Here is a 121896-nt window from a genome sequence, read left to right on the forward strand (position 1 = left end):
TTGGGCTGGTGATTCTCACGTTTTCAGTCCGTTAGTTGCAATGTGTGCGTGTGTTTTGAACAGTGGGGGAACTGGTTCCAACAGGTTTTAATTTGGCTGGCTTTGATCATCTCTACATGCATTAATATACTGGAAAAGGAAAACTTATGTCAACTGATCATGGCCAGTCTATTATTCTTTAGAAACAAAGGCTCCACATCCTTTTGCTCCTATGAACTTGATATCACATTAGCAACTCAAGCTACTCATTAATTTGTACGTTATTTTCTTGATCTTTCGAAAGCCATTAAACCACAACATATATCATGATCCCCTTTATAATGTATTGATCAAATGATTCTTCAACCCATAAACCTCATCTTGTTTAACATTTAAGGAAAAAAACAAACACAAACACAAACACAAAAGCACAAATCCGCACTTGATTTCATCGGTACAATTACTCAAATCTGGATTTTAAAGGTATGGTAACAGAACCCTAGACCGATTTACTAAAAATAATGTCTTTTGGATTAAGAGGAAGGCAAACAATGAAGGACAACCCAAGAAAACATTCTAAAGACAATCCACACACCCACAAAGCATTTTCACAATCAGGACATAAATCAGTGACGGTGCATTAAAAAGGCAATATTTTATGAAAATTTCATTCATATGGAGGCGTGCGTAACCCGGACTTATAGAATTACTCGTTCAAATCAGGGCTTTAAACACCACCTATATCAATGTAAGGAGTTGGCTGAGCACAGAGCAATTATACTTAATTGCCTTGTGAATATCAAAGTCATCTCCAATTAACTGTTCAACAAGAACACGACCAAAGTATTCAGAATGGCTATTAATCTCTACCTGAAAAACCCAAGCAGCAATCTTGAACCTGTACTCGTTAGCTAATTACTGTAATTAAATTAAAAGTAAAGAAAAGGGGTGCTGCTCATATTCTATGGGTGTAAACGTGTCTATCATGCCATGGCAATGGCATTCAGAACGAGGAATTTTTTATAATCATCGCAGCCAACCCCACTTATTTGCATATGCGAAGTAAAATGGAAAAAAAAAACAAGGATAAATTTATAAGAACCCATGTATAATTCATAGTGCTTTTGCAGTAATCCAGGATTGGAATTGGTAGGGAGTAAATAGGAAGAACCGGTTCTTCGATGCGCGGCGCCGAGCTTTGCTTGAATTTCTTCGTAGCTGAGAGATCTGGTTTATTTATATATAGGGAAAAAGAAAAGATGCCAGATTCCAAAACCCTAGCCGCACGCTCACCCGTTCGAAGTACTAACTGATCTCAACCCGTATTGATAAGTCGTTTCAGTTAAATAAGGCCGAGGAGGCTTGAACTTTGTCGTACCGTTTTCGTATCCGGGCCTGTGCCACGTGGAGGGAGTTATCTCGGCCCATTTGATAAATTAAGAAAACGCATCTAGACAGGCTTTATTTGCTTTGATGCTCATGCAGCACTTAGGACCCACGTAACACGTTCACAATCAATAATATATGAGATCTTTTATATACATAGAAAGATTACGTCAAATAAATTTATAAATTGGTATAATTTTATTGAATCTGTTATATTTATTTTATAATAAAAATAATTTTATTATCTGACTACATCAAATCACATAAATTTATAAATTTACTTTTATATAATTTTTTTGTATCTAAAATATTTTTCAAATATATACAAATATATATTATTTTCATTTGTGTCCTGCATGTGGCACGAGAAAATGCATGGCTGGGTATCTTCTCAATCAACTAATTTTAGCTTGCTTCAGCTAGCCCCTAATCAATTAACTGCCCTGGCAACTAATTTCCTACGTTTCTCATGACGTAAAATCCGTGAGAATTAGGTGGTTTTCTTTTTTTCAATATTATTTAAATATTGTACTCTCTCCCCTATACTTTCATTCGTTTACAAGCCAACGACCTTAGTCATATATATATATATATATATATATATATAATTAGCCGTTAAAAAGCATAAAGCCAATAGTAAGCATGCAGCTCAATTGATTAAGATTCTAATTTGTACACCACACTCATGTACACAATGCTGCATAGGAAGTTTTATTACCAGAGCGAGGTTTACACTAAAGTGAACGTACCCTTCTCATGGGAGGTCAAGCCTGGGGTCTGCAAGGTAGATCAAGCGTCTGGATCCGTTATGGGGATTTTTCATTAGAGCTACGACCTTCTCCTTGCTCGTTAAGCTCAACCGGCATGGATGGTTTACGCTGCCCTAGCTCGCCGTGTCTGCGGTCGTTGCTGCAGCCTTCGAAAAGTAGTTTCAGAATGGGGGTTAGGAAAGATCCGGACGTCGACCCTTTTCTGGCAGCTTACAAGCGGTGCACAAAGAACTCTTCTATGCATATGTCATCAGGTAATGTTAACGAAAAAGATGTTGGGTTTATTGGAAAGAGGAAGATCAAGCATTCTCTTTCGCGTAAGCATTCATGCACCACTAGGGAAGACAATCTGGTGAGAATCTCTCGGTTTCCTAAATCCATTGAGAGATCACAGTGTGAATGAAATATATTCCGTTTGAAACGTTGACTGCAAGAAGGGCTAATTGACATATATCTTGTTATCTTATATATCCTGTACGTAGCCCTTATTCAGAATTGCTTTGAGATTGATTTTTTTTTTTTGGTTACTTTGATCCTGATGTGTATATATGTTTCTAATGATTTCAGTGAAGAATATTATATATACACGAAAACTATCATCTCAAGTTTTGTACCCAAAACGTAACAATATTATAGCAGCTCGGGAGTCGGGCGTTTTCCTTATTGGCCAATCCACTCGAAACTTCCTTATCTATAAAAATGATTAAATAATTAGCTGGACAGTCAAAATTTAATTTGTTGGTTGTATAAATGCCATATCTTCTTTGCAATCGATATTCTTAGCTAGGCCTGCACCCTAGCTCCCACACGCGCACACCGCAAGCAGTCAGCCTGCATGTTTTAAAAAGAGTAAATGATAATTTCACGACACATTTTACAATATATTTTACAATATATGTTTTAAAATAAAGATATTTTTATAAAATAATATTAGTTTTATAAGATATTTTGTATAAAGTATTGTGTATTTATCATTTTTTTAAAATATAATGCGGTAATTAATATTAAATCCAGTAGTCTGCCAAAAAGCTAATTAACCCATGAGGCATGAGGTGTGCTAATATTGCCGAAATTAAAGGCAACTGTACGTAGAGATATATGGAACAGTACTACGCCTTCTATCTGTTTTATGCATCTAGTGGCCGGACTATATATATATATAGGGAGCCAGTTCTCCAGCCTATCCTGAGCGTGGAAGTTGTCGATATCAGGTGGTTATATTAATTTGGATCATGAGGATCTTTCCATAATTCCATCGATATGCATGGGTTTCAATTCGATCGGGAAAATTTTATTTTTCTCCTGGGTTTTCCCACGTGTCACGAAACCCATAAAACAGAAGCATGACGAAGCACGCACGCGTCCGTCCGGCCTGTATTTTTGTTTTGTTTTATAAGCTATAAAAACCTTTAACCAATGGTTATGTTGGTCGTTGAAAGAAGCATGAAGCACGCGTTATATCAGCCAGCCCTTTTGTACGATCCAGCTTTCAAATCATTTTCCTTCGAGAATATGTTGGGAAAATAATATAGCTAGCAGCTTCCTAGCTAGTTTATTCAAGGTGAGATATATAATTATATATTCACCCGTGAATATATATTCTGACACTTTTTGTTTTTGCTAGCTAGCTTGTCCATGCATGCCATTAACCATATCGGGTCTATAAATCTCCAAATGAAGCTTCGAACATGTTAATTTGGGGTCCTACGTACGTCGTACGGAATTATACTATTAAAAACGTGTATAGGGAGGAGAAGAAAATTATGATATTGATCAAGATCATCAATCGAAATTCTATTCAACAATAGTACTGGATTGACCAAATACTTAAAAGACTATTATTAGATTAAGAGGCGAAGATAACCTTCTAGATAAACATCTTCGCCTCTTAATCTAATAATATATATATAAACTTAAAATTAATTGAGCTTTAATTTAATTTAATTTTTTTATCGACTGTATAATATAGGATAAGCAAAGCCCCACTCTATATAGCTAGCTAATTACTGTTGAATTCCAACAATTTCCGGCCGATAATTATTTTTCGAGTCAAACAATCGATCGCTAGAGTAAATGTAACATAATTAGTCCAATATTTAAATCGTTGTCAGTAAGAATAAAGCATTTTTTTTTATACTATTGCTTACATGCTCTTCGTCGACCCTTCTAGCTAGAGAATACCCAATTATCATAAAGAGCAGGGCGAATTTAATAGATCAAGTAGGTACATGTCCATTTCAATATTCCATCAGCACCTCATCATCATGAACATGCATGGCCGACTCAGTCAGCATCCCACACATCTTCTAGCTCGATCGCATTCCCCTTAGAACTTGGACCGTGACTAGTTTGTTACGTAGCCCGTGAACTTATTTCCTAACTCTTCTACCACTCAACCATTCAAAATTTGTCAACTAGCTCTAAAACTTCTTGGCCAACATTTATATATGATGTAGACACCCAAGAACTCAGTCTTCTTTTCCCTACCTTTATTGTCCTTTCATTTAATTCCGTTTAAAATCTATATAATCCCTACCCCGGCCGCATACTTCACGACTTTATCTGCTAATTGTCTTTAAGGATATCGTGCCTACAAAAATTTTGGAGTGCGTGTATATATATATATATATATATATATGTATATATATATATATATACCAATTCATAATCGGCCTTGCATTTCCACGGCCTGCAAGGAAAAGCTGCTAGATGATGAATCACGCGAAGGCTCAGCCGCGAGCTGGGACTGTACCCTTCTCATGGGAAAGAAAGCCTGGGGTCTCCAAGGTTACAGATCAAGAGTGCCCCACGGAAGGGGACATGGTGCTTATAAAGCTACCACCCCCTCCTTGTCCAATATCAGAAGCTGCTAGGGTTTCGGCCCACGATTTTCAAATATTACCACTCCCCCCTTGTGCTTTTCAGCCTCCTTCAAGAAGTTCTTCCAAAAAGGGTCTTAAGTATGAGGATCCCTTTCTGGCAGCCTATAAGGAGTGCACCAAGAGTATCAATGGGAATGCTAAATCCCCAAAAAATGGTGTCAAGTTATACTCTGGGTTCGGGAAGATCAGCATGCCTGATTTCTCGTGCAGGCGCTCATGCAGTGTTAGGGATGATAATTTAGTGAGGATCTCTCGGCTTCCATCTGAGAGAGAGAGGGAGAAGTGAGGACGTCCCAAACTTCACGTTCTATTTCATGTTGACTTTGAATATTCAATAGATCACCAAGTTTGCGTTTTGGGTGCTTCAATTTTGAGTTTTGCTATATACAAGCAAGTTTGTGTACCAATTTCCGTACTAATACTATTGTCTTCATATTCTAAATTCAAATTAGCACTGTTTTCAATAAAGTCTATTTTCTGACCAATCATATTGAATGAGTGTGCGTATTAGTGCGCAGAATTGCTTACAACTAGATTTTTCCTTCAATTTTGGATAAGAATATACCTACAATATTTTTACGATTTATTTTAAATCAATCTATGTAATTGTGCCACTTTATTAAAAACTAATTTCAATTTTACATGACTACTCTTCATTTCAAGTAAAATTATAAAATAGTTGTAAATTATTTGTAGATTTATCATTTTCTGTCGTCTTTGTCTGCTGTAAATTTCTTTGTATTATGATACACGGTGGCGATGGACAATTTCGAGGTGAAAAACTTTCTAAACTTTCTATTAATCTACAATATTTTACGAAGAAAAAAAAAAAAAAAAGGGTAACCGCGGTTTTCTATAAAACAACTATATTTTTATAAAATGATCTTACCTTTATAAGTTGTTTAATAAAAATATTTATAATTTAAATAATGATTGTATAGAAGGTTGCAAAAAGAGCTATGTATCATTTTTCATATATATAATTAGAGAAATCATATTTGTAGTCTTAAGGCGTGCAAATCTCACGTACTTCTTTTAAAAATTTTAAGTGGATTAATATGAGACTTGCAATAAAATTTTAATTTTTTAGTAGTAGACTCTATTTTTTTCAAAATGAGTGTGCAAAACTTGTACACTTTAAGACTGTATCTAGTATTACTCGTATAATTAATTCTTTGCCACCAAGCTGTGTTTTTTCTTAAAGCATTTTTTTCTAAATAAGATATTTGAGATGATTATAGTTATTTTTACTCCTTATGAATGCATTCAATGTAATATATACCATAACAAAAATCACTTTTTGCAATGAAAAATTTGTTGCAAAAAGTTCATTTTTTGTTGCAAAAAAGTATTTGCAACGGTCACTTTTCATTGCCCTACTCTCGCAAATGCTACCATGGGAAAAGTATGTCAAGACAGATATTTTTTTGTTGTAAATAATCATTTTTTAGGCACAAAAATTTTTCATTGCAAATTGATTTGTCGTCGTTGCAAATAGGGTTCACGATAATATGAACATTTGTTGCAAATAGGATTTTAGTTTTGTTTATTTAGAACAAAATACCTATTTTGTTGCAAAATTTCTATGTTTATTTGCAACAAAATATACATTCGTTGCAAATGAGTATGTTTAGTTGCAAAGACATGTACATTCATTACAAAACAGTGTTTATTTTTAATAAAAAATCGACTTGCAACGAATATATCTCCCTGCAAATAGTCTTACATATGAAAAAAATACAACATCAATCGAAATACAACACAACTCTACTATACCCTAATTCTAATAAGTTGGTTAACATAACAAAATCCTTCATAATTAGGAACTTACAAACAATGTAAATTAAGTTCATCTCATCGTTATCAAACAAACAGATAATGATACGAAGGAGAAATTGTTAAGCAGTATGGCAACGTTAAGTTGCTATGTTATGTCTTGTACAGATGAGGGAATCAGAGGAATGGAGGAAACTGTCACTTTTTCTGTTGTAGTGATATATATATATATATAGACCACGTACAACAGGCCACAAGTAACGAACTTCACCATCTTAGCTTGTAATTAACTGTCGTTAAGTGGTCTAGCTATATAGGCAACGTTTCAAAGTCGCGTTGGTTTTCAAATGATGATTTTGTAATTTAACAAAAGGAGTCGGAATCCATGATATTACATGTGTTATAAATCAATGTCTCTATAATTCAGGGTCGTTGTTTGTGTATACATAGATAACGCAATCATCAATAATGACTACTTATTACTAGTAAAAAAATATTGAATTTGTGCGAAAGCTTTGTGAACGTGGTCCTCATGACAAATAATATAATCAAAATATTGGTTATAAGTTTATAAATCAGCTAGACATCTTAAATAACATGAAATATATTAAAATAATATATGGAATCCATAGGATAAATCATAACTATTTATTACATATGGAAGAGAATGCGAAAATAAGAATATAATTAGAGAGACTAATAAACTTAAACTTGAGTTATAATACTAAGATTGCGTTTTGATGCTATGATGATATTTGATGATCTATAAATAGTAATGTTTTGTAGGTCCTATTGAGATATGTTTTAATATAAATATGTTGAGATATGTATTTAAATGTATGAAATAGGTAGAGATGATTTAAATTTTTTATGAAAAGTTAAAAAAGTAGTGGGTCTTATTAATAATTAGGTTGAGATGAGTTGAACAACCAAACACACCCTTAGAGTTGGTTTCAAAAGTAAGTTGAGATGAGATGAGTTAAGATTGTTTGTGAATAGTAGTGAAATATTTGAGTTTGGGTTAGATGAGTTATAAATGGTTTGAGTTAAAATGTTTTATGGAGTTTTAGGAAACGAGAGATACAAAAATTAAATAAAAATATTATAAAGTTAAAATATTGTTAAATAAAAATTTAAATTTGAAAATTAATTTAAAGAGTTTTACTTCTCATCATCCCATACACTACACACCACATTTTTTTTTTAACTTTTTGTTGATTTTATTCTTCTTAAACTAATTGAATTATTCTATTTATCATCTATATACCACACATTTGATAAGATAAAAAATAAAAAAATATAGTATGTGATATGTGGAAATCATGAATAGATTATAATCCTATAAAAAAGGAACATGAATTTTTCTTGGCGCATCTCTTGGCTCATAATTATTAATTCCACAATCCCCTGGACAGCACCTTGGATAAGTATCCGGTAATTTTTTTGTTGGGTTTGGGCTTCAACCCTGTAAAAAAAAGGAACGGAAAATAACGGGTCGGCCGGTCCAGCATGGGTTCGATAACAAACTAACCCGCTTGAATGGAACGAAGCCCAGAAACGGTGGCGGTAAAAATGAGTCACGAGCCACGTGGTAACGCAAGTGAATATTACAACATCATCAGGGTATTTTTGGGAAAACAGAATGTCCGAAAGTTGTCTTTCCCCAACGGTATTACTCCAATTTTCAAGAATCTCCAGTATAAAACACCCGCTCCCTCCAAGTGCTCTTTGTTACCCAATTTTTCAAGTATCCCCAAGAATACCTCTTGTCTCTCTCTCTCTCTCTCCAAACGGTGTTATTTCATATTTGTTCTTCAACTTTCAAGAATCCTCAAGAATACTTCTCTCTCCAACGGTATTACTTCTCCAACTTTCAAGAATCTCTCTTCCCCCTTCTGCTACTCCCTTTATCCCTACTACCGGAGTGGTCAAGATAGAGATCTAAGCCTTTTTCCTTCTCGTTCATTAGTTACTGTCCATTGCATCCACTCCTCTGCCCTAGCTGTAAACTGTAAGCTCATTTTCATTTTACATCTCGATCGGCTTATATATGTAAAGAATCTTTACATTTTACAAATCAAGAACCTGAAAGAACGTGGTAAAGAGTTGTGGATCGGGTGAAATTTGTCATCGCCCATCGATTACTTCACAATGTTCATAAATCAACGCCTGGGATGCCTGCTGGAAGTCAGCCACTTCAGTTTTCAGGAGTCCAAGGAACTCACATCATCTACCAGATCGAGATTCATGCCTCTCCCTGTACCATGGAATTATGCTTTCAAGTGTTGCCTCTGTGTACTTTTGTTTTTCTATCATAGGTAGGAACCGCGATGTTTTTAAGATCTTTTAAATGATGACGTTTCCTTCTTCACCAAAGCTGTTAGCATGTTTGAAAATGATGAACGACTCAAGCCTGTTGAACGAACTAGAGACCGAGAGGATCTTTTTGGCAGCTACACGGTGGAACTTGAGAGGAAAGTATGAAACTTCTGCTTCAAATCCTAGCGTAATAGTCCTTACTCTGTTAGATTTATGAATCTAAATCTTTTCAATATGATTGCTTGTTAACGGCTAATTGCAAGAAAACTTCTGAATAGTTTTCTTTTTCGGATTTTTTTTTTTTTGGGGGGGGGGGGGGGGGGGGGGGGGGGGGGGGGTGGGATTTCCTTCTGCATTTAGCGCTTTACGTAGAAGCGGGTAGAAACACATGGTTTTATCCCTTGAATTCTCGTTCCCAACTGAATCCTGGAAACGTAGACTAGAAAAACATCGAGTTGCCGATATTCAATTATCTCGGTTCTAACTTTTGAGATGCTTGTTTCTAGTCGGCTTTTGAACAGGTGGAAAGATCCGTTAGCAAGGGACCACAATCAGAAACGAGTGTGAGTTCTCATGCTGCAGGCATTGTTGCTGTCGTTTCGGTCGAAACATCTGTGGTAGCTGTCTCGGTTAGCTCCTCAACTTCTTCAACATTAGCTGGGGTGGCTTTGGGCCCAGTTCCTGTGACACCTGTTGTTACAGTTTCTAATCCAGAAAGAACCTAGTAAATAAAGAGTTGTGGATCGGGTGAAATTTTCCATCGCCCATCGATTACTTTCACCATGTTCATAAATCAACGCCTGGGATGCCTGCTGGAAGTCGGTCACTTCAAGTTTCTCAACCATTTCTTTGCATATTTTTCCTTGGCGTGTTACTTTTTCCTCCCTTAGTACATGTCTTTTTTTCTTGGTTTTAACGACTTTTCAGGAGTCCAAGGAAGTCACATCATGTACCAGATTACTCGATAATTTCCACAAGCGCAAATCCTCTCCCTGTACCATGGAATTATGCTTTCAAGTGTTGCCTCTGTGTACTGTGATTTTTATCATGGGTAGGATGTTGCCTCTGTACCATGGGATGTTTTAAGATCTTCTAAATGATGACGTTTCCTTCTTACCAAAGCTGTTAGCATGTTTGAAAATGATGAACGACTCAAGGCTGTTGAACGAACTAGAGACGAAGAGGATCTTTTTGGCAGCTATACGGTGGAACTTCAGAGGAAAGTATGAAACTGCTGCTTCTATTGCTAGCGTAATAGTTCTTACTCTCTTAGATTTAAAAATGAATCTAAATCTTTTCAATTTGATTGCTTGTTAACGGATTAGGCAATTACAAGAAAACTTCTGAATAGCTTTCTTTTTCGGTTTTTTTTTTTTTTTTGGGGGGGGGGGGGGGGGGGGGGGGGGGGGTCCCTTCTGCGCTTAGCGCTTAGCGCTTAGCGCTTTACTTAAAAGCCGGTAGAAACACTCGCTTTTAGCCATTGAATTCTTGTTCACAACTGAATCCTGGAAACGTAGATTAGAAAAACATGGAGTTGCCGACATTCAATTATATGGTGCTTTAAAAAAAGAAAATCTTGAGTTCCACTATGGTATTTGTGTGTCAGCATGTATGAGTTGTAAACAAAGTTAAGTCTTCTATTGTTCTTATTTGCTTTTATTTGTTAAATTTGCTACTCCTCTCATCTGGCCTTAATATATAAAAGTGTGCTTAATTTGGCCGTCTTGTTAACTTGTTCTTCTATGTTTTTCCTTTTGGTAAAATCACGTTAGTATTCTTTCTTGAACAATTTACTCTTATCACTTTCACCTGCTTGCTTATATAATAATAATAAAAAAATCTATTTCACTTGCTCAGTCGTTTAACATTGTTATTGAAACAGAAGGCTAATGCATCGAGTGTTTGGAAGGAATTTACTCCACCAGTGGGAAGAAAGTGTGTTTTATCTTCCCTGTTCTGGTCACTTTTCATTTACTATACTGTTGTAGATTGCAAGTTTTGTTGGGATACTTTTTGATTCTTCATTTTCTCTTTCAATGTTTGATGTGTAATTGTTTTGAACTATAGCCGAAGTAGTTCATTATTTACATAGTTCATCATTTTATCTTCCCTACTTGCTTTCAATGTTTGACGTGTAATTTTCTCTTTCAAACTGTCGACCTAATGCTTTACTTAAATAGTTCATTAGTTTGATTGATATTTTCATTTGTCTTTGAAAAGGTTGATGTCATTTTGTGTTTCTTCTCTTGGTTGTTTGCCCTCACTGATAAATACATTTTAACAGATACCACTAGTGCAACAAGAGGTGGAAACAGTCTGTTTGGGAGAAGCCACCAGAAGTGATAACTCCAGTAGTCCTGAATAGTGTTACTGATTGGTTTAAATTGCTGTTTTTAAAATTTGATCTCCCATTACCTGTTAAACGTGCCATTAAAAATGTTTCGGTGGACCCATAAATTATGTTCTCTTTATGGATGCCAACAATTGTAGTCAGATCAATCATATTTGTTTTATTAGAGTTATCCTTTTATTTCCACGTGCTTCCACTTGGTTGTAGATATCTTGGCAAGTTTGTAGAAATTTAATGACTGCTCTATATGCTCACTATGAAGGCAACGCTTCACTTTCTCAAGACTGGCAACATGTGTTTTAGCTATAGCCGAAGTGTCTTTTGCTGGTATCATTACAACAAGGTTACAAAGGAATCGAAAATGGCAAGGCCAGAGGAACTTCAGTTTTTCATAAGTTTGTTAATTTTTTCTTGTGTTGTTTTGTATTTCCTTTCTTTGGGGGGGGGGGGGGGGGGGGGGGGGGGGGGGGGGAGGTTGGTTCTGAATTTGAGATGCTTTCTTCCAGTCAGTTTGTGGACATGCGGAAAGATCAGTTAGCAAGGGAACACAATCAGCAACTGTGAGTTCTCATGCTCCAGGCATTGTTGATGTCTTTTCTGTTGAAACATCTGTGGTAGCTGTCTCAGTTAGCTCATCAGCTTCTTCAACATTAGCTGGGGTGGCTTTGGACCCAGTGGGGGGGGGGGGGGGTGGGGAAGGTTGGTTCTGAATTTAAGATGCTTTCTTCCAGTCAGTTTGTGGACATGCGGAAAGATCAGTTAGCAAGGGAACACAATCAGCAACTGTGAGTTCTCATGCTCCAGGCATTGTTGATGTCTTTTCTGTTGAAACATCTGTGGTAGCTGTCTCAGTTAGCTCATCAGCTTCTTCAACATTAGCTGGGGTGGCTTTGGTCCCAGTGGGGGGGGGGGGGGGGGGTGTGGGGGTGGGGGAAGGTTGGTTCTGAATTTGAGATGCTTTCTTCCAGTCAGTTCGTGGACATGCGGAAAGATCAATTAGCAAGGGAACACAATCAGCAACTGTGAGTTCTCATGCTCCAGGCATTGTTGATGTCTTTTCTGTTGAAACATCTGTGGTAGCTGTCTCAGTTAGCTCATCAGCTTCTTCAACATTAGCTGGGGTGGCTTTGGTCCCAGTTCCTATGACACCTGTAATTGCAGTTTCTAATCCTTCTCCTCATGAGAGTTATCCTTTTATTTGCACGCGCTTCCACTGCTTTGTAGATATCATAGCAAGTTTGTAGAAATTTAGTGACTGCTCTATATGCTCACTATGAAGGCGACGCTTCACTTTCTCAAGACAGGCAACAAGTATTTTAGCTATAGCCGATGTGTCTTTTGCTGGTATCATTACAACAAGGTTACAAAGGAATTGAAAATTGCAATGCCAGAGGAGCTTCAGTTTTTTCATAAGTTTGTTAATTCTTTCTTGTGTTGTTTTGTATTTCCTTTGTTTTGGTTGGGGTGGAGGTTGGTTTTAGCTTGGTTCTAAATTTGAGATGCTTGCTTCCAGTGTGCTCGTGAATAGGTGGGAAGATCAGTTAGCAGAGGAACTTCAGAAACAAGTGTGAGTTCTCATGCTCCACACATTGTTGATGTTTTTCTGTTGAAACATTTGTGGTAGCTGTCTCAGCTAGCTCTTCAGCTTCTTCAACATTAGCTGGGGTGGCTTTGGGCCCAGTTCCTGTGACACCTATAATTGCAGTTTCTAATCCTTGTCCTGTGGCTCCTTCTGGATCATCAGCCATTTCTTGTGTAGAGCCTGCTGTATCAACAAGTGCAGTTGGTATTCGACATCCAGCACTAGCTGCTGCTTCTCCACCTACTGCTGTTTAAGGAAGTACTGGAGTGCCTGCAGCAGCTTCAATAAATGCCAACCTGGCATCAATGCAGATACTTAGTTCACTCTAAATCTCGAACTCTTTTTCTTTTGATGGGGAAAGATGAAGTTATTTTGAGTGCTTGCTTTTGTCTATTACAGGAGCCACTTCGAAAACATGGCGTCTCAAGAATTTCAAGTTGATGAAGAGGTTGGTTTCACCAGCCATTCTGGTGCAGAGCCTGCTGTATCAACAAGTGCAGTTAGTGTTCAACTTCTGGTGCTAGATGGTCCTTCTCCACCTACTGCTATCTCAGGAAGTACTTGTGGACTGCCTGCCACTTCAATAAATGCCAACCTGGCATCAATGCAGATGCTTGCTTCTGAATTTGAGATGCTTCGTTCCAGTCGGTTTGTGGACAGGCGGAAAGATCAGTTAGCAAGGGAAGTTTTTTTTTTTTTTTTAAAAGGAGGGCGGCACCTCCATTTATTCATAAATAACCCTCACTAAGGTGGAGGAAAACCATGCATACAACTTCAGTTCGTAAGGGAACAAAATCAGAAACAAGTGTGAGTTCTCATGCTCCAGGAATTGCTGATGCCTTTTCCGTTGAAACATCTGTGGCACCTGTCTTAGTTAGCTCTTCAGCTTCTTCAACATTAGCTGGGGTGTCTTTGGGCCCAGTTCCCGTGACACCTATAATTGCAGTTTCTAATCCTTCTCCTGTGGCACTTTCTGGATCATTAGCCATTTCTTGTGCAGTGCCCGCTGTATCAACAAGTGCAGTAGGCATTCAACATCAGGCACTAGCTGCTCCTTCTCCACCTACCGCTGTTTCAGGAAGTACTGGAGTGCCTGCAGCTTCAATAAATGGTAACCTGGCATCAATGCAGATACTTAGTTTACTCCTTTGAATCTTGAACGTTTTTTCTTTTTGATGGGGAAAGGAGTTATTTTGAGTGCTTGCTTTTGTCTACTACAGGAGCCACTTTGAAAATATGGCATCTCAAGAATTTCAAGTTGATGAAGAGATTGGTTTCATCAGCCATTCTGTACAGAGCCTGCTGTATCAACAAGTGCAGTTGGTGTTCAACATTAGGTGCCAGCTGGTCCTTCTCCACCTACTATTGTTTCAGGAAGTACTGGACTGCCTGCCGCTTCAATAAATGCCAACCTGGCATCAATGCAGATGCTTGGTTTACTCCTTTAGATCTTGAACTTCTTTTTTATAGGGAAAGACGGAGGTAGTTTGAGTCCTTGCTTTTGTCTATTACTGGAGCCAGTTCGAAAACATGGCAAGTAAAAAAAACAAGTCTCTTGAGCACCATTTACAAATTTTTTATCAATAGGATCTTTGTAATATGTATTACAAATCCTAAAAGTAAATTCAAGGGCAGATGGGAATTCTGTTAAAGTAAATTCAGCTGAAATATATGAAAGGTGGGTAACCTTAGTGGGGAGATTTGAATATTTTTGGCAGTGAAATGTGTGAACTCAGCAGTAATACGAGAAAGTTCCAGAATATGCTTTTGTCCATGCTCAGATATAATATTATGATTTTTTATCCGGGGGCCAATATTCCTAGCTCCAGTCCACTGTCCACTCCTATTGGCAAGAGCATGCATCTGCTGATGCGAGAAGGTAGTATCCTGTTATAGCTGCAGGTGTAAATATTTATTGTTTTCTCTAGTTGTGTTTTGAAACCGTCGACCTAATGCTTTACTTAAATAGTTCATAATTTTTCTTTGAAAAGGTTGATGTCATTTTGTGTTTGTTCTCTTGGTTGTTTGCCCTCACTGATAAATACATTTGATCAGATACTAATGCAACAAGAGGTGGAAACAGTCTGTTTGGTAGAAGCCACCAGAATTAATAAACCCAGTAGAGCTTAATCGTGTTACTGAATGGTTTAAATTGCTGTATTTAAATTTTCATCTCCCATTACCCGTTAAACGTGCCATTAAAAATGTTTCGGTGGGCCCAGTCGGCTTTGTGATTTGTTTTAGCTTGGTTCTAACTTTGAGATGCTTGCTTCCAGTCGGCTTGTGAAGAGGCGGAAATATCAGTTAGCAAGGGAACACAATCAGAAACAAGTGTGAGTTCTCATGCTCCAGGCATTGTTGATGTATTTTCTGTTGAAACATCTGTGGTAGCTGTCTCAGTTAGCTCCTCAACTTCTTGAGCATATTAGCTGGGGTGGTTTTGAGCCAGTTCTTGTCATGCCTGTTGTTGCAGTTTCTAATCTTTCTCCTGTGGAGCTTTCTGGATCATCAACTATTTCTGGTGCATCAGGCACTAGATGTTTCAATAAATGCCAACCTGGCATCAATGCAGATACTTGGTTTATTCCATGAAATCTTGAATGTTTTTCTTTTTTAATGGGGAATGACTATTTTGAATACTTCCTTTTGTCTATTACGGAGCCACTTCAAAAACATGGCGTCTCAAGAATTTCAAGTTGATGAAGAGGTTGGTTTCATCAGCCATTCTGGTGCAGAGCCTGCTGTATCAACAAGTGCAGTTGGTGTTCTACATCAGGTGCTAGCTGGTCCTTCTCCACCTACTGCTATTTCAGGAAGTACTGGACTGCCTGTCGCTTCAATAAATGCCAACCTGGCATCAATGCAGATACTTAGTTTACTCCTTTAAATCTCGAATGTTTTTTCTTTTTGATGGGAAAAGACAAAGTTATTTTGAGTGCTTGCTTTTGTCTATTACAGGAGCCACTTCCAAAACATGGCTTCTCAAGAATTTCATTGTGATGGAGCTTCTGTACAGGACATTGACGTACGGTTATTTTCTGGATATGTTTCTGGAAGGCTTTGATTGTAATGGTAATTTCAATCATGTCAAAGATTTTCCTTCATGCTGGTTGCATATTTTGGAGAAGAGCACAAGATTTCCTTTCTCCAGAAAGTGCTTGTCATCTCAAATTGTTTCGTGACGATCTCTATCTAGCTCAGGTTGCTGTTTACAACCTGGTCACTCTTGGTCGGCCCATATTCAAGACACATTAACCCTCTTGCCAGTAAGCTGGTATTGACCTATATCTCTTTACTTATTGAATTTATAGATGAGCCTGTGCTGTCATTATATCTTATCATGGTTCCTAACACCATTGTCTTCTATCTTTGTTGACTTATTTTTTTAAGCTTTTGAATTTAAGAGGCTAAAAATGCCATTCAAAGCGCTGCTGGAATCTGTTAACGTGCAATCCGATTGGACTTGGTAACAGGTTGCTTTCTATGCCTTTCCTCTTTTGACCATTTCTCGTCTTTCTATAAATGCTTCTCAATGAGAGAGTTCATTAAGGATTTTAATGCCAGGCAATGGGAGAGATCATTAAGGACAAGAGATATGGGGCTCTGAAAAGACTGGGTGAGCGGATGCAAGCATTAATGAGGTAAAAGGCCCCAAAGTCGACATTTCCAAATATAAACTGGGTGGGGGTTCCAACTAAAATAATAGTTGCTTAGTCTGGGATGACTATTGAACAGAGGTCCTAACACAATGTGATCATGTTGTTCAATGTGAAGTGCCGAAAATGATCATACATCTGTTTGTGGTTTTTCATTTTTTCAAAGGTAGCATTCATTAGGATTATTCAATGTCAACTTTGACTGATGGGATCGGTGTTTAAGATTTTATCATAAATTGTATACCTTGCTGTAAGTGTTCTTATTGATTGCTACTAGATTCAAATATCTTTCTAGGAGCAATGTTTCCATTAGTGCCGTTAATTATTTGAAGATAGAACTTGCATGCAAAACCCAGTTTGGTTCTGTCTTTCAAGCTATTAGACCACTTGCCGACCTGCTCAGATAGAATGCACTGCATCCTTCCCCGCTCTTAGCTTCCTCCAAGTGCTATTAGTTTACAAAATTAATCAAAGCTCAAATTCTGGTATCGATCCACATTGGTTTTTCAAGCTAGCCATCACATCTTGAACTCTTCCATGTCTAAGAGCATAAACTTTGCCTGGATATCCAGAACTCTTCTTTTATGCTGTGTAGGGCTCTTAAAATAGGAGCATTTGGGTGGGTTGAGCGAAATAACCATGATGAATTTCGCAAGCTGTTGGAAGGACACGTTGCTGCGGGAACTTTCATGGTTAAAACTCACTGACATGATTTATTAGATGGAGGGGCGCCCACGTGGGGCTGACCCCCTCCTGCTTGTAACGCATGGCTTTAAGCCATGCGTTACTTGTAACGTATGTAACGCATGGCTTAAAGCCATGCGTTACTGCCGTTACACAAGGCAATTGAAGGCTGGCCTTTAAGGCCAGCCGTGCATAGGAGGACTATATATAGTCATCCTCAATTGCGGTGCTGCGTGCACCAGCGCGGTGCAGCGCGCACCAGCGAGGTGCTGCGCGCACCACCGCGGTGCTGCTCGCACCACGGAGGCGCAGCGCGCACCGGCGAGGTGGTCGGCAGCACCCTGCTGCTTGGACCGATCACTTCCGTCGCCTGCGGTGCTGCGTGGGAGGCTCCAGGGCGTGCTGCTTCGAACGGCTACTGTTCACGTGAACAGTAGCCGAATGGGGGGAAGAAGATGACCATTAGGTCATCTGATTTCCATGGGCTTGGGCCTCATGGCCCGGCCCACACTTTTTTTTTCTCCTTTTTAAATATCACGGGCTGGGCCCCAACGTTTTTACTGGGCATATTTTTTAAAGCTCAACTTTGTTCAAGCCCATTTTTTTTTTAAACAGAAAATAAAATGAGGGGATGAAATTTGCTCTAAGATATATTGTTATATTACATGTGATTTTTTATTTAATCTTTTTTTGATTAAATGTGATCACATGTGAATATATAGTTATATTCATGCTATTTTTTTTCCATTATGTTATATTACATGTGATCTTTTATTTAATTTGTTATATTAAATGTGATTACATGTATATGTGAATTGAACATGTGGATATGTGATTATTTTTATCATCTATGAATGTTAGGCTTGAATGTTTATACATTAGTCTTTATTGATAAAATAGAAAAATTCCCACTAAGTAGTCTTAGTTAGAAATGTCAGTGTAGATGATAGACTGAAAAAAAAAATTGCAGTGACCCCAGTAAGAACTGTAAATGCACTGTATAGCTAAAAGACCACAGTGACCCCAGTAAGAACTATAAATGCACTGATGGAACAAGAAAAATGGACTGTAATGGTCTTATATGAACCATCTTTGTAGACTGGCCCAACAGGTTACTGTGGTTGGAGTAGCTGTCCTTGTAAACTGGCCCAAAAGGTTACTGCGATTTTAGTAGGTTATGTCTTTACATTTGACTAGGACTAGATGACTACTTAAGATAGTGGGAGTATGGTTGAGATTTATGATTAATTCTCCCATATTTTTTTTTGAATTTGCGCGGAAATTAGGTTAGAAATTTAATAATTGGATATTGTGGCGCAAGAGATGATTCTGAAGCCTAGCGATTTTTCGATCTTGCGACATGTCTAAATTATTTTTCTAACTTGGATGGACGCGGCAGATTTCTTAGGTGTGTGTGTAATATCCATTCTTTGCGTTTTGTAGTGAAATGACATCCAAGAGTATAGTTGTCGATTTAAACAAAGGGGAGAAATTGGATGGGGAGAACTACGACATTTGGCATCGCAAGATCCAATATATTTTAGATGAGCAAGAGGTCTTGGAGGCCTTATCTCACTCCCTTACTGAGCCCGGGGAAGGGATCTCGGAACAACACAAAATAGATCAACTAGCCTATACTCAATGGGCTAAGAAAAGTCGGTGCGCGCGCATAATAATGTTAAGCAGCATGCACAATGATCTAATGTGTGAGTTCGAGATCTACGACACTGCCCAAAGCATGTGGGAGGCTTTGAAGTTGAAGTTTGGTGGAACTTCAGCCACTAGGTTGCATGGGTTAACCATGAGGTTTGACTCCTATAAGATGCGCTCTGACCACACGATGAAGCAGCATCTTAGGGCTATGTCAACTATGATCCGCGAACTTAAGTCGGCAGGAAACAACCTGACTGATGAACAGCAAGTCCAGGCAGTGATAAGATCACTGCCGAATTCTTGGGAGAATATGAGCCAGAACCTGACGCATAACGAGAATATCAAAGACTTTGATGATGTCTCGCGTCACTTGGAATTGGAGGCTGAGCCCAATCACATGGCCTATGTGGCTGATTCTGGTTCGCGTAAGGCATCAAGGCCTAAGCGCAAGAAGTCTAAGAATGGAGTAGCTGCTGGACAAATTAAGAAGGTGTCAGGAACTTCTCAGCGCAGCAAGAGGGGCAAGCGCGGGAAGAACAAGTCGAAATTAGAGTGCTTCAACTGTGGAAAGAATGGCCACTTCGCTCGTGACTGCACTGAGCCGAAGAATGTACACTCTGACTTTTCTCGCATTGTTTTTGTAACTAGCCATGTGATGGTTGCTCACTCCTATCCTGTGTGAACTGTTGATTCAGGAGCGACCGAACACATAGCGCGAGATAGAGTTGGATTTGTTGAGTATCGCCGGATTCCAGCTAGGAGTTGTGATATCAAGGTGGGGAATGGAGCTAGCGTTGAGGTACTGGGACTTAGTACCTACAAGTTGGACTTGCGGGGTGGCCGCACTCTTTTCCTTCACAATGTGCTATACGCTCCCGAGATCCGACGAAACTTACTTTCTGTAGTCACTCTATTAAGACTTGGTTTTCGTATTGTATTTGAAAACAATTATGTTTCCTTTTATTTGGGCCATGTGTTTTATGGCAATGCTTTTCTACAAGACGGTTTTATGATATTGAATTTAGATTATTCAAATATAAATGAGTCAATTGCTTTTCTTTCTACATCTGATAATTTGGATTCATATAAATGGCATGCTAGGCTTGGCCATATAGGACAAGATAGAATGGCTAGGTTAGCTAGAGAAGGCCTTATAGGCAATCTCGCTAAGGTCATCTTACCCACATGTGAACATTGTCTAATGGGAAAAGCTAAGAGAAAACCGTTTGGAAAAGCCACAAGGGCATCTTTTCCACTGTAATTAGTCCACTCAGACATCTGTGGTCCAATGAGTGTGAGGACAAGACACGGAGGTGTCTACTTCATCACATTTATAGATGATTTTTCACGTTATGGTCATGTCTACTTAATCTTCCATAAGTCTGAAGCATTGGAATGCTTTAGGCGATATCTAAGAATGGTTGAGAATCAGTTAGACAAGAGTTTAAAAGCTCTAAGAATTGACCGAGGACGAGAATATCTCTCTGAGTAATTTAAAAGGCTCTGTGATGAAAAAGGAATCAAAAGACAGTTGACGATGCCGAATACGCCCCAGCAAAATGGCGTGGCGGAAAGGAGAAATCGAACACTGCTTGAGATGGTTAGGTCAATGATGGCGCAAGCAAACCTACCAATTTCTTTTTGGGGGATGCACTTTTGACTGCTGCCTACATTCTTAACCGAGTGCCCTCCAAATCAGTAACTTCCACCCCATATGAACTATGGACTGGCGAGAAATCCAATTTGAGTAACTTGCGGCCATGGGGTTCAATGGGTTTTGCCCACAATCTTTCTCATGAATATGGGAAGTTAGGCCCTAAAGGAAAGAAGTGTATCTTTATAAGGTACTCAGAACACTCTAAAGGGTATGTTTTAATAGGTGAACAATCTGATGGAAGTGTGACTGAGATTGAGTCACGAGATGTGGATTTCATTGAAGATGAGTTTCCAAGTAGAGGTGAGGTTGATAGGAGTTTAGAACTTCATGAGATTGTAGAACAAGAAGAAAGTGCTCCAAGGAATTTAGTTGAGAATGAGGAAGAAATTCTTCAAGCTCCTACAAATTATTTGAATCCGAGTGGGAGTACATCACTTGTCAATCAATCACAACAACCTCAGCCGCGTAGAAGCACACGCGAAAGTATTCCCCGTCGTCGTTTTGAGATTGAAGGGGAAGCTTTTATGGTAGCTCCGCATGATGATGACGAGCCTAGGACAATTTATGAGGCTCTCTCATCTTCTAAAAAAGATGAGTGGATGAAAGCTCTTAATGATGAGATTGAGTCTATGAAGATTAATCAGGTCTGGGATCTGGTTGATCTACCAATAGGATGTAAGACTATTGGGAACAAATGGGTTCTTAAGGTCAAACGCAAGTCGGATGGATCAATAGATAAGTACAAAGTTCGCTTAGTGGCGAAAGGATATACCCAACAGGAATGTATAGACTATGAGGAGACTTTTTCACCAGTGGTGAGGTTTGCCTCAATTCGCCTGATTCTAGCTATAGTAGCAAACATGGATTTGGAACTCTACCAGATGGACGTTAAGACAGTATTTCTCAATGGAGAACTAGATGATGAGATCTATATGGATCAACCAACTGGTTTTGTGGTCAAAGGTCAAGAGTGCAAAGTGTGCAAGCTCAAACGATCTATATATGGCCTAAAGCAATCATTTAGACAATGGTACCTCAGATTCCATCGAGTCATTTTCTCGAATGGGTTTACGATGATCACAGAAGATCATTGTGTTTATGTCAAAAGGTCTAAGAAGAGTTTCATTATGTTGTCATTATATGTTGACGACATACTACTAGCTGGAAATAATAAAGGGTTGATAGTCGCCACAAAAGAGTGGTTATCCTTCAATTTTGAGATGAAGGATATGGGTGAAGCAGAATACATTTTGGGAGTTAAGATCTACAGAGATCGCTCAAAGAGACTTTTGTGTTTGTCTCAACAGACTTACATAAAGAAAGTCCTCGAGCGCTTCCTAATGAATGGATGTAAATCCATTGACACCCCTGTTGCAAGGAGCGAGAACTTGTCTAAAGTGATGTGTCCTAAGACTCAAAAAGAAAAGGAAAAGATGGCTCGTGTCCCTTATGCTAATGTTGTGGGTAGTCTGATGTACGCAATGATGTGTACTCGACCTGACATATGCTATGCAGTTGGCTTAGTGAGTAGATTCCAATCAAACCCCGGACTAGCTCACTGGAAAGCGGTCAAAAGGATTATGCAATATCTCAAGGGAATTGCGGACTATGTGCTGTGCTATCAGGGTTCAGATTTGCAGCTAAGAGGTTACAGTGATGCCGATTGGGGCAGCGAACTAGATGAGCGCAAATCAACCACTGGGTATGTCTTTCTGCTCAACCAAGGCTCCATTACGTGGAGCAGCAAGAAACAACCCTGTATAGTTTTATCCACCATGGAGGCAGAATACATAGCTTGTTCTGCAGCAGTTCAAGAAGCTGTTTGGTTACGGAGGTTCCTCAAGTATTTAGTAGACATTGGCACGGATACTTCAGATCTGGTGACAATATTCTGCGACAGCATGGCAGCTCTCGCATAGGCTAAGGACTCAAAGTATCATGGAAGAACCAAACACATAGATATCAGATATCACTACATCAGAGACATGATAGCGCAAAAGGAAGTGGTTTTGAAACATCTTTCTACGAGTCGCATGGTTGCTGATCCCTTAACGAAGCCTATAGCAAGAGATGTCTTCGAGGCTCATGTTAGGAATTTAGGACTGCTTAGGCTATAAATGTAATTTGTGTTTCAAATGACATAAAGATGTAACATTTCCTTTGGGATATTAATACAATATGATTCAGTTCTTGTCTTTATCGTATTGTTTTTAATACACATACACAAGATATGTCAATAGGCTTAGATCGGCTCACTCACACGAGCGATCGCGTCTAGCGCTTAAGTAGCGAATAGAGATGAGACATTGTGTCCCTAGGTACTTGTCCAAAGGGATAAGTTGGTTGACACAAAGTTATGTCGCCTTAGTGGGAGCTAAGATGAGGTCCATTGATAGGACTATGCATGGGTTACCCCACCATCCATGTAACCTGTAGTAAGCCAGATGCGAGTTCCTCTTTGACGCCTTGGAGACGTGCAAATTGAGGAATTCGGGTTAGACGCTTAAGGAGCGGCTAGACTGAGATCTGTACGGTGTTGATATAGACATATGCTCTTTGAGAAAGAGAAATCCACCGTAGCATGTGTTTCATACTATATGTGCTTATACGACCATATGAGAAAGTGAGTAAAATGTTTCCCTCTTTCTCACTGTGTAAGTCTCATTTCTTAAAAAATGTTCTTTACTTTTGACTATGTCACGAGATGGAGGTTGTGATGTTTGCTATTTTGGCATGCTGTCTATGGCCATGATTGATACGGTCTAAAGAGGCATTGTTGGGAAAGCAGTTCGACCAAAATTGAGTAATATGAGTGTAAAGGGAAGACTATTCGATATCGTATCTTCGATAGTGTTTGTTGACGTCATACAAATGACGTTACATCTTGGTAGCGGCTAAAGGTTGTGAACACATTGAAATATTTGGAGGTAGTCAAGCATTGTTCTGAGTTTTTTTTAACTCAAGAGGGTTCGAAAATGCTTGATCTTGATGCGATCGAATAAGTCTAGGACATGACCAGACACTTTAGGGATGTTACTATGCTGGTCTTCTCTGGGAGAGATTTGGTGTATGTACTCCCTCCTTTCTACAGATATGCTTGGTGATCGCATGATCTATTTATTTGTAGGAACAAGATTGAGAACATTAGAGAGATGCTGACCTGGGGTCATGCCCACTGTGTGCGAGTGGGAGATATTAGATGGAGGGGCGCCCATGTGGGGCTGACCCTAAAGCCATGCGTTACTGCCGTTACACAAGGCAATTGAAGGCTGGCCTTTCAGAGGAGGACTATACTCCTCAATTGTGTTTTTGGCACCCATCTGAAAAATAGACAAAAGACTCTCTCTCTTTTTGTTCTCTCTTGATAAAATACTTAGGCTGTGGATTTGTAAGTGTTACTCTAGTTCCATACTACGTAGTACACTTTCGCCACTAAGAGGAAACGCTTGGAGTTTATCAATCTGGAAAAACTTGTGGAGCAATTCTTTAAGCTGAGCTTGAGGTACTTTTCCGCTGTGCATTCTAACATGATTATTGCTTAAAGGTTCCCTATCTGATTCCATTCTGTGTGAAATAAATGCCAAGAAGAGTTGGTACAATGTCATAAGCTTCAAAGCTGCCATTCTTGAAGATGTTGGTTCCCCATTGATATCGGACATCGACTTAAAGGTACCTTAAAAATAAAAGAAAGAAAAATCATATCTTATAATATTGTTGCTTTTGAGGTTTGCTGCCTTGGAAAGCTTGCTTCCAGTTGGATTCTGAACAGGTTGGTTTTAGCTTGGTTTTAACTTTGAGATGCTTGCTTCCAGTTGGATTCTGAACAGGCGGAAAGATCCATTAGGAAGGGAAACATAAGCAGAAACACGGGAGTTATCATGCTCGAGGCGTTGTTGCCGTCTTCTCCGTTGAAAGTTGAAACATCTGTGGTAGCTGTCTCAGTTAGCTCCTCTACTTCTTGAACATTAGCTGGGGTGGCTTTGTGCCCAGTTCCGGTGAGTCTGTGACACCTGTTGTAGTTTCTAATCCTTCTCCTGTGGCGCTTTCTGGATCATCAGCCATTTCTGGTGCATCAGGCACTAGCTGCTCCTTCTCTACCTAATGCTGTTTCAGGAAGTACTGGAGTGCCTGCTGCTTCAATAAATGCCAACCTGGCATCAATGCAGATACTTTGTTTATTCCATGAAATCTTGAATGTTTTTTCTTTTTGACAGGGAAATACTATTTTGAATACTTCCTTTTGTCTATTACAGGAGCCACTTCGAAAACATGTTGTCTCAAGAATTTCAAGGTGATGAAGCTTCTGTACAGGACATTGCTCCTACTTTTGGTTTGTCTTTATCTATGCAGGTAATTCTCTCTTCTCTATTTTGTGACTGATTGGGTCCATTCATTTATAAGAATTTTAAATTACCATCTCCTGGAATTTTGTTTTGGCAAGTAAAACAAATTTTATTTCTGCTAGTTTTGTTTTACTTATAAATAGATGGCTTTGTTTCTTATAACTGAATGGTTCTTCCATTGCTTATTGAATTTATCAATGACCCTGTGTTGTGATTATCGTGATCATGGTTCTTCCATCTTTACTTCTTTTGTAGCCTGGTTTTTACTTGTCAATGAAGGTGTTTCTTCCATCTTTTATTGTTTGCTTTAGATTTTTTGGAGGCCTTAAGTTCTGATTTTTCAATGTTAGTGCTGGTGAGATTGAGATATTTGCTTATCCTTGGTTTTGTTCCTCTGCACCACAACATAATGGGAAAAAGCCGACATTCCCAAATATAAAATCTAAGATGTTTGTTTAACTCTAGCAAAATCTTCACTGAATAAGGTCTTGATGTAGTTCTTTGCACTGAGTATGGTGCTGCACTCAACTTTGTTAGCGTCCCTAGGTTATGAAAAATCTAATTCCTTACTTTTATTATTGTCTCATTCTTTCTCTTGAATAAAATTAACGTGATTATTTAAAAGTAAATTAGCTTTACTCGGACATGATGGTTTCTACTTTTTGGTTGATATTGTGGTAAGCTGAATCGTTTAAATCAAGATAGGATAGAACCTATTATAAGAAATAAGATCCACGCACTCTCTTGCCTGGCTGCTAGGGCCATGAAGGTTGGTCTACGATCTACTGCTTTATAGATGTTTAAAAATTCCTCTCGTTTTGTAGTCTTAGGACTGGCTCTCTGCCCGCCTCTCTATGGATGGATAGGTCAAGCCTACTTAAGTTAGAGAAGGACCTCTTAGCCATTGTCTCAAGAGCAGCTACCGATGCTAGATTGCTTTAGCGAATCAACCCTCTATTATCTTTCATAACCTGCCCATCCCCTATCTATTAAAGCGCATTTTGGGGCATTTTTAGATTCTTATGAGGTTGAAAGCTTGGCTTTGATCAACCATAGACCATTCAGTTTCAGTTCATTGATAACATCTTCCTCTTATCATGGGACTTTTCTGTCTTTATCAGTTCGCCCTCCTTGCCCTTCCTTTTTTCGAGTGACTTTGTTCCCTATCATTTCTGTTCTGGTTGGCAATGAGTTCTCCTTGGCAGCATCAGAATTCTTCGATTGAATAGAGTCAGCAAGACGCAGGTGACCCTCTGGAATGTTCGTACTGGAATCATCATCGCATGTTGCGGTAATCTTTGATGTATTGCGCTTATAAGACAAGGCGGTAATGGTTGCCCTAAGAAGCTACTGGATTCGAGAGTGCTGTACGCAGAGGTGCCTGGGTAGGTTCGACCTACCTGTTTCCTAACTGCAGACACGGGGCGTGAAGTGGCTTTGGATGGGGAGTGGTGACCCCTGTCAAGCCTAAGCCTACCTTCACTGCAATACTATACTCTACGATGACAAACGACATTATACTTCTATTGATCCTTTTTTCCTCCCTTAATATACGTCTTTTTTTCTTGGGTGTAATGACTCTTCAGGAATCCAAGGAACTCACATCATCTACCAGATAACTCACATCAGTAGAATGACTGACAAATTTGTCAGAGATAACATAGAAGGATGAGCAGGTAATCAAGCGTAAGCAGTGAAACTTGGAATGAGGTCAAAATGCTGTTGCTGCCTGGAAATCATTCATTTCTATGACAATTTCAGTCTGGATCTCTTCCAAAATGGCATCTCCAATCTCCAACGCAATTTCCCTCTTCTGCTGTTCCAAAGTACGCCATTCTTTCATGGAATCCGAGAAGTCCAAACCCAAGAAATAATTTGTGTTTGTTTCATCTGCAGCCTGTTTCCACCATAACCTCATTCTTTCACATATGAGCCTCCCAAGCTCTTCAGGCCCCAGCAATTCTTTGTGATGCTGCTTCTCTCTCTCCTTCCTCACATGGGTCTCCATCGCCTCCCTCACACAATCAAACAGAAGCTGCTTTGTTTGCTGCAATACCATTTTCAATTTCAAGTACTGTGGGGAAGGGTTAGACTCTCCAAGCCTTTGCAACTCTGCAACTCCTGTATGAATTGGCTTCTCTGTTGCCAAGTGAAAGAGCAATTCCCTTGGAAGAGCTGCTGATGATAGTGTGTAGTCTTGTAAACCTTTCTTGGGACAGGCTGTTGGATTCTCTTCTTGTCTTATCCTGGTATTTTGTTGCTCTGTTTTTGTTTGAAAGAGCTAGTTAACAAAAAGTAAGAGAACACGAAAAATATCATAAGCATACAGTACTGAAGTTTCTAGCTGACAGGGAGACGGTTATAAAAGAGGGAGACCTTCAGGGGAGGATATTTCTTCTAGTACTGACACGGCCTAGTTGCTTACTGTCTTCATTGCATCTCCGCCGAAGCTTTTCAATCTGTTGCATCCTGTAAACTTTGTGAGTAACCTAATGAAATCATTGTATTAAAAGTAAAAATTTCAAAAAACTGGGTAATTGGAAAAAAAGTGCTTCCACCTCTCTCTCTTACATTGCGGAGTTTCATAGCTTGGAAAGTTTCTACATCAAAGAAGGTCTGATCTTAACATGGTGAAGTTGATATTTCCTCCTTATCACTCTCGGAGCATGAGTAGAACACTGTCGTGCTGCTAGCTGAGGAAAAACCACCCAATTCCGCAACTTCTTTGTCCACCATCTCCATTGCAGGGGCACCATATTCTTCATCTCTATATTCAGAACTCTTCCTTCTCTGGTCCTCTTTAATTGAAACAAACTTCTTATATACACATCCCAGTATTTTGGAGCAGCGTGGAACATCATTTCTGCTCTTGTTTAAGCCACAAACTGGCCGACTTCTTTAGTAACTTCGTTGAATTGCTGCAGCAGCTGCTAAGGTTACTTCTTGAATTTGAGCTGTTCTTCCGGCACCCTCTTTCTAAAAGATACTCGTCTAGGATGAAAGGTTCTTGTTGCTCCAGTAAAAATTCTCCAAGCTGTTTTGATGGTTTGGGTGGTGGTGTGGAAGCCATTAAGGTAGGTTTGCAAGTTCAAGCAGTAGGAATACTAAATGATGAAGTGCCGGTGACTTATATGGGATAGTAGACAAGGCATACCCATCAGTTTGGACTGAAAACTAGAGAAAGATTAGGGCATTTATTGAGAGAGAGAGAGAGAGAGTGAGTCCGAACAATCTCTCTTACTGCTGGGCAAAATCTATGAGTTGTGAAGATTGCCACGTAAGCACTTTACTTTACACAAGTAGAAATTTTCCTTTCTAATTATGCATGAAAATCATTGTTTTGTTTACTTCTTCATCTTCAACTGACACGTCCGTTTTGTTTGTAGATGGATAAACTACCAATTCATATAGAAATACTGGCAACGTCCTGACTGCTTCTCGCCCCCTCTATTACGCAAAATCAAAATTGTTGCACCTAACATCTTAAATAACATGATGTCTGTGAGAGAGGCTTTATTATATTATCCATTCATGCGGGCCTTCACAACGTGTTTTAATACATTATGGGGATGGGATATGGGCCTCATTTTCCATCACAATGCTGTCTAGTTGATAGATAGCTCTAATCAACCCATTAAAAGCACTAGCGTTCACATTTGTAGGACCACCAACTTGTGCTTTCATTCTGCTCCTTTTGACTTTCAGGATCTTTCAGAACATAAAGGATGTCACGAACTAACTGGAATAAAATATCTAATCGCATGTCCGGGCGATGCACTGAGAATAATATTAATTTCCAAGTTACATTTTAATTTTAAGTTTTAAATTCTAAATTTTAAGATTAGAACATAGACCCAGAAATGTTGGGTGTCTTCAATGGCATGAAAATGAGCATCTAAGCCATTTAAAGAAGGCCGCACTCTCCGCACACCTCATGTGATTTCTTTTTTTTTTTCTTTTTTTTAACACAGCACATGAGGTGTGCTGCAGCTATAGGCTAATGTAAATAATTTCACTTAAAAGAAGATATACATAAACCCAGCAGATATAGCTGAATGGAAGAAAAGGCTTGGATAAACCAAGTTGTAATTAATGTCTAAAAAGTGATGCGTGAGGTGAGACTATGGTAGTCTCTGTCAACAGAATTCTAATAAAAGCATCGACCTCGAAAGGAACTTAGAACAATATTACCAGTACAATAAATAGTCTCGCTACATAGATAATCTGGACACTACTTAAAAATATAATATGTAATTTTATTTTTTTATCCTAAGAGGTAAAATTTCCTGAATCCTAGAAACTACTCTGCAACAACAGAACCTGACCGGTGTTCAATGTTCAGGTTGAACCCTGAAAAAGTAACAAGATTGCTGAGATTTACCATTTTCAGATGTTGCCCTCCCAATGCATTGATAACAAACAACATTCTTTGAGCGCTTGCTTCTCCTCCAATTTCATCTCAAGCTTTCTTCCACCCATACTTCATACTGAATAATGAAAAATAAGTCAAAACCATTAAGCTCTAGTTACCATGCTTCCTTTCCTTGGGACAAAAACTCCACCAGATCCAGTTTTAACAATCCATTAAATCTACCAAGTTCTTTTCTTCGGTGATTACATACTGTAGTAAATTGTCCAAACTTCCAATGGCCAACCTCCAAACTCTCATGTATTTGCAATATTTTGTTCTCGATTGACAGGTGAATAGAAATTTATACCGAAGAAATTTAACAAGGACGTTAACTTTAATTGACAGGTAAATTTTAACAAGCTCGAATCACTCCCACCTAATTTAGCGCACAATTTTTACCAATTCTCTTTCTCCTTTATTCTGTAAAAGAACAAGTAGATATCATGAAGGATTTGAACCATATTAAAATGTTGACACTAGATCTCTCCCAGGTATATCGTGGAATTGGGCTTGGCCCTTGAAGGCTGATATCTTCCTCCTCTCGTAGTACTTGAAATAATCAGTGTTTTGGGTCTTTCTTGCTGATATCTTCCTCCTCTGGTAGTACTTGAAATAATCAGTGCTTTGGGTCTTTCTGGCCGATATCTTCTCTCTCTCATGGGACTCAGAATAATCGGTAATGTTGCCTCTGCTTACCTTCCTAAATCTGGCTCCTTCATCCAAACATTCTGAATTGAATTTCCCACGGCTCGCAGCACTAGCCAAAAGTAATTGGTCTCCAATCTCTGCTGTAGGGTTCTTTATTACGAGTTTCTGACACATGATGGTATCTTGGAAGTTCAAGAAAGTATAGTCTAGATACTGTAACCTCTCAGAATCTGTCATCTTTGAGAATCCAAACGAAGTTGCCCATGTCTTCAGCGCAGTAGGAGCAGCAGGCAAAGTCAATCTCTCCACTCCTAGTGCCATCAGTTGCTTTTCAAGCTCATCCATCAATATACGACACATTCCACGTCTGCGGTATTGAAACCTGGTGCAAACAAGGGGTACTTCCGCCACCTTTTCTCCATGAATCCTTACAGTAGCCACACAAATTACTTCATTGTTTCTCTCCAATAGCACGGTGTAGAACCCTCGGAAGTTCAATCTGTTAAGGTCTGATCCTCTACTGAAAATCACATCTTCACAAAGGTCTCTGTTGGTACGAAGTTCTTTGACAGGCTCAAAACACTCGTGCATCAGATTCAGAGCAGCACTGAGCTTGCCGTCATTCTGTGTCCCAGCCTCAATGTCAGCAGCATCAAGATTACAGCTTTCAGAATATGCGGACTTCAATAATGTCCAAGTCAAATTATAAACACCCACGAGAATTGATTTTCCCAGAAGCTTAGACAGGCCCAAAAAAATATATTCACACTTTCTGCCACAAAACCAATGATTTTCATTGACAAACTCTTTACTCCTTAAGCACCCCATATGAAATCTATGCTCACATTGCTTGCAAGTAATGAAACTATTGTCCATAGAAACTCCACCGTCTTCTTCGAACCTGCTATGACCACAAATTCCACAATTACATGATGGACAAAACCAATCACCATTTGGAACATCCTTCAAGCCAAGGCAGCACTTGTGAAATGATGATGGACACCGGTCACATAAAACTAACTCACCCCCATAGTGACAAACAGAGCATACAGCATCATTCTCTTGTAACGTTGTTGTGAAGCTTTTATTCTGATTACTCTCAATCACTTGATTTTTACAATCTTGCAAAGACCTCCCATCTTCGAGTAGAATATTAGCAGCCGGTCTGTGATTTGAACTACCCGCATGAACTTCAAAACCAGTGAGAGTAAACACCTCACAGCAACAAGCGCACTCGATCCCATCACGAGTTATGTGTCCCGCTTTCATTTTACCACCACGGTAGCACACTCTTGTCCTAGGCAAGACCACGTCGTTATCTATCAACCAAGATAAAATCGATCGACGTTTGTGGTTTGAGAAACTAGGAATTACGGCATCCCGTGCTCTTTTTCTTGATTCGATCACATTGTTTGACTGACAATTGGTTGAATGTTCCCTTTTCTTCTTCGAATCTGGTAATTCCTCCCCTTTTTTCCTCTTCGGGTGACCGGCTAAGTCACCCTTAAAATCATCACCGAAATTTATATCTTCCGCAGGCTTACCATTACAAGCAAAAATTTCGCAACCAGGGCCAGAAGCAACCCTTTCGCAAACAGAACTAAAAGCAACCTTCTCAGTAAAAGATAGAGAATTAGAACCAATACTAACGCAAACAGAAGTAGAAGCAACATCCCCAGTTTCAGAAACAGATTGGGAAGCAATACACTCTGTCTTGGAAACAGAATTAGACGCAACATTCCCTGAAACTTCAGCAACAGAATTAGAACCAACATTCTCTGAGACTCCTTGATCAATACAGGCTTTACATGCCGTCCGAAGCGAATAAAAACATCTTCCCTTGGGTGAAGTATAGCGTAACTCACGCCTTGCTCCCTTCTGTCCATACCAAAACACCCACCCCAATGCAGCAAGATGCCTTCTTGCCTTTTCTTTGACATCAGGGATACTACTGCTGTAGCCCCTATCTTCACCCAACACATACCAATCCACAGCAGCCTGGGGGCAATATTCAGGTTCAGCAACAAGCATATCAGAAGGCGAATGACAAATACCAGTAATAGTTTTCTCCACTGTAGCCTCCCCCGATCTCTTGTGGGAAACCAGGCGGCCCATCCCGCATATCGCTTTAGAGCGCGAGAGTGATTATTGCGCTCAGTTAGAAGAACAGAGATGTGAGAGTTTAGACTTGGCAAGGACTTCCGGTTTCTTGGGGTTCACGGTAGGGCAGAGAGGCAGTCTCGGCAAGGTAGGGCAGAAAGCAGGCAGGAACGGAGTGGGGTCCGTGGGGAGATCGAGCCCCTTATAAACTCTCTTCTCAAATTCGTTGATGGGCTCGAGGCTAAATCTTTTTGAGATTAGTCCATAACATAGGAATGGGCTGAGCCCAGTTATTCTTAAAGGAACTTTAATCTGAATATCGAAGCCCATTTTAGTTCTTAGAAAGAATAAAGAACAAATCAGGTATAGCTGAACAAGACCAAAAAAAAAAAAAAAAAAAAAACACCGTTATGTACAACACTTTCATTTTTTTTGTTTGAAACAGTACAACACTTTCATTTGATTTTTATTTCTATTGCGTTTATATGACATTATCCATTAATTATTAGATTAATTCTCAAAATAAAAAAACTCAAGAACCGATAGAAGTGAAATGAAAGAGTAATATATAGTATACAAAAAAAAAAAAGTTAAGAGACTGAAATTTTCTGCACAAAGTTCTATCAAGTTGGCTCCAAGACTCAGCTTAGTATAAAAGGCAAAGGGTTGAGTTTGAGTCAGCCTTCAAGTATGCCAACAAATTTACACTTATCAATTATCAAAGCCCTTGGCCCATCGTTGAATATTTACCATTTAAGATTTTTTTTGTTTTTTGGGAAAATAGAAGAAGCTATTAATGCCTTTAAATACTATTTTCATAAAATTATACAAATATTAGTTCCTATCTACATGCAAGATTTTTTTCTCTATCCAGTTATATTTTATCTCCGTAGTTTTGTAATAGTTTGTGCTATATCCCTGGGTTCCATGGTGCATCAATTGCCCCTAACAGTTTTAATAAAAGTAATGCTAGGTATAATTTTAAAGTGTGCCAGATTCGTATACTCATTTTAAAAAAGGTAAAGTCTACTATTAAAAAAATGATTTTTTCATATAGATCATAAATTTATCCATTTTTTTTTCAAATTTTCAAAAGGAATATACATTGCACATTCTAAGACTATAAATATTATTTTTCTTCAATAACAGTAATATCAAGCAGTAAGACGTCTCTAATAGCTTTAAAAATGAGCAACAAACAATATGAAAACAAACAAGGTCTATATTAGGTCAAATAAATCCATTTAAATAAATGACAAGCATCATGAAGTTCATAAGAGTTAAGAAACAACCGGCACTCAAATTGTTAGCTTTCGTTCGGTCCATTAAACAAGCAAAGTGATAGTGAACTTTTAACACCCAAGAGATTTGGGTACAGAGACTAAATATTGAGCTCTCAACTTCTCACATTTAGACTTAACATCATTCTGGAAAGACACTACTGATCTCTGCCGAGAGGCAAAGGCAGCACTAAACTGTTTAATCTCTTCTTCTAGATTTTTCCTTCTTTGTACTTCAGTGTTCAAATCCTTCAAAACGTTTTCCTTCTGGTCAGCAACCAGTGCAAGTTTTCGAGATGACTCCGAGACCATTTGGTGCAAATGATCCCTATCTTCTTTCAAAAGCTGAAACTCTGTTTCCAAACTATCGTATCTTTCTTTAGAAACCACCAGGAGCTGGTTATTGAAATCCAACTCTTTCTCCAAACTATCGTATCTTTCCTTGATGGTGTTCAGTTCATTGCTCAGTTCTTCCTCCCAACAAGCAGTTTCTTCATCCTGAGTACATCCCTTAAACAAAGAAACTAGAACTTTAAACAAGACAGAAATCAACTCATATACTTTCCAACCGTTTCCAGACAGAATGTAGTTCTTTTTCACATGTCCTATGTGATAGACTAGATACTTCATGTGCGTGCCTGCGCATATACATGCATGCAGACAATTCTCTTTTCGGTGTGAACTTGATGACATTACTCTAACCATGAGGTTTTTTTTGGGATAGGTTGCACAAAGATTTCAATAATACGGAGGTTTTTTTTGGGATAGGTTGCACAAAGATTTTTTTGTGATCCTTATTAACCATGAGGTTTTTTTTGGGATAGGTTGCACAAAGATTTCAATAATACGGAGGCATGCGTAACCCCAACTTATAGAATTATTCATACAAGTTAGGGATCTAAACATGACCTATATCAATGTAAAGAGTTTATAAGGGTACCATAAGTACCCTTGCAAAGTTTAGAAGAGTTGATAATTGAAGCATATATAAAAGCTACTTCATAAAAGCTACATCACAGGATCCTTATTAAAGTTTGTAACCACAGACAAGCATGCCCTAAAATCAGTTTGAAGTGCATTGAAGAAATGAGTTATTCCTTTCTGCTATTGTAGCTCTTCAGAAGTACTCATTTTCCCTCAACTTAAGTATGTAGTATTAGGTTTCCCATGTAACATCATGTCTAACATTGCATGTCCAGCTTACTGCAATAAAAACCAAATGGGTGGGTGGTGTCTAGAACCCCAACTCTAAACTTTAAATTTGATTGACTTTCAAGTGTTTTGAGAAGCAATTTGTGCCATGATAGATCACCAAAAGCAGGAAAATGGTTAATTGTAAACCCTAGTATTTAATAAGTGAAAATTATACCACTGCACCCAGAAAAGAAAAGCAGAAACTGGAAGGAGAAGATACGGACTAAAAACAAGAAATGATTTCTGCTGCTCTACAGACTAGCAAAAACTAAATTATCCTCAGATGCAAGCGTCCAACATAGGCCATCTTGTAGAACCTAGCTTGTGTTGTTTCTAGTAAGGACCATAGAGGAGCAAAGTTGAAGGGAAGAAAAGATTTGAAGTTTCAATTGTTTTCGGATATCAATTTCCAAAGGAAAAACCAAGACAAGCTAATGATCCACTGTTTTGTCCTGAAAATTAACAAAAATTCAAAGAACATTTCATATTTGAGTTACTTTTTTGCTCATATTCTTATACTATACAAGAAACAGCCAACCAATTAAGGTATAATTCATTCAAAATAAATAGCACCCATAACTAAAGAATCAAATTGATGGAGACCAAATTGAGAGTTAATGAATGATATCTTGATAGTTTTGAACAGGTAGCTACCTTATTTTCACAGCTACACCGTTTAGGCCTCAATTGTTCATTCTCAACTGTTGGTGTCTGTGACAATACCAGGGATGTAATTGTGCTGTTCAACTTCTCGTAAAGCACTTTGCATTGTTCTTGAATTAGAGAATTGTTCCCAGTGAAAGAACTGTGGTCATCCATTGCCATGGAGAAATGAGTTTCCAAAGTCTTAAACAGGGTTATACCAATTTCACTTGTGCTCGATACCAATTTTGAAGTTGAGGATTCCTCATCAGATACGAAACTCTGCTAAGAAAGAATAAAAATAAATGTCCTCTGAAGGGCAAACATCATATAAAGGTTGAAGGTGCAGATTTTACACATGGATTTGACCTGTATTATTGACAAAACGTCCTCATAGATATCTTTGCAACATTCCACAGATTCACCAAGCCTTTTGGGGATCTCTTGTGTAAGTTTTGCTTCTTGTTGAATTTTAGATATTTCATCCATTAGTTGATGGTTCAAAAGTATCTGCTCTGCATGCTTTCTCTGTAAATAAATGCAAGGGATCAATAAAAGAAACATCGTCAAAGCTATAATGTGCATGTCTGGGTTTCATATATAGCAAGAATCTACAAATTGAAATAGGAATATGCTTCACCTAACAAAGACAACGGGCTACTATATGGGGAATGAGCACAAAGATAAAGGCTCGCATGCCCCTCTGGATTCAGAGTTGATCTCAACTTATCTCGTCCCATCTCATCTAATCATTACAACTTTTTCAAATTCTCACACAAAATATAATAAACAATTTCAACTTTTTCAAATCCCAAAACAATAATAATATTAAAAAATAATATTCTAACAACATTTTATTCAACTTTCATTTCAACTCATCTCATCTCAACTCACTATCCAAATCTCACTTAAATGAAGCAAGAAAAAGATTTACTATGCCATGACAACTTAAATTATGCAAGCATTTTCTGAGCCAAAAAAATGCATTTGAAAATTGTATAGTGACCAAAAAGAAAACATCAAAGTTCTGATATGGACTAACCTCCAGTTCATTTCTTTCTTCTGTGGCAATAAGTAATTGTCTCTTGAGATGTTGAACCTCTTGTTTATGATTCTTGGATGAATAGGTCTGAGAGAATGTAACGAGTCCAACCAAAACAACCGTAAAACTTTAGGCTCCAACAGAAATACCAAATCATAAAAACATCAAAAAGCATCACTAACATAGCCATATATTACAGACTACAGAGTCTATAAATTTGAATGTATTCAATATTTAATAAGTCACCTTTAACCAGAGGCTTGTTTGTTCAAAATCCTCACAACCATGAGTGGTAGGAATATTTATTAAAGATGGCTGACAAATAATGAAGACGATGAGCTTCTAATTTAAAATCTTTTCACTTTTCCATTGAGATTATTGCATGGAAATTGGAGGTATAAACATCTAAGCCAACTAAAGGAAATTAAATCAACAATCATGACTTCGGCTTCTGTCCTTGCTAATGGGGTATGGTCAAGTTTGAGTTAGTGTTACGTCATTGGGAGAGGGTTGATGATGCTAATACAAGAGGTAACTAATTGAAATATCCCATTTCTGTGTTTGCTAGATCAAATGGTGTTCATATTACCTAACATGAATTCATCAAGTTTAGGAGAAAAACTCAGCAATATAAACTCACAGGGGTAGCATCACTTGAAGGAAATGATTGAACTTTTCTTGCAGGAGTCAGTTGAAGTGAATCAAGGTCAGCTATGTAACCTTTATTCATTTTCAGCCATGTGTCTTCATCAGCCACATTGCTAAATGTATCTGGAAGGGGACTATAGTCAGGGAGCATTGAGTAATCTGATCGCTTGACAACAAAGGCTTTGGGAGCTGCCTTGAAGCAAGGGGTTCTAAAAGCATCTCCATGGCATATGATATTGCTGTCATTGCATTCTTCCTTGAGGCTTTGTCTTTCGGAATCCTGACCCTTCCAGTAGATAGGAATGATGAGATGATCAAGAATCCGATGGACATGTAAAAGAACAATTTTTTTGTACGTAATCATGAACTTTGTTAATAGAACAATAGGCATAGCCCAAGTACACAGGATTCATACAAGAGAAACACCTAACTAAGATTTGCATCCAATACAAGAAACTCAGGGCACTCAATCCATGAAAATCTATTGCAACTGCCAAGAGGAACAAAGTGTTGAAAACGAAAACTTTACAGTAAAAAAAAAAACTCAAGTACGAAAACATTAAGATTTATTTAATACTCTTTTCATGATCATTTGGGGAGGGGATAAAAGTAGCACATTGTTACTTCTCAACAATAAAGGTTTTGGATCACGTTTAGATTTTTTTTTAATAAAACAATCTAGTCTTTTTTTGTGATTCCTAGGGCAGCAAAAATACCAACTTTCCTAGAAAAAGCTGGCTAACAATCTGAATCCAGTCAACAGCCCACTCATCATTAGGATACGTTTAATGCAATGCATAAAAGAATGGAAGATAAATCTTCAGTAAGACCAAAACATAGCTATAGTAATGCCAGGTGTCTTCTGTGGCTTGCAATAGTGTATCCACGTCATTTAAAGATGACATAGACTAAGATAAAGCAGAATGGTATAAACAATTCCAATTGCCAAAATCAGGTAGAGGTTTGGATGAAACAAGTTGTAATTAATGCCTATAAGAACTGTCGAGGTGAAAGTAAGGTAGTAAGCTGGCTGGAGAACTTAGAAACAATGAGAATAGAAAAAATATTGTGACTAGAAAGCATCTACCACAAAAGTTACTTGGAACAATATTGGTACTAAAACGAGTATCCATTACTTTGCATGAGCAGTACCTGACCAGAGTTCGGGTTGAAGTCTGATGAAGTAAGAGGATTGCTGAGATCAACAATTTTCATCTGTTGCTCCTGAATGCATTGATCACGTTCTCTGTGTGATTTCCTCTCCTCTTCCAATTCCATTTGAAGCTTCTCCCGCTCTAATTCATACTGAATGAGGAAAAATAAGTGAGAACCAAATGCTTCCAACGAAAGGTAAAAGCTTATGCTTGCTTTAAGTAATGGCTCACATTTTCAAAGGCGAAAATAACAACCAACCTTGAGCAAATCATTCCGCAATTTTAAGATCACTTGCTCCAGCACCTCAGCATGAGATCCCTAAAGAAGACTTCAGCAGTGTTAGTTTGTGTCCAACCTCTTCTTTGTAATAGAAACAAAAGAGGATCATCACCTGAAGTTTTTTACGAAGCTCTTCAATCTCTAGTTTTTGCCGCTTCAATAAGGCTGCATCTGTCAAAATCTGTAAAAATAATTGCTCTTCATTAGACTAAGTTGCACCATCAAATTCAAGGGGAAGGATAAAATAATAAGATGTGCAGAGAAAAAGATGCTATATGATATCACAACAACTGCAAAGAAAAAAGAAAAGTGCAAACTGCCAGGAGACACTCATTATTCAGTTAAGTAGCAAGTCAATTATTTGTGACCTTAACATCAAAAGTACACTGGAACATCAAAGGGTTAACAAAACGGGCAAAAGATGAAATAATTAATGCTGAAATACATGCATAACACGACCAGGTTGAGAAAAAAGATTAAAAACAGCAATGATGATGGATATACAGATCTCCGGAAAGTAAGGTAAAGGGATATTAAGTTTTTCTGAGACCATAACACATATGCCAAAGTTTTCTGATGTTCCAATGAACATCAGAAAAAGCTTACACTAGCAAGACCACAGATTCATAAACACGAGTACATGGTAAGTGTACAAAACAAAACAGAGAACATACTTCATTCACTTGAACACAATTAGTGATGCGCTTGGCTCTGCTAGCAAATTGGAGAGTTCCCTTCGTTTCCTCAATGTGTACCTAAATGAATCGTTAACATACCATGTTAAAAACTGAAAATTTGAACTTAATGCAACATGCCAAAATAATAATGATGATAAGGAAAATGAGATGAAAAGAGAAAATAAGTAGACCACCTCCTCAGGTGCTAATGTGCATATTATTGAAGTTTTAGCATTGCCACCAAGAGCAGGTTGAAGTATGCGGGTCAGCTTACTATCACGATAAGGAATATGACCCCTGCAACATATATTTTTTTCTCACTGTGACATTGTTGTTTTATCAAATCAACATGACTTACTGAAAACAAATACCTCTGTTTTGCACCATCACTTAGTTTGTTAATCACGTTACCCAGAACCATTAAGCTTTTGTTAATGTGCTTTCCTTCCTTTAGACGTACCCCACCGGCTCCAGTTTTAGCAATCCGTTCAGACCCAGCTAAATCTACCAAGTTCTTTGTTGCAGCAAAAATAATATAAAAGTTAAAAAAAAAAAAAATCTAAAATTAGAATATGATCTAAAATATGAAGTAAAAGAGTACAAACCAAGACTGCAACACGAATGGCATCAGTACTCAAATGATCACCGACAGAATCAGTGTCCTTCGCCTTGCTTTCAATCACCTTCATATATAAGATAAGCTTGCATGAAATCCAACAGTTTTAAGTGGAGCTGTAGAATCAACATGTAAAGGACATACCATCCTGAATATTGTGTGGGATCTACTACTACGAACATTCATATTAGTCTCACCAAAGTGCCTATTAACTGGAGAAAAAAAAAAAAAAAAAAAAAAAAAAAAAAAAAAAAAAAGAGAGCATGTAAGAAACGTATCCAACTAAAACAACATGTAAGAAGCCTAAGACCAATAAGTTATGCTTTTAAGTCAAACCTTCTCCTGAATCTATGAGCTCCAACACTTGTTCGGCGTTGCTAACAATTTCCTCCCTTAGGCCTGCAACAAATATCCCACGCTAAAAGACAAGAAAAATCAGTGATTCTATACATCTAAACGAACTATAATAAACTCTAAAACTGTCAATACCAACCTCCAAACTCTCATGTATTTGCAATTTCTGGTTCTCTACAGCAAAAAGATCATTAATTTCTTCATTATAAATTTCCATATAGGAAACCCGAATCAGAAATTCTCGGTCAGATATCTGAAATTATTACGCACCAACAGAAAAAGGTTAGAATTCAAAAGATCATTATTAATAAATACAACATCAGGAACATTCATGGACCTGCTTACCATCTGAATTTTTGCAAATATATCTTTAACTGCCCGGTGAATAATCCCTGGATCAGTTTCAGAGCCATTCATGGTGAAAGTCTTGCCACTGCTAGTTTGTCCATATGCAAATGCAGTTCCTATAAAAGTCCCATTAATCAGCTTCAATGCTAATATCTAGATGACATGTCTGATTAAAAAAAGCAATCACTACATTCTTCTTTTCACATTCCACGTTAAATAAATATAGAAGATATTGAGTTCGACAGGAGACAAAACACACATTAATTACTTTGATAGAGTACACCCAACATGAAAATCTACCTGTACAAAATACTCAAATTGACCAACTATAGTCTTCACTGCTCTTGATTTTTCATTTTCATTAATCCGTAGAAGCAGTATACAATTTTGTGATCCCGTGCCCATTTATAACAAATCCTTGGTTTCCTCAAAACCGTACGGTTGAAAATAGTCTTCCACCGTCAGAATTTGTATTGTACTAAATTAACTAACTTGGCCAAAAATCAGTTTAAAATTAAATAGAAACGTCAGTCAAGAAGAAACGTACTTTTTTTAAGAAAATAATTTTTTTGTTAAGTAAATAAAAATTCTGGGATCAACGAGGATGTTTCAGGAAAGAAAAAATAGTAAAACCATAGAAAGCAGAACCACCCTTCTGTTCATTATGAACTTATCCATGATTTCTTCATATTTCCAGAAAACGAGGGCTACAGTTTTAGCTTCTTTTCCTTTCTTTTCTTTTCTTTTTCTTTTTCTTTTTCTCTTTTCATGGCAGTGGGGTTAATAATTAATTGAATAGTCAAAATTATTTTCCCTTTCGTTCTCAATATGCTCAGAAGCTAATATCCAGAAACCTGAGTAAAAACTATATTTAATCAACTATGTAACGATAATCAATCCTTAAATATATTTTAAGGGAAAAAATTAAGCTAAATTCGAAGAAGTTACGTTCAATAAAATAAAAAGGAAAGGAAAAAAAGGATTACCATTAAAGCCTTCAACTGCGGCATGAATGATGTCCTTTGTAAGAAGCTCATAAACCCTAGCATTCGTGCAGCTTTCGTCGAATACGTGATCTGAAACAAAATGAAAGTCACTTCGAAACAAACTCGCAAGATCTCAAAGAAACACAAAACAAAACAAATGAGCCCGCATATTTCAGAGAGAGAGAGAGAGAGAGAGAGGAACAAGTACCGAAAGCGTAAGAGAGGGCAGATATAGGGGTGCCGTGAACCTTGTGAAGAGAAATGCGATTGTCTTCAACCTTCCAGTATGTTCCATTGGAGGGTTCTGAGGATACGGGAGGTCTCACTCGGACTGCGACGCAGATCTTCTCCATAGCCAAGTACTTTCTCTTCCTGTGCTCCCTCACTCTCTCACGCACTATTACGGATTATCTCTGATATGGAGTCGCTGAATCTTGCGAGGGAGGAGGAACTAACGGGCGGGCTATTGTGTTTTGCTTCCAGAAAGCATTTCAGATTTGAATGCGTTGGGTTTACGAAAAGGCCCTTGAGAAGAGGTTTATTGACATTTAGGTCTGATTCAAATTGATGTGATGGGCCGGGATTACAGTCCAGATGACGAAAACGGGTCCTCCACTAGACCTTCCCAGGCACTATGGGTTCCAAACGTAAGGTATTTTGCGGACCTTATACTGGGCCTACATTTTTAAATGGACTCAAGAAAATTTTAATATTAATTTTTTATGATTAATGTCAGAAATTACATTTGAAAGTCATGAGGTAATTTTTTAATATTTTTATTTTTATAAATATTTTTCCTTTTTCAAGAAGGTGTGTTGACCTCAGGAAATCTTTTAAGTTTCATTTGTTTTCAAAAAATATTTTATCTCATTTTATTTTATTTAATTATTATAATTTTTTTTACTTTTCAATATAAAATAAAATAAATAATTTAATTTTTTTAAATCTTAAAATAAAAATAATATTCTAATAATATTTTATTTAATTTTTTAATTTTAATTTCAACATATTTTATCTCATCTATCAAAACAAACTACCCCTGAATATAGCCAGTCTGTTCATTATTTGGTGGAGGTTGTTCCTCTGTGATTGCAATGTCGGTGATCAGTACGATAGCTTGATCGAGACAGAAGATCAGCTCTGATCCATCCCAACTAGCTCATGTTGAAGCTTAGACCAATAACTTTTTAGTCTATTTGTTTTTTTGCCAAGAGCTGCCACTGCCAATATTGGGTCAACCAACAAGCGTAGAGATTACAAGAAAATTATTTTTTTATAAAAATATTATTTATTATTAAAATCAGTTTATTTTTATTATAAATAGTTATTTTTATCACAAATAATCTGTTACAAATACTCATTTTTCTTGTAATGAAAGAAACGACATATATATTAGCCAATTAATTAGCTGGAAAGACAATTAAGCACTAGGCTGCAATTAATTAAGCGAGCATTTTCATTACTATATATACTCGGTCTGATCCCATTGACTTTAGGATTAACAAGAATATCGTGTATATAAATAACCTCAATAATGCATCAAAATGGCGGAGTAGTACTAGAATATTTAATTGAAATCATTGAGGTTTATTAATTTTCAAATGTGCAACTTGTCAAATATTTAGGGAAAAAAAAAAGGGTTTTCTTCGGTTAAAGACAACGACATCCAAGCATTGGTCACGTTCGTGATATGAGAAAGTATAATATATAGGTAATTTAATACAGAAATTGCAGTTCAATTTACATCAAATATGACGTCTTTTATCTCCTGCCGATTAAAAAAAAAAAAAAGACGAAGATAACAAAGGCTTAAAATTTAATATTAACAGGGGATAATAATAAATAAGATAAGAGTCGTCTATTTTCACGTGCTTTTCGCGTAGACTGTAAGGGTGCTTGTAAACTATACCCAAAAAAAGGGTAAGAACGTCATCGGACAAGAAGACTGAGTATCGTCTTTTAGTCCAAATTGTACATTCAATCTATGCCTTAAAGAATTGTGCATTAACTTGTATGCATGGGCTCGGTCAAATTAACGTACGCATCCCGGAAAATGAAGTGGAAGAAGGAATAACGATAGGTGGCGCGCGCGTAGCTAGCTAGCTGGGTTATTCATGAAGCCCCGGACTTCAATATATATATATATATTACCTCCATTACGGTACCAACACACAACGATAATATGGGATCATCGACCTTTGAGAAGGTATGCTCTCCGAGATCCTTTGTTTTGTTTGTTCTGCTGATTTCTTCACCGAATATAGTTGCTTTTGCCTCTTCCTTAAATGATGAAGCCGATGCGCTTCTCAAATGGAAAGCCACCCTCGAAAACGAAGCCCAGCCTCAACTATCTTCATGGACTTTCTTCCCTAACAATGCCACTACTTCTTCTTCCAATCCTAATTCAAGCAGTACGAGTCCTCGTTCCTGGTTTGGCATCGGCTGCAACTCCGCTGGAAATGTCATCGGAATGAATCTTAGTGGTTCAAGCTTAAGAGGTTCACTCGATGCGTTTGCATTCTCGTCATTCCTTAATCTCGAATATATTGATCTCAGTATGAACTATCTCTTTGGTACCATCCCACCACAGATCGGTAACCTCTCCAAACTTACCTATCTTGATCTGTCCACCAATCAGTTCTCGGGGAAAATCCCACCAAATATCGGTCTACTCACAAATCTTCAGGTATTGCGTCTGTTTAAAAATCAGTTGAACAACTCAATTCCTGAAGAAATAAATCAGTTGAAGTCCCTTGATGAGCTTTCCTTACACAGCAACTCTTTACACGGACCCATTCCTTTGTCTCTGGGTAATTTAAGCAAATTGGAGTACTTGTATCTCTATGACAACTCACTGTCTGGCTCTATTCCTTTCGAGATTGGAAACCTTTCCAACTTGGTTGAGCTCTGCATACATACCAATAGTTTAACTGGTCCCATTCCTCCTACTCTTGGAAACTTAAAAAGGTTAGTATTGTTGGACTCGTCTTCCAACCAACTTTCAGGTCCCATCCCTGCGGATATAGGGAAAATGGAATCTTTGAAGAACTTAACACTTGCACAAAACTACCTCGTTGGTCCTATACCGACCTCATTATATGGCCTAGAAAATCTGACCTTCCTGTCTCTCTTCCAAAATCAACTTTCTGGTCCCATTCCAGAAGAGATAGAAAACTTGAAGTCTCTTGTCTGTCTCCAGGTGAACGAAAATCAACTCAATGGTTCCCTTCCAACTTCAATTGGTAACTTGAGCAAGTTAGAGATTTTAAACATTCGCAAAAACCATTTCTCTGCTTCCATTCCTCGAGAGGTAGAAAAACTCATGAGGTTGACTGTATTTCGAGTAGCTTGGAACCAATTCACTGGTTATTTGCCACAAAATATTTGCCAACACGGATTGCTTCAATATTTTACTGCAAATGGTAATCACTTAATAGGTTCGATTCCAAAGAGCTTGAGAAACTGCTCGAGTTTAATCAGAATTCGTCTTGACCAAAACCAACTGACTGGAAATATATCCGAAGTTTTTGGGGAATATCCGAATTTGGATTACATAAACATCAGCAACAATACCTTTTATGGTGAACTTTCACCAAAGTGGGGAAGGAGCTCACGGTTAACAAATCTAGAAATCTGGAGGAATAACATTACTGGTAGCATACCACCGGAGCTTGGAAACTCAAGTGAACTACATCTAGTTGATCTTTCTTCAAATAGCTTAGTAGGGGAGATCCCGAAGGAATTTGGAAGGTTGACTTCTTTGGTGAAGCTTACCTTAAGCAACAATCAACTTTCAGGCAATATTCCTGCAGAGCTAGGGTCCCTGACAAACCTTGAGTTTCTCGATCTCTCCATGAACAAATTGAGCACGTCAATTTCAGGATGCGTAGGGAGCTTCTTGCAACTGCATTACATGAATTTAAGCCACAACGAGTTTAGCGGTGAAATTCCAACTGAGATGGGCACGTTGGTTCAGCTTTCGGTGCTAGATCTAAGTCATAACCATCTCACGGGTGAAATACCAATGGAGTTTGGGAACTTGCAAAGCTTGCTGACAATGAATATATCCAACAACAACCTCTCTGGCATTCTTCCCAGGGCTTTTGAGGAACTGCATGGCTTGCTTTATGTCAACATTGCAAACAATCAATTCTGTGGTCCCATTCCCAACAACACAGCATTTCTAGATGCTCCGAGTGAAGCAATATCAGAGGGGAACAAAGGCTTGTGTGGCGGGGTCAAAGGACTACAACCTTGCCAATCACTCACTGCATGCAAGCATTCTCCTACAAGGGGCCACAGTTTGACCGTGTTCATGATCATATTCTCACTTTTGGGAGTACTATTGGTACTTTTGTTTGCATTATTGGGATTGTATATAAGAAAAAGGAGAAACTCGCAAAAAACACGGGATGAGAACTTGATATCAACCTTCGATGGGGCAAAAATGTATGAAGAAACCATAGCAGCCACGGGGGATTTTGATGCCATGTATTGTATTGGGACCGGTGGATATGGAAGCGTCTACAAAGCACAGCTGCCGTCGGGCAGTATCGTAGCTGTAAAGAAATTCCACACATTACAAGATGGAAGTTATGCCACAGATCGGAAAGAGTTTTTCAATGAGATAGTGGCATTAACAGAAGTCCGGCACCGAAATGTCGTGAAACTACATGGTTTTTGTTCAAGCGAACGTCATTCGTTTTTGGTTTACGAGTACCTTGAGAAAGGCAGCTTGGCCGGGATCCTAAGCGAAGACGAAGAAGCAAGAGAATTGGATTGGAGTAGAAGGGTGAATGTTGTGAAAGGCTTGGTGCATGCCTTGTCGTACATGCATCACGACTGCTCACCGCCGATTGTTCATAGAGACATCTCAAGCAAGAATGTTTTGCTGGATTCTGATTATGAAGCTCATCTCTCGGACTTTGGCACTGCTAAGTTTCTGAAGCTAGACTCGTCCAATTGGACTGGCTTTGCTGGCACATATGGATATGCAGCACCAGGTAATTAAAACTGATCATTAATTTACACTCCTCTACTTTATTTAACATATATACATATAGATGCATGCTACATATAGAGCGCATAAATACATATATAATAGAAGACAGCTTCCAGCAGCACCCTAGCTAAAATTACTCCTTTCAAATTTTGGCAGAACTTGCTTACACAATGAGGGTGACCGAGAAGAGTGATGTGTATAGCTTTGGAGTGTTAGCACTTGAAATAATCAATGGAAATCATCCGGGTGATTTCATCTCCTCTGCATTTTCTTCGCCTGCTAACATACAGCTTAAGGACGTATTGGACCATCGACTTCCACCTCCGACGGTTCAAGTCGAGGACGAACTGAAAAAGATCGTAACTATTGCAAATGTTTGCTTACGTCAAGATCCCAGAAATAGGCCAACCATGCACATGATTTCTCAAGTGTTATTACGCTCAACTCTGCAGATAATTCGTAGCCCAGTTACAACGAACGAGGGTCTAAATCTGAAGGGTACAGTGTCTTTTGCAGAGGTATGTACTTGTTGACACCATACCATTTCTTTTCCTCTCTTCCAATCACGTATTAATGGTCATGCATAGTTTTAACTTTATTTTTACGAAGAATAGAAGTAGAGCGGATATATTATTGGTAAGGCTCAACAAAATTACCATTATGGGACTGTATACAGATTCCAGGCCTGATCTGCCTAGTTTTTAGTAAGGGTACGTTGGACCTGGCGCACGATGCATCAAGTAGTATCATGCATGCGGCCTATTTACTGTGGGCCACATTCTAGTGAAAAATAATTTATACAATTTTAAAATATGATAGTATTGTACATTTCTTTTTTTTTTTAAATAAATAAATATAAAATCCATGTAAAAAACTTCACTTTTTAATATTAGATTGTATTATTTCTTAAAGAAAAACACTAGAGATATAAAGGAATCTCACAAAGAGGATCTCACATACTGATATGACACACTACGTCTCCCATTTCTTTTCTTTTTTCTTTTTTTTTCCCACTCCCCTCCCATTCTCTCCTTTTCCCTCTATTTCTCCCCCCTCTCCATGCCCATCAAGGTGGTCGGGGACTACCTTAGAGTAGGCAAAAGTTTTTGATGATCCAAGCGGCACTGTTAGCGGGGACATGGAGCTCATAACAGTACCATGAGCTTGTGCGCATTGTTTCGTGCACTATGTCGTGGTCAATGACCCTGTCAGTTGGTCGGGTGGTCGAGAACCACTCTTGAGCTGGCATAAGTTTTCAGTAGTCCAAGTATCGACCGTTGAAGGGAACACGAAGCTCAACTGCCGTGAGCTTGTCATGCAGGTTTCGTGCACGGCTTGCGGTGGTCGTAGCCTATTGGCAGAGGTGGTCGAGAACCACCTAGAGGAGGGGGTGCAGACAATGCCAACACACTGGCAACAGAATGCCGGCATAGGGAAATGGGTGGTCACCCAATGGGAAAGTAAGGAAAAAGAGAGGAACCACCTAGGAGAGGGGGGCGCAGACAACGCCAACACACTGGCAATAGAATGATGGCACGGGGAAAGGGGTAGTCACCTAGTGGGAAAGTAAGGGAAAGGGGAAGAGGGGGAGAGGCATGGGAAGGGGAGGGGGAGAAAGAGAAAGGAAAAAAAGAAAAAAGAGATAGACGTGGCACACTGCCACATTAATATGTGAGATTATTTTGTGTTTATAACTGCCCTCTTTTTTAAGTAGAACACGAGACTTACAAACTCATTTATAATTTCCTATTAATTTGGCCTTCTCGAGAATGGATCATGAGTTTTGCCATACAACGGCCACCGGTCACTACACTCTACATTCCACATTTTTTTAAATTTTATAATTTTTAATTATTTTAAATTTTCTATTCATTATTTATATAATAAATATTTGATAAAAAAAATTATAAAATTTAAAAATATGTAGAGTGTGAAGTGTGAGATGATTGTGAAGATTTATTCATGGGTCATTCATGTATATAAGTAATACGCTGAGCTGGCAAGGCTATATATGTAAAAGCATTTGTTATCCACCGTAAATAAAGGGCAAAATTGCAAATCATAAGGGAGCGATATTTGTATATATCGTTTCCCTCATTACCTTTGTCAGGTACTTACGTATATCCTGTAATGCATGCAACAATCCATGATGCGTCTGGAGTAAAAAAGAAACTAAATATTGCCAATTACTTTTAAGAACTTTTTCTAACTTTATCAAGTACACAAGATTTTCGTGGCTAGCTTCTAAGAACTTGCAAGCGAAGAAAGAGAAGAATAAAAAAAAAATGGATATATATCAGCGTGAACTGAACTTTTGCCGACAGGCGGATTGCGTAATATGATAAACTTATCATTTATTTACAAAATATTATATTTTTATAACTTGGATAGTTGTATATAATTAAAGTTAGTAAATAGGATAATTACGTGATTCTTTCATTATTTGATAACTGTTTGTTTTAATATTTAATGTTAAAGCGTTTAAAATATTAACATCGAATAATGAAAGGAAATAATTGAGATAATAATTAAAATAAACAGCACATATCCCAAGTAATAAATAGATAGTAATAATAGTATAATATTAATAAGAATAACAGGCGGTAAAACCGATCATATGTATGATAATAGATAGAGCAGGCGGTATAACCGATAATATATATGAGGAAGTAAATAATATAGTAAAAAGATACAAAATAAACTTCTTCATTAAAAATATAATACTTACAATGAGGTTAATTCTCAAAGGAGTTGGAAGCTGAAGACATGAAGAAATGAATATTTACAAGCTGAGGAGGATTGGAGTGGAGAGATTTGGGCGAGAGAGGAAGAGGTTTCAGATCAGAAATTCTGAATGCCTTTCTTCCTTCACAAAGCCCTTTATATAGACACTAGAACAGTACGAAACAGTAATTTTAATAATACATGAACAGTACCAGCCGACACTAAAAACAAAAACAGTATCAGCCGTAATGACACAATACAGGACACGAAAACTAATATGTATAAAGTCATTTGTTGTTTAATACGTCATTAAACTCCATCCATCTCTCAAAACCATTATGTTTCTAGCCCGCCAAGTTTCTATCAAATGGTAGAAAAAATATAATTATGATCGATCATGTCTTAAAGATGTTTTCAAAAGTTACCAAAACTCCAGAAGTTCTAGTCCAACAGAGTAGATTTCAAGCACAATTAGCATCCATTACCAATAAAAAGGATTTGAAAAAATTAACTGAAGTAATGTCACAAGTTTCAAACAGTGATGATAAAGAAGAAGCACAACATCTCGCCAGATTATCTCCATTACAACAACCTGCATTATCACCAGCCCATCATATCTCTCCTTCTCAACAGGCCTCTCATTCTCAGGGTAACCAAGCCGCCTTAGGAACAGTCCAAATAGCTTTTCAACCTTTTAGAAGATCTTTTTCACATTATTCTTCTTCAGCACACTCTAGTTATCATACACCCAGATCAATCATTGTAATATTTTTCTTGAATATAATTTCTTTTTATTTTTGTAAAGGTTAAGAAAAATACTAATATTTTGTAACTATTTTCTTCTTTCATATAATCTTGTTTGATATATTCTTTATTAATTTTAAATTCTTATTTATTTAGGGTATATTTGTAAAATAATTGTGTAAGTATGATCATAGCATACATCTTTTTGAAAATTTTAAGGATTTTTATTTCTGAAGTAAAATCGAATAAAAATAAAAGAACATCATGAGCATATACATGAGAGGTACTAAGTAATTAAGATTTTGCATGGGAATATAAAGTTTCTAAAAGAAATGCTATTATATACTCCACTAAGTTTCGTGGTCCGTATTGCAGTCAACTATACTGCATTCATTCGTAGGTGAAGACGACTCCTTTTGTCTTTCAATTCTCTTCTCTTCTCTTCTCTTCTATTCTCTTTCTTTTCTTTTCTTCCAAATGCATGGTTGGTCGACAAGAAAATCTGCTTTTCCTTTCTTTTGTTTCGAGAATGACAATCGGATGATTTGATGCATGGGGGCCGGCCGGGCTACATGAGATCCGATATATGTAATATTCTATATATGCTTTGCAGCTGCATGCATGCATGAATCAAAAAGCTGGATCGACCGTCCTGCATTAAGACACTTAAGGACGTAAATAATTTGTAATTGCATTCACTTTATATTTGCATGACATGATATTGCATCTTCTAATAATTTATTCCTCAATCATTATTTCTGATAAACACGCAACTGATAATAAAATAATCAATTATAATAGCTGCATGCATGCTTTGCTGCAAGACCAACTTTACTACTGGTTCAAGAATCCTGAAAATTAATTAAGATATCGTCGTCGACTACTCCCAATTATTTCTCGACTCGATATTCAGTTTGTTGAGTTTATGATCCCCTTAAACTTATTATTAGTATAATTATATATTTTTTTTAAATATTTTTTAAAAAATACACTATTTCATTAATAGTATAATCCTTAACTATTAAAAAATCAAAATATCCGAATAATAATTTTAAAAAAACATTGAGGGCTCGTTTGAATACAAAAACATCTCACCTGATCATTTTAGCTCATCATTACAACTTTATCAAATTTTTATATAAAATATAATAAAAAATTCAACTTTTTCAAATCTCAAAACAATATATAATAATGTTAAAAAATAATATTCTAATAATATTTTATTCAATTCATTTAAAATTATATCATCTCATCTCATTATTCAAACCAGCGTGAATCAAATATCATTTTCCTTATTCCCATGCTACTAGATCTTACGATATGGCGTACTCAAGATTAAAAACCTTTTTTCCACCCGGCCTGTTCCAAAATGCAACTTTTTTTTTTTTTTTTTCCCAATTTGTTGGTGGCCGCATTCACATAAATCGAGGTAAATTTCCGGCAGTCCAAATTATTAATTCCTATCTTTTTTGAGCACAGATATTATAACCATTGATGTGCTATTGATCTTAAGTTGTAAATCACATATATTTCTCTTGAATCCAGCTATCTGATCAATTATGCATAGTCGGGTTTTAGCCCCTTTTTTTTTTTTTTTTTTATCAATGTACAGTGATATTGGATATTGCCATACCATGCATATATGATCTAATAAACCATATTATATGCATTGATTTGGCGAATAAACGCGTCAATATATATATTTTTGCATCTTTAATTATGTTCGACCACGTAATTAATACTATTTTACCAAAAATCCTAACAAAAACATATCGGTGGAACAGTACTATAGTACTTCATGTGCCAGCAGACGAACAAAATGCAAATTAGGAATCAGATGTGTAGGAAACAATTGCATGCATATATATATATGAAACAATCGTATATATATGCGACGCACAGCTCGCGCGAATGATCATTGTATGTACGTGTAATATCTATAATTAGTTGTGCTTCGCGAATGTGTTGTACGTACGTATACGTATTTTGCAGCAGATACATTTAGATTTAGTGAGAGAAATATATCAGAATCACAAAATACAAATAATAATTACGTGCATATATCATTTCATATGGTACTCGATCCATGTGGCCTTAGATCCTGATCGTGACGTGAGAATATATCGATTGATGGTCTCTATATATTCACCACCGGCGAATTTATTAAAAACTACTCGACTCTTTTTATATATGAGAAATTATTAGCAACTTGCCAACTTATTTAATTTATACGTCATGATTGACTTTAAAAAATAATAATTTTAGTTTTAAATTATTAATTTTGTTAACATTATTAAAGTTCTATTTTTTTATGCCGTTCTTTACAGATTCCCTTAATTTTTTGGCTTTCATTCTTTCATTATATGGAATAATTTAAAGTTAAGCACATGTAACTTAGCTAGAATATACTCCATCGATCGCAAATAGTCTTCCGCAGACTAACATATATATTAATAAACTAAGACTTCACCACCGTGATTGCCTAAGTTTGCCACTACTACGTAGAACACTGTATAAAGAAAGAGGAAAACGATACAAATTAGTCTTCGATCGACAAAATAAAAAAGCAAAGCGTCAAGTCTTTGCATCGTCCAACAACGTGGGATTTCGTAAAGCCACCACCTTTTTTCCTTCGAAAAGAAAGAGATAATGGTTTCAGCGAGCAGCTGCCTAAATTAGTGTACTTAACTTTAGTTCCTATGCCTCAGGGAGAGAGAGAAGAGAAAGTCCAAAATTCTCACATTTTAAAGCTTTATTGATTAGGTCATAAAGATGGACGAACTTTCATTAAGAGGAGTAGAACTACTAGTACTTCAACGTGCTAATAATTACGGTGATTGCATGGTACATAAGATTTGGTATAGATCCGAAAGCCTGGCACTGAGAGCTATGGATTCTGATCTTAACCGCTGATTATCCGCCCATATTACATGACTTTGATGTAAAACTAAGCCCAAACCGTTCTTTAATTCCTGGTTCACCATTTTCAACCGGTTCGCTTCGTACGTGAGGTTCTGTAGATGCCTTTTCTTTCGCCAGCGGCAACGCCGGGCTGACTTGCGGTTCGATTCCTTGCGTCTGAGCTGCCTCTCATCGTACGTATAAACCGCCCGGTTCGAGCCCTCGGAACCGGAGTTTGGATCGACCGAGTCTCTTGATTGAAAGAGCTGGGACAAGACTTGATCTAGAGATTCATTACAAGACTGGGTCGGTGATTGAAAGGAGGATAGGATTTCTTGGAACTCATCTGTGCCGAACTCAATTTCTTGAGAAACCGGACATTGGGATACGACTGGCTCTTGGGAAAAAAACATTGTTAGAAAGAGTGAGCAAGAGGGGAGGGGAGGGAAAAGGGAAGGAACGAGTTCCAGGGGTTGGGTATTTAAGGGAGAATGGAGGACCAAAACCTCCGGGGGTCCCACCTCAACAAAAGATTTTGGAGCACCATTGAAGGCACCTTTGTCTAATAAAACTACGCGTTTCCCAGTCTTTTGCTTTTTTTTTTTTTTTTTTTTGGTTTATGTTTTCTTGTGGTGAGGGTGTGTTTGTTGCGTTCGTGCAGTTCCTTTTAGTGTCAGGTGGCACTGTGGATTGTGGTGGGCTAATTGTGCTGCTTTGGTGGGGTCCCGGAGAAGATTAGGTTAGCTTAATCACGAAGAATCAAACAAAAGATTTCAAAAAAAAAAAAAAATTAAGGCAAAAAATATATGGCAGAACAACGTTTATCATTTTTGCATATATGATTATAGAATAACGAGTTATATTATATGGAGCAACCGATCATTTAAAGAATATTATTGAAACGTCGCATGACATGATCATATGACTCGAAGCCAAAATAATTATATATTTAATCTAATTAGAAAAAGGAGGAAAAAATAAAGGAGAAGAAAAGTTAAAGTGGCTGCACTTGCAAAAAAGAAAGTTCCATGTACAGGTTTTTTTTTTTAGATGGATCAGTACGTTTCATGGATTACTTTAGAGCTAACATGATTTTGCAGCATCTAGCTAGCTAGGAAGTTCTCTTGCTCTGCAAATTAAAACTGCATTTCATAGAGCTGTTTACTTTCACTCACGTACGGCCGGCTCACCACCCATCGATCTTTGGAGAAATCTATGAGAAAGTATTCTGCCTCTGCAATAATATTAATATTATATATGTAAAGCTAGGGTTTTATAGTACTGTTTGTTCTCTTCTCCAAAGCAGGTTGGTCTACTTCCACTGATCACCTGCATCTTTGGAGAAATATTAGGCTTTTCCCTGCTCTAAACATGGCATCCACTTTAATTTGTTGCTGTTCGTATTAGTTTTGTTTGTTTAATAACAAGGAATATTCCTGGTTTACTGGGCAGTTTTCTTAGTTAGCATTTTGGTTAGTTTTTCTTGTTGGGTAGTTAGTCTTTGTCGTCGCATGCACGTTAGCATGCATGCCCAAAGGCCACATTAATTAGTGGGAACTAACATGCAGGACACCTTAGAATTAAAGTGAAGCTAGAATCCCTTGGTCTCCCCCAGCTTTCTCCGCTACTTTCATCTGATCCAAGTTAGGTTTATGTGCTGCAATTAATTGAAAAATAATTACCACCTGATCTGATCCCACATTTTATATGGTTATAAACTGCAATGAACATGCTTTGCAACAGCCCTTGTTTTGTTTCTTTTGTCGCTCGATCGTGAGCTACTACTAAACTACCTTTTTTTTTTTATGCAATTGATCCTTCCTTAAAGAAATTTAATAATAGTCCGTATTTCAATCACTCAAGCAGATAAATTGTCGTGTAATCTACAACCTAAATGTGTCTACCGAATTGTGATTAATTTATATGAGCTAAGTGGTTTCAAAATGTGCTTGTACAAAGTAATTTTCACTAATACCGGCCATGATCTCTTTTTCTTACCGGCGTTTGCTTAATATTTTATTTGCAAGCGTCTGTATTTTTACACAATAAATACATGATGCTAGTTTGAAATTTAAGAGAGACCCACTCATTTAAAATGCAGACTTACCTTAATACAAATTAATACTTGTTTTTGATCTAGTTCTTTTTTGGAATATTTGTAATTTGCATTGTTCAGCAACATGAATGATGGCCGATATAATTCTTCGTTTTCTTTTTCCAACCATTGAAATTTGAGACCCTGTTTTATTCGTTTACCTTCTTGCATGCCTAGCTTCTAGATCTCCGTAATTATTTCCTAATAAATTAGAGCAATCTAACCCTTGTGGCACTTAGTTTCTTCCAACGACAATTAAGAACCTGGAGACCCGTACGTACGTAGTTTTAGCATGGATGACGACGCGCGGGAGTAATGGTGGTGGCCGCCATGCATGCATGGTTAATTAATTGTACATGTTGATGGCATGTCATGGGATTGTAACGTATTATCCAATTTCTAGCTAGCGAATGCTAACAATATCACTCAAAAGGAGAATGACAGCTCAGCCTCTCCACAAAATACATCTTAGGAATAATGTAGAATACTTTGTAAATGTATACGTGTCCCTTTTCTATCAGAAAGAATATTCTCTCTCCTTTGTGTATAAATATCACTACCGTACTGCATATCAAATCAGTGAGAATCATAAGAATATTTTCTGTTTTTAATATGTTATCCTTCTTCCATTATGGTATCTAGAGCCAAATAGGACTCACGTCCAAAACTCTTTCATGGCCGAAACATCATATCCTCCCCCAATTTTTCTCTCCCATCCCTTACCCATTTCATCACTGTTAAATTAAACCATGATAACTACCTTTTGTGGAAGGCTCAATTTATGTCTTTCCTCAAAGGGCATAATTTATATGGGTACATTGATGGTTTTGTCGACACCCCCAGCTGCTTGATGAAAGTTCCACAAAACCCAATGTCGAATACTTAGCTTAGAAACAACAAGACCATTATGAGTGTGCTTATTTCATCTTTATCAGAAAGCTTGATAGCTCACGTTCTTGGTGCTTCCACATCTTGCGAAATTTGGACAATCTTGAAGGATCTCTTTGCAGCCAAGTCTCAAGCATGTATTATGCAAATTCAGTACCAACTGACTACACTAAAGAAAGGATCCGACTCGATTGTTGAGTATTATCAAAAAGCTAAGCTCCTTCATGACACTCTTGCTGCAGCTGGTAAAATCTTAATCTCTTTTGAGTTCATTGCCGTTCTATTGGCTGGCTTGGGAACTGATTTTTATTCGGTTGTAACCTCAATCACTACACGGGTAGACCCCCTCACCCCTTCACAAGTCTATAGTCATTTACTTACCGATGAATCCCGATTATCGCACCAACAGACTACCCTCACAGCATCACCTGAACTCTCAGCCAACTCCATTTCCAAAAAGTCCACCAATTTTAGTCACAGAGGAAGAGGTTTGACTCGTGGCAGAAGAGGTTACAGAGGACGTGGGAGAGGCTAGAATGGGGGTCGGTTCAACCCATCTTACTTTTCACCAAATCATCCATCATGTTAGGTTTGCCATAGACAAGACTATACAACACTTACTTTCTACTATATGTTTGATCACAACTATCAATCACCCCCACCTCCTTCTTTATCTGTTCATTTCACCTCTGCCCCTTCTTTCACTCACAAACAACTTCATCAATTGAGAATAATTGGTACCCCGACTCTGCTGCTACACATCACTTCACTCACAATTTTTCTAACTTGTCTCTTAATCCATCTAAGTGCAAGGGAGATGAACAGGTGCATGTAGGTGATGGCAACTCTCTTCCTATTCATCATGTTGGCAGCTCTACCATCCCCTCCACATCTTGCAATCTTCTTCTCTCTTAGCTATATCATGTTCCTTCTATTTCTAAAAATCTAGTTTCAATTAGAAAATTTTATGAAGACAATTTGGTTTTCTTTGAGTTTCATTCATTTTGTTTTTATGTGAAGGATTCCCGCACCAAGAAAATTCTCCTTCAAGGTTTTACTATAAACAAGATGTATATCTTCCCTATTGAGTCACCTTCTCATCAAGCTTACACGGGTACATGTGTTTCCCCCTTCCAAAGGCACATGCAATTAGGTCATCCATCTATGCAACTTGTCCACATAATAATTTCACAGGTGTCTCTTCCTATATATGAAGTCGTCTCCCAAGCTTGGTTTACGCTCTTCTTGCTGCCAAGCAAAACTCCATCAACTTCTTTATGCTCATTCTACTTCTCGGTCTACTGCTCTACTTCAGCTTCTTTTCCCAGATGTTTGGGGTCCTGCTCCAATTCTGTCATGAGGTAGTTTTCGATATTATTTGTCTTTTGTTGATGATTATAGTGGGTTTACATAGTTGTTTCCATTAAAATGTAAATCTGATGTACTCACTATTTTTTTTATCTTTCAAACATCATGTAAAAACTGTTCTTAATACAAAAATACATGCATTACAATTTGATTGGGGTAGAGAATTTAGATCTCTCAATATTATTTTACATTCTTTTGGAATCTCTCATCGTTTATCTTGTCCATATGCTCACTCCCAAAATGGCTTGATTGAAAGAATGCACTAGCACATTGTTGAGACTGGTTTTGCACTTCTTGCTCACTCTTCTACTACTCCTCACACTTATTGGTTTGATGCCTTTACCACTACAATTTTTTTTTTAATTAATCGGCTACCAACTCCTGTTTTGCATTATAAATCTTCTTTTGAAATGTTGTTTCACAAGTGTCCTGATTACACTTTTCTAAAATTTTTTGGGTGCATCTGTTGACCCACCTCAGACCATATAATAAACATAAGTTGAATTTTCGTTTCATTCCATGTGTATTTCTTGGTTATAGTTCTGACCATCATGATTATTTATGTTTTCATGTTCCTACTGCACAAATGTACATCTATTGGGATGTATTATCTGATGAATGTGAATTTCCATTTTCAAAACAAGCCCCCAATCCATCACCTTCCTCTCAATCCATTTTATCTGGTCCTATACTCTCACGGCCTGCTAATCTATTACTACATCTTATCAATGCTACTGGGCCCTCTCTACCCCTCTTGGCCCGTTTCTCCTTCCCAATCCATACATATGCCTTTTAACTCCTCTGGCCCACACATTTCTCCTACATCCTCTACCCAATCCAGCCCACACCAGTCCTTCGCATACTTCAACATCTTCTCCCATTCTGCCACCATCATCTTCAATGCATCCCATGCAAACCAGAGTAAAATCTCACCTCCATTTTCTAAAAATTTGAATCGATGGCACCATCTCTTGGCCTAGACCCCATGCCCATGTCATCTCTGTTGCTACCCTTGATGAACCTACCTCTGTCACTGAGGCGTCTAAATTTCCCAAATGGAGAAAGGTCATGCAACTTGAGTTTAATGCTTTTCTCTCTACTAATACATGGACCTTGGTCCTCCTGCTCCTTTTCAAAACCTTGTGGACTGTTGGTGGATTTTTAAAACAAAGCATCTCTATGATGGATCAATAGAACGTCGAAAAGCCAAGACTTGTAGCCAAGGGCTACAGTCAAGTCGAAGGCCTGGATTACTCAGAAACTTTTAGTCCTATGGTAAAGCCTACATCAATTAGGTTAGTGCTTTCTGTTGCTATTTCTTCTTGATGGCCGATCCACCAATTAGACGTGCAAAATGCTTTTTTGCATGAAACACTGGATGAGGATGTTTTTATGTCACAACCAACGGGTTTTATTCACCCACAATTTCCTCACTATGTTTGCAAGCTCAATCGAGCCTTGTACAGCCTCAAACAAGCCCCTCGTGTGTGGTATGTGCATTTGAGTTCAAAATTGTTGGATTTGGGATTTGTTGTGTTGAAATCTGATACTTCATTGTTTATCTACCGATATCAATATGTGACTATTTACTTTCTAGTATATGTTGATGATGTGGTTCTTACTGGCTCAAATCCGCATGCTCTTACTCAGCTTATTACACTGTTAAGTGTTGATTTCCCTCTTAAAGATCTGGGTGCCTTTCATTATTTCTTCGGCATAGAATGCCATCGTGACAAGTCAAAAAATATATTATTGACTTGCTCAAGAAAATTAATATGACCAATTGCAAACCTGTGAGCAATCCTATGTCCCCTTCTATAAAACTCTCTGCATTTGACTCTACTTCTATAGAAGACCCATCATTATACAGAAGTGTGGTGGACAGCTTAAAGTATGTCATTCACTAGGCTTGACTTGGCTTTCTCAGTGAATTAGGTATGCCAGTTTATGCATACTCCTTGTATATCTCATTGGCAATCTGTTAAGCGTATTTTACGCTATCTCAAACAAACTTTGGACTATGGCTGGCTTATCACACCCTCCCCTTCTCCTGGATTGGCTGCCTTTTCCGATACTGACTAGGCAAGATGCCCAAATGACAAAAAATCAACTAAAGTGTATTGCGTGTTTTATGGCAAAAACTTGGTCTATTGGAGCTCAAAGAAGCAGTCCACCATCGCAAGGTCCAGCACTGAGGCTGAGTACAAGGCCTTAGCTCATGCAACATGTGAATTAATCTGGATACAATCCCTTTTTATCAGAATTTGGTATTTTTTTTGTCAAAACCTCCAACTCTCTATTGTGATTATTTGGGAGCTACTTACCTCTCAGTGAACCCAGTGATGGATTCTCAAACCAAACATGTTGATATTGATTATCATTTCGTTCGGGATTGAATTCATGCCAAAACTCTTCAAGTATCTTTTCTCTCCAGTAAGGATCAACTTGGGGAGATTCTCACAAAGCCTCTTTCCATTTTCAAATTCTACTCACTTTGATCGAGCCTTACAGTTCTTCCAGGACTGATTGGCTCGTAGGGGCATGTTAACAATATCACTCAAAAAGAGGACAACTCAGCCTCTCCACAGAATACATCTCAGGAATAGTCTAGAATACTTTGTAAATCCATACGTGTCCCTTTTCTGTTATAAATATTATTCTCTTTTTCTTTGTGTATAAATATCACTACTATACTGCATATCAAATCAATGAGAATCACAAGAATATTTTCTGTTTTTAATCTGTTATCCTTCTTCCATTAGCGAATTGTCTCTAAATGCATCCTAATTAAAGATTTAGTACTTAGTTCCGTCAATATGTGGACATGTCACATGCTTAAAATGAGTATGCAAGACAAAATATTGCAGCTCATGTTGGTAATCATGTTCAATGCTACTTTACGCACGATTTTAGTATTCAGTACTTTCATTTTTTGAAAGCGTGTGCTAATCTGAAATCTAAACGCATATTGAGCTTATTTCAAGGGATTTTGGTGATGGGTTGGAGCATTACTTGCTATTCATTTTCTTTTCTAAAAACGACGAAGGAGAACTCAAAATCGCAAGAGCAACGTCGATAAAACCGTCAAAAGAGTTCAAATAAGACTGAAACTGAAAATTTGGGGGTTAGGGTTAAAGGATTAATAGATCAATATACAATAAGTGGGGAAATGTTTAAATCCAAACTGAAATTTTGTTAATTACATTAAAACTTCAATAAATAAAAATTTATAATTTTTGGTGCTAAGGTTAGTCGAGACCATCCGCCCAAGACCATTTGGAACATGAGTCACACATATCATCACCGCCCAGGGTGCTGATCCAGATTATGATCAAGTACCGTTATGGACTTAAAGAACATGGGAAAAGTAATCCAAATTACACGTAGGACTACTGAACTGGAAGAGCGACGATTAAATGCTGATAGTACTTTTTTTAAAAAACGATGCTATAATATTTATTGTTGGGTTTAAATAAAATGATGTACAATTTATGACAACTTTTAATTACCGAACATACGAGTGTTTGATGATATTTGTTTTTGTTTATCCACATGACAAGTGACAACCTACCGTTTCTTTACCACCTTTTCATACGTGTGGACAGCCTTTCAATTTTCCCTAGTCTTTCGAATTTCTAAATGTCGCGTCTTTTTTCAGTTGCGTAATTAATTTATTCATAAAAAAAGTTACTTTATTTTTTTAGTAAGTTCATACTCTCAATGAGCAAAACTCTGTAAGCTAATACAAATTTAACTTAACTAATAACTTAACTATTTAATTTCTTGCATCGCGACAAGACTACAAGTACGTACTAACTTTTATCAATATGGACTCCGCTGAAACTACATGTATTAACTTTCAACAAAATGATCTACCAATAGCCAACTGACACTTAACCCAGCAAGATGTGGACAAGGAGGGAGGGAGAGAGAGAGATTTCCATGTACAGCTTCGATTACAGAGTAATCGCCCTTCATGTTCTGGCGGGGGGCTAACTCCATGCCTCAAAATAAACAAATGCTTGCCAGCCACGTATTACCTCCATATGATCCATTCTCATGTATTTTACCAATGGGTATACATTAGGTCCTTATAAGTTTACAGGAGGAGCTCCCTGCGATCACAATCATGGAGTTAAATTAGTTATTCTTCTAGGTATGCAATGAAGGATAGATCAAAATTAACCGCCACTTTATAAATTTTTTTTTTAAAAAAAAGAAAAGAAAAGAAAAGATCATCAGTCCCATCTAAAAGACCAAGGTTAATCAATGGATTATTGGGTTCTGATGTTTATAGTAACAAAACAAGATTTTAAACCGGCTCAACTAATACCATCACATGTTCAAGGCAAGGCGAGCCAACGGCAGCTGGCAAATACACAATCACCGGTGGTAAGAAGTGCCCCAACCAGGCAAATTAAGAGCATTTGAAAGCAACAATGCAGGTAAGAAAGCAATTTGGGAAACCAAGATTTCACCTTAAACAACAGGTCATGAGCAATGTGCTCCCAGGGCAATGAAATGGACATCAAGCAGCATTTCAGAGGCACCATTTCTTCATCAAAACTCGTGGGTGTAGCCCCAGTAGCTGCATAGGCATGTTTTGCTGCCACAGATGCAACAGATGCTGCTTTACGAACAATTGAGCCAATTCCAAATTCTCTCCTCGATGCAACCGGTGAAAAGGGGCCCGAGTCCTGCTGGCTTTGATCTGATATAGGACTTCCAGATTCAGTATTTCGCAGAATCTTTGCATATATCATTGCTTCCTATTATCAATCATTCCACTACAACTACTTCACAAAACCAATCAGAAGACCATAAATAAGATGTGTTCTGCGTAGGGATTGTCGTGGGTATGGAGGAAATGGAATACCTTTCCAAGTCACAATGTACTCCCCCAATTCCAAAAGATTTTAACATCAATATAATTAAATTTTTGTAAGTAATTGTGTGCTCCTGCTATGAATGCCAACTTTTCTTTCTTAGGAAGAAAAAGAGGTTTGTCGGTGATCATTACAGGTTTTTGTTCTGAGAAAACAGGTCATTCACAAAAACTATAAAGAGAGAGGATATTCTTACCTACAACACCAGAAACGGCAACTTCAACCTCTCCCCTTCCACCAGGACCTTTCATGTATAGCCTGTCCGTTTTTCCAGGGGAATGTCCTAGTGACAGAAGGCTCCCAAATCGAGATTTTCCCGCTGTAAATGAGATAAATATGTAAAAAAAAAAACGTTATTCTGAAAATTTTGAATGTTTCAGTAAAAAGTCAATAACAGAGCTGACTTTAGTAGGTTGCGAAGGCAGCAAGTGTCATAAGCCAAAAGATTTCACAAAGAATCAGTATTGCACGCCAAAGTTGGCAAAGATATGAGAAAATTCTAGTCTATGCAGCAGAACCTTAGTGGGAAACAGTTGGGAGAACAAAGATGTCCACAAAATAAGCCCGTGACACGTAAGACAAGCATCTGAAGGCATCAAGATTTCTACCAGAAATGAATCGAGTGACATTCCAAGTTTCAGGGAAAAATTTTTCTTTTTTCTTTTCTTTTTTTCCATTTTTTTTAAAATACATTTCAAGATGACATAGTTAATCCCCTCTTCCAACTGAAACCAGTTTTTTCAGATAGATCTTCAATCTTAATTGATTTTATTTACTCTCTAATTGAATTTGAAGCAATGTAAGTGGACATAATATAACTGTAACAGCAGGACTTATAATGTCAATACTTGTACATGTATCACCCATCACTATTTCTGCATATACAACATGTAAAAGCAATAAAAATATATGCACCAGCCTAAGATAAAACTAAAAAACATAATAAATAAATAATTTGCTAATCTAAAAAGGCAAAGTCAACAAACAGAAAAAAACAGAATGAAACAACATAAAGTAAGAAACTTCATTTGAGAGTACTTAGGCCTCATTTGTTTTTGCAGATGAGATGAGATGATTTAAAATAAAAGTTAAAAGTTGAATAAAATATTGTTAGAATATATTTTTTTAATATTATTTTTTTTTTGGATTTGAAAAAGTTGAATTGTTTATTTTATTTTGTGTGGGAATTTGAAAAAATTGTAATGATTAGATGAGATGAGATGAAAAGTTTTGTGAAAGTGAACGAAGCCTAATCTTGGTTTGGGGGGGGGGGGGGGGGGGGGGGGGGGGGGGGGGGGGGGGGGGGGGGAGTGGAGAGCAAGCGAAGTTTGTAGGAAGACATACCATCATAAGCGTCTCGAACCATTTGATAGCTCACAAATCCCGAGAAGAGAGTAAGCTGCAATTGCATTTGAAGATGTCAAATGGATCTTCCACGAACCATATTGTGTGCTTGCGTGTGTGGACAGCATATCATCTTTATAGGAATGGAGATCATTTTAGAATTCTCTACCTGAACTCCATGGTGGATTTCAGAGAGAAAGAGAGAGACAGCATACAAATGTTGTTTAGATAATTGACACACGCAACATTTGAGTGTGTTTCGGGCATATAACTCTAAAGGATCCTAATCCTCTTTAAAGATAAGAACATTTGAGTCCATGCAGCCATGATTTCTTGTCAAATGAATGGGGCTCTCTAGAGTGCCTTCATGGAAATCCTAATAGCCCATTCCTAGAAGCTGGTATTTTAGTTTAGTTGAGTTATCTCTGGTAGGTATAATGGAGTTAGAAAAAGTTAACAGGCAGCAATCAAATGCTTCCTCAGCAGGATATGGAGACATGGGAGGGGCAACAAGCTAATATAGGATTAATATGTGTACCTTGGTACTTTTGGTCAAATTATTATCAGCTGTCAAAGATGAATTATTGCTGGAACTGCAATCTTGTGGCTCCTTTTCAATAGAAGATGTTGCCCCATGATTTGCATCATCGCTGGGAAATGCTGCCCCATCATTTGCATTGAGAAGTACACAATAGCAATGGTCTGTTTCTGTCAAGACCTGCATACATAGACAAATCACATGATAGAGCAGTGGCATGAAATGGATCATAGCAGGTAGCAATTGCATTGCAGATATCCCAGAATGATATCTTGCATTTGTGCATACAAAAAACTAGGCAGACAAACTACTAAATCAATAAATATCTAGTTTTAACCAGACAAACTAGAACAGGCCTTGTTTTGACCCCAAATGGATCTGCATATATGCATATGGAATTTTCAGGACCCAAAGAGTACAGCATGTAAGCTCTTCAAGAATGTAGTGCAGTTTTGCTTCTTCAACATGCAATACAGTTGAACAAAGGAAAGGCAAAATGCTTCATCATGGAAGAATTGATATAAAAACGCTGTATGTACAGTTACTAAAACAGACGGAACCTAACTCAACCAATCAAGATGGAAGCATACGAAAAAAAACTTAAATTTGCAAGGAAACAAATTTAGGTTATGGTCTCCAATTGCACTAAAATTTCAAGGCCTCATCAGCACATGTTTTAAGACCTAATGCTTTAGGATCCAACCCTATTACATATTTAGTAATAGGATTCTTATGTCTCACTAATTCAAATCAAGCCCATGCTGTCAGTTACAGAATTCTTGTGTCTTGATAATTCCTGCCTAATTCTTAGAACAAATCTGGGGATGTATGATCATATAGTAAAAAAATTATTGAAAAAAAATACAAGTAAGCCTTTTCACTTTACAGCTTGTGCTAAACTCAATACCACTGCATCAAAAGTAGAATCGAAGTCATCAACCGCAAAACAGATATCTGGATAGGCAGGTATTGTCTCCACTTCCTAGAAGCAAATTTGCAAGTGTCAGAGATTGAAGCTAAGGTGCAACTCAAGAAAAATAAATTTTTCAATATCCATAACTTGCCTTTCTGGAATCCAAATGAAAGTTGACACGAGTTGGAGATGCATAAACAGTTTTTACAACCTGCAAAGACGTCATAAGCCACACTTCAAGATTAAATCATTAAGCATTCTTGGACATATGAACAAAGTGTGGTAGCTTGCAAGACACTGTAGTTGAGCATGCGTGATCATAGACTTAAAAAATTCATCAACAAAACGCCTTCCTACAGTAGCCTTATGCTCTTTTTTTTTTATAAGTAACCCTGTGGTTTTTTAAATAAATAATCATAACATAAATAAATACATGACTCCCTTGGTTATCCAATAAAAAGCAAAAGCACATGCACAAATTGGCAGGAATGTCAATTATACAGATATTTCAGTGAGTAATAATCTTAGTTAAACTCACTTCAAGTTAAGTAATAACAACATAAATTCTCATTTCTCCTTGGCTGCAAATACAACAAGGTTGTGCTTCTGACAGGAAGGTAATTCACTACATAGGCTAAGAAATTTTCTAAATACTATTCCTTTGTCTCCTTGGATGAAAATTCAACAAAATTGTACTTCTGGCAAAAAGAGAATTCACTACAGTGGTTAAGAAATATTCTGAATACTGCAAAGATGATTTTTAAAGTGAAAAGGAAATAAATAGCATAACAGAAAAAATCTACCTCTTGAAAATAAATGTAGAAATATCTGCCACACTAACTAATTAACACATAAATACCTTATATATAGGTAGCAAGGGCTTATCTTGCCCAGCTTGATGATTCCGAAGGTCCTGATGACTGAAAAATAAAAAATCATACTTCAGATTTTACCATAAATTACATGTAGAAATGAAGGAAACAAGAATTGTAATAGCAAGGTCAGCTGACTGCACTTTGTGATCACCACAACTGATTTTTTATAAGGACTACAACTAAAACTCTTATCCACTTAAGCATTCTATGAACAATACAAATCCATTAAAATAGGAAGAGTCATAGAGATGCATTTTATCAAGTACGTGCCACTTCCAAGAAGATGGAAGGTAACTCTCAGTAATACAGTATCATATATCAATTAGATGTCAACAGCATGGAACTTCTGTGCAATTATTTGCATCACAGAGGGGGGTAGATATAACAATAACTCTATATCGAACCAAACCTAACCACTTCCTGTGAGAGACGAAAACGTCACAGGAACTACAACCATCAAATATAGATAACCGTAAAGATTATATGACTTGATACTGAGAATGAGTATAATGCAGGAAATCTAAAAAATTACATTTGCAACTACTCTGAACTCTATATGATACCAAATCAACAGCCTGATAGAACATAGTCAAAATTCTCGATCAGGGACACATTTGCACAAGCAGAATGAGTATTATTGTCATGATTGAATAATGATGCCATAGATTCATGCGACCTTAGCTGCTGGAGAAAAACCATGCATGCAAAATCATAAAATCTGAAAGCAAAAGGTGTCCAATGCAAGTTAAAGGACCAAGATATCATGCCAAAAAAGGAGAAAAACCAAAATTACCTGCAAATTGCTACTGTCACAGTGAATGAAGTGTGAGCAATCAAGTTCAAGTAAAATGAGCACCTCCAATCCACTTCAACAGAACTTTTTCCAACTAACGTGTCCAACTGGTTGACAGGAGCAAAGAGAATTATTTTATCAATCAGTAAACATCTTACCTTATTAACTGCCAATGGGCAAACCTTCTCACACATTAAGAATACAGCCCAAAAATGGAAGGTGGTAGGCCAAAATGACCATGAATTCAGGCATTTAAAAAGGACATCAACGCCAATGACTCAAGTGTAGGATAGAGCATGGTTGCCAGAAACTTAACCCCACATGGTTGAGGATAAGCTTCATTCAGTTCCATGTTATAATTAAAAGAAACCCCAAGGGGTTGGCCCAAGTGGTGAAGGCCTTGGTTTTGGGGCATTACTCTCTTTAAAGTCCAAGGTTCAACACCTCATAGGTGCAAACAATCTGTTGGGACCACACCTCCTGGTGAAAAGCCAGCGAGGTAACTAGTTCCGTGTAGGGAAACTTCCGAGGGCGCGGTGCATGGGATTGAGGTTTACTGTACAGAGATGGGTCCGAAGGGCCCTACCTTGGAGAGGTTCCACGACATCAAAAAAAAAAAGTTATAATTAAAAGAATGAAAATGTATAACCATGCTTCTTTACATATCATCCCATGCTTGCCCAGAGTATTACAATTAAAAGAATGAAAATGTATAACTTTTTCACCAGTTGATTCGTACAAAGATGATACCAGATCTTGTCTCCCCCTCACCCTCATACTGATGCGTCCAGGTTTCTTCTGAATCAGAAATTTTAGATTGATAGCTTCATGACATTGATAACAGGCATATAACCTTTTCCTCTTAATTGTTTTTAATTTTTCAATTTTTCAGAGTATAGGCACAAGTCATAAACTGTACGCTAACAACGATGAAAGAATTGTGGTACCGACCATTTGTGTGCAAGCTACATACCCCATATGGAAGAATTCTATTTTCTTGATATTGTTAAGTCTGACACATATTTAATAGACAAACTTCTAAACTGAGAATTCCTCAGCAACTATCATTTTCAATGCTGCAACAGTCCACATACAAGGGATTCGACAATCAACTCCGAGCAAACATCTAAAAAATAATGCAAGTGCTATTAGCAAGATAACGAACGAGATCGTCAACATGCAGGTGAAGTTGTCCAAAAAGAACTCAGTTTAGCACACGTACACAGAGGCATAAAGCTCAAACTGGTTTTTCATGCCGCTTTTACCTCGGGTGTCCACCTGCGTACAAAGTAAGGAGCAACAGCTTCCGCATTGTCATTGAAACCATATCCCTGCGAACTCTATAGTAACAAAAATCGAAAGAATGAAGAAATGCAAGTTAACAAACGGAAGGGATTCTAACCAAACGAATTCCCTTTCTTTCGGGGAAAATAGTAAAAAGGCATACCAATTTTCTAACGAAGAATAGGAGATCGTCGTCCTGACGTCCCCTGGACTCTTTGCCACGAACAAAATACAAATCGAAGACATCATGCCAAAATCTCGGATCAAACTCGACGTCGTCGGTAGCATCAGCTTCCAACGGCTCGTCCACGATGGTTTTCCCTAACGAGTTGGAGTGCTTCTTCACCATGCTCAACAATTCGTACCTACCACACCAACAAACAAAGGCATTTTATAGTTCTTCGCAATTTTGACTCGGCCACGAATTGTGTGAAGCTGAACTCGTAATAAATTGTTGATAGGGAAATAGCGGAATGATGGAAGGGTGGAGCTATATTTTTTGCAGTACCTGGAAGGGATCTCTCCACCATCTCCGAGCATTTTCAAATGGAATCAACTAAATTCTTCGTCAAATCAATCTGGGGGATGCGGGAACCATGAATTTGGATTTTGGGGTTTATGCTGGAAAACGTACGTTGGTGGTGGTGGTGGTGATGGATAGGGCGATCTGATGCAACGTACTTGTAAAATTAGCTTGGGGAAACTACCGTGTGCGATAGAGAGAGTGACAGACAGCCCTTCGCTCTGGCGGTGGCCGGTAGTCTAAGCTGACACGGATGAAGGATTCCGTGTGTCGGGGCGCACATTTATATATTTATATTTTTTCTAAATAGTTTAGTTTATTACATTTATCTTATGTATTATTATATTTTGATTATAATTATAAGTTAATTTATTTTATAAAATGTTACACAGTAAGAATTTTGTAATCAAAACTATTTGGTTGAATAGTTAAATGGTTAGAATATATTGTAAGATTTAATTTTTTTTTTATTAATCAAAAGATAAGATTCAAAATTAAAAAGAAACTTGAATTCGAGCTCGAATCGTTTGTTTATTTTTAGTTAAGCTCGAGCTAAATTCCAACAACATTAATGGTTAACTAGCTGAGTATGAATAATGATATTCAAATTTTAACCAGTAAATATGCTAATCTAGTTTGTGTACTCTTGTTCGAATCCGACTCAATTCGATTCGTTTAAAGCTCAGAGTATTTGCAATGGTCTAGCTAATGCCAAAGTCAAAATTTTCCTAAAACTACATGTTTTTCCTAGAGTCAAAGTCATTCAACATATAACCCCATATTGGATTATCCATATATTAGCCAAAATATTAATATAATATAATTTCTTTTCATAATAATATTTTTAAAACGTTTTTTCATATTTTGCAACTACATTAACCATATGTTAATTAATAATTAAAGATATCAATATTAATAACCATGCAAAAAATCAGTTAATTAATATTATTATTGACAATATTAATTAATAATTGGAGATAGCAATATTTAGGAATAAAATATGTGTTTTGGCTATGAACAATGTCTAGCAAAAGATGGCGAAAGGTTTAGATTTATTGTATCTCATAATCTTACTTGAATGACTTTGTCTAGTCCAATGTAGCTGATTTAATAAAAATCTAGCCATATTTTTGGCTTTTCTGGCATTTGACTAATTCAATGCCAATACTTTGAGCGGTGATTCAAATGGTTTAATATGTACTAGATCCTAAGTTTGAATCAAGTATAAATTCACTTTAAACTATTACCATTAGTCATTTCCAATTATCTCATCTACCATTTTTATTCTTAAAAAAACCTATCAAACTCTTCAAATTATTTATATAAATATTAATTAAATGTAAATTTATTTTTCCAAATCAATTTATGTTTAGGATAAAATTTTTATCTAAATTTTATTTGTGTATTTATCTAAAAAAATGTTATTTTTTATTTAAGAATTTAACAAGAAATATATGGTAATTTGTAAATTTAGACTTTTAAAACATGCTAGGTTGATATGTTTACAAGAGTAATTCTACATATAATTGTGAAATGCGTAAATACCACATAATTGTTTTGAAAAAAAAGTGAAGTCTATTATTAAAAAATTAATTTATTTTTACGTGGGTTCCATATTTTATTTACTTTTTTCAAAATAATTACGTGATGGTCATATAATTCACAATTATAAATATATTTTCTCTTACAGGATATTGTCAACATAAACGGCTTGGGGAAGGCTATCTTGATATATATTGTAAGCTCTTTTTAAAACATACAACAGTCGTTGTAGTATAGTGGTGAGTATTCCCGCCTGTCACGCGGGTGACCCGGGTTCGATCCCCGGCAACGGCGTCTAATTATATTTTTAAAGTTGTAACTTCTAACGACCTTTCTCTGTGCAAAAACGTCAGTGTGGGCCACTTCAGGGCCCAAGATCATCTTTCTTTTGATATCATAGGGAAAAGCTCTCAAGATCTTAAAGAGATTGACGTTCAAATATAAAATTCTGTCGATCGAGTAACGTTTTTTTTAATACAACAGCTAGTATAGTTAAGGTTCTAGTGGCCAACGATTGGCCTTGTTATAATATGCTTGGCTGGCCTCGATAGCACGAATATATAGCCTTTCTTTACGGCATGCAGTATAAAAGTATTTCTAGCTTTGGATTCCTAATCCTCCCTCACGTTGACGTTTCGGGAAAAAAAAAATGGCCGAAAGTTAAAAAGAAAGTTTGGCGAGGGAAACAAAATGATGATGACCAAAATGGCAAACATCATTCATAATTATGGAAAAAAGAAAAAAGAAAAAGCTTTCTTAAATATCTAAAGCGCCTTTAGCGCTGGTTTACTTTTGCTAGAGTCGTCTTTAACATGAGATATAGAGAAAAGAAACAGTGTAATCTGCTAATCGTGTTCGAAAGCTTGCCGGAAAAGATTATGCAGCGACCTGGCATTCAAGTGATGAATTGCCAACTCCTTGTACGTGGAGCAACTCAAACAAAACATGTAATATAAAACAAGAAAATGGAACCAAAAAACAGTATATAATACTAAATATAAAAAAGGGTCATTGAATTACGACAACAATTTAACTTGTGTTGTTGGAAATCCATCCCATTGAGATACTTATCAGAAAGATCACCAAGAGCTAGCTAATTAAATCGGTCCCATTTTGATAGTCAGATGAGATGATTTTATATTAAAATTGAGTAAAATATTGTTAGAATATTTTTTTTAATATTATTATTGTTTTAAGATTTGAAAAAATTGAAATATTTATTATATTTTGTGTTAGAATTTGAAACAATTATAATGATGAAATGAGATGAATCCGTTTCTATATCCAAACGTGACCTAAATTTTAAAAGGCTAGCCGCACAAGTGGTGGTTGTAGGCTTTGGAGAATTTCCTCTTCACTTAAAAATCGTTTGGATACAGAGGTAGAATGATCTTAACTCATCTAATCTTATCTCATTATTCGACTTAAATATTTCGTGTGGCTGTTCACGAATCATTTACCCAAAAATTGAAAAGGATGGAAGATTAGAACAATTGATCCAACGACAGCATGCTACCGCTATATATGTTTGATCTTCCCAATAGATATGAAAAACAGATTAAGATGGTATAGAGTTTTAAAAAAGCAGATGAAAATATATATATTTAATTTAATTATTGTATTTTTCTTAATATTCATCACAGGTTCAAATGCACAGATCGAGAACATTAATTATATATCCTTTTCTTCATGATTCGTTCCCATCCCACCTTCCAAAACCACATATAAGAAACAAACTCCACAACCGATCCAAGAACCTCACAAATCACTTACCCAAAATAAAAGAAAAAAAAACCTTGTTTCTGACGATCATGATGGTATTTCTTTTAGTCCTCGAGAAGAACTGCTCCACCCTTCTTGCCTTTTCCTGTCCTCATTCGGCTACTGGCACCACTGCCAGCAACGCTCCTATGATTTCCATCATTGAAGATCAACGGCAAGTCGTTGGCTTCATCGCTATCATCTACGGTGGCGATACGGATGCAAGAGCATCGCTCCAAAGATGCAAAGAAAGCAGTCGTAACGCCATTGATGAGCCACATAGCCACCCCATCAAGCTTGCCACACCCGGATGAACCATGGCTCGAGGAGGTCCGGGTCCTAGGCCCAACCCCAACGGATTTGGATTGGATATTGAAGTAGGTGGAGCAGCTGGAGGAGGTAGTAGTGGCAGCCATTTATGAGTTGGGTGAGCCAAAATTAGTAGTAGTTGGGATTGGGAGAGGAAGAGAGAAAAGTTGAGAAGCAGCTTCAGACTCAACTTTAAGGACCTGATCTATTAATCAAAGGATGCTAATGACTTGTGAGCTGGTGAATTCTAATGTTGCCCTGGACAAATGATGAAATTACCAACTTGAATTGGTTTAAAGTATTCTCATTGGTGTCGTTTGTTGGATTGAATGGGCCGTAGGGATTGATCCATTCTAGAAGTCGTATTCATTTTATTTTTTCCCAATGCCTTCTTTGGCGCAGTGTATACGCAATTTATACGGAGCTTCGCTATTCATTATCTCTATATATAATACACTACATATTTTTTAATTTTTTTTGTTTAATTTTTCTTAAACTTATTAATTTCTTCTACTCATAATTCATATACTATATAATTAGTAAGAGAAACAAATATAAAAAAAAAATATGTGTATAGTATGTAGAAATAATAAATAAAATTTTTCTTTTACAACGACTTGTCTCAATACCATTCAATTAGAATAGAATTTAATATCTAATTTTTTTGTAATATCATATGATGTTACAAATAACAGTCACAAATAAATCACATTATAAACATAAATCTATAAATTAATTAATTAAGTTTATTTTATAAAAATAATTTTATAATCCAAAACTCGTGAGTTTTGTTTTACGGGGATCTAAAGCATTTTTCTACAAAGAAAGAAACAGTACTAACATGTTATACAAAGGTCGGGTCAGGTCAAGTGAGGTCAGGAGTTTGAGTAACGTCGTGTGAGAGTACTTTAATTAGCCATATTCGGCGCCCCAGACGAGAAGGGCCCAGCCTGCTGGGTCTGCTATCCCCTGTACCTTGCTTTTAACATTAACCATCACCCTTCCTTCCGAATTACTTGGCTTTTGTTCTTTCAGGCTGGGTAAAACTGAATAGCACATGATATATATGAGAAGACTGCAAATTAGGGAAATGGGTGTCAACGTTTAAGAGAGGTCGACGAGGCTAATTACTTTAAGTTTGATACTTTTTTTTTTTTTTAAACTTCTTTCAACATGGTCCGTTTGTTCATCTGACTAAAAGAATTTTGAACTTCTCTCTCTGTGTGTGAAAAAGGCAACTGATCATACCAAATTGCAATTTATATTATCAGGATTGCATCTCATATCTTATCGCTCAAAAGCAAAGAAAAATAACAAAAGTTATTCCCTTTTTCGTGAAACCAACGGCTTAACCATATTGCAATCCAACATAAGACTTAAAAGATAAGGATATATAAATGAGAAGAAAGGAGGAATGGTGGGGAATAAAATATCTTGAGTGAAAAAAGAATGATGCGAGAGAATTTTTTTTTTAAATAATATAAATAATTTATTTATTTTTTCATTAATTTAAATCTCTGTAACAAACGGTGATTTAACATCAACCGAAGAAATAAAGAGAAAGGCAGGCTGGGTGTGGGTGCATGCTAATTTAAAAGGATCGGAGAGGAAGACAATGATGAGACTGAAAGGTGAATGTGCGTCTCATCATGTAGGCTGCCCAACCTGCAGGAGAGACCCCATCTCATTATGTTTCCTTAGCTAACAAACACACATTAGATATATAGGACGATTAACTTTTTCTTTTTAACAATGGATATTTTTTAGCCATCCGACATCTACTGCCATTCTTTGAAGATTTGTTTTTACAAATATGTTGTTTTTTCAAGGTTTGCACGCCACATGCAAATATCGTGTGTTGTCTTAGGGAATTCATTTTTTTTTTCTTTTTTAAAATTTCTTAATCTTTATCTTTTGATTAATAGATTTTTTTTTAAATTTTACAAAAAAAACTCTAATCACTTAGCTATTTAACCAAATAGTATGATTAAAAAAGTCTTATGAGTCTTAAGGTATAACTTTTTATAAAATAACTTAATATTTATAAATTAAAAAGGTAATACATAAGATAAGATCAATGTAATAAAATAAACTATTTAATACATATATATATAATATAATAAATCAAAAGGTCTAGTTGTATGATATATTATTATACAAATTATTCTATACAGACTTTGGGAACATAATATACATATATATATTAAATAAGGTAAATTATAAATAAATTAATGATATATTACGAGCTTCAAAACGAATCCAAACGAGTCAAGTCGAGCGAATTTTATTCATGAACTTAAATCGGGTCGAATTGAGTTTATATGATTTTTGATTGTTTAATATTTGAATCCATATTAGTATTTATGAATATCTTATTTATTAAATGAATCGGGCATACACGAGTCAAGCTAAAACTGTTCACGTGCTCATTTGCAGCGCTAATTGTCGATGTAATTATTTGAAAACATAAAGTGAAGGTTAGGTGCTGGGAAGTCTGTGATGAATCCCGAATACTCAATGGGCTGAATGCATGCATTCTATCAGTACCTTCAGTTTCTTTTCCAAATGGCACGCACATCAGTGGGGTTTGGAACATTGGGCCTCAGTAGGATAGCCCGCATCCGAAAACCTCGAACGCTCGAGTTTTAAGGCCCAAATATTCAGTCCATCTATGCTTTTAGCCCAAGAAAACCCCAACAGGGAATCGTATTGAATATGCCTATATTTTATTATTTCAGTATTTTCGGATCAAAATATCCGATGATTGTACTAACTGAGGGTCGGGATCCTTTACACGGAAAAATATTTAGACTCCTTTTTAAATCCATTCATTTCATAATTCAACTATCAATTATCTAACCAACAAAACATCAAATACACCGGCAATTTGTAAATGTGATGAAAATAATAGTGAGAGTAAAACAGAATGAATCGGCTATGTTTATATATCAAGAAAAGTGCTAGATTGTCGCAAATATTTTATAAAAATAAATTTATAAATTAATATGACGGAAGATAATATATTATATCTATTTTTTATAATTTAACATATTAGATGAACCATGATAATTTATAATTTTATTAAAATAACTTATTGAAATTATATCATCTCATCTCAATATCCAAACACCATTCAAGTACAAACATATTTCAATTTCAAATTTTTAACTTTTTCATCTAATCATAATATAATCATTACAATTTTCATAAAATTTTAAATAAAATATTAAAAAAATCATATTTTTTAAATCCCAAAACTAAAAATTATATTCTAACAATTTTATAATTTTTTTATTCAACTATTTATCTCTTCTTTTCCAAAATTTCATGAAAAATTTAATTCAAACCAATTCAGTACTATTAACAAATTATCTCGTTATTATTAACATATTTCTTATCTCATCTCATTTCATCTGTGTAACTAAATGAGGTCTTAATATCAAGACCTTTTTTAGATAGTAAAAGTGTTCATCTTATCTCATCTTATTATTACAATTTTTTCAAATTTTTATATAAAATATAAGAAATAATTCAATTTTTTTTAAATTACAAAATAATATCTTAATAATATTTTATTCAATTTTTAATTTTTATCTAAAATCATCTCATCTCATCATACAAATCATATCTAAGTTTATGTTTTGATTAGTGAGATCACTCAGATTATTTTATTAATAGTTACTTTTATTTCTAAATTATTTATTATTATTTTTATTTTTTATTACTATTTATAAAAAATCTGAAACATCTTATCGTCCCAACGCGTATGCGAAGAAACAAGCATGGAGAAGGACAAATACAAACCATGATATAATATTACAGTCCTTTTTCTCTTTTCGGTTTTCAAGTCAATCTTTTTATTATCCATGTAGACAGAATGAACACATTTAAAGCGCACATCTCTCAGGGCAGTGTGAAAGACGTGTACGATGGGCGGGCTCATCACGTGGAATGCTCGTTCCAATACAACGTTTTGCTATCTGCGGAAGACAGACATCTATTTGTTTCAACGGAGCGGAATCTGAAGTAGATAAGTTGAAATAATTTATAAATAATAATAAGATTATTAATTAAAATTAAATAAAATAAAACGAGATGAGATTTCATGTCATCACTGTATCTAAACGGATCTGTTAAAAAGATAAATTAATTACAATTTACACATTCAATACATCACCATAAAAAATATATATATATATATATTGAGCAACAGGATTTTGACCTTTTAGGAAAAGAAAAATATAAAAAGCAAAAGCAATATATCACGATCTAAAATTTAGGATTTATCCAAAACATCCGAAATAAAGATATCCTTCTTTTGAATATATGTAAATGCGAGGAAAAGGGTATATATAATTTTAAACCTGGCTTTAACAAATTTTTCATCAATCAACACAAAAAATAATATTTGTATTTTTAGAGTGTATAAACTTTACGCATTACTTTTAAAAAATTAAATAAATATAAAAGTTACATAAAATATTATTTTTTTATAACAGACTGAACTTTTTTTTAAAATAAATGTGATGGGTATACTAAAATTATATATAACGTTATTCGTATTTTATTTTATTTTTTTTGTACCCTCGATAGTTTCCCTTTCACAATAATAGACACTGTGCTTGTACTCAGATACTCGAAGCCAACCGACGTGTCACGATCCTAATGCATGCATGAGATATATGACACGATAAAGAGAGAAGATTCTTGTAATTAACGTAGAGGGGATCAGGTCCACAGGCTCAGCCGATACCACTGTAAAAAGACTGAGTTGGAGCGTACCTAATCAACTTGGAGAATCAGCATCCTGATCTTCAGCTATAAATACAGCGGTAAGCAGCAAAAGTAGTACCAATTATCCCTTGCAAAGGAACAAGTAGAGCAAATTAGCCGATCGAACAACATGTCTTTTAAGCTAATTAGCACCCTCTTCACTATCGCTCTTCTCCTTAGCAGCTTGGCTGATCTAACATACGCTGCTCGTCCAGAACCTGCCTTTCCCGGAGATTCTCTGGTTAGTAGGATCCAACATGATTTCTTGGTTAATCTTTTTATATTTTGAAATTATATCGAATTATATATATTTTTTTTTTGTGGGATACAGGCAGGAGTTAAACCACAAAAGGTTGAGGTTGACGAGAGCTGTGAAGGAGTAGAAGGGAAAGAAGAGTGCTTGATGAGAAGGACCCTTGCGGCTCATTTGGATTATATCTACACGCAGAAGCACAAGCCATGAATTGTACTTGTTGTCTATATCTATATATATAAAGAGATGTTCGCCTGCACCCATATGATCATCACCATGAAATTATAATAATAACTTCATTGCAATCTGTTGGTATAATCAAAGCAATAAATGGAAATTCTTAGGTTATGATATATATTCCTGTTCGAATTATATTTATGTCCTGGGTTTTGTGAGGTTAATTAATGTTTTGGTACCTTCCTTTGAATCTTTCGGCAATTTCTGAATTATATATGTTTAATCTTCATACCAAAATGGCCGGCATTTTTAAGGATAAAGGTAAAAGATGAATCATGAATTGGGTTGGTTTCTACATAAGTCTGATCTGATCATATATATATACACTTTTGTGGATCTGAATTCCTGCTCTTGATCATCAGAGAACGCGGTGGTTTCGTTCTTCTTTATTTTTCCCCATTTCCTTCTCTACTTTGCTGCGTACTGAAAGAACATATATCCGAGTAGTACTGCAGCTTTAAAAACGTGCCCTATAAAGGTGTGTTTTCGCCTCTCGTAGTGGTCGCCGGTTTGCTTTGAATTCGGTCTGATGAAGATCATAATTTTGGATTTTGTGACTCGCCCGGCTGGCGCCTTAATTCCATCTTTGTCTGAACAAAAACTCCAAACGAGTTGAGTGCTTCCGGGTGAATGAAGTTATTCCGGTCATGTGAAGAAAAGGCTATTACGTCCTGTTCTTACTCCGTATATAAACCTTGGTTTATCGATATATAGGACATGTTTAATAGTATGTTTTCTAAAACTTAAATTACGTACCGGTCGAGGATATGCAATTTTAGATATGAAATTGAGTTGAGTTGAATTAAGTTGAGATGATAAAATATTGTTATAATATTATTTTTTAATATTATTATTATTTTAGAATTTAAAAAAGTTGAATTGTTTATTATATTTTATATTGAAATTTGAAGAAATTATAATGATGAATTAAAATGAATTGAGATGAATTTAAGAACCAAACAAAACCGAGTGAAATTAACGACTACGTTATACGTAGAGATCATGGCTCATATATAATTGCCGTACGTACGTAGTTGCCTTGCTTTTAAATGGCCCAAACAATTTAAATTCTACGAAGCAGCTCTAATAGCAATATATGGTCACGACTTAGTTGGCAACATAAAAGCTTTAACGAATCACAGTAATTTACAGCATGTCTCCAACCAATATATATGAGAGTGAAATTTCCTCTTTCTATGAAAATATCTCCCGCATTTATTATCAATTAATTAATTTAATATGGTATATATATATATATATATAGAGGATATATTTGGCCCTATATGTGTAATTTCCTTTCCCGCAAATGCTTGCAAAGATGATCATGATCTTTATATATCGACGTAGAAATTACTTAAACGATCGATCGAGAATAAGCAAAAACCCCAGGTGTACGGCATCAATATTCATGTTTGACCTACACAAAGTGTATAATGAAGAAGAATGGATGAGAATAATTAAAGGCCGTTTTCAATAAAAAAAAGGGAAAAAAAAATGGGTTTGAGTCACAAGCAAATAACATTGGAGTTCGGTGGAGCGAGAAAGCGAAGGCCACCATTACCAATACATCTCCTTTTCATAATTTTTTTTTTTTTGTTTACTTTTGTCAAATGAGGTCTCCAAAAGTAATCATCAACTTCATGGCAAAAAAAGGGGCTGTAGTGCAAGTACCACGCAGGATTCAAAAGTTCAACTCTCTTAGATTTCCATTCAATTCAACCATATTATATATATATATATCACATAATGATCTTAATTTCTTCTTCTCACGATGCCGGCCTGAATGATTTTTTTACTTTGTCTAATTCATCATATCTTTGTTGCCAAAATGAAAAGTACTGGTGTCGAAGACAGCTGAGACATAATGCATTATTAACAAACATTATTTGACATGCGAGCGCTGACTTGTAGCGTTGTCTTTGATTAATTATACCATACTCTTCTATCCGTGATGAGATTCTATCTTTTGTTCTCCACGGCCATCTCTCTCTCTCTCTCTCAGTTTTTTTTTTAATATTTTCACAAAATAAGATTAGTAATTAAAAAAATATTGTATAAATTAAAATAAAATATGAAACTGAGAATGGGTATTAAATAATTGGTTGGTGCAATCCCATATATGAATGAAAGTCTTTATTGTAGCAGCAATCCAATTGTCAAATTGCTTTAAAAACATCCGCATTACGAGTGGATCCCACAATAGACATATGCAACACCGAGTTTCTCTAATTTCACTTCCGTTAATTGCATTCTCAGTAAGGGTAATTGGATAAATGCTATAGTTATCAGCTAAAAAGAGCACCTATGCTCTGAGAAAGTAATAGAAAGAGAGTATCAATGCGCTCTCAAAAGAGTGGCGAGAGAGCTAGAAAGCAGTAGATCTAGGGAAGGATACCCTTCAACATATCTCGTTGCACAATTCCTATTTCCTATTTCTAATTGCACAATATACCTCTGAGCTCCTACCTATTGAGGAGTTACCTATCAAAAAATAAAAAACAAAAAAAAAAAAATTATGAGATGCTGTGACTCTAAGATCCAACAACTTTAATCCTCTGGGGCCAAGATTACAAAGGATAAATATAATGGTAGTATTAGTATGCCGTCAAGCTTTGATTGCAGGGCGTGCCCATCGGTATAAATTTTATTTTTTTCATTATTTTTCTTTACACATTTTTTTAACATATTTAAATATTTATAAAAATTAAAAATACACACTACACACTAATAGTCATTTTCATAATCAGTAAGTAAAAAAAATTAAAAATAAATAAATACATGAACCGGCAAAATTAAGCGGCATAGTATTATTCTAAGGAAAAAGATACTTTGCCTCTTCACTTTGTCCACTCTATTTGACCGTTGGTCAAAAAAATTTTTTTTTTACTTAGTGATTAAGGAAGTGATCTTAAGTGTATTGGTGTATTTTTTTATTTTTTAAAAATATTTAAATGTATTAAAACAATATGAAAAGACAAAAAAAAAAAAAAAAAACATTTTACGTTGGGCGGTAAGCCCAACGGTCAAGTTGGGGCAGTATAGTAGCCGCATCCTTATTCTAAATAGGGAAATGATATATGTCTCGCTGGGGGCTCCCGCTCCTTTTTTTTTAATTTTTTTTATTTAATGATTAAGTATGTATTTTTTAATAATATTATATTTTTTTATATTTTTAAAAAATATTAAAAAATATACATATGAAAAAAAATAAAATAAAAAATAAAAAAATCTAAAACTAGCAAGGGCTCCCAGTTGGTAGCGGTGGCTGTAGAGCCACTCTTCTAAATATAATCCATGGCACGCTTTCCCATCCTGCCAAAAAGTCATCCAGTCAAAAAGTCGTAAAACGCATTAAAAATTGCAAATTCTCGGCTAAATCATAAGTTTGAACAAATTCAAACACAAGGAGAAGGTTCAAAGCCTCTAATCCACATAATACTCACAATAAATTACTTTAAACCACTCGTATCAATAAATTACTCGCAAGCAACACTGCAGACATGGCTTTAAATACCTATTAACTCGTTTCTGAATTGGGGGGGGGGGGGGGGGGGGGGGGGGGGGCGGGCGGGCCAAGAGGTGAAACCATGTAGAAAGCAGCAGAAATTGTCAAGAGTCGAGATACAAAGGATACAACACAAAATCTCATATCAAAGTAATGGGAACAGAAACAATCACTACCAACAAACCTTTAACTTTTGCGCACAAAATAAGTGCGCCTAATGGTAGGTCAACTTATAGTAGTTCACGCAACCCATTTAGGAGTCAGCAGGCAGGACCTTCCCACTCAGACATGCAGAACAGTTTATAACTACGATATGCACACAAACTATTTCTTTCAGGATGGTGTGAAGATGTGCAACCATGTCAAAAGCTTAAACGAGCCAAGATATGCAGGTATAAAATGCATTTGATAAGGGATCGTTAAACTCCCTTATCACTTAAAAGCAATGGGAACAGGAACAGGAACAGGAACAGGAACAGGAACAATCACTACTAGGACATCTATTAAATGGCAATTTGTGCACAAAATAAGCGCGTTATATGGTAGGTCAACTTCAAAAGTAGTTCATTCAACCCACTAAGGAGTCAGAACCTTCCCACTCAGACTGCACAATCCGTACCCACTTCCATGTCAAAAGTCTCAGCTGCTCGTATGCTATAAAATCATTCTTAAAATGTTGAGTGGTAACTTCTTTAATCACAACATTTTTTTTTTTTTATAGAAACAACTTTTCAAAATCTCTTCTCCTAAAAACCGAATAAGGGAGAATCCATCTCAAAAGGGAAAGATACTGAATGAAGTAAAGCTCAGGGTAATTACATTGCTATCCTAATATTTTATGAGATCCATATATATTTCCACCAGTCTATGATGTCGACGTAATTACATAGCCTTTCAGTCCCTTACTAATTGCCAATCCTATTCAGTGTCGCCTCCAATGGCAGTTATCTTCAAAGTGACGAGGGAGTAAAACAAACAAACGGTTTCATTATCTAGGGCTCTATTGAACCAAATTACAAAAGTAAAATTTATGGTTTTTGCATAGCAAAATTAACAAAACAAAGGTCAAGATGAAAAGGCATCATGCCTTACAAACAAAAGATGTAAAACATAAAATGATGGAGACATCTACACCAAGAGTCGTGCCAAAATCTCCGACGATAAAACTCCACTTACGAAAATATTTACAAGATCATGAGCAAGGTCAATCACAGGGATCAAAAAATCTGATTCACTAACATTCGATCACATATGAAAATGTCCCAAGAAGACAAATAAGGTCCACTAAGTACCATCAAACAAAAGAAAAATGGAAGAGTAAAACTAGTTACAATTCTCACAGTTTTACTGCAAACAACATAGGAGCCAACTGAAAAAAACCACCCTTGAGCTTAAAAAGTTGGCAACAAAATGGAAATGAAAAAACTCAAGATTGATGCAAGAGTGTTCAACCTATAAAATTAATTGTAACAATAAAAAAATCTTCAAATGAAAAAACTCAAGATTGATGCAAGAGTGTTCAACCTATAAAATTAATTGTAACAATAAAAAAATCTTCAAATTATTGTTTCTACATGGACCACAAACCCATCTTTTTGGGTAGAAAACAGTATAAAAATCACAGACACATCAAAATATCATATTCCGTTCAGGAATGAACAGTAAAGGCAGTATAGTAGAATGATGTTGAAACGTTTTGGCAAATCACAATATTTTCAGAGTAAAGAGTTTCAACTTGGGGAGTAACCTTTCTTCCAATATGAATTCACAAGGCACACCATGACGCTCACTAAATACAAGAGAAAGAGCCAAATGAACAGCAAATAAAATGGAGGAAGCCATAAAGCATAGAGAGAAAAGAGTAATGCTAGATACAAGCTCCAAATAGACAAGCTCTATACAAGCCTCTTGTAAAAAAGTGAATCCCACTAATAAAGTATAGTCTTTTTTAGACTTTTACATTTATTGGTCGCTTAGTTCCTCAATTTGGAACATAAGTTATAATTTACCCCCATCATTAAAATCTGACCATAAGATGACGAGAAATAGATGTAGCGATGCAATCTCAAAGAAATCTTAAATGAGGTGTAAATTGCAAAATGAGGGGTAGTTTGAGGGTGGTGATGTATAATTTTCCAGAAAATAAATGAACCTTCGAAGGGGCCACCTATATAGAGAGAGTTACAAAATTTATCCTAATTGCCAATCTAATAACCACAACATAATGTCCCATTCCCCTCCTCCGTTCCACCAAAAAAAAATACAACAATAAAGCTCTGTGGCTCCACCCCTGAAATACAACTATGTTCGTGGAACACCTTTCAGCTTCAAACTGCGCTTTGCATACATATATGCATGTCACTGGAAGGGGTAACCAGAGGAAAACGAAGAATTTTCAAAAACCAAGTCTATCAATCAAGATGAAGTAGGCCCAACGAGCATTTCAATTAAGAGTGACAAAGATTTACATACAAAAACTATCTTGAGGAGCAACTTTAGCATAGTAGTTGAAATATCCATGAAAAGCTCTTAATAAGGGAGGGAGAATCCCGCTGAACTAAGCGGGCAAGAGAATCCTGGTACCACCAAGAACATGTAGATACAAGGCAAGACATATGGTAACGATAACAGAAGACTTTGCACCGAAATATCTGACAACTTCCAAACCTCGCTCCACAACCTCCTCGTGAACTACATTAAGACTTCTTTTTAAGCCATCTAAAAGCTTCCAAAAGAGAAACTCCACCACGGATCTCACTGTTTCAAAAGTCACCCTCCCAGTCACGTCAAGAACAAACTTCCTATTGCTCGGCACTGCCAACATAGAAGAAACCTTCCCCACCCACTCACTCTCCTGAATTTGATCAAACTTATTCCCATCTTCCAGATGCGTTGTAGAAGCTTCTCGCTCAAAACACTCATCTTTGGTGGCACTTGTACCTTCGCTCTGATCAACTATTGAACAAGAAGAACTTGAACGGGGTTTCGAACCTGGACCTGAACTCGTCAATACTTGGTGAGATGTTCTTACAAGGGTTTCCACGGCACCATTACAAACAGTAGCCAGAACGTCCCTCACTCTGTCTTGGTACTTGGGGTTGGTTAATCCACTAAACATTTCCTCGTACATATTAATATTCATAGTTTTGTCTAGATAAACAGCAACTGCCGTGCTTACAAAAACTTCAATGCAATTTGCTATGAGTTCCTTGGATTTATCACCAGAAATCACTTTTAGCCAACCAGGCTCGTCTGATAAACTTGACCCGCGTTGGGACACACCAGGACCATCCATGGATACATCACTGGAGTAAAATCCCAAAACCAAGTTCCTCGCAAAGCTTCCAACCACAACCGAAACAAAACCGGTCCCAGCCGTAGAGAAAAGCTTCTCCAAAACCCCATCAGGAAAGCTCGAACTTGCCGAACTCGTATCAGACTCCCTGTCAATCCTCGACTCGGACTTATAACCTCGCAAAATCCCAATCGTCAAAGCCTGCGTAGCCCCAACCAACGATTCCGAGAACTCTTCTGACCGCACGATTTTCGAAATCTGCTTCACACTATTGGGAATTTGGTCGGAGTCGGATCGGATAAACTCCTTCAAGTCCTTGGAGACGATGCCGATCGTGTCCGCCGAATCCGCGACCATCTCAGCCATGGAAATTAAGGCTCGAAAGAGCTTAACAAGACCCTTCCTCTTATTGACCACAGACGGTAAATGATAGACCTTGTAAACACCGTAACTGGAGACACCAAAAGCGGCAAGAAGAATAAGCCATTTCTTTCTCCTCCGAGAAAAATCCAAGGTCCTCTTCACCAATTCAAGATCCATACTTAGCAGAGCGACCAATCAAACCCTGGAGCTTACAGTTTTTGAAACCCTAGAATTTGAAGCACCCAAAAGGGCAAAAATGAAAAAAGACAAAAAAGAGGGCTATTTATTCGGTATAAAGAAAAGAAAAGGTCTTAGAGGATCGAGGAATCTAGGCTTCCGGTTTATAATCGGTGCAGAGTGATTGAGATGTGAATGTAAATTGGACGAGTACGTTGACATCACCTATATATAAATCTAGAATTGCGAGAGCTGGATAATATAATGCAGAGGACGGTGAGAGGACGAACCTGTGGCTTGGTGAGAGGAGCCAGCCAAGTTAAGACCTTGCAAAGACGGGGGGAAGAGAGAGAGAGAGACCTTGGAAGTTGCTCAAAGATTTAGGACAAAGATGGTTGATGAGAGATTGTCGTCGTCCACGTTGAGGGGGGCTTGATTGCCTAAATGAGGACAACGACCTCCTGGTCCTCCTCCTGGTCCGAATTACACCTCGGTCGAGGGAACTTTAGCCATATAAAATCAATTTATATATCTGAATAATAAATATTTGCAGGAGCTACAATAATTGTTCAAGCCTCAAGGGGCGCCGGATTGTGTTTTCAAGAAGGAAAATGATTCAAACATTCAATAATATTTTTGGTAACGCTTAAAAATAGCACAATGATCTCAAAAGGTAGAAGGATCTATTTCTGACCCGCGAGGTTATTTTAGGCCTCGATTTGTATTGTGCGGAGCTCCGATAATTGTCTGGTGCGACTATACGATATTTATGCGTATATTCATGATGATTAATAAATAAATATAAAAAAAATAAATTGAAAAATATATATAAATTTACGTAATTCGACACTTGATCTACGTTTACGGGAGCTCGAGAAAGGAAAAATTTATTATAACATGCTTGTTTACAATCTTTCATGGTCTTTAATTCTCACTGTACAATAGAGATCTGAATTCTATCCTGTAATTTTTATCCTCTTGTTGGAGTCTTTATAATAAGGTGGAAGAATGTGAAATCTCCAATAAGCCTTGCCATAAGTCTATGAAATCGTATGTATTCGTGTCTTTTATCTCCTGCCTCTTTTGCTTCGTGTTACTTTCATTTACTTTATATCACATCATCCATTTTACCTCCTCACACTCTGTACCCCTTGTCATTTTGTCTCCTCCTTTCCCCTTTTTTTTTCTTTTCTCTTGACGAATTTTCCTTTTGAACTGGGCCTTAAAAAAATCATAAGTTTGTTATATTTTATGTCTTACAATTTTGATATTTTTTAATAAATTATTTTAATAGTATGAATGAATTTACATAAATATTTAAGGATCCTGCTAGTAATCGCGGGACGTACTGCTAGTTAACAAATTTTTGGTTATTTTTTTCATTTTTTATAGATGATTAAGAAAAAATTAAAAAAATATATAATTTTATTAATATTCAATCTGTACAAAAATTTAAAAATATAATATAATACATGAGGAATAAGATTGAGGGAACAAACTGATTTCCATTAGCATTTTTTAATATTTAATATCATAACTATTTTTTCATAAAAAATAAAAAAAATAATTTTTTTATATATTTAAAAGATGGAGATTTCTAAACCTTTATTTTAGAGATTGGAATTATACGAGGCAGAGGCCTCAGACAAAGATGATTTATTGGTTTCCAACTACCTATCCTGTTTTTTCTTCAGGAAATATAAATGCATCTGGGGGAGAGGAAATATCCCAGTAACTAAGTAATAAAGTTGATAGTCAGTATCAAGATTATCCATGTGGGCAGTAAATGCATGTGAAAAATTTGAATTTAATTTTCTCAACATCAACCCACAAAATGAGTATACAAAGAATACTTACACTTAATTCAACAAAGTGTGATTAGAAAAATATCACTTATTTATTTTTATAATATACATGAATAATGGGAAAGTCATTTTATTATGAACATTGAAATAGATATGTATGGGTAGAGGATTGACAACGGTAAATTACGTCTATTGTTAAAAAAAATCAAACTAAATGTAAATATTCTAAAGCTTTTAAGCATTCATATTTCATATTGCTTCCTACAGTTTTTGGACAAGATTAATTTCTTCATAAAATATCAATAAAAAAATATATATTTCTCATTTTCATGGTTGGAAATATTTTTATCATTTTATCAACATTGTCTAAAAGAAATTGAAAAAAAAAAAAAAATTAGTACCCCTTCCCTTCATGCCGCTGACACAGCCACGCAAAAAAAAAAAAAAAAAAAAAAAAAAAAAGAAGAAAATCACTTTATGGTGCTTATGAACAACCACCAAATCAACTTATTTGCAGTTGCATTCCGACGATGTTCCAAAAATAGTATGAAAAAATACAGAAAAACTAAAGCCGCATCCTTAAAATGAGGCATGACGTGTGCAACAACTAATACAAGGATATTTTTTGTTCCAGGATTTGTCTCGCCCAGTCCTCGCAATCCAATCTTCAGAAAACTTTGACCATCGATGACAACAGCTTTGTACCTTGGCGAATCACTCGAATGTGTTTGTTCCAATTCTCACACAACCAGTCAAAACAGATTACCATTCATTATGTACAGAAAGCTCATGTGACACTTTCACTTGAACCCTGGTCAGTCTTAAGTACAGATGAGGAATTTTTTTTAAAAACCTAGGCAGAGTTTCATGTTGGAAAACATTCCAGCTCCATCTTTTGTCCAATCAGCAAAAGCTCATGGGCAATCATGGACTTGTCGTCAAGATTCCTAACCCTTAGATGCTACTTTGATGTTATAGGTACAATCGAATAATCATCATCCTCAAGATCACTGAAAGATATGTCATCTTCATTCCCCACACAAATGGCACCTCCACTATACCTACCTAGTTCAGAATCTTCCTCAGGCCAGTCATCCTCATCATCTTCAAAATTCTGTACCAGTAGTTTAGAGGATGGACCACCAAGTAAATCCTTGTTCTCAGTCTTAATTGTTGGTTCCTCCACAATAACAGACTTATCAATAAATTCCAACTCAGTACTTTCAATTGGGTGCTTCTCAGTCTCAAAATCTGTAGCTACAGTGGAGCTTGAAGGTTCAAATGAAAATATGGGTGGTATAGGATCGAAATCTTCCTCCAGTATGTTGGCACTGTCCTTTGAATAGGAAGTGCTTCTTGCAAACCAGTCAGTATTCTCCTTTGTTATCTTTTGTAGCTCCTGCATCCACATTGCTCGGGCAGCCACTACCTGCAAGAAACAGGTTGGACCATTGTATATCACACTAATGCCTGTAGAAGCACACCCTATCTATAACATTGATTTCAAAGATTGCTTTAACATTTTAAGACTACAACAGGGAAAGGGTGTCCTTGCTAACTTAGGACTAAAAACATCCATTTTTGAAAAATTACAGACTCAAGTGTTATTTATGATAATTGTGACTGATCCAAGTACGAAACTAGACCAGAAGAGATCTATTGTTTTGTTTACTAACAATATCACAAGATCCATATATCTTGCAACTGAAGTTTAGAAATCTGAGATATACAATGCCCAAGAATAGAAATTCTAGAAAGTTCAGAAGAAACGGGTTTATAAGCAGAGATATGCCCAAGAATAGAATATTTTCAAAGGTCAGAAGAAGTGGGTTTAGTGAATCACATTCCTAAAAAATAACAGGGGAGAGATCATACTAAAGTTCAACCACAAAAGATACTAATTTAAATACACAAACTAAACATAATCTGGTCTACCATGTGGTAAAAAATGTAAAATTATAACAAAATTCCATCCATTGTTCACATTGTGTAGTGACAAGTTAATAATTCATTCATCATCTACAAAACTTAAAAAAACTAAAAAAAAGATAGTGTGTAAACCAATCAATTGATGGTGTGCTCAAACTCATAATAATGACCCCAGATTAATTCATCTAACGTCCAAAATTTTTTTTAAAAAAACTGCCAAATGAAACTAGAACTTACTTTGGACTTGGTCAAAATAATAACTTGGGGGGGGGGGGGGGGGGGGGGGGGGGGGGGGGGGGGGAACCCTTACCTGGGGGCTAGACAAGACATCCGCATCATGTTTATTAAGTCTAGAGTGCAGAAGCACGAAGTAGACTTTCCAAAAGTAACTCTCACTCATATGGCAAGGACAAAGTTCAATTCTCAGGGCAGCTAATCTGGGGGCAAGATGTTGGATAGCCAAAGCATGCTCTTGTTGGGCATCAGACATGTCAAAATCTATAGCAAGGCAAAGAAAGCTGTAAGAGTGTAGGATGAATCATCAAAACAGGCACTCAAACAGTTATCACTAAAGCAACCGCAAATAGAGCATTTAGAAGGAAGCATAATAATTTTTCTAGCTTATCTTTCTAATGCCCGCTTCCTTGCCTTCACCACGCATCATTTTAAATTTTTGATAGCATAATTGCATGGTTTATAATCTCCATCTCCCTGAATAACGGATATGTTGCAGATCTTCAGCCACTTAACTAGCACATGATTATAAATTATTCACTCCCAGGAAAGACGTGCTTTCCTTTTTGATCTACCCAATAACGTCCATTATTCCTCCATTTTTTTTATGAGTCATAAGAAGTTTTATTAAGACAAGTAAATAGGCATAGCCCAACTAAACATGAAGTATACAAGCGGAAACACTTTTCTTGCTGGCCTAAAGGCATTTTAGAGAGAGTATTATATTTATTTAATTTCATTAACGTATCTAAAATTCGCAAATAAAAAATGGATGGGGGAGTTGGTACATACTCGGGAAAAATTACTAATTTACACTAACAAACCAGCTACAACACTTCTGCCCAAAGAGAGAGAACAAGATCACCAATCGCGACTTTTGCTTGAGGAAAAAGGATGACGGGAAGTTATGCTATGTTTTACACTGGTACTAATTTCCTAATCTAGTAATCTGTATCCTACTATAAATTCCAATCTTTCGTAACAATGAACAAAATTGGGCATCAAAGCAAAACAGAAGATGGAAGCCAGGGATTATAGGTGGTTAAAAGTTCGACAGAGTCCCCAGAATTTTTAACTAATCCATCTTGTCATATTATGGAATCCCAAAGTAATGGCGGTATCTTCAGGAAATTGTAAGGCAAAGCCTGAACGTTCGACAGTTTTCCATATGAAACTCGACAAAAATTATAGGTGCAGCCCTATGAAGCTCAGAGTATCAAAGCCCGGTAATGTTACTGTTCCAAATCAAAAAAATTAAGCAAAAATTAACACAATTTCAGAAATTAAGCATTTTTTATTTGGCAAGTCATATGAGAGCCAAAACAACCAATTATGCATTACTAGAGATAGACTTAGATGCTGATTCAACTACTAACAGTTCAAAGCCCAAAGTTCTATTTCAAGGAAGCCAATGCATCAAATTCCACAATGTAATAGAGTTTAAACAACCACATTGAAACCAAATTGGAATCACAGAAGAGGCACGTACCATCCAAGTCCTCCTCCTCATCCAGCGGAAAATCCAACCACGTCTCGGGATGCATCGCGATATTCCTCGCAAACGCCAAAACCTCATCGGTAATCCCTACGGATTCTCCTAAACCACGCTCCTCCAATAGTCCCTCATATCTCTCCGACCCAAGGGGAAGAAAATTCAACGCCATCTTCGAGATATCCGTGACTCCGCTCCTGAACGTCCCTTCGTCCTCCCCGATATCGCTCCGGATCCAAGAGGCCGCGTCATCCGACGGATCCTCTCTGTCACCGGACTTAGACTGATCGGACGGCTCGGAATGGCGGTAATGGGGGGAGAGCGTGGAGGGTTGCGATGGAGGGGGTGCGAGGAAGGAGGCCATGCCCCAGATTTGGCGAGTTAGGGTTTGCTTGAGTTCGGAGAGGTCGTCTTTGACACCTCGAGATTGTGCCTCTGCTACCTGGCTGTCATTATCTTCGGGTTCGTATTGTTGTTGTTGTTGATGGCGTGCTGGTGCTAGTTTGGTAGATGAAGATGGTGGCGGGTCTGGATCGTGAGCGCATTCGGATACGACGTCGTTATGCTCGTTGTCGTCGTCGTCCTTATCGTCGTCGAGTCGGAGGGAGTTGGCAAGAGAACGAGCAAACCACGACATTGTTTAAATTTTTTTGGATTTAGGGAGGAGGAGCCGGTGACGGGAAGGCGGGTGTTAAAAAGGTGCTTACGACCTTAATTAAACTATCTTCACCTCCCCTTCCCATGATCCACAAGGAACTAAAAATTAAATAAAATAAAAACGTTGAACCTCTCGTTGCCTTTTTCTTTCCTTTTAGGCCCACGAATATCAGCCCGTTATTATTTAAGTTCGGTTTTAATAATAAGATAAGTTGAAATAATTTATAAATAATAGTAAGATTATTAATTAAATTAGATAAAACGAGACTATATATCCAAAAAGTCCAAATTGCTATGCGCATGGTAAATGTAAAATCCTCTCAAATCAAGACCCGTCTTTGACATTATACCTAATCATCTAAAATTGGGCCTATCAGAAAGATATACTTCTTTACGTTGGAAATTTTATATGCGGGTTAGCCATTTTAACCACAAATCATGGTTCGAATATGGGTAAATATACGTTTACAAAACTAGTGTTCTAGAAAGATTTACTTCTTTACAGTGTCGACCACTTCTTGTTTCTGATTAAACACTCCGAATTGAATTCGGATGGCCAACCATGCCGTTCGTGCTTTCAACATGCAACACAAGGCTTGAGTGACATTTTCTTAAACAATCATGGACAATTTCATTGTTGGGGTTGATTCAAAGATGCCCGCCCATATTGAGCTGTCTTGCCAGCACTTCTTTTCAGGTGGACAAGATTTGAGGTTGCTTTTGCTTTCCCTGGTCAAGGGGATAGCCGTGAGAACACATTCATGACAATAAAAGTAGCATCATTGGGAATGGGGACCCTCTAACACTAGGATAAACCCAAGATATCGTTACAATAGTAATCCCCCTTCATTCCCACCAATCACACGCCTTTTTTTTTGTCAGTGTCTGAGAGTAATCGCGCCCCCATGAATCTCAGATTCAATTTGCTCGTTCCATGTACTATATTTATTGCAGTAAAAATCTTACGAGTTTTCAATTGATCTTCTGACACGTGAAAATGGTGGGATGATTGCGCTGGTTTGAGCCGGTAGACCTCGGGGTATAGTGAAGTCAATTCCTCCAATTACTTATGGTTCTTGTGTCAGTGATATGACTGCTGCTTCTCAGTTTTCGAGTTATTACTCATCACCAATTAAAACTTGATGTGAGCGAAAGCCATGATTCAGCTTTGATTTTATTTCTGTTGCTGTATGTAGAGTATGAAACAATGAATAAAGATTAATGATATTTACGCAATAAATTATATAACATACTGTATAACAATATTATAAAAGAATGATATTTTTATAAAATTATATTTTTTTATAAGATATTTTATAAAAATATCTTTTATTTAATATATTGTTTAATATATTGTTATACTATATATTATATAAAATGTTATGAGTAAATCATTTTTCATGAATAAATGGGCATATGACAAGCGTTCTGTCTCATCTCTTTCCACTAAATACACTGTCGTGACCCTTCGTCAGTTGTCTCTCTCTCAATTTTGGTCACGTCTCAGAGACGGAAATGACAGGCAAATAGAGAGAGAAAGAACAAGATTTTGGATGGGGACCGATTATGATACAAGCTGAAGCTGGTTTATTTTAGTTCCTTTTGTTTTCATCCAAGCCTGAGCAGATTTTTAATTTCTGGACAAGTGCAAGACCGAGCAGATTAAGGGTGTGTTTGATTACCGAACTCACTTCAACTCATCTCAACTCATCATTACAATTTTTTCAAATTTCAATACAAAATATAATAAACAATTCAACTTTTTTAAATTTTAAAATAATAATAATATTAAAAAATAATATTTTAACAATATTTTACCATCACAACTCAACTCAACTCACTTTAACATCCACACACATCCTAAGACAGCTTTTGGTTGTAAACTCCGTTAAGTTGAATTCAGTCTAATTTTAAAATGAATCTAACATTCAAATATTTAATTCTTAAATTATTAAATTCATCTCAACTCAAAATTTTCTTACACGTAAAACTCACAACTTGTTTTAACTTAACACATTTATACGTGAGAGTCACAACCTTTTTCAACTTCGTATAAAAATTATAAAAATTATCTTAATATCCAAACATACTTTAAACTCAATTTAGATAAGCCTCACATAACTCTATTCACTATTTAACCCATTACTATTTGTAAAAAATTAAATTCAGCTCAACTCAGATCAAAGCATATCAAACAATTAACCAAAGCCATGATTTAATTTCTGGGTGTCCATGGTTTTTGTGTACAAAGCCAAAACAATCTCTACAAATTCGAATACAGTGAGACTCAGAAGAGGGAGGGACAATTAGTACAGGACAACCATTTGAAATAACTAAATTATCTTGGATAAGAAAACAAAATCGAAACTCATCCTTGTATAAGTTTCCCGTCCCCTGTTTCCGGCTTGGAACAATCAGCTACCAGTTTCAAGATTGGTAAGAGTTTACAAACAAAAATAGCTGAGCTGAAACTTTTCAGGGGCTTATTGACGCTAAATTGCCGGGTTATAGACAAAAGGGTTTTTACCTATGCAATAAACAATATAGAACTCAATCCGCCTTTTATGCTGCTTTTTGAACTGAAACTAACCGATAGAATCTAATTTCTTAATATGCACAAGAGGAAAGGGTACCTCAGAAACCCAATGAATCTGAGCCTCAAATCTGCAGCTCCCACAAGTTCTCTGGTTCCTTGGTCCCCCAGGCCAAAGGACAAAAAATAATTATGATGTATATCAACACCTTGCCAGTGTTCCTTCATTGTATCGTTCGTGTAAGCTTACACTTGGAAATGAAGATAGTAGCTGTGTAATTTAGACTACACAATTTCAAGAGCTCAGCAGACCGTTGCTTCATAACCTGATTGCAACCACTCTGAATTACAAGCAGCAGTTTAGCCGCCAAACCTGCCTCCAGAGCAAGTGCGGCACATTCCTCTGGGGCAAGCTTGCAAACAGCCCACAAGATTGACAGTGCAAACTGAGTGCAGCTCTCCGAAACCTTCATCATTAACCTCACCACATTCGGTATCGTGTTCGGACAATCTTTCAAAGCCTGTCTTCCTTCTGGAAGAGTGGACAGTACCTCTAGCACATAAAGAGCCAATTCCAAACACTCGTTACTCAAACTGGGCAGGAGCTCAACCAATTGGGGGACTGCCCCAATGCTCACAACAGACCTCCGAATGGACTCGTGAGAACAAACTGTTTTCAGTAAACTGAGACCGGCGAAGACCCCATTTGGATGTCTTTTATCCTTCACCAACCTCAACAACCCCACCAAAAGACTCAAGCTTGAGACAATCTCCGACCTAAAATCCTTCCCAACCATCAGCGTTTCGATCAATTTCGTGCAATTGATCTTGGTCTCAATGGACCCCTCATTTAGCATGTCTACCATTAACGATATCTTCGCGGGTTGCATCAAATCGGCCTTCGACTGCGAGTCGAGATCTAAATTCACAAGAATCCCAATTGCCTCCGACCCAACTGCATGCGAAGTGAAATGGCCCAACAGAGAAGAAACCAAGTCTATACCGTTATTGTCCACCACAGTCTTCTTCGCCGAAGCATGAGCAACGACGACCTGCCTCAGGTCTTTAAGAGATTGAACTCTAGCTTGACCCTTAACCTTCTTCAGCGTCTCCAAAAGCTCCAAAGCTCTGCCTTGCACATCCTCCGACCTCTTCTTTATTACAAAGTACTTCTGCGAAAACCAACTGTAAATCAGCTGGTGCAGAGTTGTGTTCGGCGTGATTGAACCGTCCCACAGCTCCTGCATCGTGGTGGGGCAAGTGAAGTGGCCCAAAGAGAACCATTTGAGAATGTTGGATCTCTCGTAGGTCTGGCCCGTGCAAAGGGTCACTGGGTCTTGCATCGGCTCCAAAGAGATCGGGCAGATAAAAACTGAGGGAACATCTATGAGTTCGAGCTCCGCGACCATCTTCTTTAAATCCAATTTATCGGTGACACCGCCGCCGAAGAAGGCTCCATCTCCGCCCAAAATGCCATCTTTCACAGCGGTCTCCAGATCCAACACTTGCCCATCGCCGCCCACATCAAGCTTCCCGTCCCCCACATCTCTCTTCCGACTAGAGGGCTGGTACATCGGCATTCTATCGAAAACCCTCTTCGCAAGATGCTCCAAGAAATTGAGAAAGATTATTGATAAGAAAGAGAAGACAGAGAGACCCTTAAAATTCCAAGAGACCCATCACATCCAGAGGACAAGAAGCGTGTGCGAAAGATAAAGGGGGTGAGTGTTCTCTTTCTCTCTCTCACTCAGAAACTCACTCACTTTTCTCTCTTTCGCTATCTCTCTTATCGGCAATCGACAAGCAACAATGCCCGTCAAAGGGGACATCTTTTCTCCATCCTTGGCTTTCTTTCTCACTTTCTTTCTCTTTTTTTCTTTCTTTACCGGATCTATCTCTTTCTCTCTCTCTCTCTGGTCAAAAGGGTCACATTCTTCTTCACTACCGTCATCGTCATCATCAACAAGGAAATGATGGAGTTGTAATCTTCTTCCCCAATACCAAAGCTCACTTCCTCTTCAAGATCAAAGAAAAGTGTGAAATCATCAGCACCAGATCAGTGAAAAAGACGCTATCAAAAGTGAAAAAATAAGGCTACAAATTCATTATACATGAACAGTATCCACGCATCAGATTCGCAATTAGTACGAAAGAAAATAAAACTGATAGATTGGCAAAAAGATTTGGAACGGTATGGACACCAAAGGGTGGGAAAATTGATGAATCACACCAAGTCACCACGAGCCACAGAGAGAGAGAGAGAGGAAAGCAGAAGAAAAGGCTCTATCTTCTGCAGTCTCCTCCACTACAGGTTTTCTTTTGAAGCATGTAATGAGAGCCCCATAAATGAGTGTTTTTAAATCTATTCCTTTTTCTTTTACTTCTTTTACTATTTTTTATAATATTCTCGAGAGAAGTAAAACACCACCTCGGACCGGTTATAGCCGGTAGTTGAACCCCGAACCAATGCACACCACACGTGCATTCCTACCCTCTCTCACTTTAATATCCAAATAAATAAATAACGTTGCTAAATTAAAAATAAATAAAGGTTCAGTCCAAGACTTATAAAGGACGGCAGGCAGGCAACAAGTGGGGGAAGAAGACGCACGGCTCCCAGCCTCCCACTAGCACGTGTAAGTGTCTGTATAGCCTCAAAAGCAAAGCAATTGCAAGAGAAGACGCACCTTCTTACCGCCCGCCGTTCTTAGTTCTTACACCATCAAAAGTGGTCAAACCCAATACCGGAAAAGGGCAGAGGAGCCGTACGTGCAAAGGTGCAAGGTCTTAAAAAAAAAAAAAAAAACCCAAACCACCCCCCCTCCCAAAAAAAAAATCCGGTCAAAGTATGAGTTGGCACTTTATGAAAAGCACGCTCCTAGCGGCCCCACCCCACGGGCTTCTACTCGCCACCTTTTCCTTTTCCTTTTTTTTTTTTTCTCTTTCTTGGTTTTTTTTTTTTTTTTTTTTTTTTCCCTAAACAACCATTTCGTAAGTTACAATATATTAGAATCAAACAAATAAAGGCAATATAAGAGAAATAAAATAAGGGATTGGGAGAAAAAATTTAGCTTCCGCCCATTTTTTACCAAGAAAAAGTCGATTGAAATAATTTTTACATAGTTTAATAAATAGACTATAAAATTATGATTAAAAATTATAGTAAATTATTTGTGTGTTGCATTTTACTAGTTTGGATTGATTGAAAGAGACTTTCACGACTACTTTATCTTGATACTTAATCTTTGAATTGATACATCTGTATAGGACCGTCATTAGCAGTGAAGGCACATGCGTCTCTCTTGTCGTGTGGGAGTAATATTAAAAGTAGACAAATTTCACACATTTATTTTAAAAACAATAAAATCTATTATTAAAAAACATTTTTTGTATGTGATTTCAATTTTATCTTTTTTTTTTTAAAGAGCACATGTAAAACTTACACGTAAATATTATTTATCACCATGTGGACAATGCAAGGGAAAGTGATGCTAAATTAAAAGACAATAAAATCTTGAAATTATTTACCAAACAAATATTGTTCATTGAGATTACCTTTTTAAACAAAGTCGTCTATGTTTATTGAGATTACTTATACGTCGGATCAATAATTGTCCATGTCTTGTCTTTCAAATGCACTTAACAAATGTCTCAAAAAAAAAAAATGGAATGGATTACTTACAGAGGAATTAAGGCAGGGAGAGGCAGGGAGGATTAGTGGAATTCATTAAAATAAATTAAATTCCGATCACTCAAGTAATTTTCAGACATTGATTCACGACGTAGTACATTGACTGGTCAATGCATACCATAAAAAACCTTTTTTGTCATTATTTTATTTACAAGATGCATATCAGATCACATCGCATCAAATCGCAGTTATAAAATATTAGATTCTACTCTGTATTCGTATATTTCGTTCGATTCTGAGCTTGGTTTGGATTGAAAATTTATTTTAATTTATTTTAATTCGTTTTATTTTATTATTATAATTTTTATAAAATTTTTATATAAAATATAATAAATAATTTAATTTTTTCAAATATTAAAATAAGAATAATATTAAAAAATAATATTCTAACAATATTTTATTCAACTCATCCAAAATCATCTCAACTCATATCTAAATTCAAATATGGCCAAGTGAACAATATGGACTTAATTTGAGGGCCCAGTTTCTCTTATTTCTCCATCTTGATGTTTGAATTTACTTCATCAATCCCTTTTGAGTAGGGGTGGGCAGTGGAGACTGCCCACACTGCCCCACCTCGCTTCTGCCCAGCCTCCATATGGTGAGATGACTTATCCCGTCCACTAGATGCGGGGGGCGGGTGGCCCTACCCTCATCTGGTACCCAAGGTGGGGACGGGGGCGGGATAGGGATTACCCCTAGTCCCGCCCCACCCTATATAAAATATATAATTATATATAAGTATTTTTGTATATTTAAAAAAAACCAAACATGAAACGACGTTGTTTCATGCTATATTTTTTTACTTAATAACAAATGATGAAACCATGCCGTTAGACAAAATGGCGTCGTTTTATTATTTGTTAAGATCCACACCCCCCTCACGCGAGCCCATTTCTTCTCATTTCTAATTTTCTCTCATCTCTCTCTCCCCAAGTCTCATTCCCTCTCTCTACATCTCCAATTCTCGAATCTTCATCGCTATCAAAGAACAAGCAAATTACGTCGTTGCTGTCGTCACAGCCTTCTGTCTTCATCTTCGTCGTCGAATGTAAGAAACCCTAAATTAAAGTTTTATTTTTTATGATTTATATTTTATGGAATTGAAATTGGAGGAAAGAATGGGTTTAATCGGAGATGGATGATAGATTTTGTGAATTGTGTGCTATGAAAACTTGATTGTGCATGTGGTTTGAATCGTTGATGATTGATGAACGATGCGTGACTGTGTGTGAATCTGTCCGTGTGTTTTTTATTTCTTTGAGTTTGTATTATGTAATGTGTGTGAATTCTAATCATTGATGACTTGATTTGTGGCTAATTAATTCAGATTGGTACCCTAAATTATGGAACCCTAAATTAATTTAGAAATTGAAATCCAGGGTATTTCGAAATACCCTAAACTTAATTTGGATTAAGTTTGAAAACTTTGCAAAAAAAAAAAAAAGATTAACCATACAAGCTGGCTCTTATATATAAATATATACATATATATATATATATATTGCCTACTCTATATCCATTGCATTCATAGTTCTAAAATTCATTTTTTTTATGTTTAATGTTTGGTGTTTGAACTTTTTTTTCTGTTTTTATCACAAAGCTGATCTAACATATGGTTCAAAATTTCAACTCAAAACAGAAGATCAATATCATGAAATAAGTGACTTTCTGTTTTAAGACAAATTTTTCGATACCATTTCCTCAATTTTCATAATCATTTCCCCCATTTTTCGACTTCCAATATATATGTTAATGCTTTGATTTTAATTGTTTGGATGTTAATTTTCATAATTAATGTTTGGATATTAATTGTTTGGCATGTTGCTATGTTTACTATAATTTCATATTTATTGTTTGTTTGAGTTCATGGATATACCGTTAGATTCTAGTGCGAGCTCTCATTTTCAGGCCCAGGGTACCCCTATCCCTACCCCTACTGCTACCCCTACCACTACTCCTACTCCTACTCCTACCCCTGGCCTAACACCTACCCCTTCGGCACCTTGTCCCGCCCCCAAGCTCAACAAGAAATCTGCTTCCATAGTTTGAGCTCATTTCACCACATTAGAGGGTGGTGACCCCAATAACCCACAAGCCAAGTGCAACCACTATAGAAAAAATTATGGATGTCACTATAAGAAACATGGCACCTCATAATTAAAGGTACACTTAGAAGAGCAATGCAAAAAAAAAGTCTAATATTAAGATCATTACAAGATAAGAGTCAATATAGGCTAGAAATTGAACTTCAAAAAATGGCGGATGAGACTAATGGAGGTGCAACTTTGAGCGGATATACTAAATATGATCTCGATTAGTGTAGAAGACACCTAACTCGTATGGTCATCATGGACGAGCTACATTTTCAAGTTATTGATGGAAAAATGGTTCCAAGCGTATTCTCGCTACTTGGAACCAAAATTTAATATTCTTTCTCGCCACACGGTGGCAAAGAATGTAACAAAATATTGTTGGTCTAAACAAGAGAAGTTGATGGGTCAATTAGATGATCAATTTGTTTACCTCACTACTTATACTTGGACATCAGTCTAAAATTTTAATTATATGTCTCTGATTGTGCATTTTATTGATTATCATTAAATATTGTATAAGAAAATTATAAAATTTTGTCAGATCACCGATCATAAGGGTGAGACAATTGGAAAGGCCTTGGAGGCCACAATAAAGGAGTGGGGGTTGACCCGAGTCGTTATAATCACAGTTGATAATGTCTCGTCTAACGATGTCGCATTGGGACATCTGAACACCTATCTTAGAGAGGCAAATAAGACAATCATGGATGATGAGTGTCTGCATGTGAGATGTGCGGCACATATTCTGAATCTTACTGTCACTGATGGTTTGAAGGATCTTCATGAGGCGATTGCTCGGGTCAGGACTGTTGTGAGATTGGTGAGATCTTCTCCTTCGAGGTTGGAGAAATTTAAGGTTACTGCGAGATTTGCGGGCCTAACATCCAAGAAGGGCCTTCGTACTTATTTACCTACACGATGGAACTCAACATTTTTTATGTTGGAGGCGGCCCAAAAATATAAGCTAATATTTGCATTATTGGGTGACAAAGACATCCAATATATTAAATATTTTGATGATCACGGGGTATTGGAGAAACCCGTAGAATGATTGAGAAATTGCATCTATTTTTGTATAGTTTTTTAGGTTTTGTTATGAAGTCACCACGACACTGTCTGGAACTTTGTACCCTACTTCCCATCAATTTTGTCAACAAATATGTGTGGTAAAAGAAGAATTAGATGACATAGTCGCAGCTGGTCACATTAGACTGCGGGATATGACATTAGTTATGAGGACAAAATACGACAAGTATTGGAGAGATTTTACTAGGACTGCTATTTTGTTATATATAACTGTCGTCTTTGACCCTCGGTTTAAGGTGGATAGCATGTTATTTGGATTGGGCCTTGTGTACGAACAAGCATGAGCGAAGCTTATTGCAGCAAGGGTTCGGGAAACTCTTAGTAAATTATTTGATGAGTTTACCATCATGCGGGGTGATAATATTGCGGCACCTACACCTACCCCCCATAAGTTCCAGCAGTCGAGGTTGGAAAAATACGTAGATTGGACTGGGGTGAAAGGTTGGAGCAGACCCCCTTCATCTGGAATTCTATAGAGGCTCAGTCAGAGATAAACATATACTTAGCAACGGAGCTTCTACCATTTTTATGAGATTTTGATATATTAAGTTAGTGGAAGGTGAATGCGGTGAAGTATCTCATCCTTGAAAAGATAGCCCGCAGTCTTTTGGCCATCCCTGTTAGCACCGTAGCCTCAGTGTCGACCTTTAGCATTGGAGGACGTGTATTAGATTCATTTCGGAGTTCATTAGCTCCTACTACTGTGGAGGCTTTGATTTGCATGCCGAATTGGATTAAGGAAACTCCAATTCATGTTTCAGATGTTATTGAGTATGAGGATTGAGGAGGCCGACGTCGAGAAGGCCGACATCGAGAAAGAGGGTGGTGATCAGTCTGGATCTGGTAATCGTGAGACTTGAATTTCATTTTCTAATTTCTTATTTTAATTTATTTATTTTCATTTAATCGGTATTCATTATTTTCATTTGAAATTTAATTGTTATAGTAATACAGGAGACGTCGTCTACGGCTACCTCCGATTCAGTATGACTTTGTGTGTATTGGACCTACCATTGCCATGGTTTGCACAATTTGTCTTTTAATTGTTCTTTGCATTTATAATTTTATATAATATTTTAGTATCTAATTATTTTGCTTGTATGTTTTTTAACTTTTACATTCTCAATATACATATGTCAAATCCTAATGAACGATTTATGCTCATTTGTCTCATTTTCATCCCAAATTCCAATGGCCCAATCCTAATCTCATCTTGGTTGGAACTTTTAATATTTTGTATTTTAAATTTTTGTTTCATCTTTATAAGTTTATAATTCTAATTCGTTTTATTTTTAACTTATTAATATTTCAGATTTTATAACTTCTTAACTTTTATGATTTTGATTTTCAGTCTCACAGCAGTCGACCCAACTCACGATTTAGTGAACTCACCGCCCCGATACCACCCCAAATTGATCAAATTGAAATGTTATGATTTTGTTAATTTATAATTAATTGTAATGTTGCTACAATAGTTAATGGTACAATTTGTAATATTTAATATTTTTAGAGGAGTTTGTAATAATGTAATAGTTTATTAGTTTTCTTAATTTGTATAATTGTAAATTGTAATAACTTAGTGCCTTAGTGATGATTATTACTTAATTAGTTAATACCTAATAGTATTAGTTGAAACTTAGTATATAGTTAATAGTTATATCTATATATTTTATTTTTTCATTTTTTAAATATATTTATTTTTTTAGTTAAATTTTGAGCCCACAAACAGATTCTGAGTTATTTAGGACCCAGATAACTGAACTGGGCCGAAAGCTTAGTAGGAGGGGCGGGGAGGCGGACGGATAGAGGTCCACCCCCGCACCCCGAGCAGCGGACGAGGTACCTCACCCCTGCATGGACGGGGGCGGGGTACAGGAAAAAATTCCCTACCCCCGCCCATGCAGGGTTGGGGGCGGTGAAGTGGTGGCCCCGCCCCGTAGGCGGCGGGTTGCACCCCTACTTTCGAGTCCTTCCCTACATCTACTTGAGAAATTATTAGGGGCTCGTTTGGATTTGAAAAATATTTCATCTTATCTCATCATTATAAATTTTTTAAATTTCTATACAAAATATAATAAACAATTTAATTTTTTCAAATTTAAAAATAATAATAATATTTTAATAATATTTGTTTCAACTTTCATCTTTTATCTAAAATCATCTTATCTCATCTCTGAATCTAAATTCATGACACACATTCTGTAATTAAATTTGTCACTAAATTCTTATATTATCACTAAATGTCACGTAATTAAAATTTACATGACAGTCTGTAATACGTATTTTCTTAATAACTAATTCATTACATTCTATGCCGCTATTAAAAAATTGTAGAGAGAAATTAAACAGTTGTCAGACATGTGAAGAAGTGGCAATGATATTCTTTATAATTTTTTTACAATTCATCTTAAAATCAATTAATATAATTGTATAATTTCGTTAAAAAGGACTGTGATATTAAATGACTATTCTTTATTTAAAATAGAGTTATAAAATATTTATAAAAAATAACAAGCTTATCATTTTCAGTAAAATAAAACAGTTCTAGTGTATTCTCGTGCCCAAATCACGCCAAGCTTCACTCTGTTTTAAGAAACAATATTCTTATAACTTACTATTTATTACGCCACATCGTATAGAAAAACTCACACCGTATGAAAAAAATAATTCACGTGTCCCTAACGGCTAATATTTTTGTTTGATCTTTCTACTCCAACCATAGCGATTCACGTACGATATGTCTACCTGTTCAACCATCCATCATGAACAGAACAACTGTTGTAAAAATTAATCTTTGGAAGTAAGTACGGGTCTCTATTTCAACGGCAATGATTAAATGTAACAACGTAATTCAATAAGGTCCATTTCTCTCTTTTAAAGCATTTAATTAAATTTGGAGGAGGTGGTATCTTTAATGTCGTCTGGAGAATAAAAACAGAGAGAGATAGAGCGAATTAAAATTAAGGATTGTTGTTGTTGAGGTGGCAGTTGAGTGGTCGGTGTGGGAAATACTTGGTTGGGGCTCTGTTTAGTTTGGAGTCCATAATTTCAGTAGCAAGAATTGTGTTCGGGTTTTTGGGACCTCTGATTTTATGGGTTTTGGCCTTCCAATTCGATATTTGGGGTTAGAAAAACACTACTCTACCGTCTCAATTGTACCGCTGAATTTGATAGTACAGTATTTTTTTTTAATTTAATAATAAAAAAAGTGATTTTTAATATATTGATATATATTTTTTATTTTTTAAAAATATTTAAATATAAGAAAAAATGTGAAAAAAATAAAAAAAACATAAAAAGTAAAATACGGTCAAACAGAACAGATTAGCAGGAATGGCAGAATAGCCGACTCTTTTCTTATTCATTGCGGTCCAGACCACTCACCTGCTTGTCTTTAAGAAATTATATATAGGACTAGAAATAAATTTTTGTTAGGGCGAGGCAAATAACTGCACCTAGCTACGAATCATTTAATTTTTATCAAAAAGTCAATTATGATCAAACCAACCAGCAGCTCTCGAATATATATTTTATATATATATATATATAATATAATATCTAAAGGATGTGGGAACACGTTACAAATTAAATACAAAGTTTTTCCATGAAATACAAGCAGGTTGCACAGAGAAGGCCCTTGCGTTGAAAGTCAGAAACTTGTCGGAACGGATATGGATTAACTTCTTCAATTATGACGAGGTTGATTTTACTGTGAAGTGAAGTGTGAATCCTTCTTTACACAAAGTGAAATTTTATATTTACACTTGCGATATTGATCGATCATTCCGACGATTTCCTTGACGATGTACGTACGTGATTTATTGACACGTCTCATCCTTATCTTCTTTCTTTTTCGTCTTACCTACCTCACGCGCCTAGTGTCACTTTCAGCTTGTTTTAATTCTTAAACGAGCTCAGTTGAGGGAAACACAATTGATCTTAATTTATTATTATAATTTTTTTAAATTTTAATATAAAATATAATAAAAAATTTAATTTTTTTAAATCTTAAAATAATAATAATAATAAATAATATTCTAATAATATTTTATCAATTCGACTAAATTCATTTCAACATTCAAACGCACTCTAATATCAATTTTTTATACCTATTCTATTCTAACATCTAAGTATAAAATTTTAAAAATTCCTAAACATCATTTAATTTAAAATCTTTTTACATATAAGACTTTCAATATTTTTCAACTCAATATTTATTTATACGTAACATTTATAATATTTTTTAATTTTTTATAAATACATTTAAATTCATTTTAAATAAATTTTATAAAATTTACTTTCCTATCTCAATTTATTAAATTTCATTTTAATTTATTATTATTTATTAAAAAAAAAAACTCAATTTATCTGACTCAGCTAAACTAAATAAAAATGACTGATTTTCAAGCATTTGGCAGCAATCAATTTACAAGCAAAATCTGTCCTAAAAAGGAGCCAACGTGATTGCGAGGGTCGCCTACAGTCTATCAAATTGTCGAGTGCGTGAACGCGGTGACTCAGCATTGTCAGCTTGTTCTTATCTCTGGTTTTCTTATACGGCTTCGCACCTAGATTCTATTCCACCAATCATCATGTCCTTCGTGTTCGCACCTAGATTCTATTCAATCCAACCTGCTTCTACAAAACCCAGTCTCCCACTCCCACTGCGTCCCCCCATTAATTGCCTGCTTCCCCTCTCTCTCTAGATTCGTCGAGAAGGTTTTCTCTCCTTATCTATTTGTCTAAAATCACGCGTTCAGACCTTTGTTCACTTCCTGAATCTTCTTCATAGATAGTTCAGTCTGCAGTCTTTTTAGCTTTTTTGTTTCTGCAGTTGGTTTCATTTTATTCCAAGCTTAAATATTCCTTCTGTCACTTATATCTCTTTAGCTTAAGAAGCGGAAGAATGAGATCAAGCAAGGGACAGTACCAAAACAAGTTCGTGCGGTTTCTAACGACACCCATTAGGATTCTGGGCAAAGCAAGAGACATTTACGTGCGACGCATCACAGACTGCGCCACAAGAGTGAGCTACGGCCAGGCCATGGGCTGCTCGGCCGCGTTACCGAAGAGTTTCAGTGTCAGCTCGTCGAGGTCCAACGATGGTGAAGATTTACGAGAGCTTATAAGAGCTGCCTCGGTTCGGACTTTGATCGAGAGGATTGACATGGATGTGATTCTAAAGCAGCAGGGGGCGGCGAATTCCACGGGATCCAAGGGTTGCCCAAGTGCTCTAGCGTCGGCATGGGCAAGATTGATGAAGACAGGCCCTGCGATTTTGAAGGAGTTGGTGTTGGAGCGAAGGCGGATTTGCTGTATCCAAGAAGCAGAAGCTATGCTGTCACAAATACAAGCTCTGTGTTCTGAATCTTCTGATCCCCCCTTTTCGCAGACAGTATCTCGTGCGAGGGATTGCATGTTGGGGATTGTAGTAATAAAGAATTGCTCCCATCTTTTGTAATATAGGAGGTGAACGAATTATTCATCACCCCCTACTATCACCCCCAACCTCTTCATGAATAACATTAAATTACTATACCAAAAAGAAAATGAAGGTCGTATGGCAAGGCAATAATGAATCTGCAAAATGGAATTGATTTTCAACCTCCGGCCGACTGGAGTAAACATGAAATTGACCAAACTTAAATCATTGATCATAATATACTGTTGATGCTGTTGGGTTAGGTAATGAGAGTATTGGCTTCACACTTTCCCGTATCTGTGTCAGCATTGGCATTGCTAACTCTAAAATTCGACTAAAAAGATAAGTTTTTGGCTAAAATCAAAATCATTAAAGAAATTAGTTTTATTGAACCATCCATCTTAATATTAAAATAATAATATAATACAAAAGTTAAAATCTAGTGGATGCTTGTCACTATAGCTCTCAAAGCCAATGACTCATTCCTTTGGCTAATCCAATACAAGTAAATTTGAGACAAAATCAGTAAATATTTGGATGGTACTGGCCACTAATCTAATACCAGTGCTTTAAACAGGATCTTACTAATTTAAATATTATAGAATGATTTTAATAAATTATAATTATAATATTAGCTATTTAATTTAAAATCTTAATTTATATGAGATTTGTTATATATATATATATATATATATATAGTTACAATTCTAACAAAATAGAGTGATTGCCGCCTGGCCACTCAGAAGAATTTGAATATTTGTTTTGTCCCTTAAATATTCATAACTCCTTAAGGCATGTTGAGATGGTTTAATCTCATTTCATCCATTCTTTTTTTTATCTCATCTTAACATCCAACCATCATTTAAAAATATACTTTTTAATTTTAAATTTTAAACTTTTTAATCTAATCATTACAATTTTATCAAACTTTTAAACAACACACAAGAAATAATTTAACTTTTTCAAATCTTAAATTAAAAAATTATATTGTTATAATATTTTAACTTTATAATATTTTTATTTAAAATTTTTTATTTTATTTCTCAAAATTTTATAAAATATCTTAACTTAAAATATTTTACTATCATTCACAAATTATTTTCTTATTATTTATAAATTTCTCATCTCATTTTACCATACGAACGAGACATTATTCTTAAAACCATGGAGCACCCGGCAAGTAATTCAAGTCTAGATTCTCTTTAATTTTCGGTGTCGAGAGAGAAGAAAGCTGGTACTATTTTCTATCAAGTACTACCGTGATGGCAACTTATCCGCTTGGCCAGCTATGAAAAAAAACGACATTCACCTATTTGTAGGCCGAATGATGTCCATTTTGATCCAAGTATGTCGAAGGAACGCCATCGAACCCATAGTCTGATGCCAACAATACACCGAATGACAAGAGTCATGTATTATTTATCAACATGTAAGAATAAAAAATATTAAAAAAACAGAAAGAAAAATGTGATGGCTCAGGGCCCAAAATCTGGAACCGCAAGGTTTTGGAAGCAGATATCCATTGAAGTAACAGCGCAAGTAAGGACAAGTCCTGATGTGAAAGGAAAATATTATTTTGTCCATTTTGTTTGATCACTTGTCAAATTTTTATTTATTTATTTAATAATTAAGAAAATAATTTTAAGTATATTGATATAATTTTTTTTATTTTTTAAAAATATTTAAAAATATTAAATAAATATAAAAAAAATAAAAAAGTAAAAAGCGACGGTACAACCCGCGGTAAAAGTTGAGCGGCAAAATAGCCTCACCCGATGTGAAATAGTTAACAAACAGAGGGCGTGTAGATAAATGACATAAGGCCTACAACACAAAACATTGCAGTTCATATAATTATTTTATACTACTTATGAAAAGTCATGAAAAAAAACATCTATCACTGTTTTTTAGTCAGTTTGGTCAAGTTCAATTGAAATACGATTGCTGGTAATGAAGAATAAAGATCCTGTCTATTTAGCCCGAAATAAATAAAATATTAAAATGTAAGATATTTAATTCATTTTTTTTGTTAATTATGACAAAATCATTGCGTCAAGATCTCTTGCCTTGTCTAGTCACGTTGGCAAAAATAAATATTAAACTTTGACAAATTGATTTTTTTAACAAAAAGTATTATGATTATAAATTTTTTTTATAAAAATATACTAACCTTAATGTGATGTGTTAAATTTATTTTATTATAAAAATAATTTTACAATTTAACATATTATATTAAATCATTTCAATATATAAATTTATTTTTATGAAATATTGGATTAAACATTTCCCTTTCCCGACCGGATGACATTGGCAAATGTGAAGGAGAGGAGAATCCACGGACCTCCTAGGATTTTAGAAAAAGATATTAAAAACGTATTTATAATTACTTGTTCTATATTTTAGGTTTTTTAATACTTAAGATATCAGAAAGCACGAAAAAGTAAAAACCTTTCCTAGCTAAACACTCAAGATCTCATCATATTGAAATCATGTTTTCATCACTAGTAAAATATCTCAAAGACATTATTAGATACCTCACTTATTCCTTAACAAAGCTAGGTTTGTCGGGAATGCATTTCATTTCTACTGTCGCAATCGAGATGCATTGTTATAGCCTCGGCTATTTTGTTGTTGCATTCATTATATCCTTTTCCCAATTGTATATAAATATATGTCGCATATGTACATAAAATGGGACCGCTTATTTGCGGATTGTCTTTTCTTCATAAGAAAAGCCATAATATTGCAGCTTCGATGGCTACGTACATAGCTATCCGCCTCACCATAAACCACTCGTTTAGGCCCCCAGGCCACTCCCTTATCCAACATCCATCCATGTTCTTTACCGCATTTATTAATTAGCTTCAAGACGACGACGATGGACGTCCTCAAAAGACCACCAAAACCAAATGCATTAACGATGTTTGGTTCAATTTGCATTCATTCTCTTCGGTTTCGCATGTTAATGTCTCTTCTTCTTCTTCTTCTTCTTTTACAAGTTTGCTCGGAGCTTGCATTCTCTGGAGGCTCGATGGTTAAGTTTCTTCCTGGTTTCCACGGACCTCTTCCTTTCGAGCTTGAAACTGGGTGAGTTTGAGGCAGTCTGTATATATATATATCTCCGGTTACAAAAGACGTCTTTTATATCTGTCCTTTTTTATTTGAAGCAAAAGATCATGCCATATAAATTCGAATACGATGTGACGTCAATATGTATGAATAATGTTAGATATGTGGGAGTGGGTGAATCAGAGGATGTGCAGCTCTTCTACTACTTTGTTAAGTCGGAGAGAAATCCTGAAGAGGACCCCATCCTGCTCTGGTTAACCGGTGGCCCTGGTTGCTCTGCTTGGTCCGGTCTCGTGTTCGAAATAGGTGAGAGAAGCTAGACGTACGTGCATAGACATGTACCAGTGCTTTCAAATTACTTTCTTAAATTATTTTAAAATATTGAATAGTAGTGAAGTAATTTATAAATAAAGATAGAATATTAGTAAATAGTAATAAATTACTTGTGAATATTGTAAAGTGGTGAATAAATTGTTTAATAATTATGAAGTAATCTAATTGCCAAACACAGCCTTAAATGCACAAGGAACGAAAGTTTGTACAACAAATTTTGCTTAAAAACATACTGTTCATTTAAAAATAAGAGGATGTTTCCCAGTTTGTACAGGGAGCTCAGATCTGCATGCAGAATTATAATACCCATAAAAAATCATTTACAACCATATATCCTCTGAGATGATGGGCCGTTCGGATAAACTTAATGGGTGCGGAGTGATCATGATCAGTGGGCGAGTAATCATTAATAAATAAACAAATTAATATATTGATCACCCATGCAGTTAGTTGATCATCAAGACCGTTGAATAGAACAAAAAAGGTTGATTATCTCTGGATTTTGTAGGTCCATTGAATTTTAAGATGGAGGAGTACAATGGAAGCCTGCCGGAGTTGGTCATAAATCCATATTCATGGACAAAGGTGAAAATATTTTCCTAGTACTGGGGCAAAGTTTCCCTGAATTTGTTTTGCATTTTGACGTACGTACACACACATGATATCTATATGTATAAGGATGATTTGGAGGCCGGTGATGATTGCATGGCAGGCATCTAGCGTAATATTTGTGGACTCGCCTGTTGGCACTGGATTTTCCTACGCAAAAACTCCACGTGGTTCCCTGACGGGCGACTTCAAGCAAGTAGACCACCTCCATCAATTTCTCATCAAGGTATATATATGCATGTGTGTGTGTTTATATATATATATATATATATATATATATATATATATAGGCATATGCAAGCAATTACTAGATCTCAAGTCCTGCTTGTGGAGCACTGTTGCTATATATATTAGACTATAAAAATTATTAATTGCCCTTCTTCTTATTATATATTGTTGCTGATGTCTGCATGCGTTTTGTATGTAGTGGCTGGTTGATCATCCAGAATTTGTCTCGAACCCAGTCTACGTGGGTGGGGATTCTTATTCGGGCATTCCCATTCCAATCCTGCTGCAAAAAATCTCAAATGGTATATATGTATATATATCATGAATTTAAAGGTTCATAAACCATGCATGAAGTTGGACATGTTTGTAAGAGATTCATCTGCAAACAAACAGGAGCAGTGTTTCTTTTGTTTTAAAGAAATTAATAAGCACGCGTAAAGCATTTTATTCACTTAAACAGTAGCTAGATCTCAAACTTTAATAATTCACAGCACCATGCATGCATCCTTATAATATGACTGATTCTCAAGTTCTATTGACTTGCAGGAATTGAAGAACGTATTGAACCATTGATAAACCTCCAGGTCTCTGATTTCTCATGTCCTAGATCTCCCTCCTTCTCATGTTTAGGAAAATGAAAAATAAAATCAAAAGAGCAAACCACACATGAAGTCAATTTGAACTATATATAGGTGTCAAAATAGAAAATCTATTTAGAAACGTTATTTTTTAACGCACCCAATGCGCCGTTGATGTGGAAGTTTTTTACATCAACTGTGCTAAAACATAATTGGTACTTTATTTTTTTTAAAATTATAATAGGTCACACTATAACTACTGCTAACACACTGATTTGTATATAGTAAAACTCAAGTAAAAAATGTTTAATTGAAATTAATAATATATGATGAATCCTGAAAATTCATCTGGCAAAAAGCAAAACAAAAGATGCATGCATGCCAATTGCCAAATGCTGCCAATTAAACAGTAATGTACAAGTTATATATGGTGTTTAACTGATCATGATGAAGCTTAATCAGTTGCTAATTAATAAAGCTGTACTACTTCTCAATTGACTGCAGGGATACTTGCTGGGGAATGCCGTAACAGATCCAAGTACAGATGGCAATTCAGCGATCCCACACGCTCACGGACTGGGACTCATTTCTGATGAACTCTACGAGGTACATATTATTATAATAAATAATCTTCCAAAAGCTCACACGTACCGTACGAGTACTCCTGTCCTCCATCATGAACGGTACATACAGATGTAGGGATTTTTAACTATTGACATTTTGTTCAGTCATTGAAGAGAAGTTGTGAAGGAGAGTATGCATATATAGATCCCGGAAATGCAGAATGTTCTAAAGATATTCAGGCCTTCTATGCGGTATGGCTTATCCTTACATTGCGTATTTTTTTTTTACAAGCACGTCTGCTGTAAAATTTTTAACTTTCAAGTGGGATGCCATGATATTCTCTGCTTGCACCGTACGTTAATATATATTATAAGATTTTTTTTTTTTAATTGTGTAGATATATTATAAGATTTGATTTGCTTAAACTTCTATGGTAATTCAAACAAGACTACTGCTATACGTACATACACTTCTATTTATCGGACTTATTTTATTAATTTATTTTTAAAATTTAAATTTTAAATTTCAAATCTCATAACTTTCAGCATATCAATAGCTGAAACGTGAAAAATTAATTTTTTTTTTAAATACATTTAGTATTTTTCTTCTAATAATATTGTCAGGTGAACCCTGCATAAAAATTAAAAGTCATGTAAATATAATTTTTATTTACCATACATTAACATTGGTATGCACTATTATTTTTTGCAGTGTATCTCAGCACTTAATACGGGGCAGATTTTGGAACCTCTGTGCGGTTTTGCTTCTCCTAAGCCGCGCGTAGCTATGTTTGGTAAAAGAAGATCCCTTTACGAAAATCTCAGAGTATGCCTGGAGGACCCCATCCCCGACCCATCAGTTCCCGTACTCGGCTGTCGCGTAACTCCGCATCTCTTTTTATTTAGATTAGAAATATTTTAATTATAAAAAAATTATATAAAAATAATATTATAAATTGATACGATTTGATATAATTTATTATATTTATTTTTATTATAAAATAAATATGATAAATTACATAAAGTTATATCACTTTGTGTGAGATTATTTTTATATTATCTATTTGTAATTATAACACTCATAAAAAAAATAAATTTTTTATATTTTTTTATAATGAAATTCACTTTCTTATAAAAAGACATACACAAAAATTGTATATTTAAAACTTATTTATCTGTTTTTTTTATTTTAATCTGTCTGAGCTATACAATACATGATAAAAGCATTCTTAAAAATGAGTTGATATGACATTAATTAATTGGTTAAAAATTTTCATTATTTGCAATTACATTTTTGGACTCGTCTTCTGCACCTATAGACTTATGGATTTATTTTTTTGGGTTTCTTTTTTTTTGTTGGGCCAAAGTAGAGTTATGGATATTTGCTTTCTGGTTATTGGGCTAACGACGATGGTGTCCGCAAGGCAATTAACATACGCGAGGTACAAGAACTTGATCCACTCTCAACATGCGAGTACCCAGAAAACAAGAGTCAAAGAGAAATAGAGAGTAAAGAGCTCCGTTTTGCAGGGAAGTATAGGGGAATGGCAACGTTGCAATTATGGATTGCGTTATACACGAGATGTTCACAGCACGTATGACTATCACGTTAACCTGAGTATTAAAGGCTACCGTTCTTTGATATACAGGTGACATTTCCTCCTCCTTTTCTTCATCTTCTTCTTGGTAAGGATTATATTATCTTAACACAATTTATGAAATCATGTTCTAAAAGTTTAAACTAATGAGAAAAGATAGATTTTATTATTTATATTTATAACACTTCTCTAATGTAAATAAGTCCAATACGTGAAATATTTGAATAGTATAGAATTAAGGTTCAAAGTTAAACTTTTGCTCTGATACTGTGTGAAATTACAATTTATCACGAAAGCTTAAACTAATGGGAATAAATAGATTTTATTATTTATTTATCTAACACAACTAACTTATAGAGTTTGAGATCGATTATTATTTTTTGGATGTAACCATAGCACATCGATGCAATTCTCTCTCATTATTCCAAATAAATTGTAATAATTCGCAGCGGTGATCATGACATCATAGTGCCGTTCTTGGGGACTCAAGCCTGGATTAGATCTTTAAACTACACCATTGTCGATGACTGGAGGCCGTGGACTGTCCACGGCCAAGTTGCTGGGTAAATCCCAAACTTTCTAATTGTTTGTTTGTTCTCTATATTTTGTTGAAATTACTTGAGACAGGTACACAAGGACTTATTCCAACAGGATGACATTCGCAACTGTGAAGGCAAGGAAAACTTAATAATTTTGCATTGTACTTGGGGGCTTTTATTACGAATGTTAATAAATTTGCATTGTTGTTGTTGGGATTTATATGCAAGCAGGGTGGAGGGCACACCGCACCCGAGTACAAGCCTGAAGAATGTTTAGCCATGTTCAAAAGGTGGATATCGCACGAATCTTTGTGATCATCTCCAGCCCGCCGCGCGCACAGCCATGCATGGATATGCCATATCAACCCATTACAAAGACAAATAATTTAGAGACAATACCAAAATTGTTCACCAACTAGAAAATTTGTTGGGCAAAACTATAATGCGATCCCGTATCTTGCAAATAATACCCATGTGACTTGACTGTCGGTTCAAAACAAAACGTCACAGCTAAGTGCTGGCCAGACTCCTTGCTGGTACCACTTATTTCATATTCTCCTTTTGCAAAAAGTGTTTTGCTATAAATCAGCAACTGTTCACATCATATACCCCAATATCTATAGCTTTTCATAACTATATAGGTATTTTTGCTACAAATCAACAACTATTCACATCACACACCCCACATGTATAACTTTTCATAGGGTGTGGGAGTATTTTTCATAGGGTGTTAATTGTGGGATGGTAAATAGTAACTGATATATATATATATTTTGGAATGGTTTTCATTTTTTGAAAATACATCCAGAGATATGAAGGCATGCTACGAGTGGAACTTCTTGTTCACTAACAATATAACAGAGAAAAGCAGAAAGAGGTAAAGAAATCTATTAAAACCAGTTTTTTTTTTTTTTTTAAAAAAAAAAAAGAAAAAAAAAAACCTGTTTCATCAAACCCAGCAATAAAAATAACAACAGCATACCATATATAGTAGCATCTGATCATGCGAAAAAAAAATGAAGGCACTGGAAATTGAGCTTATAGAAAGAATAGAGCGTTGAGACAGGCGTTTTGGAACCCTAATATCCAAGACCATGAATACTTGACATTAAAATGTAACATGTAAAGAAATAAATTAAGATGATGCCTAAAGTGCCCAAGATTAAAGGGCCCTCCTATTTCTCATACGGTACAATATATTATGGCATCTTGTGGATAGGGTTGCTCACAAATTACAGAGAGATGAAAGTAAATACAGTAGATATCATGCCGAATGGAGTGTGCTTTATGTACATATCAAATAGGCACGTAAAGCATTTTATTTCCTTTGTGATTAAGAATTTGTGCAAAACTTTTGAGTAAAAAGGTTCAACTCTTACTTATCACGAACTTCCATTTTTGGAAGTAGATCGATCATTCCTTCTAAATCTGAAATTGAACCTTACACCTACAACAAGAGGAACAGCCATCAGTGAAACTATCTAAATACATGATATCCACTCCAACATGTGCTTTTCTAAACCAATCACAACAACTAATTGAGGCAATGCACAAATAGTTTCAATCATCGATTTTGTCACAAATATTTCTAAAGAGAAGTTCTACATGAAAGCCTTACACCACACACCTACATGTGATTTGTCATTTTTGTCCTTCTATCTTAATGCTTAAATATGTGTGTTTAAATAGAAGGTTAAAAATGACAAGAGTGAGGCTACTCTGCCGCTCCGCCTTTACTGCTGGGCGGGTACCCACCTTTTTTTTTTTCCCCTTTTTTCTTTTCACATTTTTTTAATACATTTAAATATTTTAAAAAAATAAAAAAAAATACACCAATACACTTAAAATTACTTCCTTAATCACTAAGTAAAAAAAAAAAAAAAAAAGGTCAAGCGGTCACTTTGAGCGGTCAAAGTAGGAGGCAAAGTAGTGTTTTCCAAATGACAAATCACATGTTGGTTTGGTGGAGGTGTGTGGTGTAAGGCTTCCTTGTAGCATTTCTCATTTCTAAATACTTAGCAATTTAAATCACATAACTTTAACTTTGCTATTTCCATTCTTTTTAGGTCTCCTCTCAAGGTAACTACAATTCTTTTATTCGTTCTTAAAAAATATTATTTTTATAGGTTTTTACACATCTTACATCAAACAAGCACTCAGTCTCTGTCTCAACTATGGTCACGTCTCATAAAATGATAGGCAAATCAAGAGAATAAGAGCATGATGGTGTGTTATACAAGTGCTGGTTTATTTTATTTCCTTTTGTTTACATCCAAGCCTGAGCAGATTTTTATTTCTGGATAAAGTCCAAGCATGAGCAGATTTATAGTTAAGCAAATCAAACGATTAACCATTAAGAAAAATAGATATGGGTGTCCATGGTTTTTTTGTTCAAAGCCAAACAATCTCTACAAACTTGACAGTGGGACTCAGTGATACAAACTCACAAACTCCTTCAAACCAATCAGGAAAGTAGAAGGGAAAAGGGACCATTTAAAAGTAACAAAATTTAGAAGTAACACAATTACTTGGATAAAAGACAAAATTCAAACTCATGCTTGTAAAAGTTTCCTGCTCACTGTTTCCAGATTGGAACAATCAGCAACCAGTTTCAAGATTGGTACTAGAGTTCTCAAACAAAAATAGACCAACTGAAACTTTCTGGGGCTTATTGAAAATATCAGGGTAAACGGCCGGGGTTATAGACAAAGGATTTTAACCTATGCAATAAACAATATAGAACTCAATCCACCTTTTATGTTGCTTTTTGAATTGAAACTAACCGATAGAATCTAATTTCTTAGTATACACAAGAGGAAAGGATACCTCAGAAACCCAATGAATCTGGGCCTCAAATCTGCAGGTCCAACAAGTCCTTTGGTCCCTTGGTCCCCAAGGCCGAAGGGGAAAAATAAGTGAGATGTATATCAACAACTTGCCTTTGTTCCTTCATTGTATCGTTCTTGTAAGCTTACACTTGGAAATGAAGATAGTAGGTGTGTAATTTAGACTACACAATTTCAAGAGCTCAGCAGACCGTTGCTTCATAATCGGATTGCAACCACTCTGAATTACAAGCAGGAGCTTAGCCGCCAAACCTGCCTCCACAGCAAGTGCGGCACATTCCTCTGGGGCAAGCTTGCAAACAGCCCACAAGATTGACAGTGCAAACTGAGTGCAGCTCTCAGACACCTTCATCATTAACCTCACCACATTCGGTATCGTGTTTGGGCAACCTTTCAAAGCCAGTCTTCCTTCTGGAAGAGTGGATAGTACTTCTAGCACATATAGAGCCAATTCCAAACACTCATTATTCAAACTGGGCAGGAGCTCAACCAATTGGGGGACTGCTCCAATGCTCACAACAGACATCCGAATGGACTCGTGAGAACAAACTGTTTTCAGTAAACTGAGACCGGCGAAGACCCCGTTTGGATGTCTTTTATCCTTCACCAACCTCAACAACCCCATCAAAAGACTCAAGCTTGAGACAATCTCCGACCTAAAATCCTTCCCAACCATCAGCGTTTCGATCAATTTCGTGCAATTGATCTTGGTCTCAATGGATCCCTCATTCAGCATGTCCACCATTAACGATATCTTCGCGGGTTGCATCAAATTGGCCTTCGACTGCGAGTCGAGATCTAAATTCACAAGAATCCCAATTGCCTCCGACCCCACTGCATGCGAAGTGAAATGGCCTAACAGAGAAGAAACCAAGGCTATACCGTTATTGTCCACCACAGTCTTCTTCGCCGAAGCATGAGCAACAACGACCTGCCTCAGGTCTTTAAGAGCTTGAACTCTAGCTTGACCCTTAACCTTCTTCAGCGTCTCCAAAAGCTCCACACTTCTGCCTTGCACATCCTCCGACCTCTTCTTCATCGCAATGTACTTCTGCGTAAACCAACTGTAAATAAGCTGGTGCAGAGTTGTGTTCGGCGTGACCGAATCGTCCCACAGATCCTGCATCGTGGTGGGGCAAGTGAAGTGGCCCAAAGATAACCATTTGAGAATGTTGGATCTCTCGTAGGTCTGGCCCGTGCAAAGGGTCACGGGGTCTTGCATCGGCTCCAAAGAGATCGGGCAGATAAACACAGAGGGAACATCTATGGGTTCGAGGTCCGCGACCATCTTCTTCAAGTCCAATTTATCGGTGATACCACCGCCGAAGAAGGCGGCATCTCCGCCCAAAATGCCATCTTTCACCGCGGTCTCCAGACCCAACACTTGCCCACTGCCGCCCAAATCGAGCTTCCCATCGCCCCCGTCTCTTCTCCGACTAGAGGGCTGGTACATCTGCATTCTGTCGAAAACGCTCTTTGGAAAATGCCTAAAGAAGATTGACAAAGATTATTGATAAGAAAGAGAAGACAGAGACCCTTAAAATTCCAAGAGACCCATCACATCCGGAGTACAAGAAGCGCGTGCGGAAGATATAGGGGGTAAGCGGTTCTCTCTCTCTCTCTCAGAGACTCAGTCACTTATCTCTCTTTCGCTCTCTCTCTCATCGACAATGCACAAGCAACAATGCCCGTCAAAGGGGACATCTTTTCTCCATCCTTGGCTTTCTTTCTCACTTTCCCTCTCTTTTGTCTTTCTTTCTCTCTCTGGTCAAAGGGGTCGCATTCTTCTTCACTACCATCATCGTCATCATCAGTTGTAATTTCTTCCCCAATACCAAAGCTCACTTCCTCTTCAAGATCAAAGAAAAGTGTGAAATCATCAGCACCAGATCAGTGAAAAAGACGCTATCAAAAGTGAAAAAATAAGGCTACAAATTCATCATACATGAACAGTATCCACGCATCAGATTCGCAATTAGTACATAACAAAATAAAACTGACAGATTGGCAAAGAGATTTATTTGGAACAGTATGGACACCAGAGAGTGAGAAAATTGATAAACCATACCAAGCCACCAATAGCCAGAGAGAGAGAGATAGCAAAGAAAAAGCTCTATCTTATGCACAGTCTCCTCCACTACTGGTTTTCTTTTGAAGCAGGAAACGAGAGCACCGTAAAATGAGTTTTTTTAATCTTTTGTCCTTTTTTCAATATTTTGTATAATTTTCTCGGGAGTAGAAAAGGACCACCTGGACGGACCGGTTATAGCCGGTGGTTAAACCCCGGATCAAGGCGCATCACACGTGCATTCATATTCTCTCTCACTTTGATATCCGGTTGTTTAATTGTTTTGTTTAAAAATTGTGGTAGAATATGATTAATTTGCCGCTTGGGAGGGGATGGATAATCTAAACTGCAGCAAAAGCCGAAGACGCAACCTGACTCGGCGGGGAGTGAGACAGAGAGTCAAAAAGAGAAATTGATGTTCCCCAGTCAAAATAATTACAGGGTACGAAGCCACAATGCACAAGGCATGTATTGGATTCGTCGTGGCAAGTGGCAAACCCACCCGCTAAACAGCACCTCTGCATTTTCTCTTTGATTTTCTTTTTCATTTCTTTGTTTTTTTTATTATTAATGTCATTATGCCGTGATCATTAGGACTTCGGAGGAAATCTTCTCTAACTTTATAATTTTATCTAAATCAGATGATATTGGAGAAAAATAATTTCCCTTGCTTTTACCTTAGTGATCGTCTCCAGCCGCACAGCCATGGATAAATTAGTATGTTGGATAGTATGCTCGGTACTTATTTGATTAAAATTGAATCGAATATGATTTGCATAAAAAAAAAAAAAAACTCGTTTGTAAAGGAAGATATCCGTTAGATTTGTAAATGAGACATATCTGATAAAATTTGACTCGATTTGGTTAAGACTCTTTAAGACCCGCTCGTTTATATTCGAGTAAACTTGTTAACTCGTTTCGATTAAAACTTATTTATATATTGATAAATATATACACACATATGTGTATATATATGTATTAGTTAATAATATAAGTATATCATCTTTATAATTAAATATATAATATGTAATCTAATTACTTATGTCTATATAGTGAATATATTTCATATATATATTTTATAATTTGTATAATAATTAGTCGATAAAATTTAATAATTTCATATACTAGTATGTGATAACCATATATAAAATAGATATATGCTATCATATTAAGTGTATGTATTAATAATATATGTAGGCATATAATATGTTGTTATTTTGGATAAATATCAACTAGATAGATATGAATTATATATAATTTTTTTAAAATTTTATAATTCAATAGATGTTTTATTTGTTAGTTGTATAAATTCAATATTAGATATTTTATTTTTTATTTTTTAATTTATTTAATTTATTAATTATTAAATCTTATTCAAAAAATAAAAAAATAAACAATTCGAGCTCGGCTCGACTCAAACTTGTTTGTGGGATGAGTTCAAGCTTAAGTTGAGAGTTTAGCTTATCGAGTTGAGCTCGAACAAAGAATTAAAAAAAATCTCGAATTCGAGCTTGAATATTTTGAGTCGAGCTGAGCTTGACAAACTAAAGACTGGCTTGGCTCGGCTCGATTAATATAGCCCTATCAGGATATGCCTTACCAACTCGTCACAGAGAAAAATAATTTGACAAACAACAAGCGAGTTGCCCAGATTAAGTGATACCCAACATTGTTAGGCAAACTATAATGCGTGATTTACCTTCTTATTTAACAAAAGATTTAGTTAACATCGAGCTTTTTACTCGTTGGAAAGGGTTAACAACTAAACACAGGAAAAAATCAGTGGTTATAACAGCCTCATGACAGGAACCAGGTCGTATAATAATGTCTTTGCAACTCCAATACCCATGTGGCTGCCTGTAGATTAAAAACAAAAATCACAGCGAAGTGATGGCCAGGCTCTTCACTGATACCACTTATTTTATTTTATTTTTTGAGGAAAAAATTATTTTGGAGTGGCTTTCAATTTTTTTTCTTACTTTTTTCCGGTTTCACCAACCGTCTCGCAGCTTGCTGGTTAGTCCTCACACAACGGTCAGTTATCCATATATATAAAGGGCATGCTGCGAGTGGAACTTCTAATTCACTAACAATAATAACAGAGAAAAACAGGAATAGGTAAAGCCCTAAGAGAATACTAGCCTTACTTATCACGAACTTCCCGTTTTGGAAGTAAATCATTCCTTCTAAATCTGAAATTGAACCTTACACCTACAACAAGTGGAACAGCCATCAGTGAAACTATCTACTACTTTATAAATCAATTACTACATCTATACATCTAATTGAGGTAATACACAATTTCGTCACCAAATATTCCTAAAAGAACGCAGTAATTTGAGTAACATACCTTTAACTTGGCTATTTCTTTCTTTCATTCTTTCCCTTTTTGTATCCTCTAAAGGTAACTAAAATTCATTTTATTGGTTCTTAACAAAGGAAAGAGTTAATACTTTATAAAACTTATATTTTTATTTCTGCTCATGGATTGCATGTGGACATGGACTAGTTCCAGATAAGTACCCTTTGTTCAAGTAAGACAACCTTCCTTACGTGTAAGAAAAGTCACGACGTACGTTGATGGTTAAGTCATTAAATTTGAAAGGTCGTGCACTGATTAATTAAGTAGGCAGTGGACATAAAAAAGATGTCCATTGACTTGAAAAATAAGCACCAGTAGTGCTAAATCATATTTTCTATGATCCATCGATATTTAGGAAATCTCTTGAAAACTGTTGAGATTTATAAGGGCGTGTAAACAAATTGACTTCATATGTAAGTGGTTAGACTTTAGGAGTGGAGTATGATATAATTTTATTCAAACACGACTTGAGTTTACTTGTTATACATCATTCATAACCTTATAAAAGCATTACTCAAGAGTTTGAAATAAAGAAAATAGAAAAGAAAAAAAAAAAAAAAAAGAGCTTTTACTTTATACAATCTCCTTTGCATAATAAGTCATTTTTGTGAAGGCTACATGTCTTATTAATTGTTGAAATCCTTCTCGGCCACTACCGCGGATGAATGTTGTTTTTTATGAGGCTCATATAATTTCATTCTGCCATGTTAATTATATTTTGTTTTCGAATTTTGTACCAGCTTGCACATCAACATTATTACCTAATCTGCCTCTAGTATTTTACGAGAGCACATAATATATATATATATATATATATATATATATATAATGCAATGTGTGGATGATTATAAATTATGATATAATATAAAAAATCATATAAAAATTATTTTATACAATATAAAAATTAAAAAATATAATATATGAACCAGTTTGGTCTAGTTCGGTCCGGTGTTAGAAAAAAGAAAATCAAAATCGGACCGATTTTGACTGGTTTTGAGAAAAATGAAACCGGTATCAAACTGAACCGAATCTGGTACTGGACCAAACGGTCTGTCCAGTCTAGTCTACTGGTTTTTTTTTTTTTAACCCATAGTAAAGATTTTAAGAACTAATTCAAGCTGCAGCCAACAGACCTTCGCTAATAATGTGGATTGGAATTATGTAAACGACAATGAAGAAAAGTCATAACATGGATGGTCAGTGCATTTAGTAAATAATTAGATTAACTTTAAATTTGTTGGAGCCAATCTCTAACAGCCAGCTTATGATCTAGTGGTTTTGATATGACCTAGTTTTCTCTCAATCATTACAGGATGAATGCACTTACACAAAAGAAATGAAATTTTTTTCAAATAAAGTAAGTAGTACATTTCTTACGATAACTAAACGATTCATTCTTCACATTAAACCTAGTTCTTAGAATCTCTGATCTCTAGGTTGGATATCCCCATATGTGGTTCATGACTATATGCACTTTAATCTCATTCTCATCGATGTATTCCAGACTCTTTCTCTTATTAAGGCCTTAGTTAATGGATCTTCTAGATTATCACATGATTTAATATAATCCATGTTAATAATTACCAATTTTTTTATCATTAAAAAATAGTGAGGGAATATTGGCATTTCTTAATAGATTGTATTTGCG

At 36.3% G+C, this 121896-nt stretch overlaps 12 protein-coding genes, 2 long non-coding RNA genes and 2 other non-coding genes across 24 annotated transcripts; 6 read left to right on the forward strand and 10 right to left on the reverse strand.

The window, feature by feature from the left end:
* Window positions 1–928: 928 nt before the first annotated feature.
* LOC121261735 lies at window positions 929–1018 on the reverse strand. Its single transcript, XR_005939962.1, has one exon. It is a non-coding gene; the product is annotated as a small nucleolar RNA snoR8a (small nucleolar RNA).
* Window positions 1019–26673: 25655 nt separating this feature from the next.
* On the reverse strand, window positions 26674–28306 carry LOC121259133. Of its 2 annotated transcripts, none has more exons than XR_005939515.1 (3): window positions 27609–28306; window positions 27414–27496; window positions 26674–27318 (listed from the first exon to the last, which is right to left on the reverse strand). It is a non-coding gene; the product is annotated as an uncharacterized LOC121259133 (long non-coding RNA). The 2 variants fall into 2 exon arrangements; XR_005939516.1 differs by having other exon boundaries at window positions 27414–27506.
* A 1044-nt stretch (window positions 28307–29350) lies between these two features.
* Window positions 29351–32367, reverse strand: LOC121259127 (increased DNA methylation 1-like). Its single transcript, XM_041160622.1, has one exon. It carries the CDS (start codon window positions 32209–32211, stop codon window positions 29911–29913), a length of 2301 nt encoding a protein of 766 aa, XP_041016556.1. The 5' UTR covers window positions 32212–32367; the 3' UTR covers window positions 29351–29910.
* Window positions 32368–33422: 1055 nt separating this feature from the next.
* On the reverse strand, window positions 33423–41906 carry LOC121261633 (kinesin-like protein KIN-7N). Of its 5 annotated transcripts, none has more exons than XM_041164096.1 (19): window positions 41626–41906; window positions 41418–41507; window positions 40429–40547; window positions 40223–40336; window positions 40066–40147; window positions 39874–39941; window positions 39719–39796; window positions 39485–39627; window positions 39308–39410; window positions 39111–39191; window positions 38549–38617; window positions 38416–38475; window positions 38155–38307; window positions 36995–37282; window positions 36601–36669; window positions 36355–36441; window positions 35682–35840; window positions 35325–35594; window positions 33423–33986 (listed from the first exon to the last, which is right to left on the reverse strand). In XM_041164096.1, the coding sequence occupies exons 1-19, from the start codon at window positions 41768–41770 to the stop codon at window positions 33549–33551; spliced, it is 2616 nt and encodes an 871-aa protein (XP_041020030.1). In that variant the 5' UTR covers window positions 41771–41906; the 3' UTR covers window positions 33423–33548. The 5 variants fall into 5 exon arrangements, with proteins under 5 accessions (XP_041020030.1, XP_041020029.1, XP_041020033.1 ...); XM_041164095.1 differs by having other exon boundaries at window positions 36995–37288; XM_041164099.1 differs by having other exon boundaries at window positions 36995–37288; window positions 41666–41803.
* A 1693-nt stretch (window positions 41907–43599) lies between these two features.
* On the forward strand, window positions 43600–45833 carry LOC121260282 (MDIS1-interacting receptor like kinase 2-like). Its single transcript, XM_041162107.1, has 2 exons — window positions 43600–45644; window positions 45758–45833. Exons 1-2 carry the CDS (start codon window positions 43600–43602, stop codon window positions 45831–45833), a joined length of 2121 nt encoding a protein of 706 aa, XP_041018041.1.
* Window positions 45834–45864: 31 nt separating this feature from the next.
* LOC121260283 (MDIS1-interacting receptor like kinase 2-like) lies at window positions 45865–47950 on the forward strand. The gene is made up of 4 exons (XM_041162108.1): window positions 45865–46420; window positions 46576–46778; window positions 46872–46937; window positions 47741–47950. Exons 1-4 carry the CDS (start codon window positions 45865–45867, stop codon window positions 47948–47950), a joined length of 1035 nt encoding a protein of 344 aa, XP_041018042.1.
* Window positions 47951–60870: 12920 nt separating this feature from the next.
* LOC121260557 (uncharacterized protein KIAA0930 homolog) lies at window positions 60871–68552 on the reverse strand. 2 transcript variants are annotated; one of them, XM_041162487.1, is made up of 12 exons: window positions 68281–68552; window positions 67936–68137; window positions 67754–67828; window positions 66489–66595; window positions 65680–65740; window positions 64972–65031; window positions 64815–64889; window positions 63908–64087; window positions 63370–63424; window positions 62222–62344; window positions 61618–61850; window positions 60871–61254 (listed from the first exon to the last, which is right to left on the reverse strand). In XM_041162487.1, exons 1-12 carry the CDS (start codon window positions 68310–68312, stop codon window positions 61231–61233), a joined length of 1227 nt encoding a protein of 408 aa, XP_041018421.1. In that variant the 5' UTR covers window positions 68313–68552; the 3' UTR covers window positions 60871–61230. The 2 variants fall into 2 exon arrangements, with proteins under 2 accessions (XP_041018421.1, XP_041018422.1); XM_041162488.1 differs by lacking the exon at window positions 68281–68552 and having other exon boundaries at window positions 67754–67766; window positions 67936–68069.
* A 1507-nt stretch (window positions 68553–70059) lies between these two features.
* TRNAD-GUC lies at window positions 70060–70131 on the forward strand. Its single transcript has one exon. It is a non-coding gene; the product is annotated as a tRNA-Asp (tRNA).
* Window positions 70132–76749: 6618 nt separating this feature from the next.
* On the forward strand, window positions 76750–77286 carry LOC121260574 (phytosulfokines-like). Its single transcript, XM_041162511.1, has 2 exons — window positions 76750–76921; window positions 77012–77286. Exons 1-2 carry the CDS (start codon window positions 76811–76813, stop codon window positions 77141–77143), a joined length of 243 nt encoding a protein of 80 aa, XP_041018445.1. The 5' UTR covers window positions 76750–76810; the 3' UTR covers window positions 77144–77286.
* Window positions 77287–81472: 4186 nt separating this feature from the next.
* Window positions 81473–82605, reverse strand: LOC121260590. Its single transcript, XR_005939745.1, has 2 exons — window positions 82200–82605; window positions 81473–82127 (listed from the first exon to the last, which is right to left on the reverse strand). It is a non-coding gene; the product is annotated as an uncharacterized LOC121260590 (long non-coding RNA).
* A 281-nt stretch (window positions 82606–82886) lies between these two features.
* Window positions 82887–84799, reverse strand: LOC121260589 (protein PHLOEM PROTEIN 2-LIKE A10-like). The gene has a single exon (XM_041162530.1). The coding sequence runs from the start codon at window positions 84508–84510 to the stop codon at window positions 83233–83235; it is 1278 nt and encodes a 425-aa protein (XP_041018464.1). The 5' UTR covers window positions 84511–84799; the 3' UTR covers window positions 82887–83232.
* Window positions 84800–86887: 2088 nt separating this feature from the next.
* LOC121260673 lies at window positions 86888–90718 on the reverse strand. Its single transcript, XM_041162622.1, has 3 exons — window positions 89968–90718; window positions 88555–88742; window positions 86888–87744 (listed from the first exon to the last, which is right to left on the reverse strand). The coding sequence occupies exons 1-3, from the start codon at window positions 90605–90607 to the stop codon at window positions 87277–87279; spliced, it is 1296 nt and encodes a 431-aa protein (XP_041018556.1). The 5' UTR covers window positions 90608–90718; the 3' UTR covers window positions 86888–87276.
* A 2257-nt stretch (window positions 90719–92975) lies between these two features.
* On the reverse strand, window positions 92976–95551 carry LOC121259734 (U-box domain-containing protein 30-like). Its single transcript, XM_041161458.1, has 2 exons — window positions 95391–95551; window positions 92976–95176 (listed from the first exon to the last, which is right to left on the reverse strand). The coding sequence occupies exon 2, from the start codon at window positions 94738–94740 to the stop codon at window positions 93385–93387; it is 1356 nt and encodes a 451-aa protein (XP_041017392.1). The 5' UTR covers window positions 94741–95176; window positions 95391–95551; the 3' UTR covers window positions 92976–93384.
* Window positions 95552–104571: 9020 nt separating this feature from the next.
* LOC121259735 lies at window positions 104572–105578 on the forward strand. The gene has a single exon (XM_041161459.1). It carries the CDS (start codon window positions 104940–104942, stop codon window positions 105492–105494), a length of 555 nt encoding a protein of 184 aa, XP_041017393.1. The 5' UTR covers window positions 104572–104939; the 3' UTR covers window positions 105495–105578.
* A 2662-nt stretch (window positions 105579–108240) lies between these two features.
* Window positions 108241–113523, forward strand: LOC121259731 (serine carboxypeptidase-like 2). Its single transcript, XM_041161454.1, has 14 exons — window positions 108241–108542; window positions 108685–108830; window positions 109366–109442; window positions 109570–109692; window positions 109894–109996; window positions 110241–110278; window positions 110777–110878; window positions 111001–111087; window positions 111548–111715; window positions 112206–112277; window positions 112366–112484; window positions 112883–112996; window positions 113061–113106; window positions 113204–113523. The coding sequence occupies exons 1-14, from the start codon at window positions 108334–108336 to the stop codon at window positions 113285–113287; spliced, it is 1488 nt and encodes a 495-aa protein (XP_041017388.1). The 5' UTR covers window positions 108241–108333; the 3' UTR covers window positions 113288–113523.
* A 597-nt stretch (window positions 113524–114120) lies between these two features.
* LOC121259732 (U-box domain-containing protein 30-like) lies at window positions 114121–118045 on the reverse strand. 3 transcript variants are annotated; one of them, XM_041161455.1, is made up of 3 exons: window positions 117887–118045; window positions 115799–117668; window positions 114121–114419 (listed from the first exon to the last, which is right to left on the reverse strand). In XM_041161455.1, the coding sequence occupies exon 2, from the start codon at window positions 117275–117277 to the stop codon at window positions 115922–115924; it is 1356 nt and encodes a 451-aa protein (XP_041017389.1). In that variant the 5' UTR covers window positions 117278–117668; window positions 117887–118045; the 3' UTR covers window positions 114121–114419; window positions 115799–115921. The 3 variants fall into 3 exon arrangements, with proteins under 3 accessions (XP_041017389.1, XP_041017391.1, XP_041017390.1); XM_041161457.1 differs by having other exon boundaries at window positions 115799–117305; window positions 117887–118019; XM_041161456.1 differs by lacking the exon at window positions 117887–118045 and having other exon boundaries at window positions 115799–117880.
* Window positions 118046–121896: the final 3851 nt, after the last annotated feature.

The sequence above is a fragment of the Juglans microcarpa x Juglans regia genome, chromosome 4D, assembly GCF_004785595.1.
Source record: "Juglans microcarpa x Juglans regia isolate MS1-56 chromosome 4D, Jm3101_v1.0, whole genome shotgun sequence".
NCBI lineage: Eukaryota > Viridiplantae > Streptophyta > Magnoliopsida > Fagales > Juglandaceae > Juglans > Juglans microcarpa x Juglans regia.

Bases quoted from the DNA above. Each gene is read 5' to 3' on its own strand.
- LOC121259127 (XM_041160622.1), bottom strand. From the start codon at position 32,211: ATGGGCCGCCTGGTTTCCCACAAGAGATCGGGGGAGGCTACAGTGGAG.
- LOC121261633 (XM_041164095.1), bottom strand. From the start codon at position 41,770: ATGGAGAAGATCTGCGTCGCAGTCCGAGTGAGACCTCCCGTATCCTCA. The intron at 40,148-40,222 runs GTTGGTATTGAC...CTTGTCTTTTAG, and splicing joins AAATACATGAGAGTTTGGAG to CGTGGGATATTTGTTGCAGG. The intron at 39,797-39,873 runs GTATGTCCTTTA...TTATATATGAAG, and splicing joins CCCACACAATATTCAGGATG to GTGATTGAAAGCAAGGCGAA.
- LOC121260282 (XM_041162107.1), top strand. From the start codon at position 43,600: ATGGGATCATCGACCTTTGAGAAGGTATGCTCTCCGAGATCCTTTGTT. The intron at 45,645-45,757 runs GTGTGGCGGGGT...CACTTTTGGGAG, and splicing joins TCAGAGGGGAACAAAGGCTT to TACTATTGGTACTTTTGTTT.
- LOC121260283 (XM_041162108.1), top strand. From the start codon at position 45,865: ATGTATGAAGAAACCATAGCAGCCACGGGGGATTTTGATGCCATGTAT. The intron at 46,421-46,575 runs GTAATTAAAACT...AAATTTTGGCAG, and splicing joins ATATGGATATGCAGCACCAG to AACTTGCTTACACAATGAGG. The intron at 46,779-46,871 runs GTAACTATTGCA...TCAACTCTGCAG, and splicing joins AGGACGAACTGAAAAAGATC to ATAATTCGTAGCCCAGTTAC.
- LOC121260557 (XM_041162487.1), bottom strand. From the start codon at position 68,312: ATGCTCGGAGATGGTGGAGAGATCCCTTCCAG. The intron at 67,829-67,935 runs GTATGCCTTTTT...TTGTTACTATAG, and splicing joins TATTCTTCGTTAGAAAATTG to AGTTCGCAGGGATATGGTTT. The intron at 63,425-63,907 runs GTACACATATTA...ATGCAATTGCAG, and splicing joins ATTTGACCAAAAGTACCAAG to CTTACTCTCTTCTCGGGATT.
- LOC121260574 (XM_041162511.1), top strand. From the start codon at position 76,811: ATGTCTTTTAAGCTAATTAGCACCCTCTTCACTATCGCTCTTCTCCTT. The intron at 76,922-77,011 runs GTTAGTAGGATC...TGTGGGATACAG, and splicing joins CCTTTCCCGGAGATTCTCTG to GCAGGAGTTAAACCACAAAA.
- LOC121260589 (XM_041162530.1), bottom strand. From the start codon at position 84,510: ATGGATCTTGAATTGGTGAAGAGGACCTTGGATTTTTCTCGGAGGAGA.
- LOC121260673 (XM_041162622.1), bottom strand. From the start codon at position 90,607: ATGTCGTGGTTTGCTCGTTCTCTTGCCAACTCCCTCCGACTCGACGAC. The intron at 88,743-89,967 runs GTACGTGCCTCT...GCCTTGCTATAG, and splicing joins TGAGGAGGAGGACTTGGATG to ATTTTGACATGTCTGATGCC. The intron at 87,745-88,554 runs GTAAGGGTTCCC...TGTTTCTTGCAG, and splicing joins ATGTCTTGTCTAGCCCCCAG to GTAGTGGCTGCCCGAGCAAT.
- LOC121259734 (XM_041161458.1), bottom strand. From the start codon at position 94,740: ATGCCGATGTACCAGCCCTCTAGTCGGAAGAGAGATGTGGGGGACGGG.
- LOC121259735 (XM_041161459.1), top strand. From the start codon at position 104,940: ATGAGATCAAGCAAGGGACAGTACCAAAACAAGTTCGTGCGGTTTCTA.
- LOC121259731 (XM_041161454.1), top strand. From the start codon at position 108,334: ATGGACGTCCTCAAAAGACCACCAAAACCAAATGCATTAACGATGTTT. The intron at 112,278-112,365 runs GTACAAGAACTT...TCCGTTTTGCAG, and splicing joins AGGCAATTAACATACGCGAG to GGAAGTATAGGGGAATGGCA. The intron at 112,485-112,882 runs GTGACATTTCCT...AATAATTCGCAG, and splicing joins TACCGTTCTTTGATATACAG to CGGTGATCATGACATCATAG.
- LOC121259732 (XM_041161455.1), bottom strand. From the start codon at position 117,277: ATGCAGATGTACCAGCCCTCTAGTCGGAGAAGAGACGGGGGCGATGGG.